This window comes from Pimephales promelas, chromosome 10, assembly GCF_988280905.1.
Source record: "Pimephales promelas chromosome 10, fPimPro1.hap1.1, whole genome shotgun sequence".
NCBI lineage: Eukaryota > Metazoa > Chordata > Actinopteri > Cypriniformes > Leuciscidae > Pimephales > Pimephales promelas.
Genome location: NC_142778.1, coordinates 21,847,571 through 21,988,565, shown reverse-complemented (window position 1 = coordinate 21,988,565; position 140,995 = coordinate 21,847,571). Strand labels below are relative to the sequence as shown.

The 140,995-nt window shown below is 36.9% G+C and overlaps 14 protein-coding genes and 3 long non-coding RNA genes across 26 annotated transcripts; 8 read left to right on the top strand and 9 right to left on the bottom strand.

The window, feature by feature from the left end:
• Positions 1 to 2,872: 2,872 nt before the first annotated feature.
• LOC120464848 (uncharacterized) lies at positions 2,873 to 8,799 on the bottom strand. Its single transcript, XR_005618749.2, has 2 exons — positions 7,480 to 8,799; positions 2,873 to 4,406 (listed from the first exon to the last, which is right to left on the bottom strand). It is a non-coding gene; the product is annotated as an uncharacterized LOC120464848 (long non-coding RNA).
• A 215-nt stretch (positions 8,800 to 9,014) lies between these two features.
• Positions 9,015 to 10,001, bottom strand: LOC120464847 (uncharacterized). The gene is made up of 3 exons (XR_005618748.2): positions 9,865 to 10,001; positions 9,649 to 9,711; positions 9,015 to 9,454 (listed from the first exon to the last, which is right to left on the bottom strand). It is a non-coding gene; the product is annotated as an uncharacterized LOC120464847 (long non-coding RNA).
• A 1,509-nt stretch (positions 10,002 to 11,510) lies between these two features.
• On the bottom strand, positions 11,511 to 19,568 carry LOC120464778 (uncharacterized). Its single transcript, XR_005618738.2, has 6 exons — positions 19,432 to 19,568; positions 18,942 to 19,035; positions 16,957 to 18,842; positions 16,579 to 16,641; positions 14,799 to 16,381; positions 11,511 to 12,761 (listed from the first exon to the last, which is right to left on the bottom strand). It is a non-coding gene; the product is annotated as an uncharacterized LOC120464778 (long non-coding RNA).
• Positions 19,569 to 21,943: 2,375 nt separating this feature from the next.
• Positions 21,944 to 26,890, bottom strand: LOC120464824 (ADP-ribosylation factor 4). Its single transcript, XM_039654368.2, has 6 exons — positions 26,658 to 26,890; positions 25,520 to 25,600; positions 25,105 to 25,214; positions 24,937 to 25,008; positions 24,687 to 24,812; positions 21,944 to 23,132 (listed from the first exon to the last, which is right to left on the bottom strand). Exons 1-6 carry the CDS (start codon positions 26,722 to 26,724, stop codon positions 23,046 to 23,048), a joined length of 543 nt encoding a protein of 180 aa, XP_039510302.1. The 5' UTR covers positions 26,725 to 26,890; the 3' UTR covers positions 21,944 to 23,045.
• A 1,110-nt stretch (positions 26,891 to 28,000) lies between these two features.
• Positions 28,001 to 32,195, bottom strand: LOC120464823 (ADP-ribosylation factor 4). The gene is made up of 6 exons (XM_039654367.2): positions 31,960 to 32,195; positions 31,586 to 31,666; positions 30,658 to 30,767; positions 30,385 to 30,456; positions 29,194 to 29,319; positions 28,001 to 29,115 (listed from the first exon to the last, which is right to left on the bottom strand). Exons 1-6 carry the CDS (start codon positions 32,024 to 32,026, stop codon positions 29,029 to 29,031), a joined length of 543 nt encoding a protein of 180 aa, XP_039510301.1. The 5' UTR covers positions 32,027 to 32,195; the 3' UTR covers positions 28,001 to 29,028.
• A 121-nt stretch (positions 32,196 to 32,316) lies between these two features.
• On the top strand, positions 32,317 to 40,765 carry LOC120464783 (transmembrane protein 116). Its single transcript, XM_039654306.2, has 12 exons — positions 32,317 to 33,251; positions 33,462 to 33,505; positions 34,087 to 34,150; positions 34,776 to 34,913; positions 36,267 to 36,374; positions 37,744 to 37,790; positions 38,169 to 38,309; positions 38,394 to 38,448; positions 38,529 to 38,600; positions 39,187 to 39,325; positions 39,451 to 39,521; positions 40,293 to 40,765. Exons 1-12 carry the CDS (start codon positions 33,201 to 33,203, stop codon positions 40,443 to 40,445), a joined length of 1,083 nt encoding a protein of 360 aa, XP_039510240.2. The 5' UTR covers positions 32,317 to 33,200; the 3' UTR covers positions 40,446 to 40,765.
• Positions 40,766 to 43,198: 2,433 nt separating this feature from the next.
• On the bottom strand, positions 43,199 to 63,543 carry neto2b (neuropilin (NRP) and tolloid (TLL)-like 2b). The gene is made up of 10 exons (XM_039654510.2): positions 63,305 to 63,543; positions 61,589 to 61,645; positions 61,263 to 61,406; positions 52,475 to 52,723; positions 52,292 to 52,339; positions 51,654 to 51,781; positions 48,864 to 49,092; positions 48,241 to 48,354; positions 47,923 to 48,053; positions 43,199 to 46,054 (listed from the first exon to the last, which is right to left on the bottom strand). Exons 1-10 carry the CDS (start codon positions 63,312 to 63,314, stop codon positions 45,542 to 45,544), a joined length of 1,623 nt encoding a protein of 540 aa, XP_039510444.1. The 5' UTR covers positions 63,315 to 63,543; the 3' UTR covers positions 43,199 to 45,541.
• On the top strand, positions 53,407 to 61,050 carry LOC120492787 (uncharacterized). Its single transcript, XM_089135489.1, has 2 exons — positions 53,407 to 53,568; positions 53,945 to 61,050. The coding sequence occupies exon 2, from the start codon at positions 54,144 to 54,146 to the stop codon at positions 60,297 to 60,299; it is 6,156 nt and encodes a 2,051-aa protein (XP_088991615.1). The 5' UTR covers positions 53,407 to 53,568; positions 53,945 to 54,143; the 3' UTR covers positions 60,300 to 61,050.
• A 5,849-nt stretch (positions 63,544 to 69,392) lies between the features above and the next one.
• LOC120464861 (uncharacterized) lies at positions 69,393 to 71,602 on the top strand. Its single transcript, XM_039654411.2, has 2 exons — positions 69,393 to 69,435; positions 70,464 to 71,602. Exon 2 carries the CDS (start codon positions 70,472 to 70,474, stop codon positions 71,123 to 71,125), a length of 654 nt encoding a protein of 217 aa, XP_039510345.2. The 5' UTR covers positions 69,393 to 69,435; positions 70,464 to 70,471; the 3' UTR covers positions 71,126 to 71,602.
• A 488-nt stretch (positions 71,603 to 72,090) lies between these two features.
• Positions 72,091 to 85,335, bottom strand: terb1 (telomere repeat binding bouquet formation protein 1). Of its 4 annotated transcripts, XM_039654409.2 has the most exons (22): positions 85,200 to 85,335; positions 84,233 to 84,284; positions 84,069 to 84,139; positions 83,598 to 83,708; positions 83,348 to 83,476; positions 83,137 to 83,265; positions 82,949 to 83,009; positions 82,157 to 82,254; positions 81,890 to 82,018; positions 81,650 to 81,802; positions 81,437 to 81,568; positions 79,949 to 80,074; positions 78,359 to 78,471; positions 76,992 to 77,195; positions 76,598 to 76,890; positions 76,171 to 76,235; positions 75,962 to 76,057; positions 75,530 to 75,799; positions 75,233 to 75,274; positions 73,480 to 73,550; positions 72,996 to 73,163; positions 72,091 to 72,454 (listed from the first exon to the last, which is right to left on the bottom strand). In XM_039654409.2, the coding sequence occupies exons 3-22, from the start codon at positions 84,073 to 84,075 to the stop codon at positions 72,407 to 72,409; spliced, it is 2,445 nt and encodes an 814-aa protein (XP_039510343.2). In that variant the 5' UTR covers positions 84,076 to 84,139; positions 84,233 to 84,284; positions 85,200 to 85,335; the 3' UTR covers positions 72,091 to 72,406. The 4 variants fall into 4 exon arrangements, with proteins under 4 accessions (XP_039510343.2, XP_088991612.1, XP_088991611.1 ...); XM_089135486.1 differs by lacking the exon at positions 85,200 to 85,335 and having other exon boundaries at positions 73,029 to 73,163; positions 84,233 to 84,408; XM_089135485.1 differs by lacking the exon at positions 85,200 to 85,335 and having other exon boundaries at positions 81,437 to 81,544; positions 84,233 to 84,408.
• pdp2 (putative pyruvate dehydrogenase phosphatase isoenzyme 2) lies at positions 85,259 to 87,860 on the top strand. Its single transcript, XM_039654410.2, has one exon. It carries the CDS (start codon positions 85,259 to 85,261, stop codon positions 86,840 to 86,842), a length of 1,584 nt encoding a protein of 527 aa, XP_039510344.2. The 3' UTR covers positions 86,843 to 87,860.
• A 437-nt stretch (positions 87,861 to 88,297) lies between these two features.
• On the top strand, positions 88,298 to 101,247 carry anln2 (anillin, actin binding protein 2). Of its 6 annotated transcripts, none has more exons than XM_089135482.1 (24): positions 88,298 to 88,429; positions 88,906 to 88,963; positions 89,186 to 89,359; positions 89,697 to 89,783; positions 89,912 to 90,084; positions 90,250 to 90,342; positions 90,448 to 90,528; positions 92,239 to 92,350; positions 92,432 to 92,889; positions 93,186 to 93,277; positions 93,599 to 93,728; positions 93,860 to 93,995; positions 94,093 to 94,257; positions 94,338 to 94,464; positions 94,552 to 94,600; positions 94,733 to 94,798; positions 94,882 to 94,914; positions 95,152 to 95,173; positions 95,257 to 95,366; positions 95,643 to 95,696; positions 96,890 to 96,976; positions 97,758 to 97,865; positions 97,945 to 98,081; positions 99,897 to 101,247. In XM_089135482.1, the coding sequence occupies exons 2-24, from the start codon at positions 88,906 to 88,908 to the stop codon at positions 100,057 to 100,059; spliced, it is 2,715 nt and encodes a 904-aa protein (XP_088991608.1). In that variant the 5' UTR covers positions 88,298 to 88,429; the 3' UTR covers positions 100,060 to 101,247. The 6 variants fall into 6 exon arrangements, with proteins under 6 accessions (XP_088991608.1, XP_088991606.1, XP_088991609.1 ...); XM_089135480.1 differs by having other exon boundaries at positions 93,183 to 93,277; XM_089135481.1 differs by having other exon boundaries at positions 88,367 to 88,431; positions 88,900 to 88,963; positions 93,183 to 93,277.
• A 133-nt stretch (positions 101,248 to 101,380) lies between these two features.
• Positions 101,381 to 113,486, top strand: LOC120464812 (B-cadherin). Its single transcript, XM_039654347.2, has 15 exons — positions 101,381 to 102,545; positions 103,601 to 103,702; positions 104,188 to 104,337; positions 104,454 to 104,609; positions 104,727 to 104,871; positions 104,975 to 105,141; positions 107,603 to 107,731; positions 107,813 to 107,998; positions 108,571 to 108,815; positions 110,001 to 110,143; positions 110,936 to 111,157; positions 111,244 to 111,462; positions 111,908 to 112,038; positions 112,125 to 112,256; positions 112,419 to 113,486. The coding sequence occupies exons 1-15, from the start codon at positions 102,516 to 102,518 to the stop codon at positions 112,626 to 112,628; spliced, it is 2,367 nt and encodes a 788-aa protein (XP_039510281.2). The 5' UTR covers positions 101,381 to 102,515; the 3' UTR covers positions 112,629 to 113,486.
• A 311-nt stretch (positions 113,487 to 113,797) lies between these two features.
• tmem253 (transmembrane protein 253) lies at positions 113,798 to 117,323 on the top strand. 2 transcript variants are annotated; one of them, XM_039654304.2, is made up of 7 exons: positions 113,798 to 113,951; positions 114,447 to 114,614; positions 115,358 to 115,468; positions 115,588 to 115,644; positions 116,484 to 116,591; positions 116,702 to 116,848; positions 116,953 to 117,323. In XM_039654304.2, the coding sequence occupies exons 1-7, from the start codon at positions 113,934 to 113,936 to the stop codon at positions 117,004 to 117,006; spliced, it is 663 nt and encodes a 220-aa protein (XP_039510238.1). In that variant the 5' UTR covers positions 113,798 to 113,933; the 3' UTR covers positions 117,007 to 117,323. The 2 variants fall into 2 exon arrangements, with proteins under 2 accessions (XP_039510238.1, XP_039510239.1); XM_039654305.2 differs by having other exon boundaries at positions 113,838 to 113,951; positions 114,453 to 114,614.
• Positions 117,324 to 117,664: 341 nt separating this feature from the next.
• syt1b (synaptotagmin Ib) lies at positions 117,665 to 124,175 on the bottom strand. The gene is made up of 8 exons (XM_039654449.2): positions 124,004 to 124,175; positions 123,750 to 123,925; positions 122,942 to 123,055; positions 122,600 to 122,767; positions 122,303 to 122,470; positions 118,476 to 118,593; positions 118,236 to 118,369; positions 117,665 to 118,143 (listed from the first exon to the last, which is right to left on the bottom strand). The coding sequence occupies exons 1-8, from the start codon at positions 124,173 to 124,175 to the stop codon at positions 117,940 to 117,942; spliced, it is 1,254 nt and encodes a 417-aa protein (XP_039510383.2). The 3' UTR covers positions 117,665 to 117,939.
• A 1,805-nt stretch (positions 124,176 to 125,980) lies between these two features.
• On the top strand, positions 125,981 to 129,975 carry bbs10 (Bardet-Biedl syndrome 10). Its single transcript, XM_039654311.2, has 3 exons — positions 125,981 to 126,069; positions 126,440 to 126,609; positions 127,443 to 129,975. Exons 2-3 carry the CDS (start codon positions 126,440 to 126,442, stop codon positions 129,028 to 129,030), a joined length of 1,758 nt encoding a protein of 585 aa, XP_039510245.2. The 5' UTR covers positions 125,981 to 126,069; the 3' UTR covers positions 129,031 to 129,975.
• On the bottom strand, positions 129,706 to 138,110 carry LOC120464908 (crystal protein). The gene is made up of 9 exons (XM_039654495.2): positions 138,056 to 138,110; positions 136,370 to 137,256; positions 135,258 to 135,459; positions 135,033 to 135,166; positions 134,829 to 134,956; positions 133,689 to 133,807; positions 132,619 to 132,759; positions 132,223 to 132,395; positions 129,706 to 132,144 (listed from the first exon to the last, which is right to left on the bottom strand). The coding sequence occupies exons 2-9, from the start codon at positions 136,967 to 136,969 to the stop codon at positions 131,692 to 131,694; spliced, it is 1,950 nt and encodes a 649-aa protein (XP_039510429.2). The 5' UTR covers positions 136,970 to 137,256; positions 138,056 to 138,110; the 3' UTR covers positions 129,706 to 131,691.
• Between the last annotated feature and the right edge of the window lie 2,885 nt (positions 138,111 to 140,995).

Here is a 140,995-nt window from a genome sequence, read left to right as displayed (position 1 = left end):
GTGCAGTACACCAGCTCAATGATTTTTGCAGCGCCGAAGCGGACCTTTCACTGATGTAATGACGCAATGACGTGCACTTGCTAGCCTGTTCCATTTACGTGTTCTCCGAACGCTAAAGAGGACCCTTGCCTAGCCTCTGAAGGAAATGACTTGGAAGGACCCGTCCTGCCAAGGAAGTATCCTTGACATTGAGAAACACCTAGCGCCTCCTATCAAATTGTATCGGATAAACATGTGAAGAACAAAACATGAGTAGGCTATCTTCAATTTTATAGCAAATCGTAGTAGCCTACTCGTTTGATTTATTTTTTAATAAAACTAATTTAGCTCATCGATACAACATATGAATAGTCCATTTAATAGCTATTTGTAAAGATAGTTTGTAACAAGATTTGAGCCGTTAATGTATGTTTTTTCGCCCTCTTCCCCTCGAATATATTTAGATAGCTTACGTTTACATTAGCCTTTAGCCTTGGACTTTTTGTAGAAATGTCTTAAATGCTGCAGTTATTTTCACTGCCCATTTTGTGCCCCCATATATTTCAAACCCACAAAGTTGTCCAAAGTTTAAAAACATCTCAACTTGAGATTCTCAAGGGACACTCCAACAGAGCAGTGCAACATGGTAACTAACATTTGCAAACATATTTTTCTTTTTTTCTTTCTTTCTTTTTAAAACATCATAAGACATGTGCTATCGGTCCTATGGAGTTGCCCCTGCCGAATCCAGCAACATATAATTTTATGATTATGCAAAGTGACTTATAAATGAGTTTTTTTAATGCAATTGAAGACAAAAAGTTAAGTCACGAACACTGTTTTTTCTTCCTTTTTTCTTTACAGCAAGATGATGTTTAGGTGATCATTAAATGAAGTACAGAATTGTTTATTATTGGTGTTTTGTCTATTCTGATTTGTTTTGCTTCGCATTCAAAATATCAAAAAACAGATATTGTAATGTTAGCATGGTAATGTTAATTAGACTATTATAGGTTGAACTGAAAGAAAAATTGGAATTTTAATTAAAAAAAAAATATTTTAAAAAAACATTGTAGCAATATAATATCACATTGCCTTACTATTTTTCTGAAGATAGTTCAATCTGCTAATTGTATCCCTTCCATCAGTAACAATTAGTTTTTTGACACATGCATTAAGCAGGGAACACAAATATTTATTGGATAATTTATTTGAAGACCGTAATATTGCATCCTATTGTTTTTAATTGCATTTGGATAATGCGCTGTACTCTGTGTGCGGGTGTTATTCGATCTTTTGAACAGCAGGAGGCGCTGTGTTCGAAAAACGAGGGGTCTGAGAATGCGGGACTCTCGGTGGGGGACTGTAGATGCAGGCTCCGAGTCTGCAGCTTCATAATATTGGATGTTTAGGTGATCATTATCTTAAATAAAGTAGTTGTTTATTTTATTGGTGTTTTGTCTATTCTGGTTTGTTTTGCTTCGCATTCAAAATATCAAAAAACAGATTTTGTAATCTTAGCATCGTAATGTTAATTAGACCATGAAAGAAAAATTGGAATTTGAATAAAAAAATATTTAAAAAAACAATATAATATCACATACTATTTTTCTGAAGATAGTTCAATCTGTAATTGTATCCCTTCCATCAGTAACAATTAGTTTTTTTCTGCACATAGGGAACGCAAATATTTATTGGATAATTTATTTGGAGACCGTAATATTGCATCCTATTGTTTTTAATTGCATTTGGATAATCGTACGCTGTACTCTGTGTGTGGGTGTTATTCGACCTTTTGAACAGCAGGAGGCGCTGTGTTCGAAAAACGAGGGGTCTGAGAATGCGGGACTCTCGGTGGGGGACTGTAGATGCAGGCTCCGAGTCTGCAGCTTCATAATATTGCTTAAACTGACGCACTACATCAACGTCATCGTTCTCAGCCACTCCCTCTATTCGCTGATTGGTCCTACAAAAAATTGATTTCTGGAAACCTGTAAGGATATGGAGCGGTCCCAGACGTAGTACTGAAGTAAAATGAAATTGAGCGGAAGTGCGTAGGAGGGCGCAGCCAGGGCGCAGCCAGGCTAGGTTAAATATTACCCAAGTAATCTTTATCTTGTGACCAGATTTAATTGTGATATTGATACATTTTGTACATTTTGTGGTCTACATGATGAAACATTTTATCATTTATTTTGGAGTTGTCCTCATTCAGTTTGTTTTTGGTCTGATTTCTGCTCCTTTATTACGGCTCACATCATGCCCAGATTTCAACTCTGCTTCAAAAATGTGTTATTTGGTTTTTTCCTTTATGACCAATCTTATCGTAGGGAATACTACCTAATTAATCTTCTTCTTCTGTTAGCTAAATTTAGTATCCATAAATGTAAATTTGGTGGAAACAAGCCTTTGTTTTTAATTTTAAGAGCAGAAATTCAACAATACCTAAAAACAATACTGGGTTTGAAAAATAAGAAAGCTGCAAAATGTGTATCTATAGATAATGTGTAGATGTCAGGTTTTCATTAAACCGAGAAAAATGGAATTTTGTTTTATTTACAATCACTGAGAAATGTTCTATTATTTAAAATGCAATATATATATATATATTATTTTCAAGGTGAAAAGGATTCATTTGCCTGGATCCACCCCGAAGAAAACGTCTAAATGCCACGTTTTTAATGAAGCAGCCTAATGAGTAAAAAAGGCCCCAAAAATGACATTTTCAAATGGTTATAATAAATTAACTATGGGGTATTTTGAGCTGAAACTTCACAAATACATTCTGGGGACACCCGAGACCAATATTACATCTTGTAAAAAGGGGCATAATGGGTGCCCTTTAAGTGTAATTTTAAGTTTATTGAAAAGTACATAAAAAGCAGACTGAAAGTATCCTTTCTTATTTTTAGTTTAAAAGAAGTATACTAATAATAAACTTTTTTGTAAATTAATGCTCAGTGTAGCCAAATAAATGAGACCAAAGCAACAAGACAAGAATAAAAACACAAAACATTTTTTTTTTTTTTGACAACATACTTGGATACATAACATACTTAGAGGAAGTTTCCGTGTAGCTCATTAGACTGTTGTGCATTCTGGCAGACAAATGCACAGAAATCCATCTGCAATCATGACATTTTGAAGAACATCAATGTAAAAACTAAATGCACAACTTTCTAGTGATCCCTTCGCCACACAACCAATTATCTAATTAGTGCTCAATAGGAATGAGGCCTCTAATGTTGTGTCACATTTATGCTTCATTTCGGGGCTAGACCTGTACAGGTCCTTTGAATAGGACCATGTTCTGTATGAGATCATATCCCATTACAGGTACGTTACATATGTTGTGTAACTTTTGTTCAACAGCACTGCAATAACACCTGTGCGTGAGATTTAGCAGTGTGTCATATTGTGTAGTGTAAGTAAGGTATCTGAACCAGTGGATTCAACAAAGTCAGCACAACTTGCAGAATCATTGTGCCTGTGAACCCTATCCTGGTGAACATGCCATCTCGCTATTAGCATGCTCTCTATAGCCAAGTGCCACTGACGTTGAAACAAGTGAGCTAAAAAAATAAAAATAAAAAAAATAAAACAGTGGGCTATTAGCACTGACCCTGATCCGCTGCTCCAGAAACCTTCTGTTAGTTATACTGGAGAGCTTTGAATCAAGCAGCCATAGTCTGAATATCCTTACAACAAATACACCTGGGCTTCAAAGGGGCACTGACCTCCCATTTGTGAGCAACATAGTACATCCATTGGTACATTTTCAAAATGCCCATCCAGCCCATCTCTGTTTGTATTTTAATGGATGTTTGGCTACTGTAGACCTGTTGCAGAAAAAGTCAGTCCTGCTGAAAGAAATTGGAGTCATGTGCGTTGCTCAAAGGCACAATGGTGATTGATGAGGACGATTGTGATGACAGAAATAACTGGCTCACATCTTCCAACCTCTGGAAAAGCAGCTCTTTAACCATCAGGTCATCACCTCTCCATGTACATTTCATTCTTCTCTCCATGGTTTCTTCAGGGTTGCACAAAACAGACACAAAAGCAGAGCCAGTCTGAAGAAAAGCGATGGTGCTGCCACTGCACAGCGGGTAAGTTGCGAGGTCCATCGTTCCTATGGAGGATCATGGTCTACGTGTCAGGTTTGCCATGGACACACATGGCGCGGGAGGTGCTTGGGTTGTGACATTTGTCACAAAAGAAGCTGTGTGTTTCTTTGGCTGCTGCTTGCTTTAATCAGCAAGTACACACAGTTCATGGATCCAGCGTACTATTGGGTGTTTCTCAACACTGGCTGCATCAAGGTCTGAAGCAGTTGTCTACCCTTGGCGGCATTCAATTACTTCAGCACCTCCATCATCTTCATCATCATCATCTTCATCCTCTTCATCACTCCCCTCAGAAAAGATCTGTTGACGCAGGAAAAACACTGTTGCTTAGATAAATACCATGTAAATAATTGTTCACTCAACTTAATGGTACATTCTGTAACTTTTGACATTAGTTGTTATTAAACTGCATGCGTCTTGCGGAAGAACATATAGCCAGAGCTATTTGTCTAGTCCACGTGTGCTGGGCTACTTCGCAGCAGTTGTCGACCCGGTCTAAAATATATAAACACTTATTATAGACGCACTAAAAAAAATACATAGTGTACCTTTAACTTTGTAGGTATTATTTTGCTTTGCCTTAGTTACGTTGTTTGTACTTAGAATATTAAGTATTTTCAACTTGACAAGTTATCGCCAAATCTGGCAGCCCCCACCACTCTATAGGCCTACATACACTACCTGATATAAGCCTATATACAGTAAGTTTCATATATTTCACACATGATAGATAGATAGATAGATAGATAGATAGATAGATAGATAGATAGATAGATAGATAGATAGATAGATAGATAGATAGATAGATAGATAGATAGATAGATAGATAGAGATAGATAGATAGATAGATAGATAGATAGATAGATAGATATGGGGTGAACTCAAAACAAACATTAACTATGAGTTTAAAGGGACTCTGTGTAGATTTTTAGGTATTTTATTATCTGAAATCAATATTTTTATTCATAAATATGTCCTCAATGGTGCACAAATACCTCTGCAAATTATCTGACTTATCCTCGTAAATGAAGAATTTATTATCTTTATGTACATGGGACGGGTAGGTTCACGGAGGCTTCCATGTCCGTTCCGCCATCTTGAAAAACTATAATAGCAGAGAGGGTCAAAAAGTACCACCAGCCAAACGCGTTTCCACAACGCGTTTTCGTTCAGACTCAGAGCCATCGTCACGTCACATTGAGAGGCGCATTCCCTGCAAGTTTAAACGGCTGCATTGCACTCCTATGATTGCTGATTGCTCTTTTGCTCTATTATTTGTAATGGCGGACCATATGCCGAGTCACAGGAGAATGCATCCTCCTCGCAAAAAAAGGCCAGACTTGAACGAAAAAGGAAATGTGACCGGAGATTGCAAAAAACAAGGCCATTAATTTTTCCGTCATAAAATTAATCGGATCGGGTTCGATTTTCTGCATTTTTCGCATCCAGAGCCAGCATTTTGAGAGGTCTTTTGACAATTCAGGGCCGGGGGAGCTCGTCCTCAAATCATTGAACATTATGCGCCGTGCTTTCAGTTTCGGTTTTCAATTCGATCAAGTGTTTATGTTCTCTTCTCTATTGGGTTATGAAATGAATAAACCTCCCCTTTCAATCAGATTGAAATTTAGGATCGAATAAGGTGTGATTGAGCAGCCTATTCGATAACTAATGTATTATTTGGGCACAATATATACACAATACACAATAACAGCCTAGCTGTTCTGTCTGCCCAGCGCTTCCACCGGGCCGCGCGCGGGTGTGTGTGTGTGTGTGTTTGTGTGTGTGTCCATACTTGGTCCATACCAGACACACAGCCAGTCTCCGTTCAGAATCGATTGGTTCACGGAAATTGGTGGTCTTGTTTTTAATATGTGGCTCCAGAATCGCTAGCAAAGCATCAAACTGTCCCACTGACATTCTGAGGTAAATTTTGAATCGCTCAGGATAAATTCGCAACTCCTTGATAAGGAACTCTACTTCCTCTCGGCGCAATTTCAGGATTGGATGGACGTAATATTTTCTTTTTCTTCTCTTTTCAATATGAGAGAGGGCAAAAATCATCCTCACTGCTTGACGAATCCAGTTGGTATTTTTGCGTTTTTCCCCGCAAAGGTTTAATAAATACGCAACGGACTCGGTGTGCAAGGTTTCTATGCGTGACGAATTCTTAGGCTGACGTAGGCCTACACGAAAATACGCATACGAAAATTTCGTACTCCGTGTGCAATGGCCTTAAATATCGGGATAGCGTTTTCAAGGTGGAAAGAGCTAATGCAGCAGAAAGATTTCAGAAGAGACGCTGAAGTTGCCTGCTTTCTCCTCGACAGGTTAGTCAATGTTACAGTCTTACTTATTTTTTTTGTCATTGCTTGGTTGTGTACTTTATTATATAGACAGTATAACATTTATAGGTAAAAAAGTTAAACAAGGTCTTTGATGAATAGCAGCTATTGACTACTTTACTCGCAGCTATTGTGAAGGAAGGTGCTAAAAACAAGGTTTGTAAGTTAATACTTTATAACCTATAAATTCAGTAAGAATATAGAGATAATGATTGTAAGAAAATATTGAAGAAAATATTACTCTCTGTAAGATTTTCTATAGCTTTCTTTTTTTATATAAATGTCAATTAGCTAAAATTGTGATTTAGCTATGTGGATAAGATTGTACAGAGAATTAAAATTAATTCATACAGCTAGACACATAAATTGTACACATAAGTTAACACATAAGTTGCTGTTTTTTTTTTTTTTAAGTTACAAACCTGTTCACCCGGAGAAAAACTCAATGAAGTGTTACTACAAGACATCCTGTCATAGCATTTTTGGTACATAACGGCAACCGTAGATGCAATACGCACTTGAAAAAGCGAGGCGCTGGAGAGCAAAATTCGTTTGAATGCAAAATACTATTTAACAACTAGATGGGGGTAATTCCTACACAGAGTCCCTTTAAGATGCTGCACAAAAACAAAGGATTATAATGTAGTTCAAATGCATTTGTATTGCAGATGTTACAATAGAATAGGCTATTACAGCAGAAACTGTATTACAGCGGAAACTGTATTACAGCAGAAACTGTAGTGTCAATTATTGCAACAAGACAGATTAATGCATATGTCCTTAAAAGTATTTTATCTGCAGTAAAGTTTGTAAAGACAACGTATAAAAGACATCAAACCTAAAACCACACGTTGTGTGATTCAAAATGGTTGCTGACGTGGAAAAGTTAGGCTACTTTTTAATATGGTTTAGAAAAATGCAAAATCCTACTAGGCTACACCTCTAAAACAGCATTCACGTCACTTTAAAAGTCATGAATTCGATTAATTCACAGGTTAGCGAAAATATTAAAAACAAGCCATAAAGCTTACCATTCTGTTGATATGTTTAAGCTTCAGCGCAGTGTAGTGCAGTTCATGCAGCAATATATATTCCCCCGTTAGCCTTTCTCTAGAAAACGGATCACACCTCACGAGAGAACCACGTCAGCAGCCAATCCGGTGCAGCCCATAGACTGTAAAAGGTGCAGCCACATTACATTCGGTGTTTCTCAGAAACGAAACTTTGCTTGTGAGGGAGTTTCTGAATCATGTGAGTTATCACATAAAAGAACAAGGCTGTAGGTTATTATAATGTAAGATAAGCAAAGACAGTCTTGTTGACATTATAGGCATCACACCTTCCTAAAACCTGAGTCTAACACACCCTTTTAGATAAACACATACAGAGGTGAGTGAACAACACAAAACACCATTTACATTTTACATTTATTAATTTAACAAACAATTTAATTCAGACCGACTTACAAATGAGAAATAGGCCTACAACTAATTATCATAAAGAGGAAATAAAGTTTCAGAGATCGTTTTTAGAAGCTGGAGAGATTGCTTTTAAAAGTGAAAGCATAAATCTTTATGCTTTCAAAATGGTTGCTGAAGTGGAATATATATCTATCTATCTTTTTATGTGTGTAGCTACAATTGTTCAGAACTCTGCTAACCATGGTATTGTCACTAAACATGTGGTGAAGTTTCCGTTGTGAATCATTGGGACAAAAGGGAACATACAAGCCTTTATTTGGGGAAAATAAACAAAATTTTAGTACTGTTATGCAAATAGTATTTTAGTATGTTATAACATTACTGTCACTATAGCGAAAATGTGCAGTGACCACCAAAACATGGGATGTTTAGTCAAAATATTTGAATAAACTACATTGAAATATCAACAATAAGATATTATGATGTTTTTATTCAATGTATATCCAAACTAATGAATCCTTAACTTTGAAATCAGTGATTAGCTGTAGGCCTGCCTTTTGCAAAGAAATATTGGATTCAATACAACAAATCCCATTCATTTGAAATAGTTAAAATTGTAATAGTTGATTCATGTGTGAAAACTTTTTAATTAAATAGCAACAAAAAATTATTTACAAGGTAGATGTAGCTAATCAAAATCTTAATAGCTCATAACTCTTTTTAAATTATAGGCTATGTGTTTTGACAAATTTGGGGAGAGGAAAATATTGTATAAAACTTATACAATATAAGAATTAACTGTACAATTACTAAAAACTAGAAATTATTAGAAATTTGTAATTTGAATATTATACAAATTACATGCATACAATATGTATATATATATATATATATATATATATATATAGGCTATATATATATATATATATATATATATATATATAAGTGCTCTCAGATCAATTAATCAGGATTTATCACATCTAAAATAAAAGTGTTGGTGTTTATATAACTTGTGTGTGTATATTATTATTAATATAATTCCTAAAAATATTCCCATATTGACTTATAAGATGTGCTGTTGTTAGTAAATGCATCATTAAAAAAATGGGTAAATGATAAAAATAAAAAACCCAGCACAATATGGATTTTCGTTGCGGATTTTGCTATTTTTATTTAGTTTTTATTTGTTTTACATTTTTTTCCGGGGCTTTTGTTTTATCAGTTGGGCCCCGGACCAACTGAACCAAGCAATGCAGAAACCAAAGGTTTCACCAAAAAAACAATTCTTCATTTCAGTTCAGTTTTCATTTGTAGCATTATTCAAGAGTCGGTAAAGTTAAAGAGGTTTCTCGGTTCACTTTTAGCATTACATGCATTGGTTTTTTTCAGGTCGGTTCTTCGCTTCGTATAGACTTTGTTGTAGACTTGAGGCTTCACGTATGATGTCAGGCTTCGCAGCATTACGCGCTGGCCTCTGCGCACCTGGACACCAACGCAAAACAGGGAGTTTCCCCTCTGAATGGTGATGGGCCAGATGACCCCGCCCGTGGCAGCGAGGATTTACATGAGATCCGCCGTCATGATGCTGCAACAAACAATATAACCATTCAGAGATAGGAAATCCAAATGGATATTAAATACCAACATGTACAATTATATAACAATATTGCATTTGAAAGACGTTGTTTAGATGTACATTGTGAGGTTTGTTTGTTTAGTTCACTGATGTCTTTTACAGTATCTAAAAAAAGAGTTTGAAATATTCAGTAGACTACTCACATATTAGTGCGACGAGATCACTCAAGGTTTCACGGCGTCTCCCACAGAGGAACCACCATAGACCTGTTAAGAGGATTTAGATTCGGTTACACAGTGACAAACCACCAAAATCAATTTTGCATTACAAAATTGTGATAGAAAACACTTTTGGAAAACTTTATCATTGTAAATAAAAATCATAAGTAATAATAATAATTGTTAGAAATGATCTCTTACCCTGCTAATCCGTCAGCAAGCGGCTCTCACGAAGTGTCATCGATGTGTCGCTGTAATTTATACTGGTACACTGTTGCCAAAATCCCGCCCTCAACTGATCTGAGAACTGCTGTTGCCCTGGTTTTCATAGGTTTCTTTTTCTCGGTAAGTTGCTGTTCTTCTGTCTGCCCATCCCTCTACAGGATGGATTTGTTATTCTTGGTGAATGACACAGCATTTTTGTTAATATACTTCATTAGTTAATATAACATCCACTACTCCTCTTTGCTGAGACAACACATTTTTCTGACTGTTATGTCCCAGGTCATATATTTATTTTTGTTCATTTAAATTGGAAATGTGTGTATTGCATTGTATTTTTCCTGTTGGCTATAACAGCCTGCAGTGGGGAATGTTGTTTTCCTGTGCTTCTCCCTATCCTCTCATAGGAGTGTGATTGGTGCAAGCCATCTGTTCCTCATGATTGTGGAGAGGTGCCTGTATTTCAACAGAAGGAACTGGTTGTGCAAAGAAAGACACTGAGCTATATTGTTTTAAGAAAACCTGTTTCTCCTGCTGTGGTGGCAGCCAAAGTTGATTTGTTGTAGTTTTATTGTTATTGATTGCAGAAGCATGGTGCCATTTACCCTTTTCCCGGGCTAGTAAGGAAGTCAGAGAAGAGGTTTGTTGTTCACTTTCTTACTCCAAGTTTACTTTATCTTTGTTATTTTGGCCTTATTGGAAATTATTGTTACTGTAATTATTGATATTTTTATCATCTGCAAAGCCCTTGAGAAGTATTTAGTTTGTGTGATGAGAGGGGATGCAGTCATCTCTCGTATGTTCTTGCTCTTGTGATCCGCCCTATCTTGCCAAGGGGATGTAACACTGACCAATTACTTAGTTTGCACCCCTTTCTAGGATCAGAACACTTTTGTTTTATTATATATTGTTTGAGAATATTAAAAATTGGGGCTGGTAGAAATCTGGCTTGGGAAATGATTTTAACAGCTCTCAAAAGTTAAAACGATACTTTCCAGTATTAGTCATTTCAGTAAAAGCCTATTACAAGATTCCATTTGCGTGAACTAATAAAGAACGTAAAATACTTACACACCATTCATTAATCTTAATTGGAAATGACACTTTAAAAAGGGCCGTGCATTAAAAAAAATAGGGCCGAGTGAAAAAATATTCCCAAGTTTTTTTAAGATGTTCCAAGCTGATAGACTCTTATCCAAAAAGACTGGGTGGTGTAGTAAAATCATAGTTCACACTTATGCAGTAGTTATTATTTTTTATTTTTCTCTGAAATGTGTCACTTAGGTTTTCAGTGGCATTGCATATAGGTTTTAATTTTTACAATAAAGGCGCAAAGGTTCTGATAAGATCTTTACATCTCAAAAACATTTAATAAATTAACCAGTGTTGTTACTAAAACTGACAAATTAAAGGTATTATAAAAATAAAAGCTAGTTCAAAATATGAATAAATACTACAATACCAATGCCAATACAATGGCATAAAAATAATACTAACTTACATTTTATGAACCTTCATTTAGAATGCTTTTTTTACCCCAAAGTCTTCCAAATGGAGCCAAACAACATGACATATAAAATATGAAACTATTGGCTATCAGGGGGGAAAAACACACACAGACAAAATATGTTTTATATTTTATTAAGAGGGAGTTGCCTGTAGCACATTAGCAAATTCACAAAATCCAAAATAATAATTAAATTGTATTTAAATGAAGAACTAATGTCCCTATTGCTACAAACCAAGTGGTTATACTCAGTGAAAGCCGCTGATGCCAAAACGGCATTAGAGGATTCACTTCTGGCTAGATCTAAAGGTCCTTTAATTCGGACAGTTTTGTATGAGATAAATACAATACAATTGTATGTTCTCAATACAATAGTAAATAGTTAACCATTGTTTAACAACAGTGTAACCTTTTTTTAAGATATTTGATCCACCGGATTACTACCAGGCCAATCTGTAAAATCAGAGGGCCTGTGAACCCTACACTCAAAAAAATAAAGGTTATAAAAGGGTTTTACAGTCACGCCACAGAGGAACCATTTTGGGCTCCCTAAAGAATCTTGAACAGTTGCTGAACAGTTTAAAAAATAATAATAATAAAAGAACCATTGAACATTTTAATAATCTAAAGAACCTTTTTACGTAATGGAAAGTTGGAAGGTTTTGTCCCATGAAATAAAGAACCTTTATTTTTAAGAGTGTATCCTAGTGGACATGTAACAATAACAAATACATCTGACCGTCAAATGGGCATTGACCTCCCATTTACAGCAATGTAAAAAAGCAATGTAAAACATTTTCACATATACTGAACATATGCCCGTCCAGATTGTATTTCAAACAAATGCCTGACTGCTGTAACTACAGAGAGTCCACATGTAGAAACAGTCAGTCCTGCTTAAAAGTTTTTGGAGTCATGTGTGTTGCTATGGCACAATGGTGATTGAAGAAGTTTGTAATCACAGAAATAACTGGCTCACATTTTTTCAACCTCTGTACCAGTAGCTCATTAACCATCAGGTCATCACCTCTCCATGAACATTTCATTCTTCTTTCCATCGTTTCGTGTTGCACAAACAGACACAAACGAGGTTTTCTGAAGAAAAGCGATTCTCCTGCCAAGCAGGACAGTTGCAAGAAAATCATACGTGTAAGGTTTGCCACGAAGACGTCACAACAGAAGATGTGTGTTTCCCTCAGCAATACATTTCAGCACAGCAAATGTATGCAGGCGTAACTTTTTTGTTGATCCAGCATATGAGTCAAAGACTGCAAGCTATCTATCCTTGGCAACAGATGCTTATTTCAGAATGTACATCAACTTCATCATCATCACTGTCCTCCTCTTCATCATCTCCCTCGGATAAGATCTGTTAATGGAGGACAGGCATTGTCACTCAGTTAAATCTATACAGTATATATATATATATATATGACCTATATATATGACCTTTTATAATCCTATTGGATTATATTTAATGGACTTTCTATCGACATACAATCCATCGCATTCTTTAAGATCACTAAATTCGAGGCTTCTGGTCATTCCTATATCTAAGTCCATTAAAGGAGGGAGGGCGTTCTCGCATTTAGCTCCTAAACTCTGGAATAGCCTTCCTGACATTATCCGAGGCTCAGATTGGCTGTCCCAGTTTAAAACTTAAAGACGCATCTCTTTAGCCAAGCATTCACATAATGCTTACCTTTTATTCCTCTGTTGAATCAGATCAGATGCATTTAATATTATGAAACTTGAAGAGTCTTTAGGTTATTTGTATAGGATACATAGTATTTACAGTCACGAGACTGTAAATACTATGTATCCTAAGAGGACTTGCCACCTATCTCAGGTTTAAGGTGGAGAGCTCTAGAGTCGTCTCATGAAGTCATCTTGAGTCATCATAAGACGACTCAACGCCTGTGAAGAGACGACTCAACGCAGGCGATATGTTATGCCCTAAATTATTACATGATTAACTAAATGTGTTTTATTACATGATTAACTTATTACATGATAAACTAAATGTGTTTTTCCATGTACATTTCTGAAATGCACTTTCTGTACAGCTGCTTTGAAACAATATGTATTGTGAAAAGTGCTTTACAAATAAATTTTAATTGAATTAATGATAATAATATATTCAATTTTAATGGGTAATTAAAATATGAGAAAGCATCTGCTACAATATTATTGTAAATATATGTATATATTCTTAGTTTAATATTAATCTTCTGTGCGTGCCAACACTCACTATTGTTTTGTGCGCACCTGTGTTTATCTAAGAGGAAGTGCCTCCTATATCTCAGGTTTCAGGTAGAATGCTCTAAAACAGAACATCCATTTAGACATTCTGCCACGTAGTCTGTGCTTTTCATCAATTTGCATTATTTCAACAATTTGCATTATTTCAACTTATCTTTTAAAGAATACTTATATTTTTATTATACTTACATTTATTCAAATTATATTTTACTTGTATCAATACTTAGAGAGAGAGAGAGAGAGAGAGAGAGAGAGAGAGAGAGAGAGAGAGAGAGAGAGAGAGAGAGAGAGAGAGAGAGAGAGAGAGAAATGGAGGATTTTGTGGTGTAAAAAGTTTTGGGGAAAGTTTACAGTTGAGGTGCAATTGTCAAACTGGGGAAACATTTGGTTACTTTTTGGCTCAAAATGGTTTCTGATGGTTACAAATGTCCCTCTCTCTCAGATGCAGGAAGAAACTATGTGTACATAAATGAATGTTCGTTTCTAGAGCTCTCCACCTTAAACCTGAGATAAAGATGTGCAAACAAAACAATAGCCTGAACTGTGAATCCACAAACAGAAGATTAATATTTAACTAAGAATAATATATCTACCATAATATTATAGCAGATGCTCTCTCATTATATTTTAATTACTTAATTAATTTACTCATTTTCATTTACTCATTAAAACTGAATTCTCGAAAGTCCCGATGTATAGTGCCATTGGCCAGTCACCTACAAAACCTGTTTCATGTGTACATTTTTAAAGGTAGCCTACTTTATCTGCAGTGACACTTCACTGTATTCCATTGCTGAAAATTACGGAAATTAAGTTCACAAATAAATGATTTAGATATTGTGATGTTATTTTCTGCAAAAACTAAAAGTAATGAAAAACCTAAAAGTAATCTGATTAAATTTTGTAAAAGTTATTGTAACAATGTTAACATTGCTTTAAAATTCTAATTTCTACCACTTACAATGTTAAACAGGGCATATCATTTTCATAAAGCATATATTTGATTGTTTTCACATAATTAAATATGGACCCAAACCACAAATATCATTAAAGTACTTGTATACTTACTGATGATTGTTCATTTGGAATAACAACAACATTGTTTGCTTAAGTTTATTGAAAGAAATCGTTTAAAAAAGCTTACCATGCTGATGATAATTTTTTGTTGATGCGCATTGCAGCCTTAAGGAGAAGTGGATCTGCATCCATTATTTATACTCTTCCAACAGAAACTGTTCACACCTCCTCAAAGAACACACAAGCATATGGTGATCTGCAGCAGCCAATCAGATGTTAGATTACATGTTTTCACTGAAAAGAAAGTGCAAGTAAATATTAGAGGGACTTCAGAGTTTTTGAATCCAGTGAACAAATGGGTTATTGGATTATTATAAGTAAAGTTGCCCATTTCAATCTTCATCTTCTGTGTCTACGTCTTCATCTTCTTATCTGCTGCACACACCTGCTACAGTTGTATTGCAAAACACTTTGGCTGCAATTGAATTGGGATATTAGGGACAGGTTTGGTTGTATAGTTATGTTTAAGTGGTAAGGGAAGGGTATTATTTTTAGATGCAATTACAGAAATGAATTAAATCTTTTTAAGTACATGCAGGTATTTTTCAAATAGAAGTACAACATAAAATCATGTATGTACACAATAATTCCACTGTATCAAGTGATTCATTTATATATTAGTATTTAGACACTTAATATAAAGTGGGACTAGCTGAATTATAATAAGCAAAGAAAGTTTGATAAAACAGTGAGTGAAATTGTGTTTTAATCATGCCTCATGCTTGTGTAGGGTTCTGTTTCTGGAAAGCTGTTGATTGCATTGTGGTAGATTTTTTGCTTCTTTCGCACCTGACTAAAATTTGACCTGGGGGGTCTCCAATCAACACCCAATGGTTTATAGTCAACACTTAATATTTATACTACTACGTCCACAGTCGACATCTGGCTTTGAGACTCTAAACAATGCATTTGAATATGCTTTAATCGCGGCCGAAGGATCTCAGACTGGTTTCAGAGAGAATCCCACCAGCAAAAAGAATACAATAGTTTGAATAAGAGCATGGCAAAGGTGACATGATTCATTACATAATTTCCCTACAATGTTCTTATTCAGCAAACCCTTCTGTTAGGTATAAGCTTTAAACATCTGTCAAGTGACTTCCCCTTTTGTTATATTCGTTCATGATACACAAATCCATCACAGCATCGATATTTCATAATAACCACTGTTTATATTGATTTCACCATTGATTTCATTTTTGAATGTTCTTTAATTGCAATATCTATAAATAAAAGTGCTATGGTAAGTAAATGCTATGATTCATCAAACATTGGCCAAAAAAACAACAACAGTACAATATGAATTTGTTGCGAATTTTGCTATTTTAATTTTTTCTTTATTGTTACATTTTGTTCGGGGGCTATTTCTTTTACCAGCGTCCCGGAGCAGCTGAACCAAGCAATGCAGAAAGGTTTACTTAAGGTTCATTTTTAGCATTAAATGCAATGGTACGACTTGTTGTCTGGTTTCTTTTTAACTTTGTATACTTGAGGCTTCATCCAAGATATCAGGCTTCGTAAAAATACGGCGCTGGCCTCTGCGCATCTGGACACCAACTCAAATCAGAGGTAGAGACTTTCGCCGCTGAATAGTGGTGGTCCAGATGATCCTGCCCCTGGCAGCAGAAGATGAGATCCGCCATCATGATGCTATACAACAAACAATAAAACCATTCAGAGACAGGAACTGTATATGGTTTCAAATATCAACATGTGGTACAATTATATAACAATATTGCATTTGAAAGACGTTGTTTAGATGTACATTGTGAGGTTTGTTTGTTTAGTTCACTGATGTCTTTTACAGTATCTAAAAAAAAGTTTGAAATATTCAGTAGACTACTCACATATTAGTGCGACGAGATCACTCAAGGTTTCACGGCGTCTCCCACAGAGGAACCACCATAGACCTGTTAAGAGGATTCAGATTCCAGGTTACACCGTGACAAACCACCAAAATCAATTTTGCATTAAGTTACTTATAGTCAGGTGAATATCTGTTGGGGGACCAACAAAATAAAGTGTTAGCAAATATTAAGCTGCATACTCTAATGACAGTAGTTGACATGTAGTTGAAAAGTTACTAGAATGTCTAAAGTGGACTATCAAATAAAGTGTTACCCAAAATTGTGATAATAGAAAACCCTTTTGGAAAACTTGTAGGGAATCCATTATTCTAAATAATAATCAAGTAATAATAATAATTGTTAGAAATGATCTCTTACCCTGCTAATCCAACACTATCTCACGACCAATTCGTACGAATTCGACGCATGATTAAAAAGTGTCTAAAAATTCGTACTAATTCCTACAATTTGTGTCTAAACCCACGTGATGGTTAAGTTTAGGGGCGGGGTAAGGGGTAGGTCATTCGTACGAATTCATACGAATTGGCCAATTCGTAAAATATGTACGATTTAGCAAAATCGTATTAATTCGTACGAGTGAGGTCGTATGAATTGTTACGAATTAGCCACTTTTTAATCATTCGTCGAATTCGTACGACTTGGTCGTGAGATCGGGTTGGCTAATCCGTCAGCAGCGGCTCTCACGAAGTGTCATCGATGTGTCGCTGTAATTTATACTGGTACACTGTTGCCGAAATCCCGCCCTCAACTGATCTGAGAACTGCTGTTGTCCTGTTTTTCATAGGTTTCTCTTTCTCTGTAAGTTTATGTTCTTCTGCCCATCCCTCTACACAGGACGGATTTGTTATTGGTGAATGACACAGCATTTTTCATTAGTTAATATAACATCCACTGTTGAGATAACACATTTTTCTTACTGGTTCTGAACTTTTATTTTATTATAAATATTGTTTGAGAATATTAAAAATTGGGGCTGGTATATCTTGCTCAGGAAATGATTTCAACAGCTCTCTCACTAACACGATTTCACACGAAAAACACGAAAGAAAAAGGTCTTCCCTGTAATTTAAATAGGCCAAATAAACAAATAAATTTGTTAAGACTAGCATTCCCATTAACTAATATGGATTGAATAATAGTTTTATTAATTAATATTAATTGATGGCCATTGCAAATTAACTAACATGAATGCACAACAGAACTATATTGTGCAAGTTAATGTAGGCTAGGTAATGCATTAAGTAATGCTAGCAAATGAGACTATTGTAAAGTGTTTCTGTAGTTGCTTTATATTATTTTAGGATTTTTTCCTCTGTTAGAAATCAGCAGGGTTTCTGTGGTGTCAGGTTTTGTTTACACCCTTGGCCACAGAATGCGCAGGTTACTTTCGAATCTGCTCTGAATTATGAAGGGGTTATAAAGATAATGTTCATAAATGTGAATGATAAAATGTCATTGACATCTGCATGTTTAAAATTCAGATTAGATTAAGGTAACCACACACAAAATGGCCTGATGGTGCTATAGGTGGCTAAGATATGCACACAGGAAAGTCTGTATACATATATTTTTTTTCAAAGGTCCTTTTAGAGGCTCTGTAATATATTGTGAGAAGAAACCTAAAAAGCTTAACCTGCACAACCTCCACAATAAAAAAGTGCATGTTTGACAATCACTAAGCTGATATGAAAAAAAAACTTCATGTATGATAAATTTATTTTCATTAAATTCATTATTTTCTTTTATAGAAAACTAAATCATCTGAAAACATTTCGTATTTTGTCATAATGTTTTCTTTTTTCCATACTTTTCCAGACCTTAAAATTACTCAAATCAAATTCCATACATTTCCAAAGAGGAACTACTCAAATAAAACAAAACACAGATATTAATTTTAGTTGCGGTTTTTAGTTATTGATTTTTTATTTTTTGAGGAAAAAAGTTGCAGTCAGCCTTATTTCAAAACATGGTTGGTTTTACAGCAGGTCATCCCCATAACCTGTAACCAAGCAACAGACAACCAGAAGCCGACCAAAGGTTTAGGGGATCATTTACGGCTTGTTTGTTTTCGGTTGCTTCTAGTTTACTGGTGCTTCGTCAGCAGGTCATGGATAGACCTGGTGCTGTCCACTCCAGGTCCACTGGACCCCAGCCAGGCATCCAGTGTTGCCAGAGAATGCACTTGAACAGGGCAGCGGACCCGAGTGCCGAATCCCTTGGCAGATTGGTCCTTCACCTCTCCTCTGAAATGACAACATTATTATTATTATTATATCTAAAACTTCCATCTGATCTCAGTAAAAAAAAAAGAGAGAAAATAATTTGCAGTGAAATCTACTTACAAAAAATAAACGCAAGCATGCCTTATAAGGGTTAAGGCAAAGAGATCCTTCGGCAGCGTGACGTCTCGACTCGTATGAAGTCATCTGGTGGCAGCTGCAATTGAAAAGAGACGGAGAAATAACATTAATACCACTGATTATTAACTAAATCATATATATATATATATATATATATATATATATATATATATATATATATATATAATCAGCTTGATATGTCAAAATAAATCACAAATAATCAAGAATTTGTCTATCAACCAGGAAGTGTTTTTAAAACTGTATGTCTCAAGATATAGAAAAACTTTTTCAGTGGATTGTGATTTTATTTGACAAACAGGTTTGAGATTTTATTCATTGGATTCCTCAAGGACAACGCCCTTACTTTTTTTTGTCAGCAAAGAGGTCACAGAAAAAAGATAAACATTTAAAACATTTTGCAATTATTACTGCTGCATGTTTTAAAAAGCAAAAAATAGACATGTTCACTCACCAGACTGCACACTAGTTCACAGCATACAAGTAGAGTCATTCCGCTCCATCTCAGACAATAGAGTCTGCAGGATAGAAAAGACTGATCTCTGATTTCTCTCGCTTAAATATCCTACAACATTTCCTTAATAAACTCCTCCCTCTACTTACCAGGCTCAGTTTCTTAGTAAATAAAAAAAAACAAAAAACTAGTGAATTGTCTTAAAGGAGAACTGCGCAAAATGAACCTTTGGTCTAATAAAACATTGGAGATTTGTTTTCATGATAATCGAATGTAAAGAGTTTTATCTCTAAAAACTCTTTAGATTATAACGCTAGTAATGGGGGCATATAATAAGCAAAAAGAAATCGCTAGTTAATACCACTAACAAGGCTCAAAATAGACCCACACTAACACAGTAACATAACAAGGGTCCCACATGCAAAACGAAGCATTGAGAACTTTGTAAGTGTACAGACCGTTTAATAAGATTATATTTTATAAAGACAGTTCACTTTGTGTATACAGACAGGAGCCATCTTAGAAAATAGTCTCGACCAGTCGAACCACGAACACCGTTCATACAGTTGAGAAGTTAGCTGAACTTCATACAGTTCAGCTCACTTGGCACGTCGTTCATGGTTCGACTTATCGAGACATCTTCCAAAGATGGCTCCTGCCTGTATACACAAAGTGGACTTTCTTTTTAAAATATATTCTTATTAAATGGTCTGTACACTTACAAAGTTCGCAATTCTTAGTTTTGCATGTAGGGACCCTCTGTGCGGTTCCTTAATTCAACCCAAAAATACAGAGATGGTTTTTTTTACCATATCGCCCAGCCCTACCCTGTAGTCACATGGACTAATTTAGCGATGTATTTACTACCTTTCTGGGCCTTGAAAGTGGTGATTACATTGTAGTCTATAAAACAATCAAACAACAAAACAAGGTCAGCAAAATGGGGTTGCAGATGTAGGTTTTATATATATAAATATATATGGAGTTTGCAATTTATACATTTTCGACAATGTAACTGAAGCTTTTATTACATTTAACCAAACAAAATTGACCAAACTCAAAAAATAAACAATCTCCTAGTCCTACCTGTGACGTGGACAGATGTTGCCCTGGAAAGTTCTAGAATGATCTCCAGTTCACACCCAAATCTAATAATGACTCATAAGAAACAAACACGCACTATAAGGCAATTCCTGTGGCTGTGATATCAGTTGTTTACAGCAGTGGCAATAACTTTCTGTTCCACTCCTAGTTTTGGTTACTCAGTGTGTCTCTCATTGTATGAACTAAAGATACTCGAGTTGTTTTTATGACTTTTATGTACCCTTTATGGAGAGGAATGAGCAGAGTGCATATAAGTCCTATACCAAATTCACTAAGATTAAACATGAAGATATGTCATTTAAAATGCGTTGCACAACACACGTAACGCTTCTCAAAAATAAACAAGAACACGAAAATACTTTTAAATGAGTTCATTCAAGGAAGAAATATTTCAATACACAGACGTCAGGATCGTAGTAATTCGAAAGATTAAAGGAGTAGTTCACTTTTGCTGATAATTTACTCACCCCCATGTCATCCAAGATGTCCATGTCTTTCTTTCTTCAGTCGAGAAGAAATTAAGGTTTTTGATGAAAACATTCCAGGATTTTCTCCATATAATGGACTTCAATGGGAACCAAACGGTTAAAGGTTCAAATGAGAGTTTCAGAGCAGCGTCAAAGGGCTTTAAACGACACCAGATGATGAATAAGGGTCTTATCATTTAAAAAATTAATTAAAAAAAGTTTTACGTTTTATGAGCACAAATGCTTGCCTTGCTCTGTTCTGATGATTCAAACTCGTTCATCAAAATTAACAAATCTTTTTTCGAGTCAAGACTCGAAGGGTCCTAGATTAGACCCTTATTCATCGTCTGGTGTCGTTTGAAGCCTTTTGAAGCTGCACTGAAACTCATTTGGACCTCGAACCATTTGGTTCCCAATGAAGTCCATTATATGGAGAAAATCCTGGAATGTTTCCATCAAAAACCTTAATTTCTTTTTGACTGAAGAAAGAAAGACGTGGACATCTTAGATGACATAGGGGTGAGTAAATTATCAGCAAAAGTTTTTTTTTAAAGTGAACTACTTTAATTTCCATCTCTGCTGCAAATATATACTAATAGATGTGATCTATAAAATAAACCAAAATATAAAATATTGTAAATGGATAAAGCAAATAGCAAAGTGCTATTTATATTAACTTTTAGTGTTCTTTATCAATATCCTTTTCAAATATTTTAGTAACATTTTAGTATAAGTGAGTTGGCTGAAGTTGTTAATTCCAGGTGCCATCTGCTGGATTGATGCATTAATGCAACTTAGATTAAATACAACTGAGAAATTGACAGATTTGTGTTGTTGAGAAAATTAAAAAGGATGTTTATACATAAATGATTTTGCTCCCAAATAAATGGGACACCTGAATTTAAAGAGCAAAATAGAATTATAACATCCAACACAATATGTTCACGATTATGTTTTATTCTAAAACAATATCATACATATAATACACAAACAAATTTGTCATGATAATAATAGGGTAAAATCCGTTACACCTCAGTTCAGGAAAGCATACCATTTCAACCAGACATGGAAATCATCAATACATTAAATTTGCATTCCAGAGTCAGATTCAGTCACAAATAATGATAAGCTCCTGAGCAAAACATTTCTCTTGGCATGACAAACATAAAACACACCAATCAATTTCAACTTTAAATTATAATGAAAAGAACTTCAGAGATGTTATCATTGCATCATTGTGGCTGAAGAACATAATGTTCCCTTTGACTCCTTTGAGAGTAAAAAACCAATCACTCAAACATTTGCCACAAACAACAATGGATTGAGGGGAGTAAACTAACCTCATAAAAGAAAGTTTACCTTTTCATGCCATGCATGCCATGTTCTGTTGATGTGGGGAATTTCAACCAAGATTCAGAATGAAGTAAACTCATGCAGACAAGGATAATGTTCAGAAGGACCACAGGACTCCACACCACTACAGCGGATAATGTGATGTAACAAATTGTACAACATTGCATACCTATAAGGATTGACGGAACAGGCATGGCTTTGATTTGCCCAACGACTCCACATGTAAAGACCAGTTCTGAAATATTACTGACCCCACTGACTCTCCAGTGAGCTCCTTAACAGAAGTTCTCAGCTAGATGCTAAAACATGATGGTCAGATGTTAACGACACTAAAGCAAAACCAATAAACCTGCTCACTGATCAGGGACTCCAGTGTTTTTGGTTTTGCCATGAGGCCTTTCTGAAAAAATTAAAAGTCGGAGTGAAGGAAGGTCCTTCAAAACATTTTTTCCTCTTGCAAAATAATAAACTAAAAGTTGTTTTTGTTGGAATTAAAAAAAAAATAAAATAAGAAAAGAAATAGATAAACTTGCGCTACAACAATATTGTAAAAAAGGAAAGCTAAGACAGGCGCAGAGTGTTTGATGGTTTCTCACCAGTTTCCAGTTCTGTCACACACTTAAAAATTCTAAGAGGAGTCTCTTGCCTTTCCATTGGTTCATACACCTCATCTCGCCTCTAGCAGACCCACTAGTGCTTAGAGAGCTCATTGGATAACCAGTCCAGCCCTTCATAGAGTCCAGTGCCCTGTGTAGCGCAGGTCGCTTGAACGTACCACTGCAAGAAGCCCAGAGAGAGGAAATCAGCCAAAATGTAAAATAATAAAAATGAATGCAAGTAGGTTGAAGCAGCTCACTCTACTTATTCTTTTTAAATGTCATGTAAACACTTTATTCCATGCCAGCCTCAGACTAACAGACCTAAATAATGTGATAATGAGCACCAGTTTTGTCCAGCAAGATCACGGCTATTCATAAGTTAATGGTCAGTAAGGTTTTTTGTTTTTTTTTGGTAGAAATTACTTGGCAAGGATTAATTAAATTGATGGTAAAGATATTCATGCTACAAAAGATTACAATTTCAAATATATTTTGTTCTTTTGAACTTTCTATTCATCATAGAATCCTGAAAAAATGCAATGGTTTGCACAAAAACAGTAAGCATCACGACTGTTTTCAACATTGAAAATGCAAACCAGCATATTAGAATTATTTCTGAAGGATCATGTGACACTGAAGAGTGGAGTAATGATGCTGAAAATTTGCCTTCACAGGCATAAATATGTAAAAAAAAAAATTAAAAATGTGTATATGTATATATGATGCGATCTAGGAAAACCCGTCGCATGTCGCACTGGTACGTTTTTAGGTAAGGACTAAAAACAGATCGAATGTCAGGTTTTTTCGGGGTTTTTTTTGTTTTTGTTTTTTGTCAAAATTGGGTTTCCAATAAATTATTATTCTATAACATCTTGTTTATCATTTCTGAATATATCTTGGGAAAATTCACTAGTTTAGTGCAGAAAAATAGCGATTTCTACTGGCAAGCTGAAAACTGTCTCTTTAAGAACACGCACGGCAGAGCGGGGGTGCAAAAAACAACAAATCAACAAATCAATCCTGTGTAAACTACAACGGCACGCAAGTTTTTATTTATTTGCTTTTATCCAGTGTTATCGTGTGTTGTGATGCGAAGCACAAGAGAACAACTGAAGCTGCTCGTTTAAAAGACCTTGCTCGCCTCTCAATCGTCCAACTTCAAAACAGGATAAATTTTGAGTTTGTAAGCTTTCGAATGATACCTAATCTATGATGATTACTAAAACATGTGATATGAAAAAAAAGGCAACAGAAAATGAGCGCTGGTCGTCCCGCTAGCAGGACGTGACAGGTAATTAAACCAGTTTTTCTCAAAATCCTGTTTCTGAAAATCATAGCGATCAGCCGACTTCTGATAACCATAACATTTGTTACAGATAAACGATAAAATGAATAAAAACAGATTTAGAAAGGGCTCGAACTCAGCTTGGTCTCAAAACCTGTAATTTGTCAAATTTCACCATGTGGTGGGTTTTCCCAGATATATATATATATATAAATTGTATTTGTATTTGACAATATTACCTTTTTACTGTAAAATAAATGCAGCCTTGGTGAGCATAAGAGACTTTAAAAAACATTTTAAAAATCTTACTGACCCCAAACCTTTGAGCGTTAGTGTGTATAAATGTTAATTAGTCCTTTTATTAAACGGCACAAAATCTGAGTAACGTCTATGTTGAAACTAAAGAGTAGAGGAGCACATTGGTCTCATTAGTTAGCATGTGCATACCGTTCTGCTGCGTAGACTCTGGAGCCCAAGTTTGTCTGTGAGTTCACTGACAGCCATGGCGTTGGGCAGATCCTGTTTGTTTGCAAAAACCAGCAGCACAGCGTCCCTCAGTTCATCTTCCTGCAACTGCACATATGCACAGGAAAAGACACTGATGAGGCAACTTAACCACATTAAGCCAACAAAACACTTCCACAAATGTCCTTAATCGTTGCTGTCATTAGAGACGCTCACAATGATTTATGCTTACCATTTTAGAAAGCTCTTCTGCAGATTCTGCCACTCTCTCTCGGTCATTGCTGTCCACAACAAAGATCAGACCCTGAGGACAAAAAGAAAAGAGAAATGAGTCTATAAGAAACCAAAAGTAAGTGTGCAGTGAAATAATATTCCATACAAATGCACATCAAGATCATACCTGTGTGTTCTGAAAATAGTGTCTCCAGAGAGGACGAATCTTGTCCTGACCGCCAACATCCCACACAGTGAAGCAGATGTTCTTGTATTCAACAGTTTCTACATTAAAACCTGCCCAATAGATACACACACATCATACAATCATAGATCTGTTCAGCCAGTTTCATTAAAAGCAGAACTCTTTAGTGGTGCAAGACAGGACAATCACAGAAACCACATGTATGACGGATTTGGATGTTGACATATCATAAAGGGAGACAAAAGTAACGCAAATTCATAATTGAACCCAGTGGATGATGGAATACTCATATGACTGATGCTCAAAAGACAATCCATTGACCTCAATCTATCCATGAGAACTGCTCTGAGATCATAAAGATGAGCTAATGGTGTCACATGTTTACCAGTCTTCTTACCTATGGTTGGAATGGTGGTCACTATTTCTCCAAGTTTCAGTTTGTACAATATTGTGGTTTTGCCCGCAGCATCCAGCCCCACTGTAAAACACCAAGAGTGCATGATGGGAATAAGGTTTTCAACTATACAAGACAGAAAAACCAGTAACGTTACTTTAAAACTCTCAAAAGAGCTCATATCATGTCCTTAAATGGCCAAGGATATAAACTAGATTGTACTATGCTGGATATAACATTTAACATGAACTAAACTCTATATTGTGGTTTTACAGTTTTACACTGTACCAGTTTTACACTATAATTAACTAGAGCTTAACTGTAACTCTATTATAATAGTATAGAAAGTTGTAAACTTATACTAAAAATGGTGTAAAAAAAAAGTGAGCAAAAAATGCCAGGGGGTAACTATATATATAGCTATATTTGAAGCTTTCTTATTCAAAGAATAATACTGTATTTAGAGTCTTTCTTTAGTCAACAAAACCATAAAGTTGAGTTTTTATTAGTAAACCTGCATTTGAAAATGTGAAATTAGGTCAAAAATGTGAATGAATTAAATGAAAGCACTTTTCACTCTTTTTAGAAGCAAAAAAAGTACTTTTTCCCCCAAAAAAGTGAGAGGTCACTCTTGATCACTGAATATTTTCATTAATAAATTACTGAATAGCACAACACAATACAACTGTATACGTATAATTCCATAATAAAGTGGTTTTCATTATGAGAACAAGTAGTATATGACATTTCATAAATGCACAGTATAAAGCAGGAAAAACAAGACACACTATACTACATTATACAATGAAATAAATAATTCACACTTCACTTGAAGATAAATACTAAACGTAAACGGGCAGTGGCTGGCTCATCCGTTCCACCTCATGAACTTACAGTCTCTTACAATGAAATTATTTATCACATACCATTATCAAATTTAAAGCTTGTGAGATAATATCGCAGAATATATAGCCAATATATAAATGCCCACTTGACTTAACTATTTACCTACATTGTAAAGAAAATCAGGAGTCAGTTTTAGTTTTCTATTTCATTAGTTATTTTCTGGGGAATGACAGAATTGCGAAAGTTGGCTAACGCAGCTAGCATAGCTAGCATGAGACTCAATAACGTTACTCACCCATGAGAATTCTCATCTGTTTCTTTCCAAACAGCCTGCTGAAGATCGACGAGATGGTCAGACCCATGATGAAGGATACAAATCACCTAAAACTACGTGATTACTCCTAATGTCTAAAGTTTTTCGTTGTGAATGTGATGCTTGTCTGGTGTCAAGAAACCGTATCGACTCTGCGCTTGCGTAATGCCACGTCACGGCCGCCGTGGAAGATATGATGCCACGCCACTTCTGACAAGGAGTTTTTCCAGAATGACAGCTTTTAGAACAAAATTAATAGCTTAATAATAATAGAAAAGTACACATACTGTTAAAAAAACGAATAATAGTAATAGTGCACTTATTATTATTATTCATTGATATAATTATTATTGCTCAGTAATAGTGATATCAATAATTAATACAAATATATTATTTAACAGCATGTGCCCCTGTTTGTGTTATTATACGTTGTTTTTGGCTCTAATTTAAAAAATGTCAAATTGTGAGGGTGGGTGGTCTATACAAATAACGAATTAATAAAATTAGTAAGTAATTTTGTTTCTCGATGTTAAATATATGAAAATTTGGCATCTCGACAGCCTTCGTTATTTTATTGTTATGATTTCGTTATGTGTATAAACTAATGGTGCAAGAATAATTATTCAGTTTACAAAAATGTCTTTGGTTCATATCCATTAGAAATTTAAATCATAACATTACCTTAAAAAATATAAGCATTTTGTTAAATGTACCAGTCTTTCTCTGGATTTTGTATGATTGTTTATATAGTGATTATAGAAAGGGATAAAGGAGTGTGTAAATCAACAATAAAAATCCAGAAGACATTATAATTTGTAGGTACATGATAAGTCTTTTTCCCACTTCTTTCCCATACATTCAGTACACTAAGCAGGTTTTTTTTTTTAAAAACAACCGAGGCAACAGCAGCTACCTCCTCATTTTAAAATTGTACATAGTGAGATAATCACTTCAGGGAGACACAAAATTACTAGACTAAACCAACCTTTTTGCCCTTCTATTTGGAATTTTTCCCCCATGCATCTATGCACACTTGCAATATATTTAAGATAGATATTTTCTGTATTTTTCACATCCTCATGAAGCAAAAAAGCAGATGAAATTCATTTGTCATTATGTTGTATTATACCTGGAGGAAACCTTAAATAACTCTTAGGTTTATAAACAAAATCTACCTTCGGTTAAACAAAAACTTGAGCATCTTGGTTTTATCTCCCATAACATGAATTTTGAAGAAAGTGAGGCAAGTAAACCATCTTATTACTAGATTTTTAGATTAGATAAAAATTTGAATAAACAAACAGTTTGATCATACAAAGTTTCCATTCAGTTTTTATCAGATCTTTATTTTCTCACAGGTGTGGACCTTGTGGCAAAGTTCGAGCAAGAGTAGGGAATTTGCCGCAGTAGGGAAAGTGTATAAGATCAGAAAATCCTGCTCAGGAAAGGGGAACCTTATTGGTTTTACTGGAGTGTCCCATACAAAATTTCCACCGAATGCACCTTGATCATTGATATTAAAGGTGCCAGTATACATACATACAACGCAAAAAGAAAAGAAACATGGAGCAGATTGAAGAAACGATTCATCCCCGTCCAACCCTGTCCCATGTCCATCCCACCTCAGAAAAATCAAGCTAGGTACTGTCTGTTCAAATGCTTTCAACTAAAACATTTACTTACATATTGTTCAATGGAGGTATTTTACATCAAAGGCGGTTAAATATCATTGGGCTAATCAATCATGGACGACTCCATATTGCTGTCAATACTTCATATACCATTTTGTTCCAAACATCTTAAAAGCTCAGTTGGAGGCAAAGTCCCTGAAACAAGACTAAGGAGGCTTTTGCAAAAAAAGTTAATGTGTAGCTTTACAAAACCTCCTGGAATAAAATTAACTGCCATGAAATGGAATGTTCATGGAGCGGAGAGTGCTACATGTCAGATTAGGCAGCACAGCAACAGAGACTTTGGAGTGAGCGTCAATGCACATAGACTGCCATTTGCCCGCTCTTAAGCTAGAGCTACTCCAAACTTGCGTGATAGGGATGCCCCAACCTGGAATGCCACCTAAACTTCCTCTCTATTGTGCCATAATGCTCTCACAGTTATCAAGTAAACGTGCAATTTAAGCATTATTTTACAGTCTTGAAAAACAATCAGATTTCTATGGGGGGAAAATTAAAAGAACATTAGTAGGAATACAGCATAGAAAAAGACAGATAAGATAGATTAGACATGATGCCGAACACTTGATAGCTCCTCCACACGCACGCACGCACACACACACACACACTTCTTCAGGACAGAATCTATCAACTGACACCCTCGGTCTTTCTAAAGTTCACTATCAGCGTTTGGAGAGCTCATTTGATAACCAGTCCAGTCCTTCATAGAGTCCGGTGCCTTGTGTAGCGCAGGTTGCTTGAACGTACCACTGTGGAAAACGGACAATTAAAATGCAGTCACTTCTTAAACAAGTGGATGTTGGAGTCAATCAAGTAAGTGTGCATACCGTTCTGCTGCGTAGACTCTGCAGCCCAAGTTTGTCTGTGAGTTCACTGACAGCCATGGCGTTGGGCAGATCCTGTTTATTTGCAAAAACCAGGAGCACGGCGTCCCTCAGTTCATCTTCCTGCAACTGTATAAATGAAGTGAGCATGATGAGGCTGATCTAACAATGTCAGTAAATCAACACATTTATATATTACAGGGCACAACAATAAGAATTTGTGATAATTAAAAAAAGTTATAATTTAAAAAAAAACTTTTTGCTACGAAATAAAGACTTTTCCTGATATTTAAAATAAAATATGAAAGTCAATATGAAATATTGAATTATTTATTATACACCTGTCTCCAACAGTGACATCTCTTCTTTGAACATGTGTTTCCTGGTGCTGGTTCCCTTTTTTAATCAATTCACAATTGGAAAAAAAATCCCGCCCTTTCTTGTTAGAAAAGTCGTTTCACTTGCATACGCATCACAACATAATATTCAACAACAGTTGATGAGCCCCATTGACTTGCATACTATGGAAGTCAATGGGTCCAACAAATCAAATGTTTGGTTACCAACATTAAAACCAATGTTTGGTTTTACATGAGTAAAAAACTATTAAATTTTTTGCTTTTCCGTTTAAGCTGGACAATGACACTATTTTCTTCTAGAGCTGATCTACTGCCGAAAAACAAACCTAGTTGCTTTATATTCCTATCACTGTAAAGCTGCTTTGAAACAATCTGTATTGTAAAAAGCACTATATAAATAAAAGTGACTTGACTTGACAATAGGGAAGAAAATGCAGTATTATTCCCAGATATGGCAAATGGCAAAGTTCCTAACAAATATAACACATGGACTTTGTCGTGACACTTTGGTAAGAAAGCTCCGGCCAAGAAAATAAATGCACGTGTAAATCCAAATCAGTTCAGGTCACTGAAAAAGTGACAGGTTCTTGAGCGTGATCCAAGAGTTTAGATATAGAATGACAGTTCGCCCCTATTCCTATGAATGGGAGAAACTGCAACATCTTTTGAGTACAAGAGCCAATTGGTAACGTCGCTGCAGCTCCCGCTAGAAGCTCCGGTTCCCATTGAAGCTTGAGACTTGCAAATATGGCCACCAAGTGAACAGACTTTCTTTGAAAGGGTTTTTGACGTGACACAGATTTTGACGTATCTGAAGGTTAAATGGAATGCTTACCATTTTAGAAAGCTCTTCCGCAGATTCGGCAACTCTTTCTCTGTCATTGCTGTCCACAACAAAGATCAGACCCTGCGGACAAAATTGAACAGCTAAAATATTGATACTAAAAATTATAGTTCACAGTACATCTTAACCACATAAAAAGAGACTTCAGATAAGGATGCTGCTGAAGGGGCACTGTGCCTGTAACTTATTTAATATATGTTGCTTTGGATAAACCTATAAGGGGCAACTTCGCCTGCAAAAAATGACCCTATATAAAAATCATACCTGTGTGTTCTGAAAATAGTGTCTCCAGAGAGGACGGATCTTGTCCTGACCGCCAACATCCCACACAGTGAAGCAGATGTTCTTGTATTCAACAGTTTCTACATTAAAACCTGTTCATCAGCAGAAAACAAATACAGTTCAACAACACCTTACTCAAGGTGCATCGTAATATCTGATTGGTTTTGATTAGAGATGGGCAAATACATCATCCATGGTGATTCACTGGATGATATTTGGCTAATAAAAAGACTGACAATGACAGCACCTAAATTTTAACCATTTGTTCCTCAATTACTGTAGCTCGCTCAGAAACAGTGAGACAGAGTGACTCTGCAACAGTTATTTTTGACAGTTTTTAAAAATACTTTCTGTAAAAGCTTGTGATAATGTGGCAGACAGCAACAGTTACTAAGGTAGGATTGGTCAGGAATGTTTTAAGGTGGGGCTTATTGAAGAGTAAATTAACAGCAGTAGCCATTACAACCTTTCGGCAGCTCAAAGACCAACTGAAAGCATTGCTGATCATATTTTGTATTTTCAATTATTTTAATGAGTTTTGATTTAAAAGAAAACCACTTAATTTCAGTAATTCATATTAATTGTATATGCTGTCAATAAATTGGATTGGCAATTGAACCCATCTACAGTATGTACCAATAAAAACAATTATAAAAGCTTTTGAATGTCAATGTCAGACAAAAACATCACTTCACGAAAGTCTCCACGAAAACACTTGGTTAGAAACCCACACTGAAGTTGTAAAGGCAATGGCTGTGCCATAATAGATATTGATCACCAAAATGAACAGAATCTTGAAAACTGAATCACCTACATCACATATAAGATTTAATAATGAGCTGCTTCGGTTTTAAATGAAAAATGTAACATTTTGAAAGCGTGATAGTCATGTCTGTCAGTGTAATCTCACCTATAGTGGGGATGGTGGTGACAATTTCTCCCAGCTTTAGCTTGTAAAGTATAGTGGTTTTACCTGCAGCGTCCAAACCCACTGTAATAGAAGTAAAAAAAAAAACTTCAGCTGTCATTTTCATTTCAATGGTGTGATTTTATCAATTCATTCAAGTTCTATCTGAAGCTAACGTTAGCAAGCTAACATTAGCCACTGCCCCAAGAAATATGACATTGGTTATTGAATTTAAAACAGGAAATGACTAAACTCATCTTTTATTTAATCTTACACTCGTATATTATATCCATATAGTCTTAGAATTTAATATTTACCACACAAATACATCAGAAACACAGAAGTGTAAGGTTAGTTAGTGCACTTGAAACACTCACCCATCAGTATTCTCATCTGTTTCTTGCCGAAAAGTCTCCCAAACAGCGATGAGATGGTCAGACCCATGATGGTTTAAAAGAAGAGCTGAAACCCTATCAACAAGCGAAACAACAAAGAAAATGTAAAAACGTATTTTATTGAATATTCTGTCTCTTTGTGCTCAGTGTCTCGCGGTCGCTTGACGCGTTGCCACGTAAGAAAGGAGCCACCGTGGAAGTCTTGGCGTCACTTCCTGCTGCAATCGCATTCTGGCCAGTGATGTCATAATTATTCATAACTTCCGATATGTTCTTAAACGCCTTTCTTTTACTGTCTATGTTAAACGCCCATGTGAAACGCCCACGTGCTTTTTATTTTGTCTGACGATAGCGATAGCATACAAACTAGACTTGCATTATTCTCTTTTTTATTTTATCTTTATAATAAAATCTCGATAATTAGGGGCACGGCGAATTTGAAAGCCCTGGACAACCTTATTCTTCATATTTTTTTCTTATCATCTTATTGTTTTGTTTGTCATTTATTAATTAATCCAAAAATCAAGACTAAATAGCTACGTTCGAGCTACGTTGTTTTTTTGTTTGTTTTTTCCATTAAATATTATATTATCTCCCCGGACCCATCACCCAGTATTGTATTTTTATATTATTATATTTATATTATTTTTTTCCTTCCACTGGATAACTGATTTTGTTGCACGTAAATTTTTGACCAGTAGAGATCACTGCGTGCTAATTTTAGTGGTTAATGTCAGAGTACAGAACACAAACAACAGACACACACAGTTTACAGATAAGTATTTAGGCTATGTATTATTAATGTTTAGGCCTATATTAGCCACTTGAAAGTGCTTCCAAACACTTTCGGTTGTTTGGCTGGCTTGAAAGTGTTTCCAAACGCTGTAGGCTGTATGATATATCATCTAATGAGCATTAGGCTACTTGTATGTTGTATGGATCTTCATGATAACACCCACACAGCACCTAACCTGTTACAAGCTCAGGTGTTACCCGCAAAAACAAGGTATGAAAGCAATGAAAGTAGCGCAGCCGCGCTAGTGGCTACCTACAGGTGAGAAAGTAGATGTCACATGATCAGAGGTTCGACGTCCAGTTGAGACGGCGGGACTCGGGAGTCAGACCAGACAGACAGACAAACTGCGGCTGTAGCAACTGTAGGCTACATGTACATGACAGAATAGATAGACAGAACAACAACGAGCTGGCATGTAGTTCATGGAATGAATATCTTTATCATGAAGTCAAGCGGTGGATTATCAATTGAAGAAAAGGTAATAAATCACACTTAAAGTGGAAAAAATAACATACTGTATATCATTATTTGCCACTATACAATTTGCTTTAAAATATTTAAATCAAAAACAGACAGTTGGCTATTGATTTGATGACTGTTAAAGTTTCGATTTGATTACGTTTACTAATTTATTATTTCAAATATATTATAGCTACATTCATATTCTTTGTCTTAATTGCACGCACAGATTACTGTTTTGTCTTGGATCTACATCTCGACCTTGAGTTTAAGGTGAGAAATAAAAAGTTGATTCGACTGATGTGTTCATTTCCAAGGAAATGATAAATGTTTAATACACACTTACTAACGATATATTGCTCTTAATGAATAATACATCTATAATGCATTACAATTAAGTATGTGCGTTTCTTTTTCAGTCCATGCTTTTTTAGAAGTAAAATGTATGAATTGGTTTTATAATTTATGTGAAGCACACATTTTTACTGTATTATACAGTAAAAATCACTTTTTGTTTAAATTTTACGTTAAAAGTTCGTTTTGCCTTATTTTTTATTAATTATGCAAGTTTTATACTTATTTTTATGTTGTTTATGGCAATATGTCTTGTGTGTTTACAGTACCTGTGACCAACCATGCACCAAGCATGTTTTTTTTAAATTAATTGAACAAATAATAATACAAACAACAAAATGTTAGTTAATGTGGTAAGATCTTAAGTTTTTATTTTATTATTGACTAACTAATTCTAAGGCTTAAATCAGGTAGAAATATGGAGCGACAGGGACAGAAGTTGCTTTTTTAAAATCACAAAGTATAATTCTTAACTTGAATGACCTTTTTTTCTGTTGCAGTCTGATAGGTAGTTGTTCTGTGGTGGTGGTGTCCATTATAAAGAGAAGGCATCTCAATGAACAGGTAAGTCAATATGTGAATGTGAAATTTAATTTCATCTGATCGAACCACCAGCTTCTAAACTGGCAGATTTTAAATTCATAATCAGAATTTTTAATATGACGAATGGAATGAAATGATGGATTTGATGGATCTGCATTCCCCAGCTGAATCACAAAATTCTTGCTGCAAAAGTCTACAGTGAGGGTCAATATTGGCTAAAAGTGTGCCAGTGTGCGCAATGAAAACTAACCCCTCTGATTACATCATTGCATACATCTCTCTTTATCAGCATAACAGGCTTTAGATAACTCTTTTGCAAAGTTCACCTAAACATTTGTAAAAAAAAAAAAATATGTCTTCAAGCTGGGCCTCTCCGTTTGCAAACATACAGCATGTTCATCACATTCACTCTAATAAATAAAGGTCCCAAAAGGGGTTTCACAGCGTTGAAGAACCATGAGAGAACAGTTGTTAAAAGAACCAATTTTTCTTAGTGAAAAACATTTTAAAATTCTAAAGAACCTTTTTCCACTTTAAAGAACCTTTTGTGGAATGGAAATGTTCCATGGTTGTTAAAGTTTCTTCATGGATCCATCAATGCCTTTGTAAGAGTGTATGTTTCTTTATCATTGTTCTTGTATTACAGACTAAGCCTCTTCTTCAACTGGCCCTGGCAGATTTCCTGGCGTCGCTTGTTTTGATGTGCACTGCCATAATTAATTTGCCTCATGAAATTTGGACACTTAGTGAAAAGCTGTGCAACAACGGATTGCCTTTGTCTCTGGTGAGAAACTAATACAGAAACATGTAATCAAGCGTAGCCGGTAAAATTATTTAAAGGGATAGTTCACCCAAAAATGAAAATTAAATCATTAATTACTCACCCCCATGCTGTACCAACCCCGTAAGTCCTTCGTTCATCTTCGGAACACAAATGAAGATATTTTTGATTAAATTTGAGAGCTGTATCACTACCACATAGGCACCCTAAGGGATTGAAACTTGACGGCCCAGAAAGTCATCGAAGAAAATGTTTGAATATTCCATGTGAAGTTTATCAAGCGACGAGAATACATTTTGTGTGAAAAAACAACAATAATAATGAATTTATTTGACTACTCCTTTTCTTCCTTCTGGGCCTGAGACGAGAGTTCAAGAGATTTCCATGATGCATGCGCGAGAACTGAACAAGAAGTAGTCGAAAAATAATGTAGTTCTTGCGCATGCGAATATTTAAACATTTTCTTCATTGACTTTCTGTGCCGTCAAGTTTCATTCCCTTAGGGTCCCTATGTGGTAGTGAAAAAGCTCTCAAATTGAATCAAAAATATCTTAATTTGTGTTCCGAAGACTAACAAAGGTCTTACGGGGTTGGTACAGCATGGGGGTGAGTAATTAAGGACTTAATTTTCATTTTTGGGTGAACTAACATTTTAGGTCTAATAAAAGTCTGAAAGTTTTTGTTTATCCATGATCTCCGGGTTACTAATTCTTAGTGCACACTTAATGTGTTTGTGTGTGCGTGCGTGTGTGTCTGTGCATGACACAGTGCATTTACTGTATAATGTCCTTGTTATGCAACAACTTCCTTGAACACCTGAGAAATGAACATCTTGGTAACAGTGAGGTCTTGGTGTCGAGTTACATAGCAGATGTTCATTCAGCGCTTTGTAGATTTCCAGCATTATTGTGTGTTGCCATAAAGCAATTGAAGAGTCTCATCTTTGCACATGTAGAACCACTGAGTCATGCACTGTCCTGTAAAACCCTCATTTGACACCGAGCTGACAGTGGATGAGTAAAAACCTTTTTATTTTAGTAAAAGTTTAAACATTAGTAAGAGTAAAAACGAGTTTATTTTTATATCTATATCTATATATATCTATATATATATATATATATATACAGGTGGATATTTATATATGAGGCCACAAACGTGTGACGGAAAAATTTCTTAATACTGTTTAAAATACTGTTAAATACTCTTACATTTTTTCCCCCAGTATTGCAGCACACGCCGTCAAATTGAAATATGAAACATAAATTTAGTTAGGTGTGTCCAAAGCTTTCACTGTGGATCTATGTGGCAGTTGTGATAAACTTCAGTTGTTTAAGCATTAACTCTGTCTCTTCCCAGGCCTTCTACTGCGTCTCGTTTCTGCTTGTCATTGTTTATGCCTGTGAGTCAGCACTTGCATTTCAAGGATGGAGAGAAAAGGCAGAGCAAGAAGCATTTGAAATCCAGGTGAGCAGGGTTGCTGCTCACATACACACGCACACACACACACACACACTCATATACTGTCCCTGTCACTGTTATGAATCAATGAGATCAATGTCACTGATATTACCTAACATGACAGCAGCTGAATGTTTGTTGACGCAGCTTTTGGCAGAGTCTGAGACCAGTCGGGTAGTGCCACATTCCTCCATATATAGTCACGTGTAATTATCTCTGTGCAGTACTTTTCTTAAAAGTACCCAACACTAAAATAATATTTGTTGTTGTAAACTGGTGTAGTTCAGTCAGAATGAATAATATTTAAACTCAAATCAGTGTTACTCATTAACTAAAACCAAAACTCTATTAAAAATGTATTACTTAAGCTAACTTATTTTATTTCAGCGAGTTGCAAAGGCACAATTCTCATTTCCGTTTAGTTTAACTTGAAGTAATAAATAACCCGAACTAAATAAAACTAAATAATACTAATAAATACAAATATTAAAACTATATAGACTTATAATAAAAAAAAACACACAAACACTCAACAAAATGATCAAAATAAAATAAAATAGTATCACTGAGATACTAATATAGTTTTTATTAATATTTTTGATTAGTGTTTTATTAAAAAAATGTTTCATTTTCAAGTTTCAGTAATTTTGTTGTGTTTTTGTCATTTTTAATATTTTTTATTCATTTTTATTTTGGTTTTTAGTAGGGCTGTCAAACGATTAATCGTGATTAATCGCATCCAAAATAAAAGTTTGTGTTTACATAATATATGTGGGTGCACTGTGTATAATTATTTTGTATATATATAAATACACACACATGCATGTATATTTAAGAAAAATATATTATTTATATATAAAATATTTATATTTATATATAATATCAATTATATATAAATCTATATACAGTGTATACATGAATATATTTCTTAAATATATACAAGTGTGTGTGTATTTATATATATAAAATAATTATACACAGTGCACCCACATATTATGTAAAAACAAACTTTTATTTTGGATGCGATTAATCGTTTGACAGCCCTAGTTTTTGGTTATTTTACTTGAGCTAAATGAACATGATACATTTTGCCTTGGCAACATAGCTGAAATAAAATAATTGTTAATTTTTAATATTTTATTGCAGTTATTTTAATTTCAAGTGATGAAAATGTTTTTTAGCTTTACGGTTTTAGCTTTAGTTAAGTATAACACTGACTAAAATGAAAGTGAAAACAGATGAAGACATTTTTAAATTACCCACTTTTTTGATTATTGTCTATGAATCAAATTTGTAGTTATTGATTCATTATATAAATATATATTTATTCATTTATTTAATTGTGTGCTAATTTTTTATGTATTCATTGTCACAGTTATCACGCAGGAGGAGGAGGTTTTGTCTTGTCTATGTAATTGCATGGTGAGTAGTTCCATTTAGTTTTCTTTAATGCATTTAAATGTGATTTATGTTAAACTGAAAATATGACTGATTGCTATGTGTATGTAATTTACGAACCATCCTGACTTAGGCCCTTTTAAAGCTAAGCTTAAGACTCATTTATTTAGACTGGCTTTTTATCATTGCATTTGTTGAGTCATTCTGTGCTTATATCATATATATATACAGTATATATATTTTATGTATTTTATTTTGTTTTTATTTTGCATTGTATCGTTGTTGTTTTTTCTTATTTTTTTGGAAAGCACTTTGGTTCACCTTGAGTGTTGTTAAGGGCTGTATAAATAAATACTGAATTGAATTGAAGATCTTTATGCTTACTACATGTAATTTCTATAGGCTTGCACCAATAATTGGATACCTCGTCTATATTAATACCTTCAGAGTTATGGAAGCTACACTCGTGCCAGCAAGTGAACCAGCCCACATGCCTAATATGACACACGTCAGCAGGGGCCCCTCTGCCAGGTTCTGTGGCAGGTGAGGATGAGTTTCTCTATGTGAGATTGTGTAATGTACGCATATGTGAATCATTTACCTATCCATGTCTGTTTCTTCTTGCAGCTGCATTCTCTTCCTGCATCTCAAACAAACTGCAAACGACTCCTGCACAAAAGTGGTAAGAAATGTATATAGACAACAAGTTTAAATCTAAATAATCTCAGAAGCTGTTCCATCACGCTGTCTTTTGTCCAACAGGATCATGATCATGCCGAGTTCATTTCTGTTTTCACTCTCAGCAGTGTGTTGATCGTCATCGTCAGCTGCACAGTGGGTACACACGTTTATGAATAGTACTGCTCACAAATCACGTCATTTGACATTTGTCATCAATTTCGTCACATACCCTGAAAATTAATAGTGGAGTCAATATGTCATGCTTTGCTTGAAAAGTGTTTTTAATAGGGCTGTCAAATGATTAATCGCGATTAATCGCATCCAAAATAAAAGTTTGTGTTTACATAATATATGTGGGTGCACTGTGTATAATTATTTTATATATATGAATACACACACATGCTTGTATATATTTAAGAAATATTTTCATGTATATACTGTAAATAGATTTATATCTATTACATATAAATATAAATAATATTTTTTCTTAAATATACAAGCATCTGTGTGTATTTATACATTTACAAAATAATTATGCACAGTGCACCCACATATATTATGTAAACACAAACTTTTATTTTGGATGTGATTAATCTCGATTAATTGTTTGACAGCCCTAGTTTTTAAAATAAAGGGCACTTTGTTTTATATATTATTATCTAGTGCAATGACAAGTGTCCAGATACTTTTGAGGTCACTGTTGAATAATCTCCTGTAATATGTGTCTGTTGTCGTGTAGGTGGTGTACTGTAGGTTACAAAGCTGTTATAGGCATTATGAGAACACAAGCATGTTCACAATGTCACAGAGACATCCAGGTGGGATTTGGTCATCGGCTCGATACATGATCCTTGTTATCATTTTCTGCTGGGCACCAGGTCAGTACAATAGCACACACGTGTTCTCAAATGCTACACATATGCAATAATGTCTATATGTATTTCTCTGAATATGAATGGTTGTTTTGTCATTTTAAACAAAGTCATATTTTGATTTTTTTCAGCTCTGGTTCTCATCTGTCTGTCCTTTGTACAATCTCCGATAAAACATATATTCCCCCTCTATGTTATACAGGTAAAACACATTTTTTAAACTATAACATGTTATGTTATATATATATATATATATATATCACATCTGTGCATTAGAAGGGATTTTTGACACTTTCTGCATGGTGCATTTGTTACGTCAGTAGGTGGCGACAAGTGACCATCTTTATCAATGAGTCATTTGATTCATTCACTCAACCAATTCGTTCAAAAACACTGATTCATTCAGGAAAGGAACAAGTGACTGAATGAATAAGTCATTGAACTTATTCATAAAACAATGGTAAAACAGGGTTGGGAAGCACTGAGATAAAAATTGCTACTTCATTCAGGAACAAAAGTGACTTGATGAATTTGGATACTTGTATCCTACTCTGCTATTTCTGCCACATAAAGATATGGTAAAAATATGCATTTCCGAATTCAAATATGGTCAGCTAGCCTGGGTTTCCCCATTCTGCCTTGCCGCAGCGTGATTTTATTTGCGCTGCTAGGCAGTCTGGATACCATGAACCAAATTTTCCCCTGAAATAGGGAACCAATCACAGAACGGGGAGGGAGCACAGGCGCATTTGATAGACATTCGTAGCGCCCTATAATACGGCTCTGGGCATTCGTAAACCACGCCTCAAATACGAGAAATTTAACATGTGGTTTCCAGACCACGTTTCATTCTCAATGAGACGTGGTCTGGCGTTAGAAGGATGATTTGTAGGTTTTGTTGTTGTTTGAGAGGTATGCTATTCACAGAGCTTTTAATCGTGTGGTATATTATCTCCCATGTGTTGTTGTACAGGCGCTGTCTGTGTCACTCCAGGGTTTTCTGAACAGTATTGTGTATGCGTGGAGACGACGCAATTTCAGAGATGCTGTGCTGGGGGAGCGTCTGCCTCTCATGGCCTATTCAAACAGAGCCTTCTTTGAACAATCATTAAATGAGCCATCATGAAATCGCAGTATGAAATCATGTAAATGTTAGTGTGTTTCCACATAGGAGTACATATATTTGTTTAAATGTTTTCTATTTATTTTTTATATTTGTGATACTTGTTGATAGGCAATTGTACTGCTGTCTGCATAACAGTATAAACCATACTTTAAATGTTTAAAACAATAAAAAAAAAAAGCTGAGCTCGAAAAAGACAAATTATTAGTTAATTATTTTCAAACCATACTTTATTTATGAAAGTGATATTATATGGAAAGTGTATTTCTGATATATCAGAAGTTGAACTGCAGTTTTGTTCAATAAATGTCTGCTTAGCCATGTGCCGATACTTCTAGTTCTTGACTGAAACTTTTTCTAGTTTAATCCTTACCTAACAAAGTATGCCATGGTTGTAAAAAAAAAAAATCTGTCTCATAAAGTGTGATCCCATAAAGTTTTTCAGTACAGAACAGTCAAATATGTACTGAACAGAAGGGTCATGATTATGTCACATGTCACGTCACATGGTGAGATCATGGCATGCACTTTTCTTTATGTGTAACCTGAAACCACCAGCAATCCAAAACTAAAAGAATAATCAGTGAAATAATCAAGATTGCAGTTAGCCTTTGTATTTATTGCAGTCTCAAAAGGGCCATAAAAATGCAATAAGTCTGATCATGTATATTACATAATTAAGTGAGGCTTTTAGCTTTGATTTCTTTCAGGTCCTCTATATGGAAGCTTGCACCTAAATGACAAATTATATGGTGATCACAAAAAACTACCATGTACAACGTAAATATATGGGATCCAGGTATGGTGGTGCGTGGTATTTTTCTGCAGCAACTTCCAGACTCAAAATAAATATTGAAACGGACTTAATTTCACAGCATTGGCCTGGGTTATCAATAGGCCTGATTTATAGATGTGATTAAAGAATTTGCAGTACTGGTGACTTGTCTAAAGTGCAGTCAGCATGTGCACACAATATTGCATTATCCTCAGTTGAAGAAAGCATAGCATTTTCACTGTACTCTCTTTATAATTTATTAATTCACAGCAGCAAGTTCATCTACTCAATAAACATGAACTATTGCCATTGTGCCTTTTGAACCTGACGGTGGCCTAACCACTTCACATGACAATCCCTATTAATGATATGGATAAAAGCAGCTGTTAAAAGATATTCTTATCAGAAACACTGTTGTTTTTAATAGACTATAAACCCGTAAATTAAGTGTCTCATATGTTTATGTTCAGTTTTCCTGCTTGTAATTTCATTCTGACCTATATATATATATATATATATATATATATATATATAATACACTCACCTAAAGGATTATTAGGAACGCCTGTTCAATTTCTCATTAATGCAATTATCTAATCAACCAATCACATGGCAGTTGCTTTAATGCATTTAGGGGTGTGGTCCTGGTCAAGACAATCTCCTGAACTCCAAACTGAATGTCAGAATGGGAAAGAAAGATGATTCAAGCCAGGTACCTCTCATCTCCAATACAAATAGGAAAAAGAGGCTACACATTGCAAGAGCTGACCAAAATTGGACAGTTGAAGACTGGAAAAATGTTACATTTACATTTTACATTTAAATTTATTCATTTAGCTGACGCTTTTATCCTAAGCGACTAACAATTGCTATGTTTGTCAGAGGTCGCACACCTCTGGAGCAACTAGGGGTTAAGTGTCTTGCTCAGGGACACATTGGTGTCTCACAGTGGATTCGAACCCGGGTATCTCACACCAAAGGCATGTGTCTTATCCACTGCGCCATCTCCACCCCTATTGGCCTGTTGCTTGGCCAAATGTTGCCTGGTCTGATGAGTCTCGATTTCTCTTAAGACATTCAGATGGTAGAGACAGAGAACATGGATCCATCATGCCTTGTTACCACTGTACAGGCTGGTGGTGGTGGTGTAATGGTGTGTGGGATGTTTTCTTGGCACACTTTCGGCACCTTAGTGCCAATTGGGCATCGGTTAAATGCCATGGCCTACCTGAGCATTGTTTCTGACCATGTCCATTCCTTTATGGCCACCATGAACCCATCCTCTGATGGCTACTTCCAGCAGGATAATGCACCATGCCACAAAGCTTGAATAATTTCAGATTGGTTTCTTGAACATGCAAGTTCACTGTACTAAAATGGCCCCCACAGTCACCAGATCTCAACCCAATAGAGCATCTTTGGGATGTGGTGTAACGGGAGCTTCGTGCCTAGGATGTGCATCCCACAAATCTCCATCAACTGCAAGATGCTATCCTATTGATATGGGCAACATTTCTAAAGAATGCTTTCAGACCCTTTTTTAATCAATGCCACGTAGAATTAAGGCTGTTCTGAAGGCAAAAGGGGGTCAACAGTATTAGTATGGTGTTCCTAATAATCCTTTAGGTTAGTATATATATATATATATATATATATATATGAAAAGTTCAGATGCAAAAACCTCTAAATGCCATTTGAAATTTTCTTCTTTAATGATAATTTTGATCAAACTTGTATATTTAAGTTCAGTAATTTCACTTAAATGGCAATGATAATGATCTATTAATTGTTATTTAAGTGAAATTACTGAACTTAAATATACAAGTTTGATAAAAATCATCATTAAAGAAGAAAATTTCAAATGGCATTTAGAGGCTTTTGCATCTGAACTCTTCATATATATATATATATATATATATATATATGGTGGACCATCACTCACTTGCAGTAGTGCAACTTATGAAATACACATGCCAAAATGTGCTGTAAAGAAAACAAATTATATTTACTTTATTTAAAATAACAAAACTTCACATGACAATCTATAGGACGTGTGACATGAGTCATAACTGGGATATTGACAAACCATGAAGGCTAACCAAAATGGTCAAGAAGAAACAAGAACATGGATCAGAATAAAATTAAATGAACAAAACCAAAGAACACAGAAAAAAATAAAATAATAATAATCGGAAATATGTTACAGTATGAAAAAGGGCGTAACATGCCCATAAATATCATTCGGCTGCACAGCGAGTCAGGCAAACCTGACAGTGCACTTGGGAAAAAAGAAAGAAAAAGTGTTCACAGAAAAAGGAAACTGGGGAAATTTGCAACATAGATCTATTATCTAACTTAGTCAACTGGTTACATATTAACTATGTTTATTGTATTATAAAAAATGATTTACTATAATATGAATGTCTGCCTACGGGCTGTTGTATATGGGGAATACCTGATACTAGAAAGAAAAAAAGAAAACAAAAAACCCCAGAAAAAGAATGTTGAAAGTTTGCATGCTCACGTGAATAAAAAACAAACTAAAAAATACCCAAATATTAAGCAATAATTATAGTACCCAAGCACGTTCTCTATTATGAATATATTCAATACAAACATGCAAATATAGATCACAATATATCTCAAGTGCCTTATAAGAAGTTTTTATTAAATATCTTAATGACAGTTTTATTTAAAAAAAATGAATACCTCAAAATCTATGAACTTCCGTTCAAGGCAGTTTTATAGCATCATTACGATATACTAGTATGGTAGAATTCATTTTAGTTAGTTTTAGTAATTTTCCGACTAGGCTGAGATTAGTTGGGATGAAAAAAGGGGAAAAGGAAGCAAAATGAATACAGACACAATCCACTGTCCATAGTCCATTCTCCTTGCATTTTCACAATAATGTCATACATCTTTATTCAGAAGGAGATTTAGGTTTAATGAAGTAGAAGCCAAGGTATGTTTCTGACAGTATGACAATTTTGCCCATAAAACTATGCTGAACCCTTCTCTCTCCACAACGTGCTGTTAAAATAGGTGTCCAATCCTGTATGGCCAATTTTCGACTAATAAACACACCTGAACCAGCTAATCATGTGTTGAATTCGGAACCACATACTATACTATTCTATTCTAAATGTTTCTTGAGCATCAAATCGGAATATTAGAATGATTTCCGAAAGATCATGTGACAATGAAGACTGGAGTAATGATTTTGAATATTCAACGTTACTACCAAAGGAATAAATTACATTTTTAAATATATTCAAATTCAAAACAGGCTCATGCAGGTGACACAAAGACATGAGCTGTTTGTCAAAATGATGTGGATACAAAATTAATGAATCATTAGACAATTGTTCAGCAAGCAAAAACTAATCCAAAGAAATGTTCAAACGTGGTAGAAACCTGATCTTCCTACAATTTAGAATTGAGGAATGAGAATAACACCAATAAAAACTACTCGACTTGGCCTGAAATAAATTATATGAACGGCAAAGAGGTCACACATAAAACGACCAAAAAAAACAAACTAAAATAATAAAAGAAGGTGTGGGCAATTGTGAACATTTACAGCTATGTATTCAGTGACGGAGCCAAGATATTTTCATTGGTGTGGCCAGGCATTTCTGGGGTGGCACAGAAATGTTCATAATTCAAACATAAAAAAATTAGTTAGACTATATAACTTACTGGGCTACGTCTCCAAAAGCATGTAGGCCTAAGTAGATCATTGAACCATTGACACCAATGGTCCTGCGATCAACTTAGGTCACAATGTATTTGAGATACGCAGCGCTGGACACTTTTAGTGCCTACTACACTACTGAATACAATTCACGCGTTCACACTTACAAATAATCAGAAAGAGTAAGAGAGTATGTGTATTTAGCGTTCTGTGGCTCAGATCTCGGAATATGGCACAAACCCAGAGTACAAGTTTTTTAAAGATTTGTCGCTGCTTTATTCATCCACATTTAACCAACTTGTATTTACCCAGCTTTTCAGCGATTTTTTATATCTACTATTCACCGGAGGCACTGAGTTTCCCCAGCACCCGTTTTTCAATGCTTTTGAATGATTTGCGTCTGGCACTGATGTAAACATCGTGTGCGCACTTAAAAACCGTGTGTTGGGATCGTAAAGAGATGGTTGTACATCTAAATAAACTCACGTCTGGTCAAGATAAAAAAGACAGAAATGGTTAATTGTCGGTCAATGGTGGCCACGGCCTCCTAGCTCCACCCCTGTATGAATTATATTATTGTATTTTTAAACAGGATGTAAAAAGTGTCAGCTGATTCTGACCCTCCACTCAGAAGTCCATAGAGAGAGAACGCTGCTGGACAGGGTTACGTACCATCACGACATTGCGTCCACGTGCGAAATCATTGTAGCCGATTTCTTCCATCACGCGTCCCTCCAGCCCGAGGTCTTCATCTTCCAGTGCCTCGTGCAGACTCTGTGCGCTGTAAGCGTGAGAGTGTGGATCGTGCGTGAAAGGGTGCGAACGCGAGCTGCTCCTGCGTCCATGGAAACTACCCCAGCCTCTGGCCCCGACAACCGTACTCAGCTCCTCAGATCCCCGCGCGAGATGATGCGGTCTGGTTGCCATAATAATGGAGGCAGCGTTGCTCTGAGCTCCACAGTGATGCTCGTGCACGCAGCGGGACATGCTGGAGGACCGGCGGAGTTTCTGCAGACCCTCCAGCTCCTCCGACAGCTCGTCCGGCAGCTCAGCTTCCCGCATGGAGAACAGCTCATACTGAGGCGGCTCCAGCACCTCCTGCATCTCTGCAGTGCTGAATAAACCTTTACGGCTCAAAACCTGCCGGAGATAAATACATATTAGCAATGTCACATGTTGTTGCAAGTTAAACGTCCATGCACCAATAATAAATAGGGTTTTAAAGAAGAACTTTGGCGCAAAATGAACCTTTGGTCTAATAAAACATCGGTACCTAGTCGACCGTTCTCTAAGATTTGTTTTCATGGTAATCGAATGTAAAGAGTTTTGTCTCTAAAACTGTTTAGAGTATAATGGTAGTAATGGGGGCATTTAATAAGTAAAAAGAAATCCCTAGTTTATACCACTAACAAGGCTCAAAATAGCCCCACACTAACACAGTAACGTGATGAGGGTCCCTAAATACAAACTGGAGCATTGAGAACTTTGTAAGTGTACAGACCGTTTAATAAGAAGATATTTTATAAAGACAGTCCACTTCGTGTATACAGGTGGCGCCAACGGTCTGTACACTTACAAAGTTCTCAATGCTTCGCTTTTGATTTTGATTTTAAAGGGATACTCCACTTTTTATGGAAATAGGCTCATTTTACCACTCCCCCAGAGTTAAACAGTCGAGTTTACTGTTTTCGAATCCCTTCAGCCGATTTTCTGATATTTAGAAGAATATCAGTAACCGGACAGTTTCTGGTCTCATTGACTTCCATAGTAGGAAAAAATATACTATGGAAGTCATTGAGACCAGAAACTGTCTGGTTACTGATATTCTTCTAAATATCAGAAAATCGGCTGCATGGATTCGAAAACGGTAAAACGCAACTGTTTAACTCTGGGGGAGTTGTAAAATGAGCCTATTTCCAAAAAAAAAGTGGAGTATCCCTTTAAGAGGGATTTGTGACAAAAGGAATGTTGTTTGGAATGTCGAGAATTACAAGGTTTGCAAAGAACGTTTTTGTAAAAATTTAGAAATAAATGTTCAATGAACACACAATTTGACTGCATTTGAGCATTCGTCGAGTACATTTTTGAGTTTTATTACTCTTTGATTTTAATTCATTAATAATAATGAATGATTATGTCATTATTAATTATTAATAATAATGAATAAACATTTAATGATAATTAAATAATTAATAAATATGAATTAATGTTTTTTTTCTGTTATTATCCATGCTGTCAGATAGAGCTGCTTAGTTTTGACAAGAACTATAATCAAGATTATTCTGGTCAATATTGAGATCACAAATATCTACCACAATTATGTATTGACTTCATCATGGATTTATTAAACTTAATAAATGAAAAACTTGTTAAAATGAAAAACTAAAATTATAAAGGTGATAAGTCATTTAAAGTAAATATGTGTGTGTGTATATTTATATATAACACAAGACAAAATTAAAACATCATTGTAAAATGGAATTTGGCAAAATAATCATTTTACCTCCACTATCTTGTATTTTTTTAAATAATGAATGTTCTTTTGATTAAAGTTTTTAAAAATAACTATTTTTTTTCTTTGGAATAATATTCATGGGTGAATCATTAACAATTATACTAGGAACATGTATTAAAAACGTAAAAAGTCTAACTAGTGAATTCCTATTAAACTGCAAAAAGAAAGCTTTTCCATAAATCAACTCTTGCTATTGGTCAAACAAACAGACCCAAAGTCACACCGTTGGCTGAGTCAATATTGCAGTGTTGCTGAAGCTGAAATAAACAAAAGCACTAGTAATGTTTTGATAGCGCCACAGTGTTTACTTTTTTTCAGGGAAACCAACCTACAAAGAGCTTATGTATATAAGCGGCAGATAAATAAAAAATCTTTAAGAACATTTGTCATGTTGAAAACGTATATATATATATAACTTTAATGTGCATTTCTAATACCTTGGAGGCTGGTAATTTGTCATTCTAAATGGTGATTTCTCAATATGAATAGTCACCTTCTTTCTCGGCTGCTTCATCTGTATAAATACAGATATGATGAGAAGAAGAAAAACAACACCAGTGGCCACTCCAATCACAGTGCAATGAGTTCTACTCATTTGCTGCAAAAAACTTTTAGACTTCTTTTCTGAGAGAGATGGGACAACAAAGACAAAAGAAAGCAGAAGAGGACAGGGTCATGAATGATGAAAAATTCACTTTCCACCTAAATCAGAATAATGACAGTAAAACTAGTTCTGTGAAAGATATGAAGAAAGTTTTTGCATCACATTAGCAACACTAGTTGGAAAACGGTCGTGAAAGCACATTTTTACCTTTGCAATTGTTTTCATCCCAGGGAAACACACAGTTCTGAACACCATTACAGACCAGAGTATTGTTGATGCACATGTTGCTGTGACAGAAAAATGTATTGGCCGAACACGGAGCTGCAAAACAGAGTTTTGAATTAGATGAAAGCCAGACAAACATGCAATGCCCATAATGTCCACATGGTAGACTTCTTACACCACATGTTTGAAATCTAGTACCACTGGTTATCAAACTACTGAAGCACAATATTCTGACAGATTTTGTTTAGTTAAAGGACAAGTTCGGTATTTTACACTTAAAGCCCTGTTTCAAGATCGTTTCTGATGAAATAGAACGGTTAAGATTAAAATTTGGACACAATTTTCGGTGTCTATGGTTTTGTCCAACTCAACTACGATAAAACCTGTTGGAAAGCACATTTTGCAGTGACTTTAAGTGTAAAATACCAAAGTTGTCCTTTAAATATGTTTTTTGTGTGCTTTTTATAATTATAATGTATTCCAAGTAAATTTCACCCCAAAAGTTGGAAAATTAGATTAATAAAAAATAATCTTATTTTGCATTCATTTGGTGAACTATGACTTTAATAAAACTGCAGAAAGTAAAAAGGTTTGTGAATGCTTACGTTCAGCAAAGACTGTAAAGAGCATACGGAACCGACTCAGTTTGCTGTTCTCGTCGGCCCACAATCGAACAACACCCACGGGATTGTCAAGTGTGATGTCATTGGCGACAGTGCTGCAGAACTTGGCCTTTAGATCTTCAATGGCATTACTGCCTTCATAGATCGCAACAAAGTTTTTCTTACACTCATTTGAGTTCTCCAGCTGGTACTCCAGAAAGCGGAGATAGATCTGTGTGTGAAATAGAGACAGAAACAGAGACTGGTAATGCTATTGTAAGTATGTATAATGATACACACAGGGCTCTACAGTGCAAACAAAATGACAGCATGCGACAGTGAAAATATATTTGGTTGCACTGGTGTGAATGACCCGATGAAAGCTTATGAACAACAAGTGTGTAATCAAATACGAATTAAAACAACAACTGTCAAAATGCATCCAAATTACACAACAGTTCAGTTTTGCACTGTGATTGGCTGCTTTAAATGCCTTCAGTCACAACAGCAAGTGCGAGATTTTGTAGAGTTTTGTGCAAGGAACTACACAGAGGTGCAGCAGGTTAACATACGTGATTTCAGCACGGTTGCAAATGTGATATTGATTTATCTTATTGTGATATGTGATATTGATACTGATGAATAACCAAGAAGCAAATTTTAAGTGACTTATGTTTAGGCACAATATTGTCTGGTTTAGTTATATTTCATCAACAAAAATAGTTCCAAACAAAGTCACAGCTGAGCTGCTGCGCATTTCCGAGAAAACACACAGCGATGTTTTGTTGATGAATTAATCTGTTTGAATCAGGTGAGTGAAAAATTCAGTGACTCATTCACAAATGCTGTGTCTCAATTCAGAGTCTGCATCCTTCGAAGTCTCCTTCAAATGTGTCCTTCGTTTCCTATAAAATGAAGGATAAAACAGATGGACCCTTCGTGGCCTCATGTACCACAGAATTCATTGTGTGCCGCTGATGACAGGATTTTTAAAAAATAAAAGTCTACTTTTAAATGTAAATATTGGGTTCTACTTACTCAAATAATTGAATATATATAATGATAAAAATGTAAAAATGAAGAGTTCAGATGCAAAAGCCTCTAAATGCCATTTGAAATTTTCTTCTTTAATGATGATTTTTTATCAAACTTGTATATTTAAGTTCAGTAATTTCACTTAAATAACAATTAATAGGTAATTATCATTGCCATTTAAGTGAAATTACTGAACTTAAATATACAAGTTTGATAAAAATCATCATTAAAGAAGAACATTTCAAATGGCGTTTAGAGGCTTTTGCATCTGAACTCTTCAAATGTAAATTATATATATATACACTATTTTGCCAAGACTATAGGGACACTCCTAAAAAAAAAAATCACTGAATTCAGGTGTTTCAATCACTTCCATGGCCACGATTACACGATTACAGTGCTGGGCGGTATTACCAAAAATCCATATCACAGATTTTTTTATTATTATTATTATGTTTTTTTTATTATTATTCACAGTATTTTTTTCCAAGCATGACTGGGGGTTAACCACATGACTGAGAGAGGAAATACTGCAGTAGATTGACTTAGGATGCCCTATTTGTCGATCCTTGTCGACTGCCTTCTTTGTGGCTTTTTCTGCCTTCTTTCTGCCTTTTTTTCCTTTTGGTCATTTATTTTCTATTCTATTAATTTTCTCTCTACTAGTATTTTTACCCTTGTATTGCATTTTATCAAAAAGCCCTTATTGTATTGCATTGCTTATGTATTTTATCGCATGTATCACATTTTACTAAAAAAGCCCTTCTAGGGACTAATGTTGTAAATGAGCTTTGGCTAAAAACATTGATACATACATCAGATCACTGTCAAAGTGTATCTATGTTATCTGTATCTGTCCCTATCTAAATAAACTATAATAATAATAATAATATTTTACTTTCATGAGTGAATATTGTAGAGAAAATCCACACTAGTATTAATAAAAGATTGCAAGGCTGTATACAAAGAGGTGCCAGGAGGAGGCGCTTTAGGAGCTGCAGAAATAGTGGTTTCTCTTTCATCATCTCATGTTCGAGATCAACCTATGGGATATCTAATCTGTACCTGACCTCTGCAGAAGTATCCAATTGCACCAAGTCTGACAAGACAGACAGAAGTGCGTAGCCAATGGCATATAAAGCTTGCATGCGCTACTGTTCTCCAGTTGACATTTGCTTCTCACGATCTCTGCACTTAAACAGATCGGTTGGATTTACACTGCTCACTTGCATGTCTTCAGGAGGACATTTCGCCTGATCAGCCTCCGCCATACGTTACATTAGTTTATTCACCCTGATTAGCTGTGTTCTGCATCCGGAACCACCCACGCTTTTCTCACCTGCTTCCCTTCCACGGCTACCCGCCACGGAATTTTTAGTTTCTCACCGGTGTGTCGCTGTCTAAATCTGCCGCTTCTCCGGAGAACAGTCTATCAAGGACCTGCCTGGCTGCGTGTGGTGCGCTGATCGTTGCTAAGGACCTTCACTCTTTCTGCGTGGTCTGCTTTGGGCCTCAAACATTCTCAAGAAGCCTTAGAGAACCCAGAGATTTGCAGTCAGTCCCTTAAGCTTTTGCGATGCCGTCTTAAAGTTGCATCGACCCAGTGCGGTGAGCTCGGGCCTTCTGACTGGGATGGGGAACATGGTGACGACGACGCGCTTCCGAGGGCCTCCCGGGGCGCTACTTCACCTATCTGACATGGTCCCTTACTAATTAATGTGAGAGGAACAGATGTTTACCCAGGGCTGCATTACTAACCTTAGACATCGGCGGAGCTCGTATGGTCCAAATACAATCCAATGCTTCCCCTGATTTCACCTTGTTTTCCTCGTCAACTTGACTAGATCTGATTATGCCATCTGATCCAGACAATTCAAACTGACAGTCTGAGGGGAAGAGACAATAGTAAAGATAAAGACAACATTAAATCAACATTATAGCATTCAAATATTATAACATTATAGCTCGAGAAAGAGTCTGCAGACAGCAGCTGGGAAATGGGGCACTGAAATGTTTAGGGGTTTACATAACTCATGCAATAAATATGGAATTTACAATTATATTTGTTGGGCTCGGTAACCATAGCAACTGAAAAAGAGAACCCATAAAGTGTTATTCTGATAGGTAGCAAAACCTTCAAAAAATCAAGCACTAAGATAAAGTCTGTTTCTGTAGGACATGCAAGGCCAGGTTTAGTTAAACAGATTAAATTATTAGTGCCCAAAAAACCCCAACTATAACTGCACAATTTCTAACCATAAACTGTCATGGTAAATGTAATGATTCTTAGACAAATCTTACATAATGCAGAAGCTTTATTATCCGAATCAATAAATGTGATAACCCCCCTGGAATAACCACATCCCAACCCATGCTCCATATACAAGTCATTTTACCTGGAATGGGATTCAAGAGTCCTCCAACATGAAGATGAAAATCTGGATCTGCATGTAAGAGAGATTTTTGGATAATAAAAAAATCAAGTGCAACAAAATGAATACAAAAGGAGCAGAGCAAAAATGCATTAGAGTAAATGATTCTAAAATCTAATTGCATGAAGAATTGCAAGATGCATTTACCTGCAGTATATGAATACTCCACCCTGAAACCCATGCCTTCCAGCTCCTCATCACTAACAAATCTGATCCACATGAAGCGTCCAGAGGAAGTGACAATCCCTGGACTATTTGGCCCACAGAACCGATTAATCAACGGAGAGAAAACAAATGGTCCATCACGGATTTCAATGTTATCAAAGCGGCACTCGAAGGACGGCTCGATGTAGTAGATGTCATCGAAGGCGAGCTGGATTCTCTTCCGTGGATGAGCTGATGTAGACAAGAAAAAGGTCTGTTGTGACTGAGAAACATACAATACTGTTCAAAAGTTTGGGTCAGGTAAGATTTTTTAATGTTTTTAAAAGAAGTCTCTGATGCTCACCAATACTACCTTTATTTGATCAAAAAAACAGTAATATTGTAAAATATTATTACAATTTAAAATAACTTTTTTCTGTTTTAATATCATTTAAAGTGTAATACAAAGCTGAATTTTCAGATGTTAAAAACAGCAATGTGATTCCAATGTGATATTTCATTTATTTCTATTTATTTGAAACATTATAAATGTCGTTTCTGTCACTTTTGATCAATTGAATGCGTCTTTGCTGAATAAAATCAAATTAAAGCTACACCGTGTAACTCTTTTAGTTTATTCTTAGCAAAACACACTTAGTTCTTTCAAAAATATATGTGCTCATTAATGTATATTTACTTCGTTCAAATAATAAAGTATTCTCGTGAGTGTATAATATGCCATTGAAAATACATACGGGTAAAGGGTTCTAATGTCGGTCGCCATGTTGCCCCTCTATCTTGAAAGTACATTAGCCAAAGAGGGACATACCCGTTAATTCAAGCTTCGCCTTTCGTGTTTACGTTTGAGTTAACACTCATGGACGAGGTTGAACTCGAAACCATGTTAATCTTGGACTACATTGCCCACTGTAGGAAAGTCTATCCCTTTAATTGCACTTTCATGTTTCAGCACTAGAGGGCACATGTCGTTCACTCTACTGATAACATCCCCTTTAAGATCATGCACTTTATACACCGCACGCGCTGGGTCACGATGAGCATGTAAACTTCAAAGCTGTGTGCGTTCGTGCAGAAAAGTGAGTTTATTTCTTATTTCCTGTAGAAATGTGCACGATAATAATGTTGTTTATATTATTATAATGGTATATTCATCTTGCAAGTTGTATGTGCACAAGTTAATGTTATTCGATACTCTGTCAGAAATGTTATTCGATGTCGGAAAGCTAACGTGCTAGTTCCTCAGACAGTGTTATAATGTGTTGTCATATTAACATTTAAAATGTTAATCTGTTGCCATTTTACAGTTATTTGACATGCTACACTATTATAATTGTGGAATTGCTTGTAAATTGTTGATTGTTGATCTTCTGTTCAGTATGAAAATATCTGTAGCAGTTTAACAATGACTGTAATATAATTTTGTCTAATTTGTACTATTATCCTTTGTTTCAGACCACACACACACACACCCATATACAAACAGCCATGTACATGTTATTTATGTGCCCAGCATATTAAAGTTTTGGATATAACTCTCCGAGCCCTTACTCTCTAACCGGAGTCACCAGTCTTTAAGGCCTATCTGAACAATCCAGAGTTCCATCTCTACAAATGGTCCTTCGAGCCGGATGATAGCAACCTTGAAGACAACATGCAGCCCGAGCAGGAGGTCACAAAACCGATTGTGCGTCCTCGTACTCAGCGGGAGAGACATCCACCAGCATACTTAGATGATTATGATGTTGGGTATCAACTAAGCCAAATTCCAGATTGTAGTGCGGATGCCAGTAGGATAATGCCAGCGGTTACTATTCCAACTGCACAGTCACAGCATGTGACTGCGTCTAGTAGGCCATCTTCAGCACGTTCATTTCCTTGTTCACGTCACAGCCAATCAAGAACAAAGACTAGCAGAAGCTCTGGATCCAGCCGAAACACAGCTTCACAACTGACTGATCTACAGACAGCTATTGTAGAGGAGAAATTGAAGAGCATGGAGCTTGCAGAGATGCAGAGACAGATGGTGGAGGAGAGCAAAGCTGAAGAGCAGTGTGAGTTCCTGGATCAACAAGCACGGTATGCCCTATATGAGAGAGAAGAATTACTCAGAGAACAGCAAAGAAGAAGTCGGCAGTTGGATGAAGAGGCTCGTGCAGCGCACAAGACCAAGGAACTGATCACCAAGCAGCTGGAAAGACAACGCCGCATTAAGCAGAAGGAGATGGAGCTGGAGAAAGCACGTCTCATTGCATCACTTCTTCGAGAATCAGAGACTGAAAATGCAACAGCTGTTCCACAAACCAGAAGTGAGCTTGATCCAGGGCAGGTACAGACTGATATACTCTGTTCACAGAAGGTAGATGTTGTTCCTCACACACCAAATCAGTTATCTGATAATCCACAGCACTCAACACATTACATACATCAGAGTAATTCTGTTAACCCTCCGCTCTTAACTTCATACTCTGTCACTGAGCACATTACACCTATCTCTATTCCCAAGCCATTAGATGTAGACTATTCTCATGCTGTAGCATCACCGGTGCCACCCCAACAGGTAAAATTCTCTAATCCAGAGGTTTACCCTCCTACAACAGTGCAACACTCCTTGTCTTTTGATAGACAAACCCATAGTGTTAGACAGTCAATCGCCAACCCAACCTTTCTGCCTAGACCATACATGTCACAGGATTCCACAGGGACCAGCTATGCCCAGCCACTTACTTTTGTAGGCCCAGTCCAGCCTCGACCTCATCCTCCAACAGGTCAGTTGCATCAACCTGTTAGGCAAGTGAAGTTTAACTCACAGCCATTTTCAGTGCCTAGTATCCCGTGTGTAGAGTCACAAGCCCCAGTCAATATGATGGACATGTTGATTGCCAGCTCATATGGTATACCCAAACCAGCCCTGCCTAAATTTGATAGTGGTAAAGAGTCTGACTTTGCCTTACTCAAAATGGCTCTGGACAGTCTCTTAGGTGGTCATGCTCATCTCACAGAGCAATTTAAATACCAAGTGCTTCTAGACAGATTAAAACTGCCAAGTGCCTACAAATTAGCACAAGCTTACATGCATGACCCTACTCCATATACGACGGCATTGCAAGCCCTCCAAGACAAATACGGGCAAGCCCGCCAACTTGTACAGAGTGAACTTGGTGCTATGTTGAACTCTCCACCTGTCAGAGTAGGGGATGCTGAAGCATTTGATAACTTTGCGCTGTCGGTACATTCTCTTGTGGGCATGCTGCGTTCATTAGAGGGTGAGAATGGCTACGAATTGAAATGTGGCTCACATGTAGACAGAATTTTAGCCAAACTGCCTGCTAGCTATCGTGATGGATTTGTAGAGCATTGTTTAAATCGTGGTATACTAATCACCGGGACAGACAAAACATACACACTTCTGGACCTATCAGCGTGGCTTCAGATAAAATCACAGGCAAAGCGTATCTCCAGCAGAGCTGTGGACATGTTTCAAGAGCAGATGAAGCCTCAAAAGAAAGGGATGAGAAGCCAGAACCACCCATCATCTTCTGTGTACTACAATACCAGTAGTAGTCCAGATAAATTACCACTTACTTCTCCGATACAACGTACATTCCCGCTAAAGCCAAAAGACAAGCCTAAGCCCTATTGTCCATATTGTGACACACGTGAGCACTATCTCAGCCTGTGTACAAATTTCAAGTCACTAACAACTACCCAAATTGCAGAGTGGCTCAAAGACAAAGGCTGTTGGCGCTGTGGACGTAATCACAAACCTGAGGCTTGCACCCTCAAGAAGCCCTGTAAAATATGTCAAAAGCAGCATCTCACTGTGCTACATGATGTAACCATACAGGAGCCCAACCAGGTCCTCATGGTCAGTACTCCTCCAGACACCATTTATCTTGACCGTCCCAACCGACCTCAACAGGTCATGTTAAAGGTAGTCAAAGTACTTCTGCATAATGCTGAACACTCCCTAGAGGCATATGCTTTGTTGGATGATGGTTCTGAGCGAACTATTCTCCTTTCTTCTGCTGCACTATGTCTCAAGCTACAGAAGGAACCAGAAACCCTCTCACTGAGAACTGTACAGCATGAGGTAGTTCATCTGAAAGGGGCATCCGTTTCTTTTGAAATTTCCCCAGCTGACAACTCTAAGCTGAGATTCAATATCCATCATGCATTCACTGCTGATGAACTGGGTCTTTCCGAGCATAGCTACCCAGTTAAAGTACTGATGAAGAAGTACAGGCACCTACAGGGGCTACCGATCCCAGCAATTGACAAAGTGAAGCCTGTACTGTTGATTGGTTCCGACTTTCCACATTTGCTCATCCCTACCCAGCCTGTTCGAGTTGGTCCTTCTGGGGGACCAGTAGCAATATGTACTTCCCTTGGTTGGACACTTCAAGGTCCTGCCAGCTCGGTCAATCTTCCCTTTGAAGAGCAGCACTGCTTCTTTACTTCAGTGATGTCAAATCACTCTGATCTCCAAATGCATGTGGAGAAACTGTGGCAAGTTGATACTTTGCCCTATATCAGTGAGAAAGCAGCCACTAGATCCAAGCTTGACCAGCAAGCACTTGAGATGCTTGAGCAGCGCACAGTAAGGATGAATGTAGATGGCATAATGAGATATGCTACACCACTTCTCAGACGGAAGGATAGTCCGTGTCTAAAAGCGCCCAAATCTGCTTGTCTTTCACTACTTCGAAGTACAGAGCGGCGGATCGCCAACGATATCAATCAAACCAAGACTTATTGTCAAGAGGTCCAAAAGCTTGAAATTGCCGGCTATGTGAAGAGATTGGCACCTGAGGTTGTAGATTCCTCTTCTGAGTCATGGTACCTCCCTCATCATTTAGTCCATCACAACAACAAAGCAAGGCTTGTTTTCAATTGCTCATATCAATACAGGGGCCAAGCGCTAAATGATCACCTTCTCCCGGGTCCCATCTTGGGTCCGTCCTTGCTTGGTGTCCTCCTTCGGTTCCGTGAGCATGCGGTGGCTATCAGTGGAGACATTAAAGCAATGTTCCACCAGATCCGACTTCTCCCGGAAGACCGCTCATTGTTACGCTTCATCTGGAGAGACATGAAGAGGGACGAAGAACCAAGTGTCTTTGAATGGCAGGTTCTTCCATTTGGGACCACCTGCAGTCCTTGTTGTGCCACATATGCGCTTCAAAGGCATGTGAAGGACAACCATGAAGGCTACGAAGATGTTGAAAGGTCTATAGAGCAAGCATTCTATGTTGACAATTGTTTGCAGAGTCTTGACTCCCCAGAGAAGGCCCGTAACCTAATTGACAGGATGCGCAGTCTTTTGTCTTCTGGTGGCTTTGAAATCCGCCAGTGGGCCAGCAATGTCCCTGCTGTAATAGAACACCTCCCTGTTGAAGCCAGAGCAGCCAGTACAGAACTGTGGCTTTCTGAGTATAGTTCTGACCCACAAGAGCCAGCTTTAGGTTTGCGCTGGAATTGTCTCACTGACCAACTTGGATATAAACATCGCCAAGTTGACTACTCCGAGCCTACACTACGAAATGTCTACAAAGTACTGGCCACACAATACGACCCACTTGGATATCTCATACCCTTCACTACTAAAGCGAAAACGCTAATTCAAGATCTCTGGAAACTCAAGATTGGTTGGGATGACATCATCCACCCTGAAAACCTGTTGGTACAATGGCAAGCCTGGGAGGCTGAATTGGCCAATTTGCCCACTGTGGAAATACCCAGAGCGTATATCCCATCATATGCTGACACAGAAGACACCCAGAGAACCATCCATATCTTTTGTGATGCCTCCGAACGGGCATACGGGTCGGTTGCTTACCTCAACACTCAAGATCAACAGAAACGAACCCATGTTGCTTTTGTGATGGCAAGGTCCAGAGTGGCTCCTCGCAAGCAGACCTCGATTCCCCGCTTAGAGCTTTGTGCAGCTCTTTCAGGAGCACAGCTGGCGAAGTTGCTCAGTGAAGAGCTTTCTGTTCCTTTGGATGATATAATTCTGTGGACCGATTCAACAACAGTCCTAAATTGGATAAGAGCAGACTCTTGCCGCTACAAAGTTTTTGTCGGGACACGCATCGCCGAAATTCAGGACATGACTTTGATGTCAAATTGGAGATATGTCAATACTGCGGATAACCCTGCGGATGACCTAACTAGGGGCAAGACTTTGCTTGAGTTGAGCAAACCTCAGCGCTGGAGGCAAGGACCAAAGTTCCTTCACCAACATCCCAACACCTGGCCATCTCTGCCTAAATTAACAACTCCTGATGACAGTGATGAGCTAAAGAAGCAATCATTCTGTGGTAATTCATGTCTTGCCAAGCCTCAAGTTGACATCTCTAGTAGTAGTAGTTGGAATGAACTGTTGAAAGCAACTCACCAGTCCCTTCATGGGGCGGCTGCTATCATGACTGCAGCAGATGCCATATCAGCGGAACTATACCTATTAAGACAAGCTCAGAGTGACAGCTTCCCAGGAGAAATGGATGCACTGATCAAAGGTAAAGCCATATCCGTCCAGAGTCGTCTTGCTTCACTTTCCCCTGAGTATGATCAAACACTTGGTTTAATCCGAGTTGGAGGACGACTCCGTCAAGCTGACAGCCTAGATCCAGACACTATGCATCCGATAATACTGGACCCTAAACATCAGATTACAATGCTCCTAATCAAAGAATATGACAACCATCTTATGCATCCAGGTCCAGAGAGAGTCTTGGGTGAGATCAGACGCAAGTACTGGATCCTACGGGGCAGAGAATCAATCAAGAAGCATCAGTACAACTGTGAGAAGTGCCAAAAATGGAGAGCAAGGCCTGTAATTCCGAAGATGGCAGACTTGCCCCCATCTCGACTTCGGCTGTACAAGCCACCTTTCTGGTCCACTGGTGTAGACTGCTTCGGACCGTTCACAATTAAACTGGGTAGACGCACTGAGAAACGTTGGGGCATTATATTCAAATGTATGACAACAAGTTGCATACATCTTGATCTCTTAGAGAGCATGGACACAGATGCTTTTCTAATGGCCTTAAGAAGATTTGTGTCACGTCGTGGTAAGCCATTTGAGATACTGGCAGATAGAGGTACTAACTTCCGAGGAGGAGCTACTGAACTCCAGGAGGCCTTTGCTTCGTTAGAGGTTCCCCTTAAAGAACATCTTGCATGCCAGGAAATTGCTTTCCAGTTTAACCCTCCGAATGCGCCACACTTTGGAGGGACCTGGGAGCGAGAGATACGATCAGTTAAAACTGCTCTCCAGGTTGTCTTGGGCAATCGAACAGTAACTGAAGCAGTCTTGCGTACAGTGTTAGTGGAAGTCGAGGGAATTATTAACTCCAAGCCACTCGGATACGTCTCATCAGATGTTGCCGATCCAGACCCAGTCACACCAAATCTATTGCTAATGGGCCGTCGTGATGCATCACTCCCGCAAGCAATCTACTCTTCTAGTGAGCTGTTAGGGAGACGACGATGGCGACACAGCCAAATTCTAGCTGATCACTTTTGGGTTAACTTCATTAGGAATTATTTACCAAGTTTGCAGCCCCGACAAAAATGGCAGAAGGACAATGCCAATTTAAGTGAAGGTCAGATCATCATGATAGTTGATCCGCAATTGCCCCGAGCCTTGTGGCCTATAGGCAGAGTGACTAGAACCTATGCAGGAGCGGATAATCGCGTACGCACAGCAGAAGTGCAAGTGAAAGGGCGCACTTATATCCGACCTGTTGCCCGTTTAGTTAAGCTGCCATCATGGGAAGATGAGGAAGAAAATAGCAACAGACATTGAGACTTTCCTAACTAATTACAAATTTGGAAACTAAATTTGGGGGCGGCTATGTAGGAAAGTCTATCCCTTTAATTGCACTTTCATGTTTCAGCACTAGAGGGCACATGTCGTTCACTCTACTGATAACATCCCCTTTAAGATCATGCACTTTATACACCGCACGCGCTGGGTCACGATGAGCATGTAAACTTCAAAGCTGTGTGCGTTCGTGCAGAAAAGTGAGTTTATTTCTTATTTCCTGTAGAAATGTGCACGATAATAATGTTGTTTATATTATTATAATGGTATATTCATCTTGCAAGTTGTATGTGCACAAGTTAATGTTATTCGATACTCTGTCAGAAATGTTATTCGATGTCGGAAAGCTAACGTGCTAGTTCCTCAGACAGTGTTATAATGTGTTGTCATATTAACATTTAAAATGTTAATCTGTTGCCATTTTACAGTTATTTGACATGCTACACTATTATAATTGTGGAATTGCTTGTAAATTGTTGATTGTTGATCTTCTGTTCAGTATGAAAATATCTGTAGCAGTTTAACAATGACTGTAATATAATTTTGTCTAATTTGTACTATTATCCTTTGTTTCAGACCACACACACACACACCCATATACAAACAGCCATGTACATGTTATTTATGTGCCCAGCATATTAAAGTTTTGGATATAACTCTCCGAGCCCTTACTCTCTAACCGGAGTCACCAGTCTTTAAGGCCTATCTGAACAATCCAGAGTTCCATCTCTACACCCACCATAGGAGTTAAAACGAAATCGGAATTGAGAGGAACAGAAACTAATATTCACTGCATGGTCATATAAATTTTCACCTCTAGATGGTGGTAAAAATCACACAGTGTAGCTTTAAAGAATTAATTTCTTTATAAAAAAAAACAAACAAAAAAAAACAGTTGCAGTGCATGAGAATAAGTATCTTTGCTTGTGGAAGTGAGACTCATACCCTCCAGTATGTACACACACTCCTTGTTTGGTGGGTAGGTGCTGGGGTAGTTTGGGGAACTGAATGATCCTCCATTTGCGGTCTGGATCAAAGTTCCACAGTGAGCAGGCTTCTTATCCTCAACAGCCACAATCTGAGGCATAGCTAACAGCGCACGCACACACACGTGCACACACACACACAAACAAGATGATTAAAGGTAATGGTTATTAACGAAAAACAGATATCAATTTTATTTTATTTTATATTAATTAATTAATTTCAATCTCTCTCACACTGGAAATATAACATGTGGCTAAGCAGGCAAGTTCATAATTCAAACTTACCTTGAGTTTTCTGTGCCAATGCAAAGCCCTCCTCTATCAGGATAAGCAGAACCAAGACTGCAAGAAAACATTTTGTTTTTTTAATAATTACAAATTTGAGGATATTTTCAAATGCAATTTATTCCTGTGACGTAAAGCTGAATTGTCAGCATCAATACTACAGTCTTCAGTGTCACACGATCCTTCAGAAATCATGCTGATTTGTGGCAGTTTTGCTGATTACTGTAATATTTTTGTGGAAACCATGATCATTTTTGTCCAGGACTCTTTGATGTCTAGAAAGACCTAAATAACAGTATTTATGTTAAAAAAAGCCTTTTATCTTTTCAAACATTATAAATCTCTTTACTGAGCAATAAAAGGTGGATGTTATATTGTGTCATGTTAATTAATTTTAAAATCAACATACCCTAACTCATAATATACAGGTGAAACTTGAAAAATTAGAATATCGTGCAAAAGTTAATTTATTTCAGTAATTCAACTTAAAAGGTGAAACTAATATATTATATTATATACTCATTACATGCAAAGTGAGATATTTCAAGCCTTTGTTTGTTATAATTATGATGATTATAAGTATGGCTTACGGCAATGAAAAACTTTTCACAATATTCTAATTTTTCATAAGCTGGTTTCATAAACTGTAAGCCATAGTCAATATCTCTTGAAATATCTCACTTTGCATGTAATGCGTCTATATAATATATTAGTCTCACCTTTTAAGTTGAATTACTGAAATAAATTAACTTTTGCACAATATTCAAATTTTTCGAGTTTCACCTGTACATCCACAGGTTCAGAGCTTCCAATTTACAAGGTATACTTTTCTATGTGTTAGGCAAGGTTGTGTTTAAGACATTGTATGTGACTTTCGTGACATGAGATGTTGAGAGTTAAATTTTAAGTAGAATTAAAATTCTAATATTATCAAATTTCATAAAACGTGATGTCACAGTACGTCACAGTTTTACAGTGAGATAAACCAATTGCAATTGCTCATTCATATGTCTGTACCAAAATAATGGAGTAATATGTAGATTTCTAAACTATTTGTACTAATTTGTAGCAGACAACTGCCATTTACAGTATAATGGGGACCTAAAACGTATAGGCTACAGCTTTGGAATAACCCAACTACTACACCAGTATCTTTTTTACAGGCAACTACCATGAGGGACTAATGACTATACTGTTCATGCATTTGTAAAGAGTGGTTTCACTGAGGGTTTGTGGAAGAAGCTGTAAATTATGTTATGAATGAATGAAAACCATCTCAAATTCCACTAACAAAAATACTGTGGTTCCATTGGAATGATATGGTATTCTTTTAAGTATTTTGGAGTACCAAGCGTTGTATTTCAACCCATTACAACTGAAATTTGAAGTTTAAATGCTGCATTGAGTTTTATGGCACAGTATAATTGACGATTTTGGCTAGCTAGATGAAGAGAGACTATTATGCTATTATACCTGCTATTATGACAATTATGAAAACATTTTACAGTAAGTGAGGCAAATTAATGCGGTGAATATCATTCAGCACCATGATAGTCTAGCGTCTTTCATAATCACTGTTCTATGGTAATACCACAGCTACTTTATTTTAAATGTAGCCTACATTACATATAGGTTAACAGATTTACAATACGTTAACAGATACAATACGTTAACAGATTTAGAGAGGCAAAGTAGCATTCAATACAACAAACTCACCTTCATGCATTTCCACTGAACACTTTTGGTCTCGTGAGATTTGCTGTCTACATTTTCAACGACACGAAGTTAAGACTGTCGCAATACGGATCTGCAACAGATTTCATGAATAAAGAAGCATCTCGTTCCTAACATTAATTTGGAAAAAAATCCATTGAAAGCACTCATATAAAACTGTTCACAGCTACGCGTTTGCAGAAACTCTTGAGCTCTGTGCTTCTGAACAGCGAGTTTTCATAGTGACACTGAGGGGAGAGGAGAGGAGAGGAGCTTGGCTCATGAATATTAATTAATCTCATCATGACCTACACACAGTTTGTACTAACTACGTGTGTTAATACGTCGTTTTATGTTATGTATAATACGACATCAATATAATATACAAACGTGAAATAAACAATGAAATATTAAATTAAATGAATATGAGACTATAAATTATAAATAAATAAATATATGTCATGACAATGCCAGCAGAATCCGAACTGCTTTCAGTCAAGGCTGAGTTTAGTCAGAACTATATTTTAGTACTAATATTTTGTGCAGCATTGCGTCTTTGCACAAAATGTGGAGGCAGCACAGAGCCTGAACAGAACAGTCTGAACTCAGATGTGTAAATGTGACTTAGGTTCAATTCTGGATCAGGGGACCCAAAACACCTCACATTCAGGGGGTCTCACAGGACAAACACATTTCAGATCTTGAACTCTCTATTAATGAGCTGATAAGTTATCAATCAGTCATGTTAGATTAGAAATCATCGAAATTGTGCAGTATTCCAGGTCCAGGATTGAGAACCACAGCTCTAGGAAGATTACAAAGAAGCATCCACATGACCTAAGTAATATTCCCAAGCTAAGTCTTGGTAGGATTCGTAATATTGCAGATGGGGTCCACACAGCTGTTGAAGACAAGGGATTTGAGACTTAACACTGGTCTCTCGGAGGGGTCTGTCCCACCCATGCAGGGCTGATAAGCAGTATGGGGACTGAACTGATGATGCATGTTGCCGAAGCTGATTACATGGTTGCTGTAAGGATATTCTAATACTATCGGCCTTTCTACGTGTCATCACGTAATGCATTGACTGTCAAGGCTTGTTGCACAATATATCTTTAATCACCTTTAATCTTTGCAAGCATCACTATTATTATTATTGCTCAGAGCCCTAAACCTCAGTATTAAATTTTGTATGTTGTCCCACACTTTTGTGGTACAATTATGAATTATGTGACTCTAAGCGATCAGATTTATGATTTTTGCTCAAAATATTATGGCTTGGAGGGAGCTGGAGATGATCTTGCAGTCATCAAACCTAAATAATTCCCCATAATTGTATATTGAAATATGCATTATCATTTTCATCCATGTGCATGTTGAACCCATATTCAATTAACAGGCCAGATTTTTAACGTCGACAAGTTTCAAAAGTAAAACTTTGGCACTGCAAGAATTGCCTCTGAAGCTCAGACCGGTTAAAAAGATGCACTGCTTAAATGATCACAGAACAGTCATTTTCCAGTCATGGCCCAACAAGACCAAGCCTGCTGACAACTGACGTAAAAAGGGCTTTCATAAATAACTTAAGCTGCCAGTGATGTGTGATGGCACCCATTTGCAATTCAAATGAAGTTCAAACTCCCTTTCATCTCTTACTGAGAAGATGAGATTCTCACCTGAGAATAGAGATTCTGCCACATTAATTTACAATGGCCTATAAGGCAATGAAGCCACTCTTACTGTGGTGAAGTCAGCATGTAACCATAGAGGTATAGGAGTAGGGTATCTACATTCATGTGGTGCACATCTAGGCCATGTCTTACGTATGAGAACAGTGCATTAATGGATGACTGAATAGTTTAGGATGTTCTTAACAGGTAAAAAGATTAATGCAAATACAATTATTTTAGCTGCTACATTCATAGCGGGGTTTGTTTTTCTAGGCAGAAAATCAAACACAAATACAACATTAAGCCAAAAGGAGAAAACAAATGTTTATTTAATTCCGTTATCATGTTTTATTTATGAGTGTAGAATATTATTCCAAAAAGATTGTCTTACAAACTTTTTTTGGCACATAGAAAGTTTTTTGGGAATGTATTATGTAAATTGGGTTGTGAAAATCACAGTAATAACATTATTTATATCATATTTAGCTTTTTCAAAAGAACTAAAACAGTTACATGTAACAACTGCACAATGTTTTCTAGTTACTGTTTGAGCAAAAAAAAAAGTGTGCAATGTGATAATTCCTGTGATCCTGTTAAAAAAGGAGGAAGGAAATTACATTTATATTGGAATCAATAAAAAACTTTAAAAGTTCAAAAAGAGCACCAGTTATGGCATTATTTGTGCAACATCTAAGTTCATGATCTGGATCTGTCTCCACGCGACTGCAGATCTAAGTCAATCTTGCTGTCGCGGCTGGTTGAGTGTTGAAGGATTAAGAAAAGAGTCAAATCTTTTTGTTAATCTGGTGCTTTGTGGAGAGAGGGGGATAAATTGCTAGTCGCTTTCCTGTCAGCTAACTTAATTTCAAGGAAGAAAAAAAAAAACAAAAATAATGAATGCACTATCTATGCAAAACCAATAATGAATGTGTGAACCAGTGGTATACTAAAACCCAGAGTTGGCACAAACTGAAGTGAAACATAGCTGGCTAGCCACCTAAACCGGCTTCATGATATAGGCCCCTGTCCTCCTTCTCACACACACACACACACACACACACACACACACACACACACACACACACACACACACACACACACACACACACACACACACACACACACACACACACACACACACACACACACACACACACACACACAATAGGACCTTATTTATTTTCTGGCTTCATCAGCAGAGCAGTAAGGATCCTATAGTCATCTAACACACACAATACATATGTAGATAATGCACAACAACGACATTAACTCTTATCAGAATCAGTTACATTGTAAGCTTCATATAAGATGCTTAATATTATAACTTTCAATCTATATATTCTTTAAAACCTAAAGCAGAACAGCATAGAATAATGCATGGTATGCAGATAAACCCATAGCCGTATGTGTAAGTGATTTGAGGGGTTAAGTCCAGGAAGCATTCTGGATTAGAATATACCATGTGACAGAGCACACAATCAGACTGATTCCAAGATGACATCAAAAATGTAAGTGATTTTCTTCAGATATTTCAAAGGGTGTGTGACGTTAACAGTGGCTAAAGTGTGTGTTCTCAGAGAGAGTGGCTCTTTTGTCTGTCATTCTTTACAATTGTATTATTGTCACATATCTAATCCTCTAAATGTGTGTTAGATGACAAAAAGTATTTTTAAATAAACCTTCAGGAAAGCAGCTTTAAGACTTTGCAAATCAGCCACAGAGCAAAAACTGTGTGCATCGATCTGCCATCTATATACATCAGTAAGCTTTATTGGCATGAGGTAGTCTAACTTATAGTTTAAATCAAATTACACACACAAAAAAACTATTATATTATTATATTTTAGGTTATTTACTGAATCTTTATTTTAAACTATAGGTACAGTTTAACAATGTTGTAAATGGCTGTAGTATAGTGTAGAAGATCTGTCTATCCAGGGAACTGAGATTTCACCGAAAGAAAGGATTGAAGGCAGCTGCATGGCCTCTCTCTGTGAGAACATGGGGAGGGAAATGGAGAGAGTCTTTCTGACTAAAGTCCTGATGTCAAGCAATCTGAGACTTCAGCAAATCTCTCAACATCCCTCAGACTAAAAATAACCACAAAATACATTAAAGCCACCAGCAACCCACTAACACCAAAGAGGTCAGATGATCACTGCCTGACATCAAGTAAAAAAAAAAAAAAAAACAGATTTAAGAGTTTAATGAACTATGTAATGTATGTACACTGGTAACTTTTCTCTCACTCGTCTCACTAACGTAAAAAACTAAAATTTCAAAAACTTTTAATTCATATTCTTATTTACAGCGTCTACCAAATCTGTTAGATGTTTAAGTTTATAATATTTGTCGCAGATGTCTAAAATGTGACCTTGTTAGAAACACAATGATTTCTGAAACAGAAACAGAAATCAAATGAGTCTGTTATAAAATCCCACGAGTTACATCATCAGACACATCATTATGTGATCAAAGACACAATGGAGAAAACCCAAAGCATTACTATGGAGATTATTATTACATATGCTCTGAATGACTGGACAGTTATACTTTGTATTTGATTGTAAGCAGATTCTGATGGATTTAAAGTTTTGATTCCCTATTTTTTTTTTATTTATTTATTTTTTTGACAGCTGAAACTGTCCAGAAACGTGCATTCTTTGTGTGTTTGTCTGTTTTTTGAGAAGGGAATCTGTAATTTCCTTCTCAACAGAGGGATTGTATCTAAGTGGTGAGATGACAATTTCAGAATAAAAAACAGGAATCTAAATATTGAAAACATAAACACAACACTAATCCAACTTTGCTACTGTCTTTCCTCCGAAACACATGTTTCTAATCATCCCTTTCTGTGCCAAAAGCTCCTTCCAAAAAGAAAAAGGAAGAGCTTGTGATAAGAGCTTCATCTATGTCACTCACTACACAAGCAGATTCTCATAGCTCTGCAATTACAACTTCAGCTGTACAATTTTACAACAACAACAGCCATCATCTGCTGCAAAACAACAACAACAAACAAATAGACAAAAACAAGAGAGATATAAAGAGATGGAGATGTACCCAGACTATTAAAAGGGAAGGCTAGATATAAAGCATCAGGGTCATATAATTTTTACATAAAAATTTTAAATGAAGCACTGGTTCAAATCAAAAAGAAAAAATGTTGAGGCAAACAGAAAATAGCAAACAATGAAAAGAGGATTTTTCAAATTCTCTTTTCATTTCAAATTCAAAAGATCATTTTTTATGGTTACGTCAGAAATTAGGTAGCCTAAACTCTGTCTCCATCTTGTGGACTATTTTATACACAGTATTGGCCAAAAGTGATTTGTTTTTAATAACCATATAAGATAAATTACAGCTAGGTTTTAGTTTACTATGCAAAAAGAAAGAGAAAAAAAGAGAAAAAAAATCATACATTGACGATTGACCCAAACAACAAAACTGTTATTATTATTGCTGCTAATAATATTTTAAATTAATTTTGTTCTCTCCTGTTTTTTTCATTGTGTTAAAATGCATAATTTCATTGTGTGTACACCCTGGGTAAAAATTATGTCTGCACAATTTGGCATGTTTCTTACGTTCTCACAATTAAAACAACACGTTTGGTCGCAAGGCTATACTAGGAGGCCTATATTAAATTTTAGGGGTAAAAACTCAATTCCCTAATTTCTGAACCTGACATTGAAGATTGATTATTCTACATTATTCAACAGGATGATGCATGCTGATGTTCCTGAAATCAGATTCAAATCAGGCCTATTTGTTGTATTTGTGTGTGTGTGCTCTAAATGCCTGTGATTTATTGAACCATTTGTGGAGTCAAAGAGGCAGAAAATGAGTCACTTTAATCAATAGTTCTACATTTAAAAAATAAGTCCGTGACGTTTGGGAAAAGGGCGGGGCAGGGAGTGTCTGTGTGGGACGCACACATTTCCGACAGCCCTGTTGAAAATGACGGAGGAGTCATTCAGGGCTAGCATGTCTGATTCATTTAACCGACTCGGTTCTTTTCATTTGAACTGTCACAAAACGGCTCTTTTGGGTCGCTTTCTTTCTATATATATATATATATATATATATATATAAACATAAAAAGTCCGTGAGACTGACTGTGCAAAGCCATATATATATGGCTTTCCACAGTCTAGTCTCACGGACTTATTTTTATTTTTTATATATAGGCCGTTGAATAGTGTGCTAATTATTAGACTTCAACAAGCCGTCAGCCTTTTAAATGACTTTTTATGTCAGGTAATTTTCACAGTAGGCCCATTAAACAACAAAAGCTTTGAGAATCGGCTCAATCGAATCATTAAAAAGAATCGGCTCAAAAGAGCGATTCATTTGGAAACTGTTCATCACCAGCTTCGAGTTTTCCTCTCTTTGCACAGTCAGTCTCATCATCCTTGATCCTGCATCTGCTCGCGTCTCCATTCATTCACCGGTCAAATAAAGGTGGGTTTATACTGTTTTGACAATTCGCAACGCATGCATAGCTTGCTAACGTTACTTTGCAATATTTGCAACGTTTGTTTTTGTAGTATGTTAAAGATAAAGAAGTATCATGTCTATCGGTACTCTTAGTAGGACTCTGCTTTGTCCCTCCGTCCCAGCTCTGATGCCACGTCATTGGTGAAAATTATAACGGGTTTGAACTCCACCGTGATATTTGGGTATTATTTTTAAAACTTCCATTGACAGTGTAAGTTGTGTTTTAAACCTCTTTTCAAGAGTGTGGTCCGCAGATGAAACCCATGTTCAAAGCACTTCAGCAGCTGGAGGAAGGTGTGGCTGAGTTAGAAGAATAATATAATTAAAGTATCACTCATAAATTTACTTTTCTAAAATATGTTAATAGTTAGAATTTTGAGAAGCTTTTATTTAATGTCTCCAGTATAAGCTGTTCATATCCATCAGAGTTTGTGGCTCTTTCCTACTTTCTAGCCAATAAAACCACAAGAGAACATGCTGTTCTGATGTCTAAAACTTGTTAACCCATGCTGGTCCCCAATTTTAGCATTAAAGTTCAAGATTTCTATCCTACTGTTTTTTAATGTTTTTTGTATGCTAGGAAATTAACAAAAATGTTCATATGTAATACACAAGCTTCAACAAGTAGTCATGATGCATGTTAATCTTAGTAATTCAGTTGTTTTTTGATGTGCATTAATAATTCCACTGGTTGACGCTTAACAAAGGTATGCAAAACACTCTGACCCCATGCATATGTAGTGCATCCAAACTTTGACCAACCATTCTTGATTTAGTCGGAAAGAATTTTTTTATCATGTAATTCATTTATCATGTTACTCCAGCTAAAGCCACTTCCCGTGGCCCATTCGAGCTCTTTTCAAAATACTAATCGCTTCCAAAACTGGTGTTGAAATCTCTCCAGTCTATTTTGTGGCGCGAGAGACCATCATAAAAATAATTGTTTGTGTGAGCTTGCTTTAATAACTGTGATGTATCCCTCTATTGCAAAGGGGGCAGAATGGGAGCGAAGCTCAGTCGGAAGAAGAGTGAAGTAGGGATAGGAGCAGAGACAACAGCTCCAGCTGTAGAGGAGTCTGCAACACCAGAGGACTCCACTGTGACTGAGAATGCAGAGCAGAAAAGTGAGGTTCCAGAGGGCAAGACGGCCTCTTCAACCAGTGTTCTGCAGACCATTACACAAGCTGTTGAAGAAACGGTCGATGCAGTCACTGAACAGATATCTGCACCGGTGGAAGATGTTGTAAACAAAGGTATCGAAGCAGTGGAGTCCGCATTGGCATCCGTCAGCCTGATTGGGAAGGAACCTGCCGCTCCAGAGCAGAAGTCTCAACCTGACCTCGATGCTTCTGATGTTCGTCAAGAACCCAGTCTCTTGGATGACCTGCTGAAATCTCCTATCTCTGAAGCCCTCATTACTGGAGTCACAATGGCAAGTGAAGCCATAACCAATGAGACGATGGAAGACAAAATTAGTAGTCCTGCACCAGCTGAGAACAAGGATTTGTTGGAATGTCTGGATAAGGTGGAGACACCCTCATTGGACCTCCTGGATTGTAAACTGACCCATGAATCCACAATCCCTAATTCGGATCCTTCATTCACTTTGGAAGATATGGGACAGAACGCAGTTGACAATGTCAACGATATATAAATCACTACACTCGCCTCTAGAAAACAGTAGCAGCTGGATGATCGTAAAATAGGGTTGTGTCATTCAGGATTGAACTGGGATAGCAATTTGAATTTGAAACTAAGTGCAAATTAAATAACTTTTTTTTTTTTTTTTTTACTTTTTATAATTAAATAACCAAAATCTGTATTTGGACAAAAGTTTAAAAGCCTTGATTTCTGCACAAGTGTCATGAGAAAGTTGAAAGAGCCCTCTGAATGAGGAAACAAGTCACCTCAGATGTTATGCCTACCGATTCATATTTTTTTCTTCTATATTCTTCCAAGCTCTTGGCAATTGTGTATGAAACGTGCAGCCAATCTCCCATAGAAGAGGAAAAGAATGTACATTAAAACAATGATTGTAGTAAAGGAAAATAAAGACTGCAAGACATTACAAAAATGTTCTTTTCTTGATCTGTATTTTATACTAGGCATTTAATAAAATTTGTGGAATGTATTCATGTCTTCCGAACAAAAGTGTAGTCTGTGAAAATAATTTGACACAACATTACCACAGGGCTGTAAATAATACCAAACTCAACATAATATTGTGTGAACTATCCCAAAACATAGGAGTTTCCCGGGAATTTTCAGGGAAGATAACATGCACTATCTCTCTTTTATGCACTTCTTAAGTTTTCTCAGAGAATCTTCTGGGGAGAGGGGCAACATTCTTTCCACAGAAAAGGGGTCTCATGGGAGTTTTTTTTGGTCAACTTTCTGGCTCTTGTTCTAAGAAACTTTGGATTTATTCAAATAAACATCCTTCCACTGAATTTTCTGTACTTAGTGTGTAACAAAGTTTTTAATAAAATATTAAGCCGCTTTTGCTCGCTGGCCTGGAATCTCAAGGAAATGCCATGCCTCATTATCCTTGTATAACAGAGCTTTGTGTACTTCAACCATAAGAGGAATGAATACAGATGACACGGACACCAAGGAATCAACAGTTGCACAATGTAAACTTTATACAAATATGTGGCTACCATGCAAATCAAGTGGATTTAACTCAAAACAAATACACAGGTAACTGTTACCCTAAGGGAAAATAAAACTTTATAAGAAACAAAATCTTTTCTTCTTTTTCCATTTCTTTGGCAAAGTGTTATTTTCAAACACATCACCTTGTTATACAGCAAAATAAGAGCAATTCTAAGCAATTCAAAAACAAAAACATCCAATATATTACTCTATTAAATAAGACAGAACACAAATAGTGAAAAATCGTTATAGATTACATGGCAGAAAATGTGTCCATGTTTTATCCATCTCCTGCACCAGACAGATCTACACCCTGTGCTTTGGCTTTCTGTCAGTAAAAGAGAGAGAGAGAAATTAGGATTCTGAAAGAGCATTACTAGGGGAAATGAAACAGGAAGCAAGAATATGATATGTGCACTTCTTTTCACAATATAAAAGCTAGATAACTCCATAGCCCTGAAGGTGCAATAAAACTTCCATCTCATGTATTTAGCATATTTAAGGTTATGCGAACGTTATGTGTACGATTGTACGTGTAATGTGTACCATTATGATTTTTTACAATGTGAAATTGAGCACCTCTCATTTCTCATTACTGTAATGTAAATCATCCTGTTTGATTTTTTTAATCAAAGTCATGCTAAAATGAATACCGTACAACAGATAATACAATATATTATTTACATCCTATTTTTTGCATTACAGTAATAAGAATGAGGATTTTCAAAACATTGTAATCATCCTAAAAGGCTTCTTTATGCCCAATATGCCAATTTTTTGGTGTGTGAAGTACGTTCTTGACTTTGTTAAATTTATATTGTAAGTTCCAGTATTCAGAAAACACATCTTCACTATTGGTCTTATCATGCCTGCATGTGTCGGTACTTCTTGGCCAGGCCTACATTGGTGCGACTGGGATGGAAGGGATACGTCCAGAGGATGGAGTTCCAGGAGTGACCAAACCTTTTCACACCCATTTTGAGATAGCGCAACTCCTCAGCAGACCAGTTCTGCCTCTCTCTGTGTCTGCCTGAAGACTAAATGAGAAAACAAATACAAATTATGAAAAAATGTGGACTAAAGATGATTAGGCATATGCATGCAAAATATGAACATTGCCTGTTCATACTGTAACTGCTTAGTAAATGAATCTTTGAATTTTTTCAAAGAAGTTATTGCATTTTTACATTTGTATTTTCTGATTCTGCTCAGAATATTATATCGAAAATAAAATTGTAGAATGCATGACTGCCTGAACATCTAAAACGTCATAGGATGTTCCAGGTTCAATGCAGGTTTAGTTAGTGTGAAATCATGCTATTATCCTTTCACCAAAAACTAACAGTACCATACATTTTTTGGGAGACCGTATTCTGAGGTTTTCTTCTTATGTATGTGATGCATGTTGTTTTCCATGTCTGGGCCTGAGAGAAAACAAAAAGAGAGTAATAATTCTTTGGAATTAAAGTACCAAAGCATTCAAAATGTGTCTATGCTGGCAACAGCAATACTAATGGTAGGACTTGCACAGGGCAGCAGGGAGGAGTATTGATCTTTACAATGATTTAGTGGCCAGACTGAAACTGCACACACAGTACTAAACCCTGGCCTGTACTAGTAACCTAAAGAACAAATACACACCGCTCTTTAGCAGGACTATGGCAGGACTTTTTTTTCTACATTCATTCCACCAACTCTTGAGAAGAACAAAACACTTTGTGTGTGTGTGCATGCATGGATGTGAACGTGTGCATTGGCAGACTGGAACACACTGATCTAAAGTGAAACAGTGTGTGAAAATCCTGTAACTCAGCGTGTGCTTGTGTCCGGTCATATCCTCTGTCCTAATGACTTTGTTCTGGGGTACAAAACAGACTAGTCTCCATAGTAACAGCTCAATAACTAGAGCTCAGAACCCCCAGGGACCCATAATCTAGTTACCCATCTTACCTACACAATATGCTCCAACTATCTGTCTTGCTCTCTCTCTCACACACACACACACAAAAATACTCCTTTGTTTAAATCTTAGATAAACATTTCATTTACTTGTTCCATTCAGGTATCAAGACTATAAATTAATAAAATGCAATTTTAAAATAATAATAATAATACAATATCATATTATATTTTACATATGTAAGAATTTTCATGTATTAATCAATTTATCTATTAGCAGTGTGAGCAACTTGTAACGACTCCTAAAAAACAAGACTTTCCCCAACTTTCTAGGTTGCCTATCAAAGTCTGTAGACAGAATTTTTGCCTGAAAAAAAGGATGTGACGTGTACGTGTGCTCCCAAGATGAAAAAAATGCTTATATAATGTTCAAGATAATGCAGAAAGAGCTATTTTTTTACTGTAAAGTCAATGTTTAATGCCAAGAAAAGGGTTTAATTCAAACTATAGTCTCGCATAGCCAGATCTATCTAGTCTCAAATATATTTTATAATCAAACTATCATAAAATTATTCTAGTTGACTGGATGCATGCATATAAATAAAAAATAAAAAAAAACATTCAATATAAAGAAACAGAAACACATAAAGCTGGTTCTTTAGATTTAGAATACTTGACTGATTGCTCATTTGGAGCATTGATTGGTAAAGTACTTTCGCATAATGGCCACTAACTGTAATATTTCTTTATTTTTCATTGGGGTATCCAGACTTGCGATAATGACTGGATGATGGTACATTATTATCGTTTACTTGACAATTATAGTGAGAACATCTCTAGAAAGTCTAGTGAGTCTGTTCTGAGGCAACGGGAAAGAAGCCACATAGGAACAAATGAACAGCACTCAGAGACCACAACTCGGCAATGGAATGAGTGAGACTGAAGGAAAAAGGAGGACACAAAGGAAAAAAAAAACAAGAATAAAGTTGGAAAGAAATTTTAGGAGCATAGACAAAAGTGGAAAGCACAGGAGTCTTGTGTTACAGAACAGCACCTTATTCAATATTATAACCCAGTTCTTTGCATGCACACACATCGTTTAGAAAACTTTATGGCATTTTTCAGATGTTTATAGTGGCACAGACACCTGAATTTCACAGCCACAAGTGACTGAGATGCATCTACAGGAAAGGAGCACTTCTCTTACCGTTTGTTTCACACGGCCTTCTCAGTGGTGTGAGTCTAAAACCTGAAGAAATAAACACACTGACAATTACAAAACAGAAAACACAAAATGCACAAAATCCCCAATATAGCATGTGTGTATAAAATATAAATGTCATTTTGAATGAAAGCATCTGCTAAATTGATAAATGTAACTCGTGTGTGTTTTGTTCTCCAGGCCTTGTTCTATCAAAGCTACTTTCTAAACATTTGAGGTAGGTGCACATTCCTCCACAATCCCAAAGACATTGTGAAAGACTGTGTGGATGCTGTCTCTTACATCCGTCTGATGGTTGGTGACTCAGTCTGTGTTTTTCCATCTTGCTCCTCTTATTATCCCCATTAGTGCATGTGCTATGCTCTCTGTTTTTGCCGTGTGTGTTGATATGAGCATTTGTTAAATTGTGGCTAGTCTTCTCTAACTGCTGGCTTCTCTTGAATCGATCCTCAACCTCTTGTAGCACCAGGTGAAAGTCACACTGAAACCTGCAGCTACGCAACACGGCGCCAAATGAACGACTGTCCATCTCATTCATATGTTTCACACAACCTGGGAGATGGAAAAGGTGCATGCGTGTGCATGTGACGGCATGGATAAAATTAGTATTTGAGACAAAAAGATCAATGAGAGTACTAAGAAACCAGAAAGTGGGAGAACATATTACTTTTGTTATCTAATGTGTTGTTTGTTTGCATTTATACAGACACACACCTGCACAGCGTAGATTGCGGGGTTTAGTGGGAGAGGGCGGCTTCAGAAACCTGTTAATCTCTCTGTCTAACAGCTCAGAGCACAGCGACATCTCATCTAAAACCAGAATGCAGCACAAATTCATTGTCTAAAACAAATGAACGGCAAACAACTTGATTACTAAAATAAATCAGTAGGTTTTCTGTGATTTTGACGTTTTAAAGATTTACCATCTGAGAGAGGTTGCATGCACTGGTTTCTCTTCATGGGATCAGGATGTCTGAAAATATCTGGGCTGAAACCCAAGAAAAATAAAACAGAGAGAGAAATGTCACTCCCTCGAGGAGGAAAAATTTACTGACTCTGTCTTGAAAAGTCATTGACATGAAATGCTTTATGTGAATCTGGATTTAATGTGAATATTCTAATCATGAATAAAACAACTAGGAATGAAGAAAAGCAAGGTTAACTCATACTGTACTATATGTACCACATTTTCTTGCAAAAACAAAAAATCTATTTGTTTAAATTTTCTGGTCACGAGTGCACAATATTTTGTAAAAGACGTGGATTTGAACTCTTTATTCATCAAATTATATGTAATGAAACAGTGGTATGTATCAAGTAAAACCTTAATAGTAAAACTCATTCATTTACCCCTGTGTATCTCTGCCGCCCCCTGTTGGCATGCTGCAGTGCTGGAGACCAAGATCTGAGTCCAAATTCATCATCTTTAATCTCTTCGCCACTCTTTCAGACTTCATTTTCCACTCCATGTCTCTCTTTTTTACAACTCTCTCTCTCCTTGTCTCCTGGTTGTCACTCCTCTCAATATTCCTCTCATTCTCTCTCATTTGTTCATGCTCTCTTTCTTTGCCCTGTCCCCAGCTAGAGCCTTTGAAGCGATTGACTCGGGCAGGACTCAAACACTGTTCAGAGCTGACACACTGCTGTTGACATACATAAACATGTTGTTAAAACTTCTGATGCAGAATGCTCAATAATATTTGCACATTACTATAAGTTGTATGTGTTTACATGTGATTCTCACCAAGCTCTCTTGGTCGTACAGTATTTCATTTGTCATTGGATGTTCAAGAGTTCCTGCTGGAGACTCACATACTTGATGATGAACTTTGACCTTTTGCATCACAGGGCCCTCCCACATTGCCTCATTACATTCCACAGATGAGGCGGACCTCTGCATGCTGTGCTGCTGGCTTTCAATGGTTCTTTCGCACAGTTTCACACCCATCTGAGAATCAAAATACAAAATTAGGCCTATAAAGTTAAGAGAGTATTAAAAGGTTAGTTCACCCAAAAATGACAATTCTGTCAGTATTTACTCACCCTCATGTTGTTCCAACCCCGTAAGACCTTCGATCATCTTCGGAACACAGATTAAGATATTTTGAATGAAATCTGAGAGCTGGATCACTCCTGCATACTAGTCCATAGGCTGCTTGAGGAATTGAAACTTGCCGGCCTCAAAAAGTTATTAAAGACATCGTTAAAATTGTCCGAGTGACTTCAGTGGCTCAATCTTAAGTTTATCAAACGACGAGAATACTTTTTGTGCGCAAAAAAACAACAAAAATAACGATTTTTTTTCAACTATTCATTTACTTCTCTCTCTTCTCGCCTCGGTTACTAGTTTAATAGCGTAAGCTTCTGTTATTGTACCTCACACGCATCACACACATGACCAGCGTCGGCCAATAGTGAGCCTACGTGTGACGTAGCTCTACGCAATCACACTACGTTAACTGACTAGAGGCCCACAGAGAAGGAAGTGAATAGTTGAAATAAAGTTGTTATTTATGTTTGTTTTTGCGCACAAAAAGTATTCTTGTCGCTTGATAATGTTAAGATTGAGCCACTGTAGACACTTGGACTATTTTAACAATGTCTTTAATAACTTTTCGAGGCCAGCAAGTTTCAATTCCTTCAATTCAGGAGTGATCCAGCTCTCAGATTTCATAAAAAATACCTTAATCTGTGTTCCGAAGATGAACAAAAGACTTACGGGGTTGGAACAACATGAGGGTGAGTAATTACTGACAGAATTTTCATTTTTGGGTGAACTAACCCTTTAAGAATAATACGTATGTATTCATAGCACACTCTTCCTTTACCATGAAATGTTAAAAGTAAAAAAAATAAAAACCTAAAAAATGAAATGCTTAGTCACATTTTGTCATGTTATCAAATCTGGTTAAAGCAATTTTAACAAAATAACAAAATAATGCTCTCAGAGGTGTTAAAGATTACAAGGATATCTTAACAGATGCAGCATCATCTGTTAAAAACACCAAAATCCGTCTCATCATCTGTCACATTATAATATGACATTTACAGGTATCCAGTATGCACAAACGCCGTGAAAACTTGATGAAAAAAAAATACATTTACAAATACCTTTTTCTCTAGATTCTGTATTCTCTGGAGGATTTCTTCAGCTGAACGCAAGTGTCTCTCTTTGTCACTCTCCTGCAGATCCATACTGGACACGTCTGCGCCTAATGATTCAGCTGGGTGGGAAAGGGAAATAAATGTCCAATCCTCATGAGCCAAAGTTTAATAGAATCAAGACAATAAAGTTTTTAATGTTGTTTTAATGTGTTAGAAGGCACAAGTCTTACTCTGAGATGGCAAATGGGAACATGCTTTGTGTTAACTGTTATGTGTCCACTTTTATTCTAATTCTGAATAGACTATACTGTATATACAGTCTAGAAAGCCCGGTAAGACAGCTCCCTCTATAATCACTAAAAAGCTGTCACTCATCTCAGTTTGCGATCTCACAAAGTTTTGTTACATTCAATGAAGATGTCTAAACTGCACAATGAATCTCTTATTTACATTGTGTTAAAAGTACCCTCAGACGAATACAAGAGCACTGTAATAGTTTTTAACCACAAAGCATAATGACATTGTGCATGAAACATCCATATTTTGCTTGCTTTCAATTCCTCACACACACACATACACCACTTGAACCTTCCATAAAATAATCTTTCATAAAATTTGGAAAGGTTGAAGTGAATTACAAGAACATTCACAGGCTTCATTGCACAGGATATACTCGCGCTGTTATACTGTTATTTATTTTCCTTACAAAAATGTAAACACAATCAATTGTGTCTTAAGGGATTTAACAGACAGGACAAAAACATCTTATATATCAAAAGAGATCTGTGCATTAGTGTGAATGCAGATTATTAGATCTCCCGCTGTCTATGATGCCATCAGTAATAATCAAACAGTAAAGCTGAGAAAGAGAAAAATCACTCACTGCTCTTGAATAGAAAACATTTAGATATAGCCTACCCTTAAATACTGAAAGCACCCCTGTTTATTACTTTTAATATGTTTCTTTGTTCCTCTTTATCATTTAAGGCTTGCTTTTATGTTTTGAAGCTATATTAGTTTTAAGGTGATACAATTATTGGCTGTAGTGGGACTTTAAGAGAAGAAGTATGTTTACCAAGTACTGCCGTGTGATATATAATCACTGAACGCGGATTGACAACAGAACCGGAAGATAATACAATGCTGAATAAAGTCGTAGTTATTTATATATTTTATATATTATACACCAAAATATATTTTGATGCTTCAAAACATTCTAACTAATCCATTAATGTCACATGATCTACTTTGATGATGTCTTTATTTTCTTTCTGGACAAGGGCAGTATACTGTTTACACATTTTCAATGGAGGGACAGAAAGCTTTTGGACTAATCTTAAATAAAAAAAGCTACATAATACTGTCACTAAATAATTAATCATTTCTGTTTCGTATAATATACATCATTTGGCTAGAGATGTTGACTTTGGAATTATTAACATGTAACATTTTAATTGAATTCTGCTGAAATGAACAGTTAGAATGAAGAATTAGTTCATTTTGCTGTATAAATCAGAGTCAGTAAAATGATCAGAACATCCCATCACTAGCTACTAGAGCCATATACGTAGTGTGAACATTATATAAAAAACTCACTGATTCTTTTGCAGGTGTGCAGTACAAACACAGCTGCCTTTCTGACCTCTTCATCACTGGCCTCGGTGAGCAGCGAAATCATAATTGGCAAACCTCCAGCTGATAACAACTGAGATTGATGCTCTACTGCATGGACAGAGAACAGACAGAATAATTACAATATACAAGATTTGTATCAAGATTTCAGTGCTTGAAATGAAGCAGTACTGCTATGTAAACAAATACTGTTAGTCTATTTGCATTGCTAAGGCTCTTTCATAATATAACTATAACAATAACTACATTAGCATCAAAACCAATGCACAATTTAATTCTGTTTATTCTAAGCATCCGCTACAGATGTGTCATCTGTCACTTTAAATGCACAAGCGCTTTAAAGCAGGATGGAAACTGATTGATTGTCAATGTTTTTATTGCTATCAGCTGGAACAAAATCGTAATTAAAGTGATTCCAAAGATATTGTTTGTGCTATTATCATTGTGTTGTGGATTCCGCTATTCTTTTATATTTAGAATGCAGACTTTTAAAACTATATCTTTCTCGTAATAGTTATCGCTCTTGGTGTAAACAGGCCTTTAAGCACCCATATGTGGTTAAATAGATGCTGAAAAAAATATTGATTTAAGAATGAAGACAAATCGTAATTCATTTGCGAATACTCATTCAATTTAATATTATTTGAAATGTCTGTTAAGCTTGGCTATGCGAAAACTTTTGACATAACTTGACAAAAATCCCTGGAGCTGTCTAAAGCCCTCTGGATGACACATTTTGCTTCATCAGATGGATGTTTTCTAACAAATAAACTGGGATATCTGGGTGCAGGTAATGCAGAAAAAGAGTACACAATATTCATTTACATGTACAGTATGAATATTCATTTACTGTATACTACCGACATTGTAACAATAAAAAGCTGGTTTAAATTCCTTTAAGTGCATCTGGCTAATTGCAGAAATTTGTTGAGAATGATAAAAGGACATTTTAATCTAGAGTTCACTTTGCAGGCACTTATTTACAGGAGCTTTGCTTGAGTATGAACTGGATTCAACTCTGATTTCCAATCTGCATACTCCAATATAGAAGGGTCTATCACAGATTAAAGTTTGATCATTATAGTCATAGGACTGTCATAAGAACAACCAGAATGAGTAGTTTCTGGCGAGCTTTTAAAGTAGGCATTAGAGAACTGTTTTTTTTTTCTTGGATAATTGAAGAGTTCAGATGATCATTCTAGAAGAAAATTTCAAATGGCACTTAGAGGCTTTTGCATCTGAACTCTTCAATTCTTCCCACACACAAAAGTTTAAAATGTTTTAAGATGCATCATCAAAATACAATTTCATGATATACAATGTCCCAAATTGCCTGCCTGCCTGCTCTTACTTGATACTTTAAAAAAAAATTATAGCGCAGCATATAAATATTTATATGTACTATATTACTATATTTATAGTAATTTACCAGTCTTTTACCAACACACTCACCACAGGCATCCGTGAGGTGTCCAATCGTCAGCACCACGGCAAGCCGGTCTTGTTGGTCAAGGTTTGGGCTGGACAACAGACACAACAGCCCTGGAATAACCCTCAACTCTGATAAAGAAGATACCAACTGTTCTGAGACAGAAAGAGAAAGGAAACAGGGCATTTAAAACAACCCAATATGGTTGTCTTGGGGTGTGCATGCATTCATCTTACCATTGTTTGAGATGCAGGCCGAGAGTGTTTTAGTGATAACCGTTGCCATCTTACAAGCAGCAGCACTGTCTGCTGACTGAGACAAAACTCTGGTAAGAGTGTCTGAGAGTGAACTCAGTCCTCCCACTGACACAAAATACTCCTGAGCACAAGCTGAAAATAAAAGCATTCATGAGATGGGGAAATTAGCACATAAGATGCCATTATATGTTATTTTGTGCTGATGTGCTTTGAGCTTACGGTTGTTTGCCACAGTCATGCCAATAAATGAGCATATAGGCTGTGCCAAATCTGCCCTGGGCAATGCCACTTCCTGCAGCCAGGTCTTCACCAGGGGAAACACATGCATACATAAGTTCTGATTCTCCTCTGTCATAAACAAATACACGGAAGATTGTCAAAGTGTTCAATTGCATGTGTACAGAAAAATCTGTCTCTCAATCTACATAACAGTTTGGGTTTTAATGATGGTAAATGGGAGAGAAGGGATAAAGAATATAACCATACCATTCTGAGGGTTGTTGACAGCGCCACAGAGAGCACTAGACACAGTGGCCCACAACTGTAGCTGCTCAAAAGAGTCATTGGAATCTGGAAAACTATACCTGAAATAGCATAGGAAAGAAAATAAACTGAAATCTGGTCCTGTCGAGCAGCAAAGAAGTGTTTAAGTACATTTCCAGATGTTTATCTGGATTTCTGTGAATCACTTTAACAAACACCAGACAGTATTTGAAATATTCCTCTTCCACACCAAGTAGGGAAGCATATTACATTTTGTTTGGGAATGTTTTCATTCATCCAGTCTAGGAGACTTAAAAGTATAGCTCACCAAATATATGAAACTACCCGCCCTCGTGTTGTTCCAAACCTGTATTACTTTCTATCTTATATGGAACACAAAATAAAATTATTTGGAAATATCACAGAAAAAAGTCATAAAGGTTTGGAACTACTATACATGATGGTGAATAAATTATGGCAGGATTTTTTGGGTGGACAATCCCTAATTTAAATTTAAATTTACTTTCCATTGAAGATGCTTTGCTGTTCACCAGAATGGTTTTGTTCTTGACATTTATTATCATTAAAATATTGTCACGTATTCTCCCCAGGAGTTCCCTCTCTATAGGTGTTAATTGCGATAAATCTATTTAAACATCATGCAGATGGACAGGCGCCATAGACGTTGCTTTTTCAGTTTCGCTGTGATGTGACATCACAGATTTAAATGTAAAGATTTAAAATAATGGCAGATAATTAAGCAATACCTGAACAAACTAAACCTAATATGTGTACCTGAACAAATTGAGCAAGGTTTCGATACATCTGGAGGTCTTAGCAAGAGTCTGTCCACATCCTGGAACACAAAACACAGCTAAACAAACCATTTGTGAATTGACAACATATTCTCTACACACTCTATAAAACCACATTATCAGCACAGGAATGGTCTCATTGGATGTAAGTTTTATGGTGAATCTCACTGTTGTTGGCAACCAATACAGACAGCATGTACACCGCTACTCTTTTCTCAGTGAGTGGCATTTTCTCTTCCAGATGCTGTGCTAAGTAACGAAACGTCTCCTCTCTGCACAGTGTCTGTTTACAGCTCTCTGCAGGGAGAAAATGTGTTTATAGTTAAATATTACATCTCAAACAATATATAAATATATATATTATAAACTGCATACAAACCTTGCAATTCAGCTAAGGATGCAAGTGTAAATAGAGCGGTCTCTTTAACCTGAGAGAAAGTGGTGGACTTTGACAGGTTATAGATAAAGGAAATTCCTCCAATCTCTCTGAAGAACTCCACATACTGATCTGATTCAGAGAAATCATTAAAGACAATCAAAAGTGTTATTGAAGTCAAATACTTTCAAGTTTTATTGAGGCAAGTCATATTTTTGTGTCATATCAGTATGTTCTGAGCAGTAAATCAGACCATTTTGTTTGCAGATTGAGATGATAGTGAGAAGAGCTTGTTTCTGTGAGCCAGGCCATTTCATCTGGTATTTCAGACATTCCAGTAACAGACGCAAATCTGTCTTAGTAGCTGAAAACGTGAACTCTGTTAAATCATTTAGCTTGTAAAGCAAAATACATACTTGGATCTGTGCAATAAAATACTATGTAATATAAATATATATATATATATATATATGTTGCCACTTCAGACTAGGTACATTTCAACAGAAAACAAACCAGAGATGGTAAAGTATTTTACTAAAAACTGAAACAGTAACCTCATAATAACTTTGATTAGCCATTAAAACATGCATTTGTTATGCATGTTATGCATTTGTCAGCTATCTATCAATATTATGTTATGTAACTGTGTTTGCTAATGTTGTTAATAAAAGTTATCATATTTTGTTTTATAAAATTAAACGTATTGTTATGATATGATGTTGACCTTCCATTTTTCATTTCAGTGGACTCATTAAACCATCCTTTCCACCAATGCGCTCAAAGTGTCACTATATCCTGCAAAAAAATAAATAAATGAATGTTGTTAGAATATGGTAACGTTATGTTGAAAAATATTTCGTCAACTTCACTGGACGCCACACTATTTACCTTCACGATTGAAGGGTTTGGTTTCCTTACATCATGTCCACGGACCACAATCCTAAAAGAAACGTTTTAGTTATGATTAGGCCAAATCGTTAAATTCCTTCAGTTCTCGCCTTCATTTTATTGATTGATTAACTGCATTTCAACGGAAGATCTTCATATTCCCGCTTGTGTGACGCTTTTTTTTCCTTTTTTTTTTTTTGAATCACGTGATTTGACCTGCTCGGTGAAAACAGCAGAGTTCATGAAAATCACAATTTTATTAACTTATATTATTTATTTTGGAAGCACATTTATATGTTTAGTTACGAAAAAACACAGTGTATATATATTATATATATAATTCTGTAAAATGTTGAGCACACATAGGACTGTAGGGGGCGCTGGGATCGGCATGTTTGCAACCAGCTGCGATGAAACTGAAAAGCACTGCAGAAGAAGAATCATTCGGCGAGTAGCTGACTGTCAGGTATGTCTTTTTGACTCAGCATTTCACTCATATATATTAATAAAGCTGCTCTTTGAGGGAATTGTTCCTCTGACAGTTCAACCATATCATATACAATTACACAATCTGCAGACAAACATAAATGCAATGTAAAATTAACCATTGTGTCTGTCAATTTTATCACGAAAGTCGGTATGTTAGCTTGTAAAGCTAGCACGTTTCACTTTAAAACCATGGTTTAAATGGAAACTGCGTTTACGTATGCCTTTATCGATTTTATTTTGACTCTCACAGATATGTGAAATCGACGATGTTGGATTTATTACATTAGACACATCTGCATTTTAAATGTTTTGCTTGATGTAAGAGTTGGAATAGTTCATAACTGTGTCTATTAACATTTTTGTTGGTTATATCACTGACGTGAGCCTGTAAAAGCAACTATTTTTGCAACTTTTAATCTGCTCAACATATTGCTTTGCATTTCAATTTAAGACTGTCTGTTACTAAATGAGATCTCACATTGTGTTTTCCCAGATGCTGGAGTTGTAGACTGCTTCAATCACTGCATCCAGGCAGTAATGTCTGGCTATTTGCATTCAAGACTCCTCTTGTACACTGGCGGAAGACATCTTTCCCGTTTCTTTGCAGCCAGCCAGCATGTTGTACCTGTTGCACAGTTTAGAACCTGCCTGTTCCCTTCTCAAGCCCGGAGCTTTTCCTCCCGTAGCGGTCGATCAGATGGAAGCTCAGGACAGGATGGAGAGAACACACTGCGTGCTCCAAGACATGACATGGACTTCCAGCTGAGCCGGCTGCAGATCAATGCTGTTCTGTGTGCCAATGAGCAGTCTGTTCGCATTCCAGAATTTGATGGCCGTGGTGGTCCCAGTCCGGTGCTGAGGTTTGAGAGTAACCAGCTTTCAGCTAACACTCCGCTAGAGGACCGACGCAGCAGCGCCAACTGCCTGCGGACACGTGGCATGCTTTTCGGCGTGTTTGATGGACACGGCGGACATGCGTGCGCTCAAGCGGTCAGCGAGCGCCTGCCTTATTACATTGCTGTGGCGATGATGGCAGAGTCTCTCCTGGAGGATCTAGAGGCCGCCATGGAGACCGTACGACCCGTGCCTCCCATCCTGCAGTGGTATAAGCACCATAATGACTACAACTACAGGGAGTCAGCAGCCCTCTATGTCGAACATTTGCGTGTTTACTGGCAGGAGCTTCTGGCGAGTGAAGAACACGGTGACGGCATGCGCCTTGATGATGCTCTCGGCTATGCATTCCAACGACTCGACGCGGATCTTTCCCTTGAGGCGCAGGTGCCGCTCGCAAATGACCTGATGCGGAACACAGCCATCCAGGCTGCCTTCGCTGGCTGCACAGCTTGTGTGGCTCACGTTGGACCAGGGGGTGTGCATGTTGCAAATGCAGGAGACTGTCGGGCAGTGTTGGGTGTCCAGGAGGATGATGGGAGCTGGAGTGCCCTTCAACTCACACAAGACCACAACGCTGCCAATGTAACCGAGCTGGAGCGGATATATCGGCAGCACCCGGCCAGTGAACGGCAAACCGTAATCGTAGATGACAGGCTGCTCGGGGTCCTGATGCCGTTGCGTGCTTTCGGCGACGTGCGCTTTAAGTGGAGTCGTGAGCTACAGCAGAGTGTTCTAGAGAATGGAGACTCGGATTTAGAAGCGTTGAATCTTTATCAGTATGCTCCACCTAATTATCTCACCCCACCTTACTTGGAGGCCACACCAGATGTCACATACCACCAGTTGCGGCCTCAGGACCGATTTTTGATTTTGGCCTCTGATGGTCTCTGGGATGAGATGAACAATGATGAGGCGGTCAGGCTTGTGGCGGAACATCTGACAGGTATTCATCTACAGGCTCCGGTTTCAGCCAGCCAGCTCAACTTGGGACAAATGCAGCAGCTGTTGTTGCGGCGACGGGCCAGGGTAACACCCGCTTTGGATTTGAATGGAGCCACACACTTGATTCGCCATGCGCTGGGCACAAATGAGTATGGTGAGATGGACCAGGAGAGATTGGCAACCATGCTGGCTCTGCCTAGCGATTTAGCACGCATGTACCGTGATGACATCACTGTCACTGTGATTTACTTTAACCCGAACTTCAACAAAACTAAAAACTAATAAAGAACAACATTTTAAAGTTTCACACATATACAATTAGATTTGAAGAATTGTTTTCAGCTGAGATTTTTTTTTATGCATTTTTAGGCAATGTTTTTTGTCTAATATCGTTTCATCCAGTGCACTGCATACACCTCAAAATACCTGCAGGTGACTTTAATTTGAGTTTGCAACAGATTGTTTCATTTTGTTTTGGAAAATGTGAATCCAAACAATGGGTAGAATTCACTGGTTCATTTTAAATGACACAAGGTTACAAATGTGAAGGTACATTAGGTCAAGTCTTAATCTATGTAGTTTGTTTTATTATATTAGGCTGTTTTTTTATTTAATGTCTACAAATCGTTAATCGTTATAGTTATACAGAGTATATCTGTTCATAGAAGTGGTCATTTAAGTGTAATTTTCACAAAAGTAGAATTAGAATAATAACAAAAATGCTTTATTCCATAGCTGTTCCATAGGACATTAATATCACTTGCATTAAGTTTAAGTTGCTGTGCAGCCTGAAGATTATATCAATTTAACACACTTGGCTTCTGCTGTAAACGATTTGTGTCTGAGCTGTTTTGGCTTGTGCTATGAAGACATTGATTTTCACTTTGCACTTTGTAGTGACTCAAAGTACCACAGCAAATTTCTTGGCAATGGTTCAACTGACAATATTTGTAGTGCAAAGTATGAAGGTCATAGGGGCCGGTTTTATTATAAGTTATGTGTCAACATTACATCAACTTGGAAGTTCATTTCAAAATCACTTTGCGGAGAAACATTGTCTTTGTCTTACATGGTGTGTGTGTAGATTTATGAAGTTAAACGTGCACCATATTTTCTGGTTATAAACAATGTTGTGATTTTTATATTTTTGTTACTATTTGTTCTGTTCTAATTTGAGTGACAGACTTCAGAGACTCCTTTTTCGGAAATTTAAAAATGGGCTAATATATTCACTGCAGAATTTTGTCTGTATTTTTATGATGTCTGTTGGTGATCTTGTTATTAAAATGTTTAATCCGAATTATCACATTAATCTGTTGATTTTTCTGAATGGTGCAAAGATTGAAGCAACCACAGAGCCTTTTAAGTCACATTGTAGTCACTTAACATGGACATATTATGTTATGCCTTATAAGGTTAACAAGGTTACAAAGAACAAGGTTATTAAATAAAAGATGCTAAAACATCTCAAAAGGATTCATATAAAGTAAAATATAAATTTTACTCTTTGCATTAAATTCTGTTGTTATTTTTATCTGACTTGGAATGACATTTGTAGTCAGGTATGTAGATTTTTTAAGCTGATGCTTAAACTAATTTATCTGTTAGACAACAATAATAGGCACATACATAACAGTTAAAAATGAATTGAACATTTATATATATATTGTTTAAATTTGTGCAAATACGTAAATCTTCTCAGTATAACGCCATTAATCATCAGGCCACTAGAGGGTTCTGCGGATTGACCTCAGCCGAAGATCTGCGCATGCGCGTTCCGCCCGCGGAAATTTCAAACCTTCGAGCTCAGCTGACAGACAGACAGTCGTTTGAAAACTCCACAAACTCTGACACGGTTCTTTTACTGAGGTAAGATTAAGTCAAATATATTTGAACGATAAAACTCTCAAAAAAGACTTAATATATTTAAACGCATGCCATAGCCTTTCACTCTTTACGACTCCGACCATTTTGGAATTCGTATTTTTAACAACGTTCAACAATGATTGCTTGCTAGCAGCGCATTACGCGATTAATGACAAATGTTGTATTTCCGATCGTTCAGATTAATCTGTAATCTCAACGTCAACGGTCGTAGTTTATTGTTGTTGACATGAAGATTTGAAGTGAAACTATGAATTGTTCTTCTGTACTATGTAAACAAAGTTAGTAACACTTCTATTAGCAGCTATGTCGAATTGCAAATAGTCTATCATTCGTGTAATCTCAGATACATACAGCTGATTTAAGATTGGACCGTTTCTTTGTCTTCAATATGTTGTAAAGTCTCAATTAAACTTAATTTTGTTGAACTTGACGCTGTTTTTCAACTGTCTGGTGAAAAGATGGAAAATCAAAAGAGACCGAGAGATCCACTGGAGGAAAACCCTTCAACTTGTAGTGGTAAGAAGACTCTCCCCTCCCTCCTTCATGTTTTATATACAAAAACCATTGTGTTACTTGCCTACCTAGACACGGCATTTATGATTGTATTCTTTTGTTAACTGTTGAAAAGTCTAAGATAGAGCACCTTGAGTTGATTAATTTTCAGCTGAGCTTTATTGTTTATATACACAGATTATATGACACTGTCAGTTTATCATTAGGCTACTTAATGTTTTCTAGAACTTGCAAATGTGTTGAAGAAAAGGCGGTTGGCAGGGGGAGATGAGAACCTGGACCCCACCAAATCCCCTGCCAGGACACGCTTGAGATTGGCAGAGCTAGAGGTGAAACCAGACACTCCAGCCATATCCTCCATCCGTTCCAGGGTCCAGCAACTCAGCCAGAGACGAGATGGTGAGAATTTGGATTGATCCTTTTGCAAAATTAATCTGCCAACTCAAATATATTAACTTTTAAACAATCTTTAGCAGTTTTTCATGTCTTTTAACTTGCAAACTGATTTTCCATTACATTCCAAAATCATGTTGACCAAATGTGAATTTGTATGTAAAATCTTGATGTTAAAATGTCCATGTTATACATTAACAATCCTAAGTTCTCTTTTTATAATGCATGCTCATTTTATTTTCTCAATATTTTTAAAAATTGTCTTGTCGATATGCTCAATATGAGGTTTTTAAATTATATTTTCGATTTTTGGTAATGAATTGCCTTTTTTCTGATTGGTCAGGTGGGACTGGGTTAGTCCAACGCTGCCTGTCTGACCCTGGGTCTGAGGGTTGCATCGATGGCTTGACATCTGCGGTCTGTCACATTGGTGAGTATTTTCTTTCACTCAGGCACACTATGCTTACACACTATGCTTCTTTATTTACTGCATCATGTATTATGCCAAAGATGCTCTTTAATTGTGGCCAGCTTTCTGAATGTGTATTTTTATGAAAGGTGAAGGAGAGTTTAGCACTCGCCTACAGCGCTTCAAAGCTCCAACGCCTCTGAATAGCCCTGTTCGCTCCTCCCCCTGCACACGCAATCTCTCCAGCTTTGTGCATGGGATCCAACAGCAGTTGAACGATGCAGTGACACCCAGCAGTAAAGAGGCCTCCCGTATCCGCCAGGTAGATCTGTCCAACCCACCTGACCTTTTTTCTGACTATTCAATCCTTCAGAAACACATTACTAAGAGCAGGATTTGTGTAAAGTAACAAATCAAAAATGCTCACGTTACTGCTGTCACACTAAATTTTTTTGGAATGTAATGGTACTTTTACTTGTATATTTAGGCACGCAAGGATGAGTTGCGTTTATTGAAGGTTCAGCCAGTGGCAGAGAACATGTGGTTGAAGAGGAGTTTGTCTGACTCTTCCCTCACTGAGGTGAGCCAATCAAGTTATGATGTTTTTGTGTTCCTTGTGGAATCTTGTCTGGTTCTAGGGCATTTAGAAGTTTAGATCAAAAGTATATGATCTCCATTTTCCTAGAGGGCATCTCCATCTACATCCTCTCCCTGGGTTTACAGGAAAACTCGAAAACTCCAGTGGCCTCCATTACAGCCCGGGAGTGTGAGCATGTATTTGAGACAACTTGTTGAAGTGTATTTGATTTTTCAGCTCCTACAACCAACCCTCTACAATGCGTGAATCACTCGCACATGCGAGTAAATTTCACTGTGGGCGACTAAATAATTTTAACCATTAGCCATTGGCTAAAACAATCTTAGATTTTACTCGCCAGTTTGTGTGTTAGATGCCAAGTATAAGTTTAGCATAGATATATTTTCATTGGCTAAACACTGACTGAGCGCTTGAGTTTCGTTTTCCGTCAAGCGATCTGTTTAATATTTCAAATTCAGCTCAGCTTACCTGTATTTGAAGTACCGTAAACTGTAGTGTGAAGGCGCACGACTCGCTGCCGCGTTTCTCACAAACACAAAGAGAGAGAGAAAGTCTTGCATATCACGCAAAATTGATGCGCAAACGATGTTCTTACTTGTATTTTTCTGTCAAAATAACTGAGTTCATCTCAAATTATTCAGCTTTTAAGAACAAGCAGAAGATATGTCGGTTTCTCCGGAACTAATGCGCAAACGGCAATTTAATTGGATGGCACCCCTACCTTTTTTAAAATGAGCAAATCAGAGCGAATGGACGCTGACAAGGTGAACCCAAGGTGATTCATGAACCCAGCAGCTCATGAGTTGTAGGCCTATACTTTTTTTCTTTCTTTTTTTCTATGGTTGTTGTATATTTTCATTATTAGTTGTAGGATTATCTTACAATAATAATAACTTATCAATTACTATTCTAATAGCAGTGTGCAGGTGGGAGGAGCGTAGAGTTGAAAATAGGAGTTGGTCACAGGTGAAGAAGAAATGGTTTGTGTTTGCCGTTCCAAATTGTGGCAACAGAATGCGAAAATACAAGAACTTAAATTTTCATCGTCTTCCTTTCCATTACCATGAGTTTCTGCAGTTGTGTCTAGTTGTACTTCAACTTGATGTGCAAACTCCCTTACAAGTACCACGCGCTAAAGATTACCGCATTTGACAAGGATAACTACACAGACAAAACACAGCGGGGCCGGTTGATGAAAAATGCCGTTCCGTGGGCGAAGACACTCTTCACACACTACGCTCCTCCCACCTGCACACTGCTATTTACCTTTTTCCGGCTACAGCTGAGTTCCCTCACAACTGCCGTTTTAGCTGAGTGGGAGCTCTGGGCATTAGCTATAGCAGCTCTGTGCACCAATCCGGTTCATTTAAAAAAAAAAATAAAAATTTTATAGACAGTACTCACAAAGGTATAACGATCAAGATTAACTTAAAAATTGCCTGTAGTTCTCCTTTAAATAGGCTAATGCTTGATTATCATAATATAATGTTTGATTGTCTGATTTTAAGAGTGTACAAAAAGCTGAGCCATATTACAATGCTAAGCTGATGTGGTGGAATTGTATATTTTTATATACAGTATCAGACTGGCGAGTAACCCAAAAAATTGACTAGCCAATGGGGATTCTATTGCCAAGGTGTGCGTAGAGGGTTGTCATTTTTGGGTTGTTTTCTCTTTTTTTTTGTTTTTCTCACCCTTGGTTTGATATTCATCCTCCTGTATTTGCTTATGGTCACTGGGGCAAAGTTATTTGTTTGCACAGACTCACTTGGGAGAACAGTGTCTTGTTTTATTCAACACTTATGCACCGTTTTATTTGTAAAGGTAGGGCCAAATCTAGTTTTAGCTTTTATTCTCAGCCTTTAATTTGTTCTGCAGGAAGATCTAAAGGGAACTGAATTCAGCTCCTGTGAAGGTGACAGTAAGGTATTTGATGGAAGTCTGAATGTGGACATCCGTTTCCCCAATGAAGAACTTTACACTTCGACAGGTAAATGTACTTCCTGAAATCTTTTGGATCTAACGTAAACTGCCATATTTGCCGTAATTACCACATATACTTCTTTAACAGAATCTGGGGCTTTGAACAACTCCGCCCTAATTGACAAGATGTTTGAGGATGTCCTACAGCATGCAGAAAAGGAAGATAAAGGTGAAGAAGAGGAAAAGGAAGGAAATAAGAAAGAGGAGGTGGAGAAAGATGAGAGCAATTCATCACAGACTGAAAAGGAAGACAAAACAGAACCAGACACAATTAAAATGGAAAACAAACCAGAACCAGTCACAGTCACCTTAAATGAGGAGCCTCTTGACCACAGTGAGATGTGTGAAGACCGTGTAGAAACTCCTGAAGCCAGTTTTTCAATGGATGAAGGGAAGGAGGCCCAGTCTGTTGACTGTAGTGAAGGAGAAATGGAGGGGAAACAGGAGATCGCCCCCATGGATGCTGAAGATGACTTTCTTACACTGCCGCCCAGCTGTATCCTCTCTCCTCTCAGCAAATCTGTGGAAGCTGTTGTTACACCACTGGTATACTGGCCTGGTTTCAGATATTTTAAATGATTTTGTAGTGGTAGCCAGTGTATGGGAGAAATTGCATTAATATGGCTGTATATTGTAGTCTATGAAACCCTAAAACAATATGCCTTTTAGCATAATTATGCCACTTTTCATATGAAATTAAATCCCAATGTTTTCCCTTGATGAGAAATTCAAATATACAGATACATGCAACTTTCTGTTAGAGTGTGAGAATGTAATTGATTATATAGATTTAAATGTTTTAGGTAGATAACAAGACCATTTTTTAATTGTTCCTACAGAAGATTGCAATCACTGTGTCTGAGCCATCAGTCCAACCACCCTCCCTTGAAGAAATAACAGATAGTCCTGCTGAAAATGTTCAACCTTTATACAGGTGTGTCTCACTTGAAAAAGAAGAACCTTATTGTCATTTTCCATCACTGTGTTTATCCATCTTGGTATTTAAAAATGGTAGTGCATGTTGCTTACTAGTGACGGACTGATAAATCAGCCAGTTTTTCTTTTATAATAATATACACTACTGTTCATAAGTGTAGGTTTGTAAGATGATTTTGAATAACAACAGTACATAACAGTGTTATATCAGTCATGAGCCACTCTACTCTCTAGATTTTGGTCAGCCACTGGTATTTACCCTTTTAAATGACATACACAGGTCATTATTATTAACCATTGTTGAACCTATAATTGGCAGCATTGACGCCTACCGCTTACAGAGGAAGATTCACCATCCCTCTACTCAGAGCTTGACCCCTGGAGTTCAGAAGCAGGTTCAAGAGAAGACATGCTCAAAAAAGCCCATCAACATCAAGGAGAGAATTAAGGTTTGAAAGGGGGTCTATGGATTTTATAGAATTTATTTGTCTACCTGTAAGAGAGACTTATTCTGGGGTATTTTTAAGAGCCTTCATGCTTGCAGAAGTTGATGCAGGAGATTGTATTTGGTCCATTTAAGGCTTTAAATGAGGAGGCAGCAAAGTTGCAGACCATCATCACACAGACTCTGCAAGCTCTGAGCTGCTGCAGTGATGAAGAACACGGGAAGGGTTCCCAGCAGGAGGCTGAGGCTGAGAAACTTTTGCTTGTCTCCAGTAAGTATAGTAGAACCCTAGTGAAAAAGCGTGAACCTTCCGCAAATCACTTAGAGCCAAATCAGAGCATGAAGCTTAATACGTCCCCGTAATGCAGGTGAGAAGCGAGCAGCTTTACTGGCAGAGGTCAGCCGGCTGAGAGAGGGTGAGTCTGGAGAACCAGAGTCCCAGAATGCAACTCTTCAGCCCTGCAGGGGAACTGTCAGCATCAGCAGCATCCAGCTGCCCCTCAAGGTGGAGTTTGTGTGCTCTGCTCGCGCAGGTGAGTGTGTTAATGCATATTTATTATTGGAAGCAGTTAAATCTTGATTGCGCAAGGTTTTGACTGTTGTCTCTATAAAGGCCGTCCAACGCACTACTTCTTCGTTTTGATCCGTTATGGCCCATGTAACATTGTCGCGACACCTTTGGCTACAGCTGTTGATGCCCAAAATGGAGACACCATCTCCTTCCCGACTTCCATCACACTGTGAGTCCTTACACTACATAAAATGCTCTTCTGCTTCTTTAATTTAAATGTAAAATATATACCTGGTTTTAATGTTTGCTTCCACAGACAAGACATCCGTTCCAGTTTTGAGATTGATGTTGAGGTTTACAGTTTGGTAGGTACAGCTCATATACGACCAAAAACATTAGTTTTCATTCATTCGAAGGGAAGTCGCCCCTCTCGAAAAATTTTTTATTCCCTCAAACTAGTTTGTAATACGGTTTTATTGTGTATTTCTGTTTTATAGTCCAATACTCAGAGTAGTACCAGCAGTGTTAATGCTCAGCAGTTTCGCAGCTCTACAAAGTCAAGGGTATGTACACTGCTATGTACAGAGCAGAGTGTTTTATTACTTATGTCAATGCACAGCTGCTACAGAAATGTTTGTGTTTCTAGGTGACACCCAAGAAGATTCTCCACAGCATCACAGTATGTATCTTTTCTCTCTGATTCATGAAACATGAGCTAAACAAATTTCTTTATTTTCTGTAATTGTTATAATGTAACAATCCATATTAAGAATGCTTTCACACACATTTAGAAAATAATTTTGCTTATGTATCATGAATGAGGTGCAATGTGTTTAAATTGGGAGAAAATTAATCAATGAAAAATTGTTGAATGATAGACAACCTCGTCTCATCCAAATGTGTTTTGTTTTCTTAGAAATCTAACCAGAGTGTGACGTGTAAGTATTTAACTAATTTCCTCATTTAATCATTGGTTGATTGGTGGTATCAGATATTGATATTTCTCATCTGTCCATTATAGCTGCTACTCTGCCTGGTCTGAGTGCCCAACGCTCTAGTAACTTTACATTAGTGGGCTCTCACAAGATCACCTTGAATTCATTGGGACAGAGCAAGTTTACTCTGGACAAGGTATTGATACAGCTAAACTGTGGTCACATTAGAGGAAAAAAAAGGAGAGGAAGTGTTCATGTGGTGTTGTCACTTTTGTAGGCACTTTTATCACTTACAATAATACATATTTAATACACTTTTACACTGTTAATTGTGGATATTCACTTTGGGAATTAACTAGGACACTAATAGTTGAATGGTGTATTGAGGGTTTGTCTTGTGTTTTGCACTGTGGTGGGAGTTGTGGTGATGTAACTGGGTCTCTGTCCGTCTCTCCTGTTTCTCTCCACTTAGATGAAATTTGATGGCAAAATCAGGCGACTCCTTGGAGATGAGTTTCTGGAAAAGGTGTCACTCTTTCCACCTTAGTCTCTGCCTCTGGTTTAGTGGGCATTGCACATTTTCTGTGTTTGTGTATGACAGAGTAAAATGCTGGGCATTATATTAATCTGTTTTCTGTTTGAATGCCCTGGCCTGTGCAAATTGCAATGGTCAAAAAAAAAAATTTTTATTTGCTTTGGGATAAATTTATCCCACAATATATCCCCTCTTTGAATCGCCTAATGCTCTGTGTTTTATTACTGAGATATCAGGGAATTGGAAAATCCTGGTCCTGGAAAATTAAATATTCATTGCTCTAGTTGTGCCCTGTAATATATTTAAATTCAAATGATATGCGTTTCATTAGAAGTAGTATAATTGTATTTCAAATTAATCTTCTTTGTTAGACATGTGCAATATAACCAATTTGGTTATATTTAGTTAATGTATACAACTAAAATAGGAACGAATGACCTTAAATTTATTGAGGTAACAGACATTTACTCAGTAGCCTTTTCAGGGCAAATACTGCATGATGCAGTAACACTGCACTCTTCAAGTAACAACAAAATATGGTTATGAGCTTTAAACTGTCCAGTAAAATAAATTATATTAGTTTATATAAGTATAAAGTCACACTCTGTCTCTCTCTCGTCAAGTGTCACTCACGGAGTTTGCTTCGCTTTTGTACAGTCCAGCGCCTCGGGCCGACTAGGTGTGTGTATGTATGTGAGAGAGACGCGTGAGTGATAGACAGACGGAGGAAGAGCAGGGAAAGAAATACAACTGAAAAAATACGCTGCATGTTTTAAATAATGTTAAAAAAAAATGAACGAAACGGAATATGTGGCGGCGAATTAGTCTATGTGTGGTAAACACTGCATAAAAGTCACATGCGAACTACTTGGCTCGGTTTCTTAACTTTTTCGCTGACAAAAGCAGAGCTGTGGAGAGCCGCTTCGCCATGCTTTCAATGTTTTGATTTCGTCGTTGTAGCTGAAATAGGGGTTTGCTTCCCCCGGTCTTCATTTTCATCAGACTTACGTTCTTCTCCCACACAAAAACAGAATTTCAAACCAAATATGTAAAATTCCACGTAATTCTGTGTCAACACTAGATTCCGCGCCAATTTCGCAATTCCGTCCACGATTCCGCTCTACATATGTTTTGTTTGTTTGTTGTTGTTTTTTTGTGACTAACCCATTTGTTGTTTTGTGTAGGTTCCCTTCCTCTCTCCTCTAGAGGGCCACATCTATCTGCGACTGCACAGTGAGGGCCACTCTAATGTCAAGCATCAGAGCTTTTTGGTGGGTTGGTGTATGTGTCCCAGAACCAGACTGATGCCTCAGTTGGCTGATTTTTATTACATGAAAAGGGCACTTAACATAGGGGCGGCAGTGGTTCATGTAGGTTATCTACAAACCGAAAGGTTGGTGGTTCAATCCCCGGTTCCACCTGACCAAGTGTCGAGGTGTCCATGAGCAAGACACCTAACCCCAGCTGCTCCCGACGAGCTGGATGGCACCTTGTATGGCTGACACCGCCGTCGGTGAATGAATGAATGAATGAGTGTGTGAATGGGCGAATGTGAGGCAATATGTAAAGCGCTTTGGTGGCCATTAGGTCTATGAAAGCGCTATATAAATGCAGTCCAGACTCCATTTACCATTTACTTAACATATCAGTGTTCCCTCAGTTAATTTGTATATAAGCAAAAATTTGACCATACAGTTGGCAATACATATTTACTTAACCAGATGTGTGAAGTAAGTGAGCAGTTTATCTTCATAGTTTTTAAATGAAGGTTTGAGAATGGCTTTGGATACAATAATATGTCATGTTGTATAGCTGCAGCTGGTCTAAGAAAGCAGTAGTCAGCATAGCCAGACATCTGCCTGATGAAGCACTGTAAATTTGTGTGAATGAACGAGTGTGGGCTTGATGTCTGAGGAAGAGACTAATAAAGCAGTGTTCCTCCCCTATTACATCAGTGTGTTGGACCAAAAAATCTTTCGTTATTTATGATCTGTTTGTGTAGGAAATGTGCTGTGAAATTTATGTCTTTATTATTTCTTTTTCTACTCGTAGACCATGTTTGAGGATGTGAGTGGCTTTGGAGCCTGGCAGAGGTTCTACTTCATTCTGGAAGGGGGACACCTGCTTTACTGGAACAACCCCAATGAGATGGGTGACAAGGTGAGTTTGTTCAGCTATGTTTGTATGCAATGTGCATCCTTTCTACTCATTATTGTCTTTTTATCATCTCTTCTCCCAGCCAGCAGATGGCAGTCTCTCTCTCTTTGGCTTCTGCAATGTCAGGCCTGTGGAGCGAGAGTCCTGCGCACGGCCACACACCTTTGAGTTGGTAGAGACTAACACCCTTCAGCAAGAAGACAGCCAGACCTTGAAGAAGTAATGCATCCCCTTTCAACCTGCTTTGTATTGTTACAATGTCGATAGTATGTAGAAATTAACAACATTTACTCATTCTCCATGTTAGCTGGACAGAGAAATTCATGTTTATTTATCAGTTAAAGACTTTTGAAAGCCGAAAACGAATATAATGTAACACTTGGCCGATTACCGAACATGGTTTTTCGCATTTTTTCCCATTTATTTTGACAATTTTTTTCCAAAAAAAAGGGTCTTTTTACTATTTTGTCTTGCTCTTCAAAGAAAAAAAATCTATTACAAAACTACAATTTTAAAAATATTTATTTAACTTTGAACATTTCAAAATATTTATTTAACTTTGAACATTTTGTTTGCATTCTAGCAGACATACCTACAAAGCACAATAGGCTATAACTTAAATTATTCAACTAAAGATATTTTTATTCTTTGAGCTTATTTTAGGCTGCTGAAAGAATATAACGTTTTTATGCCTACAACAAAAACGTTTTTAAGGTATTTAAGGCTGCTGTCATTTTAAGACCAAATGCTTGGATCAATCGGTAATACAGTATGCTGACACATAACCATGACGATGGGCAGTTTGACTGATACCTCTGTCAGTATTTCAACATTCAGGCGCAAAGAGGAGGGAGCGCTTCTGGTGTGCGTCATTCAGCCCGATACAACGTTTGAGTGATTTTCTCACAACTTACTGCGCAAAATTAATAACTTGATACTATATCTGAAGATTCTTGTTAAACACATGTGTCTCTGACTTCATTTTCACGCTGACTTGAATTAGGCCTACATTAAATAGTGCTGTATGATTTTGCAGATGGCACCTCTTGACAATTCAGCTGGACAGTGTCTCCAAATGTGGACATACACGCAGATAGCTCAAAATGTGTATAGATGACATGCCACTTGACTTGAAAGTGGTGTGTAGGGCTGGGTATTGAGACAAATTTCACAATTCGATTTTGATTCACAAGCTTGCAATTCGATTCGAGTTTAATTACGATTCGATTCAATATCGATTATTTTGGATATCAGTTACAATAAATGCCAATTTTTCTCAAGGGAATCAAATCTTTTAAATGCTGTAAACTATGGGAGTCTAGTTGTAGCCTATAAGCTTCATTAGGGTAGGTAATAATTAACTGTTTTGTAGCTATACAAACACTTAAATTACACTTTTATTTATTTTTATAATAAGAAGATTATATGAAATATAAACATTTAAATGGTGGCTGTCATAAAAACTTGCCAGATTTATTCAAACATGCATTAAATATTAACGAGTGTGGACTAACGAGTTTATGTGGGTTTTCTGAGGTAAATATGACGATACATGACATTGATTACAAGCTGTTTAACTGACGTCTTTCCATGGTTGAAACGCTGATTGAGCAAATCAATGTGACATTATACGGATTTCGATAAGTTGTACTCTATCTTTTAACACACTTTCAGATGCTCATTCATGTTTATTTGGCGCTGTAACTGGTATTATTAACCCGGAAGAAAGATCAGCGCTGCTGCTTCTCTTGAGCTGAGCCAGAGCGATCTCACGCCACAGCGCCAAAACACTATTTATGTTTTTGAATTTCTAAAGAAAATGGACGTAATTTGAAAATTGTTTCTTATCAATAGTAACAAAGGACAAAGATTATTGTGTTTTTTTTTTTTTTTTTTGGATGCACGCAGCCGTGATACAATGTCCCATTCATTCAAATGAGATATTCAAATATCGAGAAATCGATATTTATTACCCAGCCCTAGTGGTGTGTATATTTACGCAAAAATCATGATGCCATGTTGTTTGTTGTGCAGGTGCTGGTTTTCAGCAGACACACGAGAGGAGAGGTCTGAGTGGATGGAGAAACTAAATCAAACCTTACTGGACTTTCTTACCTGGAACAGGAAGCCTGTTTCTATTGATAATCGGGCCAGCACATCCTCTAACACTGGGACCTCTCGTGAGAGCATTCTGTAACACAACACAAATGTGACACCTCTCCATGTAACACTAAGAAAGGAGATCTTTGAGAATATCATATGTGGCACACAAAGAGCTTCTGAGAATAAACTCAAAAGCCAAACAGGACTTTTTTACGTAATAGTGTATCATACTGTACATGTACTTGTGTATGTTCTACTGCTTTATTAGATGCATACAGAATAGTGGCATGATCTATCAGTACTTTTAGATTCTCTAAGGATAGATAGATTTTCCACATTGCCATCAATTTTCAGATAACCCATGTAGTAAGAGCAGTGCAGTTAATATATACGAGGAAAGTCTCTTGAGTGCCTATATGAATGTTTATTTATCTCCTGCCTTATTGACAATTGCCCATTATTGAATGAAAGTTTTACATTTTAATGCAATAATCTGTTCCAGTTTATGCTTTTGTGAGGGTGTCCTTAATTACACTAAACAATATAGCTATGTTTATGGCATTAGTTAGAAAGCACTTCTTGGCTGCCTCTGACTAAAGCTTTTTATCTTTTTGCTTTTTCATTTACTCTGGGAACAATTTATATGACTGTCATACTGCAGTTGTCATCTAGAAGGGAGAATAGTTTTTATTTGAATGTACAATACAAGTACGTTGTGAATCGTATAGCTTATGATTTTTCTGGAAGGATGTTTTCATAGTATGCCTCCATATGACTTGATTTTGAAAAACATTGGCAGTTGTATACCTCAAAAAATGATTTTGGGAATACATGACCATGCATTATATATAATGAGGTGTACATTATATTTCAGGAGACAGTCTAGCCAGCATAAACTAAGCAATTGAGTTTATACTCTAATCTGATGGTCATATGGGGTTCTTGGGTTCAAATCTGGAATGTGCAAGAGTAAGAATAACACTACAGAGCTATCTGTCTGAAATGCCTTATTATAATTTACCATGCTTGCAGGGGGAGAGAGCAAGGTATGACCATTGTGATCTTTTTGTGGTTTATTTGAAGCTTCTGATTGTCTTGAGAATGAAGAGTTGCCACTCTAGGGACTCTGAGACTCTTAGGAAATGTTTCTGTGCTATGTATGTCCAATATATGTGTTTTTTCCAAGGGGCTCTCATGCTATTGCTGTGTTAAACTATATAAAACTATATGAAATATCCTGGTAAAGGTGTTGTAAAATAAAAATGGCTGTTAAAGCCTCAAATATTTGTTTTTATTTTGAGCTTAAACTTGGCAGCAAATCTTATTTTTGCAGATCTGGCAGAATATCATTACAAGCCATTTTACTTATTAGAAATATGAGCACTTTGTATTGTAGTAAACCGTGTCCTAACTAAAAACTCCTGTTGTAGTTTAGATTTCTTTTGTTCTCTAATCTAGTTTATCCCTATATTTTGAAGTAAATGTTTTCTCAATAATCACTTACTATGCCTTAAGTGTTTCCAAAGGAACTAGTATTTTCTTTATTATTTTACATAATCTAAAAAATACTAGTATTTTTATTAAGAAAATCATGTCAACTCAACTTTAATGACTCAAGTGTTGTCATGAATGTCTGAATACCAGATCAGATTGTACACCTACTGGTAATGATCAGAAAAGAAACCAGATGTAGCACACACACTTCCATATATTTCTGAGAGACAAGTTAGCTTGTACTGCGTCAGGTGATTGTTCTAAGTTGGCTTATATCTGTATAGGCTTCATCCTTATAACCACTTAATAGTGAACAGTGAAATGATTGGCAATTATTGCTACTGAATGAATCCAAATGCTAGGTATCAGTTTAAGAGTTCAAGCAGTCGTTAGTTGATCTCCAGTATTTACATACAATTCGGTAATTGATTATCTAAAAGTCAACAATTAACCCAAATCATCTGTTTGACACCTTTCTACAGTACTTTATGGTAGTATCTGCAGAGTTAATGTCGTGCTGCTCCTGCATTGTTGCATATTAATTATGGAACAGTTTAATAAAGTCTTACCAGCAAATTCACCAGATGTACTGCTGTCAATGCAATCTGTTGACAGTATATGCATCTCTGTAAAATAAACAATTCTCAGGAACTCATTTTTCCATGATGACATAGCAGCACTTTTGTCTATTTGTTCGCCCCGAGGCTTGAAGCATTTTGTTATATTAGAACATAAATACTTTCATTTTGTCGAATATTTTTTTGTCACTTGTATGACAATCATGAATGTAGTTTGTTAAAGCTGTAACTAAATTGTCCATGCAATGCCTGTTTATGACTTCTGCACCTACGTATGTTTGCTTCATGTTTTTAAACATGCATTATCTGACGTGAAGCTCATTGTCCTCTGACGCTTTGCCTTTAGCACCTTCTCATAAACATGCAAATGCACACACACACACACACATACAGTGGGATCAGACTTTACAGCACAGCTACCTAGGAAGGAAAATGCACAGACAAAGTGTGTATTTCATTACTCCTTTACATTGTGAGCATGAAGGGATATACCTGTGTTTTGTCTCTGGTGAGTGTTTAATTTACTTAACTTTTTGCCTTATATTTTTGTTTTATGCATTGTCGTGGAAATTCTTAATATGAATACAACCTACTTAATCTGACCTCTTCACCATGGACAATTTAAACAACTTCCAGTTGTTAAAAATAACAACTAATAGCTAATCATATGACTGTTAGTTCTACTCACTGTAAAAAATATTTTCAAGATTTGTTATCACAACATATTTTCTTTTGTCAAATCAACTTTATAATAATTTATTTAGTTGAGATTACTTATTATTTTGAGTTTCTGATGGTTAAATTGATCTACTGCATTGTATTAACTCACTTTTTCCAGTTCAATCAACTTAAAATTTTAAGGCAACCCAGGTTACTTATTTTATTAAGTTGAACCAACAATATTTTTTTACAGTGTAGTAATCACAACACTTTTTCTTTGGTCAAATCAACTTAAATCATTTATTTAGTTCAGATAACATATAATTTTGAGTTTCTGATGGTTAAATTAATCTCCTTCATTGTATTAAAATTTTAAGTCAACCAGGTTACTTACTTTTTTAAGTTAAACCATCAATATTTTTTTACAGTGTGTGTTAAGCACTTTTTGGTTAAGTAAATATGGCCTTTGACCTGAGCATCCTTAGTCTTCATTTCTCTGAAAATACCCATTACAAAAAATATTTCTATTACAGCATGTTGTGATGAACACACCATCTGTGTGTATTTTTGTCTGTAAAAGTTTTAATTCGAATTAAATATTTTAAATGTACTGTATATATAGATTTGTTTTCTTTCATTACTTAGTCATGTCATTCTTTTGAAATTAATCATGGTATAAGTGTGTATAATCCTTAAAATTAGTCATGTCTGCAGATTTTATTATAGAAAGTAGAACAATTAATGCATCAGAATGAACATAGTATTCTGTTTTCCAACTTTATAGGAGTATGCAAAATGATTCAAGTGAAAAATGATACATTTTCTGATTACTTGAAATTTTTTAAATAATTGTAATTTGAAATCACGCATAAAATGATGCATGCTTCTTTTGTGTTTTAACAGGTGATATTCACAATCCATGGAAAGCTCATACCAGTGTATTTGGAAGCCATTCAACAGAGACAGTTCATACTTGACACGAGAAACAGCAGCCCGCTTTGGCAGGTATATGAATTGCCCTATGATATATATATATATATTATAAAACTGTTTTCTGATTTTCCTTTATTATTTCTAAAAGTATTTAGTAGTTCCAAAAGGTTTTCGGATGTTTATTTGAAATGAAATTCATTGCAAAAACAAGTGGCATCTGTGAGATTTTTGCAATTCAATTTATTTCAATTTTTTTGTGTGTGGATTCAAGCCAGTTTCTTGTTCACAAGCACAACCATAGTTCATAATCGTGACATTAAATATGAAAATTGTCTACCAGTGTCTGACAACCATAAATTGTCAAAATACATTTTAATCATAATTTTTTCTAAAAACATTTTGAAAAGTGTTTGTGCTATCTTGCTTCGAAATTAAGGCAACTTGTATATTGGATTTTAAAAAGAGTCCAAATACTTTTTGGAAGCATTTGTACTGAAGTTTAAAATCTTTTAAAATATTAACATATTTTGGTTATTATATTTAAATCTGCCTTTCAGAATAGCACATCTCCAGAGACCCATAATGTCTTGATGAGGGTCATTCCCAGGCCAAATAATGGCATGATCAGAAGAAAGAGGGATTGGTTGATTCCCCCTGTCAGCATTTCTGAAAATGACATAGGCCCATTCCCAAAGCAAGTGGTGAAGGTGTATCTCTCTTCTGTGTCCTTTTTACTTTGAATCCTATATTCTTTGCTCCGTCTTTATTTTAACATTTCATAAAATAAGAGTTGTTCTCTTTGCTTCTATGTTTTGCTCCAAAGATGAAGTCCACCGCTGCTGATTCCATGAAAATGATTTATAAAATAACAGGTGCTGGAGCCGACCAGCCTCCCGAGGGCCTTTTCAAAGTGGAAAAATATTCAGGCATGTTGTGGGTCACCAATTACCTCGACAGAGAGGAAATTGAAGAATACGTTGTGAGTGACCTGCAGTAATCGAAGGATCTCTCAAACATAATAAAGTTAGTGTGTAACTTTATAGAAGTAGTTTATGTTGATAAATACTGTATGTTATGTGTCTGTGCACTTGAGCAGCTCACAACTCATGCCTCAGCAGAGGATCAAAACTACACTGAACCCCCTGTTCAACTCACCATAAAGGTTCTTGACCAAAATGACCACAAACCCTTCTGTACCCAAAATCCTTTTATGGGAGAAGTCCTTGAAAGGGCCAAACTAAGTAGGATGTGGTGATTTTTCTATCCTTCTCAGAAATATCTTTCAATAACTAAACATTTGTTTCTTAGAAGGTACAATAACACAAAACACTATGTTTTATACAGATGTGCCTCTCATAAAAGTGACAGCAGAGGACCTAGATGACCCCAAAACCTTAAACGCCATTGTGCGTTACAAACTGGTGAGGCAGGATCCCAACGTTGGCGCATTTCGCATTGACCCAACCAATGGATTCATCAGTCTGGCGTCTATGGGCATTTTGGACAGAGAGGTATTAAAACTTAAGTGATTTTGCTCATGTAGAGACCGGTTGTTATGAAAACTAAAGCTATTATAAATACATTTTTGTTGTGTAGTGCAATTGGGCTTCAGCCAACCAGTGTTCATGTCACAGCTTGTGGTCCTTTATACAGTAGTCTTGCCTCCAATTTGCTTCCTGTCAGTTCCCTACGCTCAGTAAAGTAAAAAATTCCAAAAAGAAATCTATAAATAATATATAAATATTATTTAGACAAACTTAAACTTAAAGGTGCAGTATGTTATATTGATAGCTAGTGTTTGAAACTGGTACTGCAGTCCAAATTCTAAATAGAGGATCACAGTCCCGCCCACAGCCCGAGAGAGCGCTGGTGCCGGAAGTAAATTTCCCATTCATTTTTCCCATTGACATTTTGTAAAATCCATATCTAAAGAGTATAAGAGCATGTCTGAGGATAACCAGCTACGACTGAACTCATAAGCAATACAACACATCATTTCGAGTGAAAAAACGAAGAGAAAATCCAAAAAAAGTCAAAGGTACAAGCCTGTGTACATATTTCCATTTCCGAGCAAAGGAACTACACCTCCCACAAACCACCGCGCCTCACTAAAGTCGGCTGAAAGCCACCGTGAAAGAGCCTTTTGAGTGACTTCCAAATCTGACGACGGCCGCGTGAACTTTTTCCCCGATTTACTGAAGCTTATGCACACGCTAAAACATTGAGCATCTGGTTCGCTCATTGGCTGTGCTGTGGCTACTGTACATCCAATGGTGCGGGGTCGTCTCTGAGGTGCGACCAATGAACTTAGCCCTACATCATTACGCGATCTTCAGTCTTCACGCACCTTCGCGGGGTTTCAGAAACGTGACACGACTTCCACCAACCAGATGCATCCCTGTGGGATTGTTCAGGATTGTGGGTAATGAAGTATTTATCCAAAACATCGCGAATAAAAGGGATTTATCTTAAAACAAGGTTAGTGCTCCATGATCTTTTGGCGTTTATATGAGCATATACAATCGCTTAGTACAGCCATAGCTGGTTTTCAGTCTACCATGTATGGTTACGTTTTTATGGCGTATATCCCAAATGTCAATGGAGAAATTGCATTGAATTTTTACTTCCGGCACCGGCTGTGGGCGGGACTGTGATGCTCTATACTGGTGAGGGTTGTTTCTCCCTCCCCCCTCCTCCTCAGACTCGACGCTCACTGTGGTTGCCAGATTCAGGACATGCAACAGGAACAAGTGCAATTATTAATTAAAGTTGATGACGAGCATATTCAATTTTTGGGTATAATCTGCGATTTCTGACCAAGTTTGCTTGCTGGCTACAATACGCTGGGTTTGCCGCCAATAGGCAACCTGTGATGTCGAAATACTATTTGGGTAAATTGGCAGTAGGTGGGATCACACAGACCGAAACAAAAACAGACATTGCGACACGGAACGCACATTTCAACTGGCTGTAGCATTGTTTTTCGGAGAAACAAGTATATGAATGCACATGAGCATGTTTTCTAAATCTCATGCAAACATTTTATATTTGTGTGCTTTAGTACAGTAAAAAAATAATAATACAGTAACAGTACAGTAAAAAACTCTTTTTCTGCTTCAGTTAGTTGCCCATTTTCTTTCTTTCTTTAAGTTTTTAAGTACTAAAAATGAATTAAAGCTAAATAGACAACCAAAAACGAATTAAAAACTCTTAGAAATTATTCAAAAAACATAAAAATATACAAATAAAAGCTAATTCAAATATTATACTATAGTAATAAATAAATAATACGGACAAAAGTGGTCTCGATGTGGTGGGTGGTTTTTGCGGATTACTGTACTCTGGCTTTACTGGCGTCACAGTCAGTGCTTTTTTAAATGGAATTTGTATCAAGGTAGTAAACAGAATGCAGAATTGCAATTTGAAGTAGAATTGAAATGATCTGTGAAATTATTTTAATTTTTAACTTGAAAAGGCAATATCATCAAGACAAACTTTGAATGATGGCTTGACAATGCCTTGTTTGAAAGTTTAAGCAAGTTTACGTCACATTCCAACTTAAATTCAGAATTTTGCCCAGGTTCGTGTCGGGTGCTTCTAGCAATGCAAATGACTGTGCTTTTAGATGGGTAAAGTCACAATTTATGACTAGTCCACCCAAATTTAAAAGCACCATGATGATCACTGGTAGCAAATTTGTTACAGCTCAGTGATATAGACTCAATGTACACTACTACTATGGGGTCAGTAAGAATTTGTAATGTTCAGTGTCTCATGATCCTTCAGAAATCATTCTGATATGTTTATTTGGTGCTCAAGAAGCATGCTTATTATTATCAGTGTTGAAAAGCTGCTAAATATTTTTGTGGAAACTGATATTTTTGTTGTCATGATTAGTTGATTAATAGCAAGTTCAAGAGAACAGAATTCACTTTTGATCAAATGTGTTCATGTCTATCCCTGTCGTAACAGAATCATCCAATGTATACGCTGGATGTAGAGGCGGCAGATATGGATGGTCACGGTCTTTCTTCCACCTGTAAGGTCACCATCATAATCACAGATAGCAATGATCACGCACCTAAGTTCAGCAAAAGAATGGTGAGTTCATTATTTGTTTTCTCTTCAAGCTTAATTTGGCATTGAGTACTTCTGAAACAATCTGTGTGTGTGTTTTAGCAGTATGCAAGCACAGTACAAGAAAATAAGGCTGAGGAAATTGTTGCAAGGTTGGTCGTCACAGATAGAGATGAGCCTTTAACTGCAAACTCAGTGGCAAAGTTCACCATCATCCAGGGCAACGAGGAAGGGTACTTTAACATCAGCACCGACCCCAGCAGGATGGTGGGAATTATCACAACATCAAAAGTGAATATACAAACAAAATATACAACACACTGAGATATATACACTACCGTTCAAGAAATTAATATAGCAATTAAGCATTAATTTGCTTAAAAATTGGCAAAAGATTTCAAAAAAGAAATCAAATAATCCTGAAAAACACAAAAAAATTTAAGCAAGCAGCACAACTGTTTTCAACATTGTTAAAAAATGTTTCTTCAGCAGCAAATCAGTCTATTAGAATGATTTCTGAAGGATCATGTGACACTGAAGACAGGGGTAATGACTGTTAAAATATTTCCGTTGTTACTGTATTTTTGATCAAATCAAAATCTTAAAAATATTAAATATCTTATTTTATATCTTAAAAAGATACAATAAAAAAAAAAAAAAACGTAATAAATATCACTAACCGCAAACTTTTTGAGGATTTCATTGTCTTCACATTAGCGCCGTGACTACTCGTTCCACCAACATCTATGCTGCTGTTACAAGCTTCTTCTTTGCTTCTTTGTTTTTTTTTTTTTTACTTGGGTCAGTGATTGTGATTATTGTTTCCTCAGAAAATAAAAATCTAATTGTCCTTATATTTTTAGGCTCTCGACTTCGAGCAGGCCAACAATTTCTCTCTGCTGGTAGTGGTAACGAACGAGGTTCCTTTTGCTGTTCCTTTGCACACCTCCACTGCAACCGTCACCATCACTGTGCTGGATGTAAACGAGCCACCTGTCTTTGAGCCTACAGAGAAACGGATCATAGTTTCCGAGGACCTTGTGGTGGGCAGCACCATCCAAAAATACACAGCCAACGACCCAGACACTGCTAGAGAGCAGACAATAAGGTTTTACATACACAAAACAATACAGTTATACGGTGTGTCATATCACGAAACCCCATTTTTTTGTGTTTACAATATCTAGAGTGTGTATCATGTGACCAACCTTGACCAAAGCTATAATAATAATGTCCATTGTTGTTTCAATGTTGAAAAAAAGTTTAATTATAAATGGTTGTAAAAAGGTTAACAGAATACTTATAAACACAATTTTTATACCAACATTGATCCAATTTGCAACATTTAAACAGATTTCAACACTGATTCAACCTTGATACATGACGGCGATTCAGTAAAAATTGAAATGTCTGCTGTATGTTATTTTAATCTGAATTATTTCACTAAAAAGTTTTTTTAATGACAATTGAACGTGTAAAAACAGCTTTTAAAGCCCATTGCAAAAGTTTTATTAAAAGTATTTATTTATTAAATGCAATTAACAAATGATCAAATAGCAATAAATAGGAAGTGTCTGTATAATGTGTTTTTTTATCAATTTGCAGGACTTGTCTAAAGGGGCCAAACAGGCCAAGAGACTATTAACTACTACTTCTTCCTTTTAATTACACAAATGCCTAATTAAAAATGTCTTGCAAATTTATAAAACTGTTACGAGATCAGGTAAAAATCATAACAATAGTGTTGATCAGTGATTCATGGATTCGCTGTGATCGGCCTCCAACAGGGAATTTCGAAACATTGCGAAACAGTTGTAAGTGACATAACAAAAGCCTTGTTTACTGAAATCACACGTAACCTTTACAGCTTAATATGTGCTCCTGACCACACAAAACAAATGATTCGCAAAGGTATCAAAGCTTTACAAATCAGTGCTTCGAAAACGCCCCATCGCTAGTGTTAAGCTAAAAATGGTTAGCATTTTAGTCTCTATCAAGTGTAATGTTCCTTTTATATGCAATGGTGTTATTATTTGACCAAAAAAACAGCATTATTTATGATAAAGCAGTATTTTATGATATCATTGAAAAAAAAAAATATATATATATATCAAGATTTCGTTTCGTTGATCGTTATCGTGAAGTATTTTGGCTACGATAATCCTGTAGTGAAAAATCTGATATCGTGGCAGCCCTAACTCCAAGGTACTATAGTACACATGTAAACAATACAATTTTATGTGCACCACTGTGTCTTTCATGCTCATTGTTTTTGTTTTTGTTTTGATGTCAGATATAAGTTGCTGCATGATTTTGCAAACTGGCTGGAGATCACAGAGGACACTGGACTCATCAGAGTCAGGAACACATTGGACAGAGAGGCCTTGTTCATAAGAGATGATCAGTACACTGTCTTAGTGGTTGCATATGACAATGGTAATTTAATTAAATATCTAGATGATAGACTTGGAATAGTTCACCCAAAAATGAAATTTGCCATCTATTTACTCCTCTGTTACTCGAAACACATCTGGTGTTGGATTTAGAAGACTTGGAATATATTTTTAGACTTTCATAATGAATACTAACACAAAATATTATGGGCTAAAAAATAATATAATAACATGTTTTGCCCTTTTTGGAGCTTTATAGCTGTAGTCATTAGCCCCTTTCACACAGTATTCCCTGTAAATGACTGTTAAATTAACAGGACAACTTTTCAAGTACACAAGTATGTTGGTTACGTAAGCAATGGAGTTCTGTCTTTTTAACAGTAAGATACCATTCATACATTAGTACCAAAACACTGGTAAACAATGTCCATCACCGAAAATTACCTTTAAACACTGAGCCAATTATTATTATTTCTTTATTCAATTGGATGGGAAGCGCTTTAGTTTCACACCATCCAATTTGACTACTTTTTTTTTTTTTTACTTGTGAGTTAAGTGGATGATCACACACAATGTAGTTTTGCTCTTAAAAAAAACGAGACACATAATATAGTACTCAAAACTGCAGGACTGATGGCACAACGGTTGGTCAGATGTCTGTCTAACACATTTATATTGAAAAACAGATAAAATCGCAAAGAGCAAAGTAGAGTTTCTGCTAAACACTGCTTGTAACAGATTACAGAATTTTATTCTTCTGGTGACCTACTCTTTTTAAACTGCATACTTTATTAATTATTATGACTTAGTTGTTGCATTGTATTTTTTTCTTTAGATGATGAGCCCGCCTCAGGAACAGGCACATTAGTGATTAAGCTGTTGGATGTTAATGACAACCCTCCAGTGTTGGAGCAGCTCAGAGTCTCAATATGTTCCAAAGAACCAAAGCCCGTTTGTTTGACCATCAAAGATCCTGATGGACCAGAAAACGGCCCACCATTCATCATAGAGCTACATAAAGAATATCAAAGAAACTGGACCATCATCAGCAACTCCAGTAAGACTGGTTCAGTTAACATTATGCTTTGTTAATCTGTTATAAATAATTTGTATATCTCACAATCATCTCTGTGGTATTCTCAGGCTGCGCAGCGTGGTTGAGACCACTCAGACGTTTGGCTCTTGGCGAACACAGCCTGGTGTTGCGTGTGTACGACTCTAAGATGTTATTTCATGACAGTTCTATCATAGTGGAGGTGTGTGACTGTAAAGGTGATGACGTGACCTGCTCCAGCGGTGTATATGCTGCTAACATCTCCACCCTGTCCATCTATGTTTTAGCTGCTATCTTATGCTTTCTTGGTAAGCAAATAGCCCATAAATATGGGTTTACAAACAAGAAAAATGTGATTCACAAATCAGATTTATAAACCTTAATAGATAAACATTTTAATTCATAAATTATATATTTGTAAATATATTTATGAACTAAACTTTTTTTGAAGTCTCTTATGCTCCCCAAGGTTGCATTTATTTAATCAAGCATATGGTAAAAACAATAATATTGTAATTTAAAGAACTTGTTTTGTACTTTAATGTATTTTAAATGTAATTTATTCCTGTGATGTAAAGCTGAATTTTTAGCATCATTACTCCAGTCTTCAGTGTCACATGATCCATCAGAAATCATTCTAATACGCTGATTTGCTGCTCAAGAAATATTATGTTATTATAATGATGCTGGCCTTTGCAATCTCTACTTATAACAGTGCTGATAATGTGTACATATATTTCTTCTTTTCTTTAGTGCTGCTTCTGCTGTTGTTTCTTTACCTGAGGAGAAAGAGTGGGAGAAAGTTGGAACAGTTTAGCCAGAAACAAGAAGACAGGGACAATATCTTCTGTTATAATGAGGAAGGAGGAGGCGAACAGGACCAGGTCCACATGGTCTTCCTCATATCATGTTCATTGAAGCCTTACTGTACTCTGTGTTTATGTTGTGTATGTTCATGTGTGTGTTACAGGACTATGATATGATACAGTTGTGCTGGAGTCCAGAGATTTTCTCTAAAGATATTGCCCCGCCGGCCTTACACACGGTCTGCTATCGCCAACATCCAGAGGAAAATGAAGATATCGGACACTTCATTTATGAAGTATGTGTAGAGTGTATGAGAGTCACCATGATTTCTGCAAATTCAACATACTTGTTGGCCCTAGAATTATGGAAAAGAAAAGATCTAGGAACACATCCACAACAGAATGACCATCATCATGAGTTGAATGCATGTGTAATATACTGGATTCTGTTTCTGTAGAACCTGTGCACAGCAGATGATGACCACTATGTGGCGCCATATGACTCCATGCTGGTGTTTGCTCATGAGGGTGAGGGGTCTGAAGCTGGATCTCTCAGCTCTCTGCAGTCGTCCATTAGCAATGAAGATCAGGACTTCCAGGATCTGCAGAATTGGGGACCTCAGTTCAGGAGACTGGCTGATATGTGTGCTGTTGGAGAAGATGAGTGATATGCCCTCGATATTTATGTATCTATGTACAGGAGAGTTTGTTGTGAAATCTCTAACCAAAAATTCTGTAATGTGTTAATACATTCTGACATAAAAATGTTACCTTTAGCTTGTCACTGGGGCAATATGACACTGAAGCTTCAAAGCGCGTATCGAGTATGCATCGAGTATTGATTTCTCATCAATCTCCGTGCCGGAGCACATATTGTTTTCAGAGAAATACATTCGGAATGTTTGAATGTCTGTGTCCTCATTCAACCCGCCACATACCTTATCTACTCCAAAAGTACTTTTAAGTTACCAATACACTAATATGCACCATTTAGGGATAGATAAGGCAGAAAAGGTGTAACTTTGAGGGTTTTTCCACAGTGTTTGATCGTGCCAAAATGTTTGAAGACAAACATAGATTCGACAGCAGACTCTGAATCCCTGCTAGAAGATATCAGTCTTCTACCAGCCTATGAGTTTGACTGACAAAGCCAGGGAGGAGCAGACCCTGGAGATGATATGATTATAAAAAGAGCACAGTTTATTGTATACTTTTTGTTGCGTATGTTTCAACACTTTGTCTGGCCAGTACAATTCCAGAAAGTGTTGTAAAACAAAGGGTAAAACAACAGAAAGAATTACTGCTTCACATCATCGTGCCTGTGACGTTAAAAACCTTGAAATGGAGGAATGAAATGAAGACAAACATCCTCTTTTTTTTCTCTCATTCTTTACTCTAGTTTAGGATGTAGTTGTACTTGTTTTATCAGAAAAATGTTTGCAGACATTTTATATTATTTTTTTGAGTTTTATGTTTTTATTTTACTTTTGTTTAATTGTTAATCTCATTACTAGGCTACTTTGTTGTATTTATTATATAAAGAATGAACACTAATAAAAATATCAATAAACACTGCTTTAGCAACTTATAGAATGTTTTTTTTTTTAGGAATTTTGTTGTTGCTTTAATTCGAAATATATAGCCTGCCTACCCTTTATAAAACTAACTTTAAATCAAGTCAACTTCATTTATATAGCGCTTTTAACAATAGATTGTTTCAAACAAAGCAGCTTTACAGTTTTGGCTTGGATTGCTTTGGCTTTACAGTAGTTCAAGAAGCTACAAGATTCTTATGAAACTATGACACTACAGCAACCTTTGGCCATATTCTGCCTAATCACTATTGGGCGGGCTTTAAGAACCCAGAGGAAGAACTTTGACCCTGCATTTGACGAAGACGGATCGTCTTGAAGTGGTTCTGTAGGCTATACTTCATTGTTTGTTGACTTGTTTTGGACTGCGTTTCATATCGAATGCCCGGGATTCCGGAGGTAAGTTATGCATTATTTTATTTGGGAAGACCTATGTCAATAACAGTCAGATATAGACTTTTTGTTGCAAAAATCTTCTTGATAACAAATTTATTAGAGGTACAAAACTTGACTAACGTTTCGATGTAAAACTACATCTTCATATGAAGATGTAGTTTTACATCGAAACGTTAACCAAGTTTTGCTCCTCTAATAAATTTGTTATCAAGAAGATTTTTGCACCGGTGATTCTCCCTTTCTGTTTGGTCTTGTCCTGTGGTTGCACCGGATCGTTTGGCAATGAATTTACAGAAAAGCCTTAATTCCTTTTCATAGACTTTTTGTTGTCGTTGTTGTTGTTAGACATGACTGTAAATCTATGTTCAGTTGTACTGCTCTAGATGTGTATGTTGACCAATCGAATAATTACTCAACAAAAATTCAAAATCAGTTTGGGAGTGTCACCCATAGCCATACCATTTGCTGCCATTGTTTCTCATGATGTCTCTTCTTTAGTTCCAGATGACTCAGAACATGTTCCAGGAGGGACTTCATCAGGTGTTTCTTAAGGAACGCCCATTGTCTAGCATAGTCTCAGATGCTGTTGCTGCTGACTCCACAACTGAGGATAGACTGGTCCGTTGGTTTGGGACAGTGGTCAACACCCGAATCCTTCTGTCTGGGGTAACAAAAATCTAGTTTAACTGTGAGCCTTATTCGGACGGGACTAGTTTTACATGAAGAGGTGGGTGGGGTATTACCAGAGCTTCTCTGTGATTTTAGTCTCATCCGAAGTTACCCCTCCCTCCCACTTCTGCTAAATTTACTGAGATATCTTATCCCGTGTCAATTGACCATTAATAGTACAGACGTCCAACTATTACTCCATCTACCCTTGTAAAGTTAATCGCGTCCAAATAGGTCTGACCATCAATAAAATTGATTACATGAAACATGTATGCTCATCTTTGAATGAATAGTATTAGACATATTACTATGCCACATTTCTGCAATAAATACTATGTGTACTGTGAATAGTATGCTATTTTTCTGTATTACATAGCAACATTTGACAAAATAGTGGTAAAAGTACATGCATGCATCTCTTCCAATTTTTGAAGGTCAACTTCACCTTTAATTTTCAGTTTGACTAGGAACTTAAACCATAAACACTTTAAATTGTACATGATAGCTGTACAATGATATTTTTCTTTTATTTATCGTTTTTCTTGACTCATTATTTGATTGGACTGCCAAAAAAATAAAAAATAACCATGAACACATTTACTTAAACATGCAAAATGTGGCATAGGCCTACTAATATTTGAAAGATTTATTGTTGCATATCATCATGCTACTTTTGACCAATTTTAGACAGTACTGTGAATCTTTTTTTTTCTCTCTCTCTCTCTGTTCGTGTCTCTCAGGTTTTTCAGATTTTCAGTTCTGTCTTCTGTATTCTCTCCACCTTCTCGTATACTTGTTTGACTTTCAGCTGTTCTGCATCTTTGACAGCTCCTGTATGGTGTGGTCTGTTTGTAAGTGCTCAAATTAACATTTCTGGTTCAGAAAATCTGAACAAAGCAATTATCACTAATAGAGTTACTAATTAGTTGTTTTTTTAAACATCTGTATCATATTCATGTTTATGTCTTAGTTTATAGCAACCGGGTCACTTGCAATTGACGTCCAGCGGAAACCCAAAAAATTCAAAGTAAGTTTGTTTTATGTCTTTTGACCTTAATGAGTTTCCACCTTAACCAGCTACAGTGACCCAAAGCATAAGCATACTTCATTAGTCAAGACACAATAGACGTCTTGACTCTTTAGACAGACTCAACAGACGTCTTTGTACAAAATGCTTGAAAAGTGTGTGCTCTTTTTTAAATTAAATTTCAGTTTGATGTTTTGTTGTCTGATGAAATTCAGTCCAAATCAAATGTTTCTTGTATTATATAGTTTGGGACAAATGTATGTGTATGTTCTTATTACCAATTACATTTAACCATTTATAAAGAGGCTTTTGTCCAAAGCGACTGACAAATCAAGAGAACTCTTAAGCAAACAAAAGAGCAACAATATGTAAGTGTTGCGACTAGTCCCAGTTAGTCTAGTAAGGTTTTTAAATAAAATATAAATAGAATAGAAAGTGCTAATATTAATGGGTCAAGTGTTGACAAAAAATGTGCCGTTTCTTGAAAATAGTCATTCCACTAGTATAGCAGAGAACAATCAAGTTAAAGGTCCGTGAAAGTGATGACTAGGCGTCGTTTCGCAAGAACGCAAGCTTCTGGAGGTAGTTTAGGTACAGGGGTGCAGAGCCAGTGTGTTGTCAATCTTCCCAATGTTGTAAAAGGCAAATCTGCAGGACCGGGCAGTTCTAACAATGTGGTTTGTAAACTTTAGCTGATCAAGATTCCTGACTGTCCTGGAAGGAGTTATGGTAGATGAGCCTAGCTGAATGGAGAAGTTGTGATGGAGTGCTGGGTTGGCCGAAACCACAATCGTAACATATCATATAGGCTGCTTAATGAGATACGTCCTGTGTTGTAGGTCATGATTCTACTGGGCCTGAACATCTTCGGCTTGCTGTTTGCAGTTTGTTCTTTTTTCCCCTTCTTTTTGAAATCCTCACAACTTGACAAAGCCACCCCTCAGCAGGTGTGAATACAGAGACACTGACACTCACAAATAAGTCATTGGAAAACCACTGGGAATGAGTTCATGTCTCTTCATCTCTCTCATTCTCTCTCTTTCTCTGTCTCTCTCAGCGCATTGGTGTTAATGTGCTGAAGGGCAGTGGTGTAATGTCCATCATCCAGTGCATGTTTGCAGCCATGTACAGCCTTTTTCTTATTTGGAGAGGTATACAGTCCTACAGCGCCTCCAACAAAAAGGACTACATCAGTGTAATGCAGGTACAGCATTCACACCTTCAAACTCCACAATATGCTGTTATAAATGCAATATTAATTGTTATTTATTTTATGATTAATGTAATATATGACCCTGTGTGTGTTAGAACATAGAAGAACCTACAGATCCACTGCTGGAGAATGAACATTTCAGCATTTGAATTGTCAGTGCGTGAAATCAGGACACTTATGCAAGCAAATTTATGGCTTATTGTGTTTTGTCAAGAGAATAAATGAAATAAAAATTGCATTTGCAACCCAGTTTACTATTACAGATAACAGTGATATTGCAAAAAACTGAATATATATATATACTGCATACTTCCAATTGTCCAGCATAATGTACTGTATATGTTCTATTTAATGTATAATTCATTACATAATATGCATGTCATTTGTGAGGATCAGATGGAACTCATCATTGATTTTGTATATGTATATATTTAAGTGCAATTATATTAAAATGTGTCTTAATTAAGATGTGTTTGTTGTGCCATTGCTGAAAGTAAAACTGTTCTATTCTGTGCAAGATGTAAACAGCACTGGTCCAGAAACACTTCCTGTTTCAGTTTGTAACTGTTTTCTTTATTTCACATGTAAAGAATTTGTTTAACTTTTTGATTCAGTTTTATATTTTCTGTTAGTTGTATTTTATCTCAGCTTTTATGTAGTGTTAAAAAACTGAAACAGGAAGTGCTTCTAGACCAGTGTTGTTTACATCTTGCAAAATGGTCTATAATAACATACATTTCACCATTATTTTCTAAGTATTGTGTTTCAAACTGAGAAATGTTATAACAGAAGCTGCATTGTTAATGCCGTTTCATGTTGTCTTTTAATACAGTTTTTACATATTTAATACATTGTTTATATTATCTTTGCCTTTATTACAGTTTTTACATAATACATTGTTTAATTTATCTTTGCACAATCTGCACACAAGATACTGAAAATGAATGGTTCTGATAAATTAATGTGGCTGAGAAAGACCTCTACCCACATACACATACATACAGTATACACACAAACTTGACAAATATAAGCAGACTGCTGAATATTTAAGTATGCAAATGCTCACACACGCACAGACAGCTTCACTTATTTGTCAGTTCAACATCCACATCCTCTTCGGGTTTAAGGGCGTGCCATTGGGCGATGGGTCTTCTTGGATTGGCTAACATATCTGACCAATGGCGCTGCTCTGTTCCTGAGCTGTTCAGTCCAAGGAAAACCTTTCCAATGGCATCATTCTTCCCAATTTTGTCATAGTCTAATGCTGTCACCACAACCTGCACTTTCTATAAGGAGACAAGACAAGAACCATCAGTGTGTTCAATTTCAGAAGACTCCAAAGACATTTAAAATCATTTTAAAATGAACAGAACTCTACCTGAATGTGCTCAGATGGAACTTCAAAACTAAATGATTCATTGTAATATGGGTTTAGTGTGTTTTTCTTAATTGTGGTTTTCTTTTTTTTCAGTCTTTTGCCATTCTGCATCAGGTGGATTTTTACATAAGGGTCTGTAGAACAGAAATATAATGTCAGAATCAGTGAACTAGGTGGAAAGATAGTTCAGACCTTTGATCTGAAATGTGTCATTATATAATTGGGCACTTTTTCACCCACCTGAGAGACCACCCACATCCATTTTTTTGAGGTTTTTGGCTTCCAGAACGACAACGGTCAGCTTTCCAGCAGTGGGTACATAGCGTAGAGACAAGCAAATATCACCTAAACGCTCATGCTGTGGAGTCAACAACACAGACAATTGTTATTTCACTCATCCTGAAATCAACATATTTTATTTTATTTTTTATAGATATTTTTATTGAGAAACATGGATCTACATGGAAACACGATCTACTCCATTGATCGTTAAGCCAGAAGTCCAAATCAACATATTTTATTTTTTAAATATGAGGGAAGCCACTAAACTTGGTTAAAGTGTTTATCTGACAAAATTATTGGGCAACAAAAATTGAAACTACAGTTACAGATAACTGATTACATATAGTTGCATAGAAAAACAAAAAGCTCATAGGAAAAATGTGTTTTGCTTGAGTAATTTAGTTTCGCATTGATCCCAGTTCAGTTTCCTGTGGTATTTCATGTCTCCTTTGACACATTTTATCTGTTACCATGGTTTTTGATTTGTCCTCATGTGTTACACCTCTGCCTAGTTAATTACTGTATCTTGTTTAGTAGTGATGGGGACGAGACCGCCTATGCCGAGTCCCAGTCAAGACCGAGTCTTTGAAGGGTTGAGTCCGAATTGAGGCAGTCCGTTGGTTTTCAAATACAGTCGAGTCCGAGTCAAGACCGAGTCTTTGAAGGGTCGAGTCCGAGTCGAGACCGAGTCTGTTGGTTTTCAAATACAGTCGAGTCCAAGTCAAGACCGAGTCTTTGAAGGGTCGAGTCCGAGTCAAGGCCGTGTCCGTTGGTTTTCAAATACAGTCGAGTCCGAGTCAAGACTGAGTCTTTGAAGGGTTGAGTCTGAGTCAAGGCTGTGTCCATTGCGTTTCAAAAACAATCGAGTCCGAGTCAAGACCGAGTCTTTGAAGGGTTGAGTCCGAGTCGAGGCAGAGTCCGTTGGTTTTCAAATACAGTTGAGTCCAAGTCAAGACCGAGTCTTTGAAGGGTCGAAGCCGAGTCAAGGCCGTGTCCGTTGGTTTTCAAATACAGTCGAGTCCGAGTCAAGACTGAGTCTTTGAAGGGTTGAGTCTGAGTCAAGGCCGTGTCCATTGCGTTTCAAAAACAATCGAGTCCGAGTCAAGACCGAGTCTTTGAAGGGTTGAGTCCGAGTCGAGGCAGAGTCCGTTGGTTTTCAAATACAGTCGAGTCCAAGTCAAGACCGAGTCTTTGAAGGCTCGAAGCCGAGTCAAGGCCGTGTCCGTTGGTTTTCAAAAACAATCGAGTCCGAGTCAAGACCGAGTCTTTGAAGGGTTGAGTCCGAGTCGAGGCCGAGTCCGTTGGTTTTCAAATACAGTCGAGTCCAAGTCAAGACCGAGTCTTTGAAGGGTTGAGTCCGAGTCGAGGCAGAGTCCATTGGTTTTCAAATACAGTCGAGTCCAAGTCAAGACTGAGTCTTTGAAGGGTTGAGTCTGAGTCAAGGCCGTGTCCGTTGGTTTTCAAATACAGTCGAGTCCGAGTCAAGACCGAGTCTTTGAAGGGTTGAGTCTGAGTCAAGGCCGAGTCCGTTGGTTTTCAAATACAGTCGAGTCCAAGTCAAGACCGAGTCTTTGAAGGGTTGAGTCCGAGTCGAGGCAGAGTCCATTGGTTTTCAAACACAGTCAAGTCCGAGTCAAGACCGAGCCTTTGAAGGGTCGAGTCCGAATTAAGGCCGTGTCCGTTGGTTTTCAAATACAGTCGAGTCCGAGTCAAGACCGAGTCTTTGAAGGGTCGAGTCCGAGTCGAGGCAGAGTCCGTTGGTTTTCAAATACAGTCGAGTCCGAGTCAAGACCGAGTCTTTGAAGGGTTGAGTCCGAGTTGAGACCGAGTCTGTTGGTTTTCAAATACAGTCAAGTCCAAGTCAAGACCGAGTCTTTGAAGGGTTGAGTCCGAGTTGAGACCGAGTCTGTTGGTTTTCAAATACAGTCAAGTCCGAGTCAAGACCGAGTCTTTGAAGGGTTGAGTCCGAGTTGAGACCGAGTCTGTTGGTTTTCAAATACAGTCAAGTCCGAGTCAAGACCGAGACTTTGATGGGTCGAGTCCGAGTGGAGACCGAGACGTTAGTTTTCAAATACAGTCGAGTCCGAGTCAAGACCGAGTCTTTGAAGGGTCGAGTCCGAGTCGAGGCAGAGTCCGTTGGTTTTCAAATACAGTCGAGTCCGAGTCAAGACCGAGTCTTTGAAGGGTTGAGTCCGAGTTGAGACCGAGTCTGTTGGTTTTCAAATACAGTCAAGTCCAAGTCAAGACCGAGACTTTGATGGGTCGAGTCCGAGTGGAGACCGAGTCCGTTAGTTTTCAAATACAGTCGAGTCCGAGTCAAGACCGAGTCTTTGAAGGGTTGAGTCTGAGTCAAGGCCGTGTCCATTGGTTTTCAAAAACAATAGAGTCCGAGTCAAGACCGAGTCTTTGAAGGGTCGAGTCTAAGGGTCGAGTCCTAGCCTAGTGTGTCCCTGTGTATTTATAGCCCTCTGTTTGTTTCATAGTCAGATCTTGTCATTAGTGTTTGTTCTGTTTACCATGTTTTTGTTTCCTGACACCCCAAGTAGTGTTTTAGTTTGTTTTGATTAAAGATACTGCTTGGGAAGAGGTTTAGCCTTTATTTTAGTTTTAGTTGTTTTGTTTTTTTGCCACATCCAGTCTGTCACAGAAGATCTGATCTGAAAAATGGATCTAACAGCAGTTTGGATCCTGTTCCTCAAGGTGCAGAAGCAGAGGTGAAGATCTGGTTCCTTGTGTGCATTATGAGTGCCTAAGCCTCTGCGTGTTTTTCCAAGCAGGCCTGAATCAACAAGCCAAGTCGTTCCTGCCCAGAGATGACCCCCAAGGGACGTTCCAAGAGTGTGTCTTAGACAATGGTCCAGACAATGGTCCAGACAAGCTATCGCCCACAGCACACCTCGCCACCACCTGACCACAGGACAGAGCCTGCCATGAATAAAAAGCCGAAGGCCTGCAAGGTGGTGAAGCTTGTTCTGGTACACACTCTCATTGAGTATGATGATGTGGAATGGAGCCCCACCCAAAGTGCCAATGCTGATGTGAGTGTGCTAAGCATGAAGCCCATTGTAAACATTGAGGAATGGATTAGTTTTGTCTCCCAGCACCATGTCAGTGTGGTTTATGATGCTCCCACTCTCAAATCCTCTGCCCATCCCATATCCTGTCCTGCCCAGCCAAAGCAGACTATTTCTGAACTCTCTGCCCCTCCTGTCAATGGCAAGAAATGCATCTCATAATCCTTTGCCTATGCTACCTAGTTCTTCGGCCCAGTCTCCGCTGGCTCCCTACGACTCATCCTTAGCAGGTTCCTCTTAACAGCACTAATTCACTTTGGGCTTCCTGTTCGCCAGCTTCGTCCTTGTGTTCCGAGGGAAACGATACGAAAGTGATAAGTCATGAGACCCTAGGGTGTCCCATTTGTTATTTTACGTCTCAGAAGGGAGCTCGCGTGTGGCGATTTTAGTTAATTAATCTATTTTAGTTAATTAATTTAATTATTTGATTTAGTTTATACTTCCCATTATTTTTTTTTCTATAACTCTTAAAATAATGAAAGTACATTTTAATATTCTATTCACACGTGTTATAATATATAATTTTGTGAATATATATTCTAATCACAGTTAATGTATTTGTTTTATTTCAAAGAATTGTTTTGTCTCATTTCACTTCAGCATGCTACCGTATAGGTTGTGGCCGATTCAATTAAAATTCCAACTCAAGAATGAAAAAAAATTGCCCAACCCTGGAGTTTATGTATTCAAGAATCCCTTCTTCACTCGTACCTCCTCTTTCTCGGCTTTCTGAAGATCTCTCCACTCTTCTGTTAGATGACTGAAGTCCACCTTGTTCATCTGCACCCTCACATCCCCAATAGCATCATGTTTGGAGAAACGGTCAAAGTCATACACTGTCATGACCAGCGTCTTTCCACCAAGCTCTGCATATGGAACCTGCAGATAGAACGTCAGAGTCTCATAAGTTTCTGATTGTCTTCATAGCACATTAGTCATTTTGCTGTGTAACCTCTCTAACCTTCCTTCCATGAAGGATTTTTAGTGTAAGTGGATTTTAAGAGGTACCTTAAAGGTGAAATGCTCATTAAAAGTCGGATCAAGTGTTTTGCGGTGAACTTTTGTTTCAAACTTTTTCTTCTTGTCAGGGAGGAGGTAGACTTTCACATATGGATCCGAAGTGCCACTCATATCCATAGCAGCAAGACCTTCTGCCTGAATCACACCCACAATTAACTAAACAAGAAAGAAAGTCATTTTAATTTTCATGTTATTATTAGTATCCATAATTTTTATTTAAAAATACAGTTCTCCACACCAACATTATAATTCCATTGACTAAGCAAGTTTCTCTCATTAATATGGATATTGATGACTGAATTAACACAGGTCATAGATTTGTATTCATACCGCGCTGTCAGTGAAGTTGTAGTCAAGGGTATAGAGAAGTTTTCCCAATTTTGCAGCCTCTTTAGACTCTGGATCCTCTTCTTTGAGGTCAGAATCAATACCGCGATGGACAGCCTGTGAATACCATATTATTACTATTTTAAATGACTATCTATTTGAATATATTTTATTCCTGTAAAGGCAAAGCTGAATTTTCAGCGTCCTTACTCCAGTTTTCAGAGTCACATGATCCTTCAGAAATCATTCTAATATGCTGATTTGCTGCTCAAGAATATTCTTTATCATTATCAATGTTGAAAACAGTTTTTGCTTAACATTTTTGTGGAAACTGTGATACATTTATTTTATTCTTTGGTGTATAGAGAGTTAAAGAAACATTTACTTGAATTAGAAATATTTTGTAGCAGTGTTTTCCCTCTCATTTGTGATACATTTTAATGGGTCCTCGCTGAATAAAAGCACTAATCTCTTTCCCCAAAAATTGTCTTACTGACTTCAACCTTAGGCACAGATCTGTTTGAGTGTCACCATATGAAGAGTTCAGATGCAAAAGCCTCTAAATGCCATTTGAAATTTTCTTCTAGAATGATGATTTTTATCAAACTTGTATATTTAAGTTCAGTAATTTCACTTAAATAACAATAGGTAATTACCATTGTCATTTAAGTGAAATCACTGAACTTAAATATACAAGCTTGATAAAAATGATCATTAAAGAAGAATATTTCAAATGGCACTTAGAGGCTTTTGCATCTGAACTCTTCATATATAAATTCAATTAATTATCAATTTTTTTAAGAATTTGTACCTGTTTCGATCCTTCTTCTTTGACGCTTGACATATTTATGGTGTTCTTTTCATTTTTTTCTTTCCCACCCTTATCTTTTTTCTTCTTAAATATCATCTTTTTGCAAAAACACAGGCAGCAGCTTAACGTGATGAGGACTACGAGGAAGCCGAATGCCACCAAAGCCCAGGATGGTACTGAAACAACACACACACACACAGAAATCACAATAAATACAAAGCTGTGTGTGTGTGAGAGAGAGAGAGAGTACTCACATGGGACTTTATGAAGCTCATTGAGAAACTTGCTTCTGATGCTATGGGCCAAACTCTCTGCAGTTGTAGGCTGAACAGCAGCAGGCGCAGGACTTGTAGGTTTTGATTCATTTTGTGCTGGAAATGCTGTAGATAAGGAAGGACCAGCCAGTAGAGCATCGCCCTCATGCATTCTGAAGCCAAGCAACAGAGATTTGTATTATCTAAAGAGTTGCATGCGACTTTATAAAGTTTTTAACTCCCTTATGACCTTTTGCATTTGCATAGTGATCATAATGCTGATGAATTGGGAGCTCATTATAAAGCGTAAAGGCAAAGACAGGTTCACATTCAGCGCACACAGCAGGTGACATGACGCTCCTTAACCTTGGATTATTTTAAGAAATGCTGAGTAGGAATTTATTGATTTTCTCTCTCTTTACAGTAAAATGAGACACAGAAAGCCAGTGACATTGATACCCCTGAGATGCTCTGCTGACTCAAACTTATACCTGAATATGCCGGACAAATAATAATAAACATGCATATGCACCAATAAATAAACATCAAACATATCCTTCTAATATTTGCAAACCTCAGAGGCATTCAGAATTTATTAATAAACATTATATAGTTCATGTAAAAATACATGCAGAACCTGGGACACAACATGATCTTGTATAAGCGCATTAAAGTTCACTGTTAAGTGTAATCTATAAGGATCGTAAAGAATCACTAAAACTGAAGAGGAAGAACACCTACCTGCTGCTCTGATTTGAGGAGTCGGACTGACAGTTTATCTGAATTACTGTAGAGCAAGAAACAGAAAACAAAGATAATGACAGACAGAGAGAGAAGTCTTGTGTGTCTTATAGAGTCTGTTTTAAAAGAATGAAAATATTATGATGATCGACTGACCACTGCTAGAGAGAAAATGAGAGAGAGAGAGAGAGAGAGAGAGAGAGAGAGAGAGAGAGAGAGAGAGAGCGAGAGAGAGAGCGAGAGAGAGAGAGAGAGAGAGAGAGAGAGAGAGAGAGAGAGAGAGAGAGAGAGAGAGAGAGAGAGAGTGTAAGAAGCAACCAATTGGGCAGCAGTGGGTGGAACCATATGGACATTATGGCAAAGGTTTTAACTAGGGATGTAGAAAATATTTGAAAAAAGGTCACATTTCATTAATTCCCCAAATCTTTGTAGGACATACATAGAAATGTCTAAATGTCATTGCCACCCTAGAATGTCACAATTTCCAACTAACTCTGAAAGTCAAATAGTCAAAAATATAGCCTATTGTATATATTTTGAGTGAGTATATGGTTACATATTATTGAAGCTTGTTTCTGCAATGGAATAACAAACAAAAAGGAGCTAATTGTGACTTTTTATCTCACAATTCTGCCTCTTTTTCTCACGTTCAAATCATGTAGTTCGGACTTTATAACTCGCAATTGTGAAGTTTATACTAGCCTATATCTAAGAGGGAAAAGGCAGAATTGTGAGACACAAACTTGAAATTCTGACTTTTTTCCCTCATAATTCCGAGTGCAATCACTCGCACTTTTGACATTTTCCTCAGCATTTACCGAATTATGAGATAAACTGTGAGGAAAAACTGTCTGTCGCAATTAGCTTACCTTTTTTAAGTTATAGTCCTTTTAATTTTTCTTTTTGCACAACAGTGTTTTGATATTGTGCATTTCAAGCGTTTACTCATTAAACTTTGCTTTCTTAGTGTTTAAAATGAGTATATCATCATAGTTTAATGGTAGAAACAAGAACTGGTTATAGGCCATGGCAGTTGTTACAACTGCAGAAATGACTTTTAAATGTTTTTAAAATGACTTGTAAACAGGTTTTATTAAATGTGCCTTTGTGTATGAAACATATAAAATCATTTCTATGCAAAAGGAAGTATGCAATGTATTTAAAATGTTTATTTTCATTAAACATTACTTTCATATATCATTAATATTGTCCGGTAGGTGTCAGTATATTCCGCCATGCTGGCAGAAAAACAACAACACATGGTAGAAGAAGAGCGTCGCCTGGATACTGCATGAAGCTTGAGAGGATGCCCACCGGATTACAAGGTTTTTATCATTTCAAAATAATTTTACACAGGTTAAAGTGACGTTTTTATAGCGTTTTTATATGTTGTATCCTGACACTTAAATCAATATTAATCCTCTTTTATTTCTTGTTCAGTTTGTTTGTATGACATGATGTAGTTTTGGGGTTGTTTTGGTTCAGTTCATTGCCTTCTTGTTTTTAACTTGTAAAACAAGTTAAACTTGTATCCAGTGTTATTATAGGTATATGACGAAATCGCTGAACTCGTCGTTGATGGCTTGTGGCAAATGTGCTGCTAATAAATGCTCACACAAGTTTGCTAGTTCATTTGAAATATGATGTGTCTTTATGTTGCTGATAGGAGCTTGCTGTTTTTTGTGTTCCGTGCAGATGCTCGAGGAGTGTGTGTGTGTACTCGCAGCGCTGGAGTGTGTCGTGCGTCGCTGTCTCGGGCCTGACGGCGGGAGTGTGTTGTTCACTCGAGACACAGGAGAAACACTCGTTAGTAGACACGGACGGCGCCTTCTCTGCGCACTACACCTGGAGCACCCGATGGCCAGGTGCCCGTACTCTCTTTAAAAAAAAAAAAAAAGCTCATTACTGCAAGATTGGAGTATGGTTTTGTTTGCTGAATCATATTCCATTCTACATATACCTTTTTATTTTCTATTTTAATATATTTTAAAATGTAAGTATTCATGTAAAGTAAAGCTGAATTTATATATATAGATCGATTAGACAGACGGTAGATAGATCCTTTTAATCATCTCTTTATCTTTATAGATAAAGATATATATATATATATATATATATAGAAAGAGAGAGAAAGAGAGAGAGAGAGAGGGAGAGAGAGATAAAGAGATGATTAAAAGGATCTATCTATCGTCTGTCTAATCGATCTATATATATAAATTCAGCTTTACTTTACATGAATACTTACATTTTAAAATAATGCCCTGAAACCATACATTTATTCTTTCTATGTCTTTCTCTCTCTGAGAGCTCTCTCTCTCTCTCTCTCTCTCTCTCTCTCTCTCTATATATATATATATATATATATATTTATATATATATAGATAAAGATATATGTATATATATATATATATATAGAAAGAGAGAGAAAGAGAGAGAGAGAGAGAGAGAGAGAGAGAGAGAGAGAGAGAGAGAGAGAGAGAGAGCTCTCAGAGAGAGAAAGACATAGAAAGAATAAATGTATGGTTTTAGGGCAAGTCTAGTATGAAAACAAATATGTAAAATATATGTACCGGTATTCATATTTAAAAGCCTAAAACTAGAGAGAAACTAACAGTTCTGACATTTTTTGGGGTTTATGTATATTAATTATTATGAAATGACAATGATGTGGATTTATTTAGCTTTTTTTTTTTTTTAGGATGGTGTTGGACTGCATGTGTGCACATGCTAAAGCTACTGGAGACGGCACAAAGTCATTCATTCTCCTGCTGGCCGCACTTTTACGAGGAATTCAGAACTCTGCTCACATGCGCCGCAAAAGATTATGGACTGGCCCTGGCCTTCGAAATCTTGCTAATCGCCTTCTCGCTGTCAGCCGGAAGGAGTTGGAAGAAGCCGTAATACACAAAATTACCCCATATGCCTCATTGTGGTGTAGTCGCCATAGTTACAAACGGGAGGGCAGTATCCTTGACTTGTTGATTGGTGGGTATATTTCTGGAAGACTGGCGATTGGTCAGGCTGAAATACTGAAACGAGTCCTATGTGAGTTCTACCACAAAGTCAGTCAAGATCAAGACGCAGTAGAAACAATCTCATTCATACATTCGCACTTCTCTTTACTGCATACATCAGTGACAGGACTTCCTATCGGCTCCTCAGAGGTGATTGAAGGCCTGGTTGTGACACGTGATTGGTCGGTGTGGACTGAACTACAAGGACCAGTAAAAGCACTCATTTTATATGAGAGTTTTGGGCCTACTATTGTTACCGCAGGTGACAACATATCCATATGCGTTCAACAAGACTGGCTGCAACGTACAGAGAGCATCATGAAGCAAAAGTTATTGAGTTTATTAGACTTACAGGTGAATGTGATGCTCTCATCCGTGAAGCAGCCAGAAAGTGTGGTGCAATGGGCTCGACTGAACCACATCGCTCTACTTGAGTTTGTCGACTCGGCCCAGCTGGACTTGCTTTCCAACATCAGTGCTGCAGAAACACTCTCTCATCCACCTCTTCAACACCTCGTGACGCTAAAGTACTGCAGACGTGTGCAACTTGGTGGGCATCGCTGTGCCTGTCTGGGAACGGTTTCGCACACACACACACTTGTTCTTTGTGCACCAGCACCAGGATTGCTTGACCAGACTGTGTGTGTGAGCCAGGGTGTGTTTGCAATGTTGCACCATCTGTCTCAGACTCACGACAGCTTTAAAAAACGGTTTCAAAGCTCCATTCCTGCTGCCGACCAATCACAAAGCACGCTTTCAACTCAAGACCTGTGGGGTGGAATTATGCGTGGAGGTGGAGTGCTTCCCGTTGGTGGCATGTTTGAGTTCTTGCTACATCATTTCCTGCTGAACGAGCATAACTGTGGTGACCCAGAGTGCTGTAGGCTGCTGGCAGAGGCTTTGTTGTGTGTGCCTAGAACTTTATACTCTCACAATCAAAGAAGCTTCTTGAATATACAGACATCTTTCTTAAGTGATCTTAAGCAATTGGAACGGGCCAAATTGCAAGAGTGGGAATTGCCAGACCTAAAGTTTGGGCTCGGGTTTAGTGCGAGTTCTGAATTGGCACCGTGTCTGGAGTCGGTCAGTGGTAAACAGCAGCTGGTTGTTTCTGTGTTGCAGTGTTTGCACAGACTCTTATGTGTAGGGGATATTTTACACACCCGCTCTCCATTACGCACCGGCCCACAAACGCACTCTGAGGAGGATGAGGATGAGGAAGAGGAAGGAATGAAAGAACACTCAAACTCCACTCAGAGAACAGTTGCATAATCCGCACTGAATATCCAAGTCTATAATGTTGTGTAAATTCTATTCACTGTGCCACTTACAGGTGCATGTGATGCTCTCATCCGTGAAGCAGCCTGAAAGTGTGGTGCAATGGGCTCGACTGAACCACATCGCTCTACTTGAGTTTGTCGACTCGGCCCAGCTGGACTTGCTTTCCAACATCAGTGCTGCAGAAACACTCTCTCATCCACCTCTTCAACACCCTGTGACGCTAAAGTACTGTTAGACGTGTGCAACTTGGTGGGCATCGCTATGCCGGTCTGGGAACGGTTTCGCACACACACACTTGTTCTTTGTGCACCAGCACTAGGATTGCTTGACCAGACTGTGTGTGTGAGCCAAAGTGTGTTTGATCTGTCTTAGACTCATGACAGCTTTAAAAGCACAGTTTCAAAGCTCCATTCCTGCTGCCGACCAATCACAAAGCACGCTTGTGGGGTGGAATCATCTGTGTCATTTCGTTCATCCGTGAACGAAGTGGCTTCAAAAAGTATTAGATGCTTAAAAACACCTGAATGCTCTTGCATTACATACATACATAAAAACAAGTGGCATCTGCTAACAAATGCTGCTAAACTTTCTCTCAGAACTAACTTTAAATATTTGAGCCCTTTTGCAATGATGACTTTAATCCACCTGGTCATTTTTTTAGATGTCCTTTTAAATAAATGCCACTTGCTTTGATATTTTGTTATGGAAAGCAAAAAAAATTCAGAGATTCTTAAGAGTTTCTTAAGACATCTTTAGGTATTATATTTATTTATATAAAATATTCTATTGAACATAAGTTCAGATACAATTTTTGTAGAAATATTTGTAAAACAGTTCCATATGCAGTTAACACTGAAATAGAAAAAATTTTCAATTAGTTTAAAAAAGTTTGAAATCATTGTTGGCTAATGTTGTAGAAACAAAACAGTTGTTTTTTTTTTTTTTTAAATTAAAAGCCAATAAAAGTAGTACAATTCAAAAGTTTGTGGTCAGTAAGATTATTTTGGAAAGAAATGAATACTTTTGTTTAGCATGGACACATTCAATTGATCAAAAGTGTCAGTAACGACATGTATTATTTTACAAAAGATATCTATTTCTTTTAAATAGGGTTTTGTATTTATTTATCAAAGAATCCTGAAAAATGATAAGCAGCCCAACTGTTTTCAATATTGATAATAAGTAGAGCCAGACCGATCGGCAGGCTGATATTATCGGCCGATATTATGCATTTTCCAAACTATCGGTATCGGCAGTTTTAATGGCTGATAAATGAATATTTCAAAAATAAAAGAAAAACAGACAAAACACGCTTGAACCATGTCATTAGTGTTGGAGTTGTATAGTTTGTCCACCAGAGGGCACTCAACTCTACACCGTTCCTGTTGGCAACACTCGTTTGAGTTGGTCTCGATACATACATTGCTTGAATAAAAATTAAAAGAACATCTCCATCAGTTCTCTAAACTCAAATAAGCATTACAAAATGTGTGACTATCATGTCCAGTTTTGCTTCTGTTAAATAAGCTGAGAGTGAAGCGGAATCAGCTAGTAATAGTTACGTTACGTTGTTACAGTGTAGTTGACTGACTGTCCTTTTAACTTGTGACTGAAGTAACTTATTTCTTTAATAGCTCGTGACAGTTATAGCAATGAGACGTATCATCTCTCCTTGGCCTGTTATATTGAAAATATAGCTAAATTGCTAAACCATTGCTAAATTATGGCTCATCATAGACTAGCTTACCACAAAGCTAGCTAATGCCACTATCATCAGTCTGTTCTGTTGTGACAATAAAAGAAACAAGTTTCTTTTTAAAATGCATTATCATATTATTTTAGTTAAAACTCATAAATAACTAATGTTAGGGGAAATCTGTTAATGTTTTGTTGCAGGTTCCTGAAATAAAAATAAAAAATATTGGCAGATATATATCGGATTTTAAAACCAAAAAATATTTGTATTGGTATCGGCCTTCAAAATCCTTTATCGGTCGGGTTCTAATAAGAAGAAGAAATGTTGATCACCAACTCTGAAGAATCACGTGACACTAAATATTGATGCAGTAAATTCAGCTTTGCCATCCCAGGAATAAATTATAAATTGCTCCATTATGCTTTTTCAAATATTATACCTTTCATGCAGTGTAATATTTGTAGCTGTTTGTGAATGTAAAATGTAAAGTTTTAAAGATCAAAGTGAACTACATATTACTACATGAGATATTGCCACCCATAAGAAAGAATCGATTATGAACTGCTGAAATGTTTGGTCAGTAATTCCAGTCTACATACCAACATAACAATGTAACAAATTTGCATGAATTCAGCATACGGCTGAATTTTTTACCTTGGCTGCATTTAAACCTGGGAAAATGAGGGCACTTTAATATAAAAAGCAGTTATGTAGCATTGTAATAATCTATTTCACAATATCATTGTTTTTACTGTATGTTTGACCAAATAAATTCAGCCTTGGTGAGAATAAGAGACTTGTACTTTAAAAATAACATCTTGTTACATGCATGGTAATGTACTTTAAAAATAACATCCTGTTAATATAGTACTGTCCCTGTCACTGATTATATGAGTAGAGTCAAAAGTTTGTCAAAATTGTTAGATATTAAATTTAGATAGATGATCTTGTGTGTCTCAATAGATGTCCAGCTGGTCCCAGAAGTCACAGAAATGGTCCCTGTCCCCGTGTTGTGGGTGTGACTGTAGAGTCAGGTTCAGGATGGGCCAGTCTTCTGTGGCCGTGTACTGTGGCCAAACAGCAAGCCTTTGCTTTCTGCAAAAGTGCGTCTGTTCACTTCGAGAGTTTGGGTCCCCCGTGTGAGCAAACGCTCCCCAATAGCACGCCATTCGATTGGCCAGAAGGGTCTCTTGAGGTGTAAGTGTGAAGTTTGTGCTGGGGGCGGAGTCAAACAGAAAGGGAAGCTCTGCCCCATGGCAGGTGTGATTGTAGCAGAACGGAAGCCCCGCCCATATGTTGGGATCAGATGGAGCATGATCAAATATATACAACCAAACAGATCCGCCAGCTCTTACTCCAGAACGAGCAGACCATCGAGCCGGACACAGAAAAACATAATCTGTCACAATCTGAAAAAAAGGCCCAAAGCCCAACATTGTAAGAACACATAATGCCTAAGTTGTTTATATAGGGTGCTGAAGTCTTACCTGTGAAAGCATCACTCGTCTGTCCTGGTTTCGGTAGAAAGGAATGTATTTGTGTAGAATTCTGAATGCATGTTGCTTAAAAATAGCAACAGAGTAGAGCAAACATTCCAGCACTGACACAGACTGGTTGAAAGTGCCGTACACAAAGACTACACCTTCCTCAGAGGTTGTACCTACAGTGCAGACCAGAAAACTCACAAAGGTAAACGATGCAAATCTTACATAATTTAAAATACAATGTAAAATAGAATGGCTAAATACAATGTAAGCTTTGGTTAAATTTAAGCAGTTAATTTCTATAGTAATAAGATCTATGTGTATTTAACCCAGAATGTGCTGATGTTGTTGTTGGAGTATATATATATATATATATATATATATGAAAGTATCAGAAACCTAGTATAACAGGCTTGTAACTCTGCCAGTTGCCTGTTTGGAAGGCTGTGATTGGCTGTTCCTGGATAAGCTCTCCATCAATGAATGGCCCCCATGTCTCAAAGACCTCTAGGAAATGGAAGGGGTTGATGATCTTTGAACCTACAAAAGACAGAATTAGATTTTAAGTGAATGATTTCAGTGTTTGTATATGTCTGATAGATGTCTAATATTTTTGTCTGATACATTTATTACATGGCTCCCTGAAATCCTTGATTCTAACTGGCCAATCAGAACATTATGCATTATATTTTTATGTAATGTTCACAAAATTGTATATTTGAATGCCGTCCCAGATAAAACCATATATCACCATATATGTTCAGCATAAATTAATATTTAATGTTAATTTATTTATTTATTTGGCAAATAGCTGTGTATTAAGAGAGATAAAGCAAAATAAACCCAATCAGGATGACACTGTGTCTGTATGAGTCCGTGTGTAGCCTGTATGAGTCAATATTATTTCAATATTATTTCTAATCTATTATAGTATATATTATTATTTTGAATTAGCTTTTATTTTTATTTTAACATTATTTTTCATTTTAGTTATTAGTTATTTTGTTATGTGCTTTTGTAATTTTTTACATTTATCCCAATTCAATACTAATTCCATTTTATTTGTCATTTTATTAATTCAACTTAGGGGTATTTTAGTATTACTGAGATATGTTTATGTTTTTATTTTTATATTTTTCATTTTAGTTAAAGTCATTTAATTTTAGTTCAGTTAAATTTATTATTATTTTGAAAAAATGTCAGTAAAGTTTTTATTTATTTTTAACTAAATGAAAATGAGAAATACGTTTTTTTTTATTGTATTTCAGTTCATATTTATTTTAAATAACAAAAATGTTTTTAATTTAGTTAGCTACAACCTTCAACTTAACTTTGTCCTCAGTCAGTTACCAAGGCAAGTTTTTACAAATTGTCATCTAATATTTTATATTATTTCAGTTTTATTTCAATTAACGAAAACAATTTTTTATAGTTTTCATTCACATTAACTCTGATGTAAGTGTGTATACCTGATTTAACCTGGGCGTTGAGTACAGCATGTGAACTGAGAGAGCGCAGGCAGGGCAGATCAAATGCTGAGCAATTAGTTTGTTTAGCAAAATCCCAGCCCAGTTTCAGAGCATCCCATCTACAACATAATAAACAACATTATTTTCAGCATCATCATAATTTCTGTATTATCTCAGGAGGCCAAGGCTCTGTTCTAAACAGTCACTGTGATTTTGCCAAGTAAAACATGTTCCTGGATCAACATCATTTTTATTGATCCTGGAACAACATTCCAACATTTAGGAACATGTTTCACTTGGTGTAGTTGCATATAGATAGCCATTATGTTAAGTCTGTGTCTTAAAGGCCCACTGAAGTGCCTTGAAGTGCTTATTCGTACTTTCCGCGCCGACAGGGCGGGACATATTGAATAGCTCCTCCCCTTTTCAAAATAGCATTAAAATATAGCATTCTAAATTCAACTGGATCCGATATGTTTTGTGGTATTTGCGCCAACTCACGCATATGATCCACTCTGTGCTATCATGTCTCTGGACCGGAGCTGCAGCAGTTCGTGCGACACTAACGTAAAACCAGACTAATGCAAAACTTAATTCGCCCCAAAGCATATTTACACTGTCTGAATTGTTCCCTATCCCTTATATAGTACACTATGTGCCATTCATGTAGAAAATAGTAAATGTGTGAAGTTGTGAACAAGCGACCGTTTTCGGCCCAAGCTTCAGCGTCTATTTGTGGGCGGGACACTTTCGATTACAGAGAACTTTTGATTGGACAGATAATTAAAAATCATTGATCCATATTGGCGGTTTTGAACTCTCATATCTTCAAAATGTGAATTTTGCCTTCTTTTTGTTTGGAGCACACTAGCTTATAGATAAACGTAAGGCTAACATATTCATACTAAAAGCCATAAAACTTCCATTTTGATTTCATGGGGACTTTAAGTAGGCCTATAGTATAACAAACTGGGGCAATCAGTCTTTTTGGTATCAAATTAGACCAATCGTTTTTATGTAACTAGCATGAAACGTTATGAAAAATGTGACTTAAAATGAGACTTTATTGGCTCCTGCAGGCCACAATGCAGTTGACAAGGTTTTGAGAAAGAGGTTAAGAGTGTTTTATGTGTGCTTTACCTGGTTTTCAGTGGCAAAGAGAATGGTAAACTCTGAATGGCTGCATGTCTAAACAAAGACTCACTGCTCTCCATCATTAGATGAAGACACACTGATTGGGCTCCAGCGCTCTCACCAAACAGTGTAACCTACACATGCAAATATATATATAGCAATTAGATGTCCAGACTGTCATCATTCATCCACCCCCATGCGCTCTGATACCTTATTTGGGTCTCCTCCAAAAGCTGCAATGTTTTCTTGGACCCAGCGCAATGCTGCCTGCTGGTCTAGAATCCCATAATTCCCCACAGCAGAGCTATCGGGATCTTTGCCTGTGACTAAGAAGCCAAATGCACCTGAACATTGAACACAACATCTTACAAAATTGCTCATTCAGATGTTGGCGCACACACACCAATATGGAAAATGTAATACTTTTTCACTAACCAAGACGATATTCCATGTTTACAACCACTGTGTTGCTATAGTTACTGATGAAGCGGCCATCGTATAGAGGTTTGGAGGCGGAGCCAGCGATGAAGTCACCGCCATGAATCCACACCATCACTGGTAGTGCTGTTACAATCGGCAACGACAGGTTGACGCTCACAGGTACAAACACATTTAGATATAGGCAGTCCTCACTAACCTGTGTACAGTAAATCCAGATTCACATTCAGACCAGCATTAAGAAACCTTTCTTGTTAGCTTGTTGTCAGTGTGTTGGTGTGTGGTTGCTAAAGTGTTCTTAGTCTTTCTTAGCATGTAATGTTGTTGCTAGGGTATTGCTAGATTGTTGTCAGGGGGTTGCTATGTGGTTGCTAAAGTTTTTCAGGTGTTTTTAGCATGTTGCAGTGTGGTTAGGTAGTTGCCAGGGCACTGCTAGGTGGTTGCTAAGGTTTTCTGAGTGTTTTTAGCATGTTGGAATGTGGTTGCTATGGCATTGATAGATTGTTTTTAGATAGTTTGCTATGTGGTTGCTACATTTTTGGAGTGTTTTTAGCATGTTCCAGTGTGGCTTCTAGGTAGTTGCCAGGATGTTGCTATGTGGTTGCTAAAGTCATCTAAATATTTCTTATCATATTGATATGTTGTTGCAAGGGCATTGCTGTGTGGTTGCCAGGATGTTGCTATGTTGTTGCTAAAGTGTTTTAACCATGTTTGTGGTGTTGCTACACAGTTGCTGATGTGCTCTGAGTGTTTCTTCGGATGTTGCGTTGTGGTTTCCACAGCGTTGCTAGGTGGTTGCTAAAGTGTTCTGAGCATTTCTTAGTGTGTTGATATGTGGTTGCTATGCAGTTGCTGACATGCTCTAAATGTGTTTCTATGCATGTTTAAGTGTAGTTTCTGGAGCATTACTAGTTGATTGCTTTAAGGCCCAAGTCAAAAGATCTTACATTCGGGCAACTATTTCTGTCCATATTGCACAAACAGTGCAGGGCGACTAATCGTTTTAAAAAAACCTCTAACCTTAATTATGAGCACCTGTAACTGAATATTTTATGAGTTTTAATAGGTGGATGGTTTTAAAATGTGTAATGATTACAAATGTTGCATACCTTAGGAGGACACAGCTGAGAGAACTCCCCAGCACACATCTGCATGCACGCGGGACGGGGAAATGTGGCATCATAAATGTACAACCAAGGTGACAAGGGTGAAGGAGGAGTCCAGCGTTTATCTCCCACAGGAGGGTCAGCAAATGGAATGCCATAAAACACGTGAGCTTTGTCCAAAGTACGGCCTCGAACTTGCCCGAGAAGTGTGGTGACCACTGGATCTTCACTAGCCGTATCATCCAGGCCATCAAAGCTGTTATCATCTTCAAAATTACTTTCATTACATGTTCTGGTTGTTATGGAATCAGCAGCTGAATGCACATCACTTGATTCAGCCACAGTGTTTATTGAAAAGTCATCAGTACTAGCATATAATTCTAGACTCTTGAGTGAGTTTAAAGACTCACCTAGAAAAACATCATCCAAGCTCTCATGTACTTCATTTTGTTCAGTATTTGGGATGTTAAACATCATGGTCTGAGTCCCAGTAGTGTGTACATAGAATGTCTTTTGTTGAGCATCAATTTCTTGTCTTCCTCTAACAATTGGCATCATTGAAAGTAACGCAACCACAATCAATATAGTAGCAGACGACATCATGATGGTCTTTCAAACTGAGGTGTAGATTCAGAGAGCCAATCAAGATAGATGTAGTTTAGTCAAGATAGTTAGTTTAGTTCCACTCACATCAACAGAAGAATCTCAGCTGCCCAGATCCACAAACATTTGCTTGCCGAAAGTTTTTGTACTGTAGATTCCCAGTTATTGCCATCCGTAACTGTGATTTGTCTTTAATCTGCAAAGAGTGAGTATGTAGAGGAATCAGACTCTGTCTTGTGTGCCTGTTGAATTTCACGCGTAGAGGAATCGGACTCTGTCTTGTGTGCCTGTTGAATTTCACGTGACATCAATGAGTTAAAATGTCACAAACATTTCAGTCTCTCTCACACACAAGAGCGCTATTGTGAAACAAATGAGATTACAGGCAGAGAGAGGTCAGGATATGGTAAATGCACAGGCCATGCTGTGTGCTAATGTTTTGTATTTATATACAACAGAATCAAATAGACTTTAAGAATAGTTTGGTAGCCTATTACACTTAAAGCCCTGTTTTAAAATCGTTTCTGATGAAATAGAATGGTTAAGATTGAAATTTGGACACATGCTGCCGGCCCGAGAACCATTGTGACATGTGTCCAAATTTCAATCTTAACCATTCTATTTGATTAGAAACAATCTTTAAACAGGGTTGTAAAAGTGTAAAAATTCCGACCTTGTCCTTTAATTTTGAAAGTATATAAAAATACTAAATGTAACAAAATAAAAATAAAACCTTTTTATCATGTAATATGTAATTTGTCTTCTCAGTTAACATCTCCTTAGGTTAGTGTGTCTCGTACTAATAGCCTGGACTGAGATTTTCTTAATAAGATTTAGTCCGTGTTTTATCATTTTCTGTTAAGTTTTTAATGGACTATTGTTTTTCTCATACTGTGGAAGTCAGTGGGCACCAGTAAACCGCTATTAACCGATATTCTTCAAATGATCTTCTTTTGTGTTCAGCAGAGGAGAGAAACTCATACAGGTTTGGACCAACTAAAAGTACAAGATATATAAGACTTTTGTAATAAAATATCGAAAAAACACTTGCACAGTGTGATATATATTCTGCAGTTGTGTACTTACAATATCCCAAAAGTCTCCAAAGATTTTTTATTTCAGAGAAATTCCAATTTTAAATAAGTAGCCGTCCCGGAAAAAATGTCCCCTGTCAATGACGCAGTATCCTCGCCTCAGCATGACGTAACCATGGCGACAGGCGTGGACAACTACGTAGTGCATTAAGTTTAGCGGCACCGTTGTTTCTTTCAAACATAGATGACGGCTTATTCACGGCAGCGCCATCTTTGATTTTTTAATGAGAATGAAAGCGAGGCTGTGAGGGATAGACTTGCATCTCTTCAATGGGCTGTACTGTTATTTAATGTGTTTTCAGATTGTTATGCTCATGGAACACTGGAAAAATATCTTTCAAAGAAATGTCAGTTGACAAAAAACTCCCTATAATGTAAGCTGTGGAAAATTGTAAGTAATCTAGCCGCTTTATTCAGCTTTTTACAGAGGATGCCATTGGAAACACGGTAAGTCTATCCCTCACAGGCTCACTTTCATACCTGTCATGGCGCTGCTCTGAATAAGGTCAATCAATGGCAAGCAGACTTTGGGACAAACAAGAATCAAGAATCAACATCAGCATGGCGTTTTTGAGATGCCGAGAGCTCCACGTCTGCGACTAACTTGGACTTGACAGCATTATTAGACAGGTGAGCAAATGTAACGTTACATAAAACAAAACAATGTTATATAACGTTAGCTGAACACGATGAAATGTTAGAATATGGTCAGTATGTTATTCTGTTGATCTAGCTTATTGCTAGTTCCGTATAGTAAACGAACTAACAACATGTAACGTTAGTATAACATTAGAACTTTCAACACACTTTTTAATGCTGTTTAGTGTGATAGTGTAACGTTAGACGTTATAGGTGTAACTGTCAAAGTGAAGCAGCGCTGCCTTACCTCACAAGTTTAATTCATTAATTAACTGACCTGTGCGAGGAATCCAGCACTTTCGGGTAGCTTTGGTAGAATTACATTTCCTTATTCCTTTATATCCACACTGTACTCGTGTGTGAAATGTCTCTTTAGCAATCATGACCTGCTTCATACCACTGCACTGTTTAAAAAAACCATTAATGTTTGCACTCACCCATAAACATTATTAGATCCATCAGCTTGACAGCAACCATGATGGGACCATTCACCTCATCACTGCATCATCAACTTATGCCTTTGTTGATGTTGGAAACTGCGCCCTCTTGTGGCGAAAAAAATACATATTGTAAGATACATATACAACCTGTGAGAAAAATATGTATAGAAATATATGTAAATATATCAATGTAGCCACTTAAAGCAGTAGTTCACTTTAAAAAAAACGTTTGCTGATAATTTACTCCAAGAAATCCATGTCATTCTTTCTTCAGTTGAAAAGAAATTAAGCTTTTTGATGAAAACATTCCAGGATTTTTCTCCATATAATGGACTTCAATGGGAACCAAACGGTTCAAGGTCCAAAAGACCGTTTCAGTGCAAACTACAAACTGTTCAAAAGGCTTTAAACTATTTTAGACGATGAATATGGGTCTTATCAAGCGAAACAATCAATCATTTAAAAAAAATAATAAAGTTTGAGTTTTATAAGCTCAAATGCTCGCCTTGCTCTGTTCTGTGATTCACGTTCGTAACTCTCCTGTTCGAACTCGTTTATCAAATGAACAAATCTATCATTTGTATGATTAAAAATGTATATGCAATTAATTAATTGTTGGGGTCGTATAGACCCCGAAACCCAGAAGTGTATGGAAACGAAGAGAAGGTTAAACTAGATTCTTTAACAGATTTCTTATGTTCTCTGAAATCCTTGTGTAATTAACCTACATGTGCTGGTCAGAATTATTTGCCCCTTTGGTAAATATGGTCAAAGATGGCTGTAAAAAATAAATCTGCATTGTTTATCCTTTTGATATTTTATTTTAAAAAAATGCAAAAGTCCTACCTTTTATTCAACCTCATTTTTCCAAAATAACAGCTCCGAGTCTTATAATGCCTGATGAGTATGGAGAACACCTGACAAGAGATCAGAGACCATTCCTCTATGTAGAATTTCTCCAGATCCTTCAGATTCCCAGATCCATGCTGGTGCTTCTTCTCATCAGTTCAGCCCACTAATTTTCTATAGGATTCAGGTCAGGGACTGGGATGATTTGTGCTGCTCAGTGACCCATTTTTGTTTTGATTTTGATGTTTGTTTTTGGATCACTGTCCTTGGAAGATCCAAACATGGCCTGTTAAAAGATTTCTAGCACAGGCTGTCAGGTTTAGTTTTTTTTATCTGTTGGTATTTGATCAAATCCATGATGCCATGTCTATGAACAAGATATCCAGGACCTCTGGCTGAAAATAAGGCCCACAGCATTAAAGATACAGCAGAGCATTTCATTTTACACATGAAGTACTTTTTTATCCCTGTATGAACCAAACCCATATTTAGTGTTTGCTGCCAAACAAATAATGTATCTGACCATAGAACGTTTGAAAAGTAACTGGCACTACTGGAACTACAAACAGGATGGGTTCTATGGACAGACAAAACAAACAAAAAATAGCTTTTTGGCAGCAAAAATGAGTGGGCATAACTGAAGAGAAGAAGCGCCAACATGGATCTGGGAATCTAAAGGATCTGGAGATATTCTGTATGGAGGAATTGTTTCTGATCTCTCGCCAGGTTTTCTCCAAACTCATCAGGCACTATAGGAGAAGACTCAGAGCTGTTATATTGGAAAAAGAATGTTGCAAAAAGTATTTAATAAAAGGGGGCAAATAATTGTTCCCAACGTGTTTTGGAGAAAAACATTTATTGAAAAACACTTTCAATTCTTTTACTTAAAAGATTTTTTTTTAAATAAAACATCAAAGGATTAACAATGCAGATTTAGTTTTTACAGCCATCTTTGATCATATTTACCAAGGGGGCAAATAATTCTGACCAGCACTGTACACAGT

Excerpts from the sequence above, each read along its gene's own strand:
- LOC120464823 (XM_039654367.2), bottom strand. The coding sequence starts at position 32,026 with ATGGGTCTGACCATCTCATCGCTGTTTGGGAGACTTTTCGGCAAGAAA. Across the intron at positions 30,768-31,585 it reads CACCACCATCCCCACTATAG|GTTTTAATGTAGAAACTGTT; the intron begins GTGAGATTACAC and ends GCTGATGAACAG. Across the intron at positions 29,116-29,193 it reads AGAGTCTACGCAGCAGAACG|TGGTACGTTCAAGCAACCTG; the intron begins GTATGCACACTT and ends CGTTTTCCACAG.
- neto2b (XM_039654510.2), bottom strand. Across the intron at positions 49,093-51,653 it reads GAGCTCCGCCGATGTCTAAG|ATCTATCTCCGCTTTCTGGA; the intron begins GTTAGTAATGCA and ends TTTCACACACAG. Across the intron at positions 48,054-48,240 it reads GGATGAAAACAATTGCAAAG|AAAAGAAGTCTAAAAGTTTT; the intron begins GTAAAAATGTGC and ends CATCTCTCTCAG.
- LOC120464861 (XM_039654411.2), top strand. The coding sequence starts at position 70,472 with ATGGGAGCGAAGCTCAGTCGGAAGAAGAGTGAAGTAGGGATAGGAGCA.
- tmem253 (XM_039654304.2), top strand. Across the intron at positions 115,645-116,483 it reads GGAAACCCAAAAAATTCAAA|GTCATGATTCTACTGGGCCT; the intron begins GTAAGTTTGTTT and ends CCTGTGTTGTAG. Across the intron at positions 116,592-116,701 it reads ACAAAGCCACCCCTCAGCAG|CGCATTGGTGTTAATGTGCT; the intron begins GTGTGAATACAG and ends TGTCTCTCTCAG.
- anln2 (XM_089135480.1), top strand. The coding sequence starts at position 88,906 with ATGGAAAATCAAAAGAGACCGAGAGATCCACTGGAGGAAAACCCTTCA. Across the intron at positions 90,529-92,238 it reads CTCCATTACAGCCCGGGAGT|GAAGATCTAAAGGGAACTGA; the intron begins GTGAGCATGTAT and ends TTTGTTCTGCAG. Across the intron at positions 94,465-94,551 it reads TTCCCGACTTCCATCACACT|ACAAGACATCCGTTCCAGTT; the intron begins GTGAGTCCTTAC and ends TTGCTTCCACAG.
- terb1 (XM_039654409.2), bottom strand. Across the intron at positions 83,266-83,347 it reads ATCCTTAGCTGAATTGCAAG|AGAGCTGTAAACAGACACTG; the intron begins GTTTGTATGCAG and ends TTCTCCCTGCAG. Across the intron at positions 73,164-73,479 it reads AATACGGTCTCCCAAAAAAT|TCTTCAGGCAGACACAGAGA; the intron begins GTATGGTACTGT and ends TTTCTCATTTAG.
- LOC120464824 (XM_039654368.2), bottom strand. The coding sequence starts at position 26,724 with ATGGGTCTGACCATCTCGTCGATCTTCAGCAGGCTGTTTGGAAAGAAA. Across the intron at positions 24,813-24,936 it reads CAGAAGAGCTTTCTAAAATG|TTGCAGGAAGATGAACTGAG; the intron begins GTAAGCATAAAT and ends GCATATGTGCAG. Across the intron at positions 23,133-24,686 it reads AGAGTCTACGCAGCAGAACG|TGGTACGTTCAAGCGACCTG; the intron begins GTATGCACATGC and ends GGCTTCTTGCAG.
- LOC120464783 (XM_039654306.2), top strand. The coding sequence starts at position 33,201 with ATGAATATCTTTATCATGAAGTCAAGCGGTGGATTATCAATTGAAGAA. Across the intron at positions 33,506-34,086 it reads ATCTCGACCTTGAGTTTAAG|TCTGATAGGTAGTTGTTCTG; the intron begins GTGAGAAATAAA and ends TTTCTGTTGCAG. Across the intron at positions 37,791-38,168 it reads CTTGTCTATGTAATTGCATG|GCTTGCACCAATAATTGGAT; the intron begins GTGAGTAGTTCC and ends TAATTTCTATAG.
- LOC120464812 (XM_039654347.2), top strand. The coding sequence starts at position 102,516 with ATGAAGGGATATACCTGTGTTTTGTCTCTG. Across the intron at positions 104,338-104,453 it reads TCCCAAAGCAAGTGGTGAAG|ATGAAGTCCACCGCTGCTGA; the intron begins GTGTATCTCTCT and ends TTTGCTCCAAAG. Across the intron at positions 108,816-110,000 it reads GCTAGAGAGCAGACAATAAG|ATATAAGTTGCTGCATGATT; the intron begins GTTTTACATACA and ends TTTTGATGTCAG.
- syt1b (XM_039654449.2), bottom strand. The coding sequence starts at position 124,175 with ATGCATGAGGGCGATGCTCTACTGGCTGGTCCTTCCTTATCTACAGCA. Across the intron at positions 123,926-124,003 it reads TGAGCTTCATAAAGTCCCAT|TACCATCCTGGGCTTTGGTG; the intron begins GTGAGTACTCTC and ends GTGTTGTTTCAG. Across the intron at positions 118,370-118,475 it reads GGATGTGGGTGGTCTCTCAG|ACCCTTATGTAAAAATCCAC; the intron begins GTGGGTGAAAAA and ends TCTGTTCTACAG.
- LOC120492787 (XM_089135489.1), top strand. The coding sequence starts at position 54,144 with ATGCAGCCCGAGCAGGAGGTCACAAAACCGATTGTGCGTCCTCGTACT.
- pdp2 (XM_039654410.2), top strand. The coding sequence starts at position 85,259 with ATGTCTGGCTATTTGCATTCAAGACTCCTCTTGTACACTGGCGGAAGA.
- bbs10 (XM_039654311.2), top strand. The coding sequence starts at position 126,440 with ATGCTCGAGGAGTGTGTGTGTGTACTCGCAGCGCTGGAGTGTGTCGTG. Across the intron at positions 126,610-127,442 it reads CTGGAGCACCCGATGGCCAG|GATGGTGTTGGACTGCATGT; the intron begins GTGCCCGTACTC and ends TTTTTTTTTTAG.
- LOC120464908 (XM_039654495.2), bottom strand. The coding sequence starts at position 136,969 with ATGATGTCGTCTGCTACTATATTGATTGTGGTTGCGTTACTTTCAATG. Across the intron at positions 135,167-135,257 it reads AAACATGGAATATCGTCTTG|GTGCATTTGGCTTCTTAGTC; the intron begins GTTAGTGAAAAA and ends TTCAATGTTCAG. Across the intron at positions 132,145-132,222 it reads GACGAGTGATGCTTTCACAG|ATTGTGACAGATTATGTTTT; the intron begins GTAAGACTTCAG and ends CCTTTTTTTCAG.